The sequence below is a fragment of the Odocoileus virginianus genome, chromosome 6 (genome assembly GCF_023699985.2).
Source record: "Odocoileus virginianus isolate 20LAN1187 ecotype Illinois chromosome 6, Ovbor_1.2, whole genome shotgun sequence".
In the NCBI taxonomy this organism is placed as follows: domain Eukaryota; kingdom Metazoa; phylum Chordata; class Mammalia; order Artiodactyla; family Cervidae; genus Odocoileus; species Odocoileus virginianus.
This window is the reverse complement of record NC_069679.1, coordinates 68,590,312-68,734,490: the sequence shown is the minus strand read 5'-3', so window position 1 is coordinate 68,734,490 and position 144,179 is coordinate 68,590,312. Positions and strand designations below refer to the sequence as shown.

At 46.6% G+C, this 144,179-nt stretch overlaps 1 protein-coding gene and 1 non-coding gene across 5 annotated transcripts; one reads left to right on the top strand and one right to left on the bottom strand.

Annotated features, from left to right (window-relative positions):
* Nucleotides 1-26,258: 26,258 nt before the first annotated feature.
* SUSD6 (sushi domain containing 6) lies at nt 26,259-119,848 on the bottom strand. 4 transcript variants are annotated; one of them, XM_020904905.2, is made up of 7 exons: nt 119,568-119,848; nt 79,201-79,256; nt 75,865-76,069; nt 35,966-36,163; nt 34,831-34,969; nt 32,175-32,593; nt 26,259-30,139 (listed from the first exon to the last, which is right to left on the bottom strand). In XM_020904905.2, the coding sequence occupies exons 3-7, from the start codon at nt 75,983-75,985 to the stop codon at nt 30,114-30,116; spliced, it is 903 nt and encodes a 300-aa protein (XP_020760564.1). In that variant the 5' UTR covers nt 75,986-76,069; nt 79,201-79,256; nt 119,568-119,848; the 3' UTR covers nt 26,259-30,113. The 4 variants fall into 4 exon arrangements, with proteins under 4 accessions (XP_020760564.1, XP_020760563.1, XP_020760567.1 ...); XM_020904904.2 differs by lacking the exon at nt 79,201-79,256; XM_020904908.2 differs by lacking the exons at nt 79,201-79,256; nt 119,568-119,848 and adding an exon at nt 119,149-119,238.
* LOC139035751 (U6 spliceosomal RNA) lies at nt 115,617-115,719 on the top strand. Its single transcript, XR_011488469.1, has one exon. It is a non-coding gene; the product is annotated as a U6 spliceosomal RNA (small nuclear RNA).
* Nucleotides 119,849-144,179: the final 24,331 nt, after the last annotated feature.

Genomic DNA, 144,179 nt, shown 5'->3' with positions numbered 1-144,179 from the left:
GCAAGGCTTTCTTAGCTTCATGCATTTAAGTCTGAATAAATGTAAAGCGATTCTTTCAACTAAATGATGCAGATCACTTAACCCTCACACAGTCCTGTTCTTTTCCCCAAGAGGCAGAGCAGACCCGGACTGCCGACAGCAGTGCGAGGGTGCTTGGTCGTGTCCGACTCTTCACGACCCCGTGGACTGTGGTCCGCCAGGCTCCTCTGCTCATGGGATTTCCCAGGCAAGAATACTGGCGTGGGTTGCCATTTCCTCCTCTCCAGAGGATCTTCACCGCCAACAGGGGCAGACCCGGTATGTTTGACCACTAAAGTAGATCATTTTTGAACACCATCCTCTTCTATACAACAAAATTATTTTCATCAAGAATCATGGAATGAAACCAATCATAAGAATTGCCGGGGGGCGGGGGGGGGGGGAATGACCACAATGAAGTTTGTCTTGTATTTCTCAGGTTAAGCTTTGTATGTCAAAGCATATATATATTTGGTTTCACTTTTTTATTCCTTATCAATTTATTATAGCAACGATGTATGATTTGTAATAGAGGAAGAAGCACACACAATTTCAGTTCCCTAAAAAAACCACATGCTTATTTCTCTATGGTCCACTTTCAACCTACATCCATATGAGCACATGTTTTACAGTTCAGTTCAGTCGCTCAGTCGTGTCCAACTCTTTGCAACCCCATGAACTGCAGCACGCCAGCCCTCCCTGTCCATCACAAACTCCTGGAGTTCACCCAAATTCATGTGCATCGAGTGAGTGATGGCATCCAGCCATCTCATCCTCTGTCGTCCCCTTCTCCTCCTGCCCCCACTCCCTCCCAGCATCAGGGTCTTTGCCAATGAGTCAACTCTTCGCATGAGGTGGCCAAAGTATTGGAGTTTCAGCCTCAGCATCAGTCCTTCCAATGAACACCAAGGACTGATCTCCTTTAGAATGGACTGGTTGGATCTCCTTGCAGTCCAAGGGACTCGCAAGAGTCTCCCCCAACACCACAGTTCAAAAGCATCAATTCTTCGGCGCTCAGCTTTCTTCACAGTCCAACTCTCACATCCATACATGACCACTGGAAAAACCATAGCCTTGACTAGATGGACCTTTGTTGGCAAAGTAATATCTCTGCTTTTTAATATGTTATCTAGGTTGGTCATAACTTTCCTTCCAAGGAGTAAGCATCTTTTAATTTCATGACTGCAATCACCATCTGCAGTGATTTTGGAGCCCAGAAAAATAAAGTCTGACACTGCTTCCATTGTCTCCCCATCTATTTCCCATGAAGTGATGGGACCAGATGCCATGATCTTAGTTTTCTGAATGTTGAGCTTTAAGTCAACTTTTTCACTCTCTTTCACTTTCATCAATAGGCTCCGTAGTTCTTCTTCACTTTCTGCCATAAGGGTGGTGTCATCTGCATATCTGAGGTTATTGATATTTCTCCCGGCAATCTTGATTCCAGCTTGTGCTTCTTCCAGCCCAGTGTTTCTCATGATGTACTCTGCATATAAGTTAAATAAGCAGGGTGACAATATACAGCCTTGACGTACTCCTTTTCCTATTGGGAACCAGTCTGTTGTTCCATGTCCAGTTCTAACTGTTGCTTCTTGACCTGCATATAGGTTTCTCAAGAGATAGGTCAGGTGGTCTGGTATGCCCATCTCTCTCAGGATTTTCCACAGTTTATTGTGATCCACACAGTCAAAGGCTTTGGCATAGTCAATAAAGCAGAAATAGATGTTTTTCTGGAACACTCTTGCTTTTTTGATGATCCAGCAGATGTTGGCAATTGGATTTCTGGTTCCTCTGCCTTTTCTAAAACCAGCTTGAATATCTGGAAGTTCACGGTTCATGTATTGCTGAAGCCTGGCTTGGAGAACTTTAAGCATCACTTTACTAACGTGTGAGATGAGTGCAATTGTGCAGTAGTTTGAGCATTCCTTGGCATTGCCTTTCTTTGGGATTGGAAAGAAAACTGACCTTTTCCAGTCCTGTGGCCACTGCTGAGTTTTCCAAATTTGCTGGCATATTGAGTGCAGCACTTTCACAGCATCATCTTTCAGGATTTGAAATAGCTCAACGGGAATTTCATCACATCCACTAGCTTTGTTCGTAGTGATGCTTTCTAAGGCCCACCTGACTTCATATTCCAGGATATCTGGCTCTAGGTGAGTGATCACACCATTGTGATTAGCTGGGTCGTGAAGATCTTTTTTGTACAGTTCTTCTGTGTATTCTTGCCACCTCTTCTTAATATCTTCTGCTTCTGTTAGGTCCATTACCATTTCTGTCCTTCATCGAACCCATCTTTGCATGAAATGTTGCCTTGGTATCTCTAATTTTCTTGAAGAGATCTCTTGTCTTTCCCATTCTGTTGTTTTCCTCTATTTCTTTGCATTGATCACTGAGGAAGGCTTTCTTATCTCTCCTGGCTATTCTTTGGAACTCTGCATTCAAATGGGAATATCCTTCCTTTTCTCCTTTGTTTTTTGCTTCTCTTCTTTTCACAGCTATTTGTAAGGCCTCCTCAGACAGCCATTTTCCTTTTTTGCATTTCTTTTCCATGGGGATGGTCTTGATCCCTGTCTCCTGTACAATGTCACGAACCTCTGTCCATAGTTCATCAGGAATTCTGTCTATCAGATCTAGTCCCTTAAATCTATTTCTCATTTCCCCTGTATAATCATGGCTATAATGACCGCAAATCTACTTTATGCCTTCTTTTCTGTTGCCTGTCATACTATAAGCATTCTCAATGTGGCAACAGAAGCTTTATAATTGTGGTTCAAAGTGCCTGTATGGAAAAAACTAGAGGTGATCTAAGTGAACAACAGTGGATGGGGGTGATGATAATGTAAATGTAACAACTCAGTGGGATTTTTTAGAAATTAATTAATCTATTGGCTGCCCTGGATCTTAGCTGTGGTGCCCGGGCTTATTGCAGTGGCCTCTCTCGCTGCGGAGCACAGGCTCTAGGCACATGTGCGCGGTAGTTGCAGTCTGCTGGCTCCAGAGCAATGGCTCAGAAGCTGTGGTACACGAGATTAGTTGCCCCATGGCATGTGAGGTCTTCCCAGACCAGGGATTGAACCTGTGTCCCCTGCACTGCAAGACAGATACTTAACCCCTGGATCACCTGGGAAGTCCTCAGTGAGTTTTTCTGGGTTTGTTTCAATAGCTAAAGCAACGCATCACATTTTTCAGTAGTGGAAATATAAAATCATCCCTGTTAAAAATTTAAAATAAAACAAATATTGCATTATAGAAAGAAGTAGTGGATAATACACCTTAACTACATTTACGTTAGTTATGAATCAAACCATTTGTTTCATCCTTTGAATTGATTATCTCTTCCGGGAAAGAGGGTTAAGGGAGAAGACACCGAGGATCCAATCCAGATCCTAGATTCTGTTATTGTAAGTTCCTGGCCTAGTACACACACACACACACACACATAATTGACTGTGGAGTCCTGATCTTTCATTGGAAAACCTCCCGTTCCTTCCTTAAATTTCTTACTGGGATCGTTTCGTCGTCTCAGAATAGACTATGTGCTTCGTGCGCCACCTGGTGGTCAAATTGCATTGCATGCTGTCTCCCTGGAGTTGACATGAAGTCACAGATGGTGGAAAGCTCTATAAATGTTGGGAAACAGGTTTATCTCTCATTACCAAATCCATTTTCAGTATCTGACCACTACTCTAGTAACTTGAACATATTTATTTTTTAAAATGTATTTCTAATTGAAAGATAATTGCTTTACAATAATGTGTTCAGTTCACTTCAGTCACTCAGTCGTGTCCGATTTTTTGCGACCCTGTGGACTGAAGCACGCCAGGCCTCCCAGTCCATCACCAACTCCCGGAGTTTACTCAAACTCATGTCCATTGAGTTGGTGATGCCATCCAACCCTCTCATCTTCTGTCGTCCCCTTTTCCTCCTGCCTTCAATCTTTCCCAGCATCAAGATCTTTTCAAATGAGTCAGCTCTTTGCATCAGGTGGCCAAAGTATTGGAGTTTCAACTTCAGCATCAGTCCTTCCAATGAACACCCAGGACTGATCTCCTTTAGGACTGACTGTTTGGATCTCCTTGCAGTCCAAGGGACTCTCAAGAGTCTTCTCCAACACCACAGTTCAAAAGCGTCAATTCTTCGGGCTCCACTTTCTACACTAATGTGTTGGTTTCTGTCATACATCATCATGAATCAGCCATAGACATACACATGTCCCTGCCCTCTTGAACCTCTCTCCCACTTCCCACCCCATCTCACCCCTCTAGGTTGTCACAAAGTACTGACTTAAACCCATTTGTAACCTTCACCAGGGTTTTTATTTTAATTTGAAGAAGGATCATGTGCCTGGACAATAAACTGTCCAAACGGAGCAAATAAGAATAGAGCTTGGCATTAAAGTTCAATAAATGCACTGAAAAACCAATGTGGCTTGTGTCTGTGACAGTGCAGGAGAGCCTCTTGGCACAAGGCAAGCAACACATGACAAAATAATAATATTGCAGTTTGAAATATTGTCACACTCCTGTATGGTCAAGCAATACACTTAATAGGCTGAGTTATGAGCTATATACAGCACTCTGAACTGGGGAAAAAAAAGGAATACATACATTTTTTTGAGATATGCAACCTTTAAAACAGTACGTGTGTGTGTGTGCTCAGTCGTGTCCGACTCTCTGTGACCCCATGGACTGTAGCCTGCCAGGCTCCTCTGCCCATGGGATTCTCCAGGCAAGCAGACTGGAGTGGGTTGCCATGCCCTCCTCCAAGAGATCTTCCCAACCCAGGGATCGAACGCATGTCTCCTACGTTGCAGGTGTACACACTACTGCTGACCCACCAGGGAAGCCCTTTAAAACAGTAAGCTACAAAAGGAGCCTCTACAAACTCTAAAGGGTCCTTATCATTCAGACTGTACTCTTTGATGACAAAGCAATAAAATTAGAAATGTATAACAAAAGTAGTTTTTTTTTTAATCTCAAGACAGGCAAAAGTTTGTGAAACATTGGTGGATGGAAATAATAACTTCATTTTTTTCAGAAAACTTTGGTGACCTTTAAGAATGGAAATACAATATTATGGCTTGCCAACTGGAGAAGTGTAAAACAGAGATTATAGAAAATTAATATTTTCAATCCAAAAGAAAGCAGGAAAAGTAAAATGAAGAACAATTAGAGGGTAATACAAACTAATAGATGTAAGTTCAAATATATTAATAATTATAAGGAAGATAAACATAATAAATTCATATATTAAAATAATTTATCAGATTAAAGTCCTACAAATCCAGTAATATGCTACTCATGACAGATATCTGACAACAAAACCAGAAAGAACATTTGAAAATAAAGGGGTGAAAAGCTGGCTTAGCAACCTAACATAGGCAAGTAAATAAACTAGGTGGTGTTAAATTTAAAAAAAAATCAATAGGGCATAAAGAGGAAAAGCACATAATAAAGAAATACTCCATTAAGAAAAGAGGACATCATAAGTCTGGATAGATTAAAGAGCAGCTGAATTATTTTTAAGTATGCATGAAAATGCTTTAACCCTTTTTCCTTCAAAAGGTGGGGCCTAATTCCCCTGCCTTAATATGGGCTGAGCTTAGCGATTCATTTCTGATGAGTAGAACATGGTGAAGTATGTGGTTCCCAAAACCACATCATAAAAGACATCACAGCTTCTTCATTGTACATTCTTTTTTTTTTTTTGTAAATTAATTTATTTAAATTGGAGGCTAATTGCTTTACAGTATTGTAGTGGTTTTTGCCATACATTGACATGAATCAGCCACAGGTGTACATGTGTTCCCCATCCTGAACCCCCCTCCCACCTCCCTCTCCATCCCATCCCTCAGGGTCATCCCAGTGCACCAGCCCTGAGCACCCTGTCTCATGCATCCAACCTGGACTGGCGATCTGTTTCACATATGGTAATATACATGTTTCAATGCTATTCTCTCACATCATCCCACCCTCGCCTTCTCCCACAGAGCCCAAAAGTCTGTTCTTTACATCTGTGTCTCTTTTGCTGTCTCAAATATAGGGTCATTGTTACCATCTTTCCAAATTCCATATATATGCATTAATATACTGTATTGGTGTTTTTCTTTCTGGCTTACTTCACTCTGTATATTAGGCTCCAGTTTCATCCACCTCATTAGACTCAACTGATTCAAATGCATTCTTTTCAATAGCTGAGTAATAGTCCATTGTGTATATGTACCACAGCTTTCTAATCCATTCATCTGCCAATGGACATCTAGGTTGCTTCCACGTCCTAGCTATTGTAAACAGTGCTGCGATGAACATTGGGGTACACGTGTCTCTTTCAATTCTTGTTTCCTTGGTGTGTATGTACATTCCTGAATCCCTTGCCCTGGGGAAGGCCAGCTGCCATGTCAATGGACACTCCCACAGTCCCAGAGAGGTCTACGTGGGGGGAAGACTGATGCACCAACTTGCCAACCACGTGAGTGAGCTTGGAAGCAGGTCCCCAGACCTGTGCTCACCTCTAGAGAACAGTGACTCCTGCCAACAATGGCAAACTGATGAGAGACCCGAAGCCAGAATTGCCAAGTTAAGCCATGTATGAATCCCAGACTCAAAAACCACGAGACTGTAAATGTGTATTGTTGCTTTAAGCCATTAAATCCAGGGGGCATTTTGTTATATAGTAGCAGGTAATTAATAAGATGACCCTGGGCTTCCCTGGTGGCTCAGTGGTGAAGAATCTGCCTGCCAATGCAGGATACATGAGTTCGACCCCTGGTCCAGAAAGATCCCGCAGGCAGAGGAGCAGCTAAGTGAGAGCCACAACCGCTGAGCTCGCGTGCTGCAACTGTGGAAGCCTGAGCACCTACGGCCCATGCTCTGCAACAGGAGAAACCACCCCAATGAGAAGCCTGCCCGAGACAGCAAGAAAGTAGCCCCCACTCTCTGCAAGTAGAGAAAAGGCCTTGCAGCAATGAAGACCTGGCACAGCCAAAAATAAATAAATAAAATTATTTTCAAAACACAAGACGCTCTTCAATTATAGGAAGCAAAGAGTTAGTTGTTCCGTTTTCTCTGACTCTTTGCGACTCCATGGACTGTAGCCCACCAGTCTCCTCTGTCCATGGAACTCTCCAGGCAACAATACTGGAGTGCGTAGCCATTCCCTCCTCCAGGGGATCTTCCCGACCCAGGGATCGAACCCAGGTTTCCTGAGTTGCAGGCAGATTCTTTACAGTCTGAGCCACCTGGAAAGCCCATGCAGAAAGCAAAAACTAATCTAATTATGAAAAGAAATTGACAAATCACAAGGCTTGGTGGGAGGACCTAACAGCCTCTATCATATAAATCAATAGATCATGAAGAAAAAATTACAAAATAAAAAACAATATTATTAGCTAACAGTTAAGAACTTATATGCCTGGCACCATTCCAAGTATTTTGCTTGAATACAGAACTTTGCACCAAAAAATAGAGGCATACATTATATCAAGTGTGAAAAAACCATCACAAATGTTGACCAGCTATAAGGTCACAAAGAAAATCTCAAGATAGTTCAAGTAATCTGTTATACTAGTCACTGTCTCTAGGAAGTACAATGCAATTAAATTTAAAACCAATAACTAAAACAAAGTGTTTTTAATTCATATTTGAAAACGTAAAATTTATTTTCAAATAACTCATGTTAAAGGAGAAATGACATTTATTTAGAATTGAACAATGGAAATACTACTAATCAAATCTTTCAAAATGCAGTTACAGTACTATTTAGAGGGAAATTGGTAGCCTTAAATGCATTTCCTGAAAATCAAGTTAAAATAAATAAATTGTACTCAACAAATGGAGCCAAACAGAAATACTTAATAAACCTACATTAGGACCAAAGAGAAATATCAATTACCTCAGATATGTAGATGATACCAACTTAATGGCAGAAAGCGAAGAGGAACTAAAGAGCATTTTGATGAAAGTGAAAGAGGAGAGTGAAAAAACTGGCTTAAAACTCAACATTCAAAAAGCTACGATCATGGCATCCAGTCTCATCACTTCATGGCAAATAGATGCAGAACAATGGAAACTGTGACAGACTTTATTTTCTTGGGCTCCAAAATCACTGCAGATGGTGACTGCAGCTGTGAAATTAAAAGACACTTGCTCCTTGGGAGAAAAGCTATGACCAACCTAGACAGCCTATTAAAAAGCAGAGACATTACTTTGCCAACAAAGGTCTGTATAGTCAAAGCTATAGTTTTTCCTGTAGTTATATATGGATGTGAGAGTTGGACTATAAAGAAAGCTGAGCACCAAAGAATTGATACTTTTGAACTGTAGTGTTGGAGAAGACTCTTGAGAGCTCTTTGGACAGGAAGGAGATCAAACAAGTCAATCCTAAAGGAAATTAACTCTGAATGTTCATTGGAAGCACTGATGCTGAAGCTGAAGCTGCAATACTTTGGCCACCTGATGCGAAGACATGACTCATTGGAAAAGACCCTGATGCTGGGAAAGAGTGAGGGCAGGAAGAGAAGGGGACGACAGAGGATGAGATGGTTGGATGGCATCACTGACTTGATGATCATGAGTTTGAGCAAACTGGGAATTGGTGATGGGACAGAGAAGCCTGGTGTGCTGCAGTCCATGGGGTTGCAAAGAGTTGGATATGACTGAGGGGCTGAACTACTGACCTGAACTGAAGACCGAAGAAGGAAATTTTTAAATGATACAATAACAATAGAAAGCAACAACAACAGAACACAATAGAGAGGAACTGACAAACCCCCCATCTCATCTTTTTTTTTTTTTAACTTATGAACCTCATTTAAATTGGAAACTTCTGGGCTTTCCTAGTGGCTCAGAGGTAAAGAATCAGCCTGCCAATGCAGGAGACACAGGTTCAGTCTCTGGTCTGGGAAGATCCCACGTGCCAAGGGGCAGCTACGCCAACGTGCCACAACTACCGAAGCCCGTGTGCTCTAGAGCCTGTGCTCCACAGCAAGAGAAGCCACTGCAATGAGAAGCCCAAGCACCGCGGCGAAGAGTAGCCCCTGCTTATCGCAGCTAGAGAAAGTCCATGTATAGCAAGGAAAACCCAGCACAGCCAAATAAATAAAACAAAATACGGACAACTAAAGCAACTGGTGCATCCAGGGCCTAGAGACTGTCATACTAAGAAATAAGTCAGAGAAAGAGAAATATTGTATTATATCCCTTACATTCAGGATCTAAAAAGAAGTGATACAAATGAACTTATTTATAAAACAGAAACAGACTCAGACTTAGAGAAGGAACTTCTGGTTACCAGTGGGAGGCGTAGAGGGGAGGGATAGTTCGGGAGCTTGGGATTGACACGTACACACTGCTTTATTTAAAAGTGATAACAGACAAGGATCTACTGTATAGCACAGGGGACTCTGCTCAGTATCATATAACAACTGAAATGGGAAAAGAATTTGAAGAAGGATACATGTGCATGTATAACTGAATCACTGCTGTACCCCTGAAACTAACACAACATTGTCAGTCAACTATGAAACAAGTGAAAGTGTTAGTCACTCAGTCGTGTCTGACTCTTTGTGACCCCATGGACTGTGATCCGCCAGGCTCCTCTGTCCATGGAATTCTCCAGGCAAGAATACTGGAGTTGGTAGCCATTCCCTTCTCCAGGGGATCTTCCCAACCCAGAGACTGAACCCGGGTCTCCTGCATTGCAGGAGGATTCCTTACCGTGTGAGCCAGCATGACAAACTATGCTCCAATATAAAATAAAAAGTTGAAAAAAAAAAGATACATCAGTTTTTTAAAAAGCTGATTACCAAACTCTGTTGAAACAAAACAAACAAGACCCTGGTACATCTGTACAACGGGATGCTATTCGACAATAAAAAGGAAGAACTTATTGATACATGTAAAACATGGACAAAAATCATACGCATTATGCTAAGTAAAAGAAGCCAGACTCAGAAGGCTACATAATGTATGATTCTGTTTATATGATATTCTGTAAAAGCAGAAATTTTATGAAGACATGACACAAATCGGTGTTTGCCTCGGGCTAGAATTGGGGAGGGGTGGTTACACAGGAATACAATGAAATCTTAGAGGGTGATGGAACAGTTTTAATTGTAGTGGTGATTACGTGATTGTATTAGTGTCAAAACTAAAAATGAAAAAGTGTAAATTTTACTGTATAAAAGTAGCTGTTAATAAACCCGACTAAAACAAATGAAGCCAAAGATAAGACTCTGGTAAACAGCTCTTGAACTCTTCAAAAAAAAAAAAAAGAAGACCTTGGTGAGATTGCTCAAGAAAAAGTGAAAGTCACAAGTAAACAATTTTAGAAATTGAGAAATATTAAAGGAGTATGATTACAGATATAAAGTTTTAAAAATCAAAATGCTCTGTGCCAACAAATTTGAAAAACATACATTGAAATAGATAACTTTATAGAAAAAAATCACCAAAATTATTTCAATAAAATGGAAAACCTAATTCAATCAATAATCATTCAGGGAATAGCACATATGGTTTTATAGGTCATTTTCATCCGACTCTTAAGGAACCAATAAGCTTCCAAAAATTAAAAAGAGGGAAGTCACAAAATACTGTTACATGGGGTTACTACAGCTCTGTGGCAAACAAGGACAAGAAAAGAAATTTTCAAAAAATGCAGAACATGAGAGCTGTGAGTTAAATTTTATTTGGGGCCAAATGAGAATTATAGCCTGGGAGACCTCCGCTCAGAAAGGGCTGAGGACCCACTCTGAAGGCGGGGCCAGGGGTGGGCAGTCACAGTATATATATGATTTTAGTGAAGTAAGTAAGTGAGAGAAAGTAGCTCAGTCATATCCAACTCTTTGAGACCCCATGGACTATACAGTCCATGAAATTCTCCAGGTCAGAATACTGGAGTGGGTAGTCTTCCCCTTCTCTAGCGGATCTTCCCAACCCAGGGATGAACCCAGGTCTTCCACATTGCAGGCAGATTCTTTACCAGCTGAGCCACAAGGTAAAGGGGGATACATACAAGCAGTCACACATTTTTGGCAGAAGATTGCTGCTGGTCACGAGGCACAGATGCTTCTATTAAGAATTTTAATCCTTTTCTAGCTATGAGAAGATGTGAGAAATTGAGCTCATAACATCTTCTCCTGAAAATATCCAAATATCTGGAGGCTTGTTCTGCCAGCTTTTCCCAGAGCACAGAGGGCCTCATTCCTGATCTTTGGCCCTGAACTACTTCTGGGGTGTGTGGAGGGTCTGGAATGGCAGGCGACGGTGGCTTCATTCTTGCAAAACCAGATAGTGATCAACAGCTTTTAATTGGCAATAGGTGCCAATTAAACAAAAACAGCAGTGTATTTTAAAACACACAAGCACACACACGCTTTTATCCTAATCAAGTTGGGTTTAACAAGAATGTAAGGATGGTTTAAAGCAATCAATTCTATTACTATTCAATATAATGAGTTACATTTAAAACTATGTTACATCTTATCTATTCTATCAGAAAAGTATTCCATGAAGTCAAACGCTCATAATTAACAACAATCGGCAAACTAGAAATTAAATGGCACTTACTTAGCTACATTGATGCCCACAGCCACAGCCTATAGGGAACACACCTGAAGTCACACAGATTGGCTTTCTTGGTATTTGCTGCCATGAAGGAGCTTGCACATACCAGGGGCTTGTTTTGGAAGCATGTGCTAAGTAGTTGGGGTAAGTTTCAAGGCAGTGTGGTTTTATTCTGCACTAGATGCTCTCAGAAAATGGGGGCAATGCTGAGATTGATATTTTCATTTTTATCCAGGACACCCTCTGAACCCCTTTTTCCTGAGTCTCTGCCTACTTCAGTCTGTGTGTGTGTTAGACGTTCAGTCGTGTCCAACTCTTTACAACCCCACAGACTGTAGCCCACCAGGCTCCTCTGTCCATGGGATTCTCCAGGCAAGAATACTGGAGTAGGTTGCCATTCTCTTCTCCAGGGGATCTACCTGACCCAGGGATCAAGCCCTGTCTCCTTCATTGCAGGCAGATTCTTTATCATCTTAGCTACCAGGGAAACCCTGCTTCAGTCCCTATTCCTGGTAATTTTGATACCTACCGCTGGCTTTAAAACCTCCTAAGGTGTCTATTCACCTAGAGGTAGTACTTAAAGCCCTGAGAACGGCCCACCCAGCCTTCACCATAGAACGCAGCACACAGCAGCGTATCCCCCATCACACACACACCCTCCCTTCCAGCCACACCAAACCCCTCAACGTCACCAGCCTCTTTCAGGCTTCTAGATCACTGCTCAGACTTTTAGCTCAGCCCAGAAGGCCTCTCTTCTGCTCATCTCCTTTCTGCTGGGCAAACTCAAGTCCCAGCTTAAGGTCACTGGCTCTGCAAAAGCTCTAGCCAGTGGTCCTGCAGTCCCTTCCCCGTTTTCCCCTGTGTCATCTCCCCCCTCATCCTTCCTACAGCCCCTCCTTCCTCTCTCCTGCCCTTCCTCCATCCTCTTTTCCTACTTCAGTGAAACACTGAGTCTCTGGACCTGCCCTGCTGGGCTCTGAGGAGTCAAGGGTGAACCAGGAAGCCACAGATCAGTGAAAAGACTCTAAAGGAGCCTCAAGACCCTAGCAGTGTCCACACCTTCAGCTCCGCAAGCCCAGCCCTGACACAGGCCTGGCACTTTGCAGACACACTGTTGGATGAAAGGAGTCTGTTGTAGGTTGAATTGCATTTTCCACTATGCGAGGTTCAAGTCCTAACCCCCAGGACCTGTGAACGTGACCTTACATGGAAACAGGGATTTGCAGATGTCCTCCTGTTTAGATGAGGTCATACTGGATCAGGCGGATCCAAATCCGATGACTGGTGGAGATAGAGGGAATGCAGGAAGTACAGGAAACTAATACAGAGTCTCAGGCTCATTGCCTGTGAACTCTTGGCCACATTCCCTCTCCATCACCCCAGGAGGCCACAGCTGCCCAAAACTCCGCTGCAATCTGGACCCCAATATTCCAGTTTATCCCATCGGCCTAGCCTAAGCCTCCCCTCTGACGGGCAGAGGACTAGTGTCTCAGTTCAGTTCAGTTCAGTCGTTCAATCGTGTCCGACTGTTTGCAACCCCATGGACTGCAGCACACCAGCCTTCCCTGTCCATCACCAACTCCCAGAGCTTGCTCAAATTCATGTGCATCGAGTAGGTGATGCCATCCAACCATCTCATCCTCTGTCGTCCCCTTTTCCTCCTGCCTTCAATCTTTCCCAGCATCAGGGTCTTTTCCAATGAGTCAGTTCTCATCAGGGGGCCAAAGTATTGGAGTTTCAGCTTCAGCATCAGTCCTTCCAGTGAATATTCAGAACTGATTTCCTTTAAGATGGACTGGTTGGATCTCCTTGCAGTCCAAGGGACTCTCAAGAGTCTTCTCCAACACCACAGTTCAGAACTATCAATTCTTTCACTTAGCTTTCTTTGTAGTCCAACTCTCACCAGTCGGACACTAGATGGCGCCAGCAGGCTGAGCCATCCCAACCCTCACCCCCCACCCCACCCCCACCCAACAACTGTGGGCTTATCTTCAGAGGCCAAGACAAGGACCAGGCATCAACTACTTCAAGTTCTTCTCCAAGAATTGGCTTTTGTTCTATCAGAGAGAGGAAATCAGATCCTTCTGCCTGCAAATCGTCCTTCCCAGCCTCAGTCTGAGTTGCTGGGAGGAGAAATAAGAGGAACCAGATTACTGACCCCATGCCCCCACAATACCCCCCACCCTACCCTCCAGATTCTGCCTTCCCAGGTTGGGTGCTCTGATCTTTTGGATTTCCCCTACATCTTCCTGTGGGAGGCCAACCAGTTCTTTTTTCAGCCCAGAAGCAATTCCCTAGGACAGGCTTTAGTTCCTTCCCTGAACAAGTGTGATGATCCTTCCCTGAGTCCGGGACCCTCAGCCTCTCACTCCTGAACCCTCTGCAAGACTCCCTACACACTCTTTCCAATCAAACCCCTTTGTGTATTTCTCTGTCCTTCCTCTTTTTATCCGCCTTACCATAGAGATATGCGGTTGATTCTTCAACAACATGGGGGTTAGGGGTGCCCACGCTCAGAAGTGGAAAATCTGAGCATAATTTTACAGTCTGCCCTCCATATCCAAGGTTCCCCATCTGTGGATACAACCAACCTCAGATCCTGATCTATTTATTGTTGTTCAGTCGCTCATTGTGTCCGGCTCTTTGCGGCCCTGTGGACTGCCGCACACCAGGCTTCCCTGTCCTTCACCATCTCCCAGAGTTTGCTCTAATATATGTCCATTGACATGTGGGATCGGCGATGCCATCCAACCATCTCATCCTCTGTCGTCCCCTTCTTCTTCCTCCAATCTTTCCCAGCATCAGGGTCTTTTCCAGTGAGTCAGCTCTTTGCATCAGGTGGCTGAAGTACTGAAGATTCAGCTTCAGCATCAGTTCTTCCTTCTGTACTATTTACCATAGTATCTGTTGCTGTTGTTTAATCGCTAAGTCATATCCAATTCTTTGCGACCCCATGGACTGCAGCATGCCAGTCTTCCCTATCCTTTACCGTCTCCCAGAGCTTGTTCAAACTCATGTCCATTGAATCAATGATGTCATCCCATTATCTTATCCTCTATCATTCTCTTCTCCTCCTGCCCTCACTCTTTCCCAGCATCAGGGTCTTTTCCAATGAGTCTGCTCATAGTATTTACAACTGAAAAATATCCATGTATAAGTGGACGAGTGCAGTTCACAGCCATGTTATTCCAGGGTCACCTGTACTGTCATTTTGACCTTTCTGTCTCTTATTCCTCTCCATCCAGTACAGTCAGCCACACAAACCTCAGATCTCCTAACCTGAACGATCTTGGGCAATGATCTCATTTCTTCCACATCTTCTATTCTAATCATCTGACAGCTGATTTTTCCTTCCCTCCCAGGGTGCTTGTAGTGGTCTCCTGTGTGGGTTTCAATTCTTATTCATTGTCCACCAAGTTCTTTTCTAATATACTCAGAGCCTCTCCTGCTCTCCAGAATCCTCTGATGGCTCCCACTTTCCTAAGGGAAAGTGAAAGTTAGTCACTCAGTCGTGTCCGACTCTGCAATCCATGGACTGCAGCGCACCAGGCTCCTCTGTCCATGGGATTCTCCAGGCAAGAACACCGGAGTGGGTTGCTCTCCAGTGCATCTTCCCAATCCAGGGATCGAACTCGCATCTCTTACGTCTCCTGCACTGGCAGGCAGATTCTTTACCGCTGAGCCATCAGGGAAGCCCTCCTCCTTCTGTATGAAGAAGAAGAGCAGTCGCTCAGTCGTGTCCGACTCCTTGCGACCCCATGGACTGTAGCCCACCAGGCTCCTCCGTCCATGGGATTTTCCAGGCATGAATACTGGAATGGGTTGCCATTTCCTTCTCCACGGGATCTTCCCCACCCAGGGATCGAACCCGGGTCTCCCACATTGTAGGCAGACGTTTTACCGTCCAAGCTACCAGGGAAGCCCCTCCTTCTGTATATATGTATTCAAATTCCCTCTTCTTATGAGCACACCAATCATATTGGATTATGACCCACTCTAATGACCTCATTTTAACCTAATTACGCCTTTAAAGATGCTGTCTCCAATTTCAGTCACATTCTAAGATACTGGGAATTAAGACTTCAACACATGCATTTGTTGGGGGGGAGGTATGGACACAATTCAGTTCATAACACTAAAGATTCTAGTAAACAGTTTTATTTTCTTCAGAAAGACAGGTGGAAATAACAGGCAATGAATATGATTTATTAGTTCTTAAGCAAAGCTCTTTGTGTGTCCCTTCCCAGAAGGCAGTTTACTAATTTGTAACAAATGAAAAGATCAGATACATTTTCAGCATTCTTTGAGAATATTTTCTGTGTGCCTAGGTATCCGGCATTTTTTTAAATTTTTTTCCCTTCTTTTTTTTTTTTCATTTATTTTTATTAGTTGGAGGCTAATTACTTCACAATATTGTAGTGGGTTTTGTCATACATTGACATGAATTAGCCATGGATTTACATGTATTCCCCATCCCAATCCCCCCTCCCACCTCCCTCTCCACCCGATCCCTCTGGGTCTTCCCAGTGCACCAGGCCAGAGCACTTGTCTCATGCATCCAACCTGGGCTGGTGGTCTGTTTCACCCTAGATAATATACATGTTTTGATGCTGTTCTCTCTAAACATCCCACCCTCGCCTTCTCCCACAGAGTCCAAAAGTCTTTCCTGTACATCTGTGTCTCTTTTTCTGTTTTGCATATAGGGTTATCATTACCATCTTTCTAAATTCCACATATATGTGTTAGTATACTGTATTGGTCTTAATCTTTCTGGCTTACTTCACTCTGTATAATGGGCTCCAGTTTCATCCATCTCATTAGAACTGATTCAAATGAATTCTTTTTAATGGCTGAGTATATTCCATGGTGTATATGTACCACAGCTTCCTCATCCATTCTTCTGCTGATGGGCATCTAGGTTGCTTCCATGTCCTGGCTATTATAAACAGTGCTGCGATGAACATTGGGGTGCACGTGTCTCTTTCAGATCTGGTTTCCCCTGTGTGTGTGCCCAGCAGTGGGATTGCTGGGTCATATGGCAGTTCTATTTCCAGTTTTTTAAGAACTCTCCACACTGTTCTCCATAGCGGCTGTTCCGGTTTGCATTCCCACCAACAGTGTAAGAGGGTTCCCTTTTCTCCACACCCTCTCCAGCATTTACTGCTTGTAACATTTTGTTTTTTTAAGGAATAATTTATTGAAGAGGTAATATATTCACTTGCTACAAAATTCAAAAGTGCAAAAGGTATAGAAAGTGACCCTTCCTCCCAAGTCACTCTCTCTCCTCAAGAGGCACCCAATGTTGCCCATATCTGAAGTGATTCTCTGTGAAAAGAAAAGGCTGCACATTGACACATTTAAAAGATCTTTTTTTGGTATACAAACGATAGTGTTCCAACACCCTCTTCTGTGCCTGTTTTTTTTTTTTATAACAATGTATTCTGCAGAATAGTCCAGAGCTGTTTTAGTCTCTTCCCCTGCCTCCTCCACCGTATTCATTTAATGTTTGATGTATCAGATGTATCTAGCCTGTGTTGATGATCATTTAGGTTATTTTGAACTTTTGGCTTTATTAGACAACTGCAATGAACAGTTTGTATACATTTGATATTTTTATGCAAGAACATCTTTCAGAAAAAATTCCTGAAAGGAGAATTTCTTGGTCAAAGAGTACATTGTAATGTTTTTTAATTTAAGTAAATAATTTTATTTAGAAACAAATTTATAGAAAGTTTCCTAAATCATTTGGGGGAGTATGTTGTTGGATCCCCTTTAACATGTATTCCCTACAAACAAGGACATGGCCCTGAATAACCTCAATATAACCAACAGAACAAGAAATTAACACAGATACATTCAGTTCAGTTCAGTTCAGTTCAGTTGCTCAGTCGAGTCTGACTCTTCGCGACCCCATGAACCTCAGCATGCCAGGCCTCCCTGTCTATCACCAACTCCGGGACTTTACTCAAACTCATGTCCATCGAGTCGGTGATGCCATCCAGCCATCTCATCCTCTGTTGTCCCCTTCTCCTCCTTCCCCCAATCCCTCCCATCATCAGGGTCTTTTCCAATGGGTCAACTCTTCACATGAGGTGGCCAAAGTACTGGAGTTTCAGCCTCAGCATCAGTCCTTCCAATGAACACCCAGGATTGATCTCCTTTAGGATGGACTGTGTGGATCTACTTGCAGTCCAAGGGACTCTCAAGAGTCTTCTCCAGCACCACAGTTCAAAAGCTTCAATTCTTTGGCGCTTAGCTTTCTTCACAGTCCAACTCTCACATCCATACATGACCACTGGAAAAACCATAGCCTTGACTAGACGGACCTTTGTTGGCAAAGTAATGTCTCTGCTTTTTAATATGCTATCTAGGTTGGTCATAACTTTCCTTCCAAGGAGTAAACGTCTTTTAATTTCATGGCTTTAGTCACCATCTGCAGTGATTTTGGAGCCCCCCAAAATAAAGTCTGACACTGTCTCCCCATCTATTTCCCATGAAGTGATGGGACCAGATGCCATGACCTTAGTTTCCTGAATGTTGAGCTTTAAGCCAACTTTTCCACTCTCCTCTTTCACTTTCATCAAGAAGCTTTTTAGTTCCTCTTCGCTTTCTGCCATAAGGGTGGTGTCATCTGCATATCTGAGGTTATTGATATTTCTCCTGGCAATCTTGATTCCAGCTTGTGCTTCTTCCAGCCCAGCGTTTCTCATGATGTACTCTGCATATAAGTTAAATAAACAGGGTGACAATATACAGCCTTGACGTACTCCTTTTCCTATTGGGAACCAGTCTGTTGTTCCATGTCCAGTTCTAACTGTTGCTTCTTGACCTGCATATAGGTTTCTCAAGAGACAGGTCAGGTGGTCTGGTATGCCCATCTCTTTCAGGATTTTCCACAGTTTATTGTGATCCACACAGTCAAAGTCAATAAAGCAGAAATAGATGTTTTTCTGGAACTCTCTTGCTTTTTCAGTGATCCAGCAGATGTTGGCAATTTGATCTATGGTTCCTCTGCCTTTTCTAAACCAGCTGAACATCTGGAAGTTAACAGTTCATGTATTGCTGAAGCCTGGCTTGGAGAATTTTGAGCATTACTTTACTAGCGTGTGAGATGAGTGTATCAACACCATCCCCCTGGAAAAGAAATGCAAAAAGGCAAAATGGTTGTCTGAGGAGGACTTAAAAATAGCTATGAAAAGAAGAGAAGTGAAAAGCAAAGGAGAAAAGGAAAGATATCCCCATTTGAATGCAGAGTTCCAAAGAATAGCCAGGAGAGATAAGAAAGCCTTCCTCAGCGATCAATGTAAAGAAATAGAGGAAAATAACAGAATGGGAAAGACAAGAGATCTCTTCAAGAAAATTAGAGATACCAAGGCAACATTTCATGCAAAGATGAGCTCGATAAAGGACAGAAATGGTATGGACCTAACAGAAGCAGAAGATATTAAGAAGAGGTGGCAAGAATACACAGAAGGAGTGTACAAAAAAGATCTTCACGACCCAGATAATCACAATGGTGTGATCACTCACCTAGAGCCAGATATCCTGGAATGTGAAGTCAGGTGGGCCTTAGAAATCATCACTACGAACAAAGCTAGTGGAAGTGATGGAATTCCAGTTGAGCTATTTCAAATCCTGAAAGATGATGCTGTGAAAGTGCTGCACTCAATATGCCGGCAAATTTGGAAAACTCAGCAGTGGCCACAGGACTGGAAAATGTCAGTTTTCTTTCCAATCCCAAAGAAAGTCAATGCCAAAGAATACTCAAACTACCACGCAGATACATTACTACCATCTAAATCCTCACCCTGAACTCAAGTTTCACCAGTTGTCCCAATAATGTCTTTTATGTCAAAGGATTCAATTCAGAATCACGCCTTGCATTTCTCTGGAACAATTCCTCAGTGTTTTTTTTTTCTGTGTGAACTTGGCATTTTGAGGACTATATGCTAGTTTTTATAAAAAATCACTCAGTCTGGGTTTGTATCATTTTTTCATGATGAGATTTAGATTAGATTAGATTTCATGAGTTTTGGTGGACATGTTTGGACATGATGCATTCTGTCAGGTGGTACATGATTTTTTATTTGTCCCCCTGAATGAAGTAATATCTACCAGGTTTACCTATATGGATTTCAGTTTACCTATATGGATTTGTTGTCTCCTATTTTATGCAATGGATTATAATCTATTATCATTATTTTGATGCTCATGTTGTTCCTGATTTGGTCAGTAGATGCCGGTTCAAGTAGGAGTACTTGGGACATGTACCCATCATTTTTTTTAGCACTTTTTTTTTTAAACTTTCTTATACAACAAAATATTGAAAGTTCATCTAGTAATCTTGCTGCTGGGGCTCTGGAATCAGCCATTTCTCCAAGGAGCCCAGGTTTTTTTTAGTGGAAAACAATCTTTAAAAGCCAAGATCCAAACTTTAGGTGTGCTTGCTACTGTTGAAGTGTCACTGATCCCAAACCCTCTGGAAAGAGCTTGGGAATATCTAGCTCTACTCTGTGTGTGTGTGTGTGTGTGTGTGTGTGTGTGTGTACCTGCGTACATGCATTAGTTTATTTATATTTCTATATTTATATAGATTGAAACCATGAAATCTTACCATTCCAATCTGACATTGCAGGGTTCATTGTGTTTGTTCTGTTTCCTTTCCTGATTGTGTAATTCTGCCCCCACTTAATGGTATTAGAATTGAATTGTTCAGTAAATGAAGGGAAGAGGGACTGCATTGTAATTTGATGGTTGTCACCAAATTACTCTCCATAGAGAATGTACCAATTTATACTCCCACTAGATATTTTTAAGCTTTTCCTTTTGCCAAACTGATAGGTGAAAAAAATATTACTTCCGATGTTTTAACATGTATCACTCATTATAAGACAGCTTATTTTTCAATGTTTCTAATGAAAAAGAGAGAAATGTTACAAGGAAAGAGTATTATAGCTGGATGTAACCACTGTCCCTTAATTCTGCTTTAAGGAAATGACAGAAAGGGCAAAAACACCTCTTAACATTGAAATGGCTGCCTGGCTGCTGCTGGCAGGAAACTTGGTTGCAAGCACTGGGTGTCCCTTCTGTCCCCAAAGAGCAAGTGAATTGGCCCTGTCCTGGAGACCTGGACCGGTTCGCGCTAGCTCTGAAGATGCCCCCTGCAGGCAGGAGCAGGAGCTGAAGGTTGGCACCAAGTCAGCCATGCTTGGTGCTCTATTCTTGTAGGGAACAGACTCTGGGACAGGAAGGACTTGTCTATGGGTATCCTGGATTTCTTTCCTGTGATTAAAATAATTAAAGTTTAATCAATCCAGAGGAGAAAGGCATTTCTAATTTTGGCAGATCTTAAGTTTTAGGTTGAAATTGTTCATACTGACTTCTTTTTTAATTGACCTGCAGAAGTGGCAGTTTCAGACGATTCCTCATTTTATGTGCTGCTGCTTTGCTCCTATAGGTCTCTGCAGCCTGAGGAACGGGCTTTCCATGTGGCTCAGTGGTAAAGAATCTGCCTGCCAATGCACGGGATACAAGAAACTCAGACTTGATCCCTGAGTAGGAAATGGCAATTCATCCCAGTATTCTTGACTGAAAAATTCCATGGACAGAGGAGCCTGGTGGGAGGCAGTCCATAGGGTCACAAAGAGTAGGACACGACTGAATACACTCATACACACAGCCTGAAGGAACTGCTTCTTCACACTTCCCACCCTCTAGCTACTTGTTGACTTACTCTTCTACCTAGAGAATTAAAATAAAATTCATCCTTTATGATGTAAAGCAAATGGCACCTTCCCTGGGGAATCTTTGCTCATCCCCCAAGAAATGAACTCTTCACTCCCCAGGCACTTTTTGGGTGCTCCAATAGCTTCCTTTAAGTTCTACCTTCAATTTTTGGCAGCTGTTTAATCTCTTTCTCCCCTATTAGTCTGCAAACTCCTTGAGGACAAAAACTGACTCTTACTCACTGCTGTACTCCTGGGACCTAGTTAGTACCAGACTTTGTGTAAAGCTAACTAAAAAAAAAAAAAGAAAGAAAGTGAAAGTGAAGATGCTCAGTCATGTCCAACTCTTTGTGACACCATGAACTATAGCCTACCGGGCTCCCCTATCCATGGGATTTTCCAGGCAAGAATATTGGAGTGGGTTGCCATTTCCTTCTCCAGGGAATCTTCCCAACCCAAGGATTGAACCTGGGTCTTCCACATTGCAGGCAAACGCTTTACCATCTGAGCCACTAGGGAAGCTTAAAAAAAAAAAAATTAAAAAATAAAAAAACCTGTTGAGTAAATTGGCAAATGAATGAATGACTAGAACAGGAGTGGGAATGGCCATCCCATAAAAAGGCTACAGCACCAAATTCTGTATAAGTCCTCAGAGCTTGATGTTCAAGGGTTTTGAGACCACGCCAGAAGTCACAGCAGCAGAACCCATCCTTGGTGTGTTTGTGTGGAGATGAAATCCTTCCTCCACACACCCAAGATCACCTCTGATGCCCAAGATCACCTCTGATGCTCAGCCAGGTCAGCGGGCTGAACCCGCAAGCATGTGGCCTTTTGCTGGAGGCTGGACAACCTGCTTCCCCAGGGAGCTCCACGGTGGGGAAGTCCACACTTGCAAAGCCTCCCCAGTTTTCTGCCAAGCTGAGAGTCGTCAGCCACCCTAGGCTCGGGAACAGTTCAAGTTGCCCCAGACGGGCTGCTCAGGACATTCCTGTTATGAAATTTCCTTTTCTGGTGGCCCTGGGGTATCATGGGAAATCTGAAATTCTAAACAGCTGTTCACCTCTGGGTGTGGGATGGGACAGTCCCTAAGGCCTGTGATGCTCCCCTACCTCCACAGAGCTTAGAGCAACAACCTGGGCCTGTCATCGTGGGAATGTGTCGTGTCAACCCAGGTACAGATTCATTTCTTGCCTCAGGAGCTTCTCTCTCTCTCCCAAACCTGGATGTCTTGGACCTCAAACTTGGACAGTTTTCAATTTATTTTAAAATTCAACTTCAGGAATAATGAAACAACTGTGGATCAAAATGCCATTTTCTTTCAACTGGCTTATTTTTTTTAAAAAAAGATAATACCTCATGCTGGACTTCCTTGGTGGTCCAGTGGTTAAGAATCCACCTGCCAATACAAGGGACATGAGTTTGATCCCTCTTCTGGGAAGATCCAACATGCCTAGAGGCAACAACTACTGAACCCACAAGCCCTAAGGCCCATGCTCCGCAACAGAAACAAGAGAAGCCGCTGCAATGAGAAGCCTGCACCCCGCAACTAGAAAATAGCCCCTGCTAGTGGCAACTAGAGAAAGTCCCCATGCAGCAATGAAGATCCAGTGCAGCCAATAAATCAAAAAACAAAAACAAAATAACCCATGCCGGCTGGTGAGGTTGCTGGGAAAATGAACACTGCCAATGAGATTGTAATTTGGAGTAAATTTCTTGGTGGGCAATTTGAGCTGTATCAGTTCAGTTCAGTTCAGTCGCTCAGTCGTGTCGACTCTTTGTGACCCCATGAATCGCAGCACGTCAGGCCTCCCTGTCCATCACCAACTCCTGGAGTTTACTCAAACTCATGTCCATTGAGTCGGTGATGCCATCCAGCCATCTCATCCTCTGTTGTCCCCTTCTCCTCCTACCCCCAATCCCTCCCAGCATCAGGGTCTTTTCCAGTGAGTCAAATCTTCACATGAGGTGGCCAGAGTATTGGACTTTCAACTTCAGCAGCAGTCCTTCCAATGAACACCCAGGACTGATCTCCTTTAGGATGGACTGGTTGGATTTCCTTGCAGTCCAAGGGACTCTCAAGAGTCTTTTCCAACACCACATTCAAAAGCATCAAATCTTCGGCGCTCAGTTTTCTTCACAGTCCAACTCTCACATCCATACATGACCACTGGAAAAACCATATCCTTGACTAGACAGACTTTTGTTGGCAAAGTAATGTCTCTGCTTTTTAATATGCTATCTAGGTTGGTCATAACTTCCCTTCTAAGGAGTAAGCGTCTTTTAATTTCATGGCTGCAATCACCATCTGCAGTGATTTTAGAGCCCAGAAAAATAAAGTCTGACATTGTTCCCACTGTTTCCCCATCTATTTCCCAGAAGCCTCTAAAATGTGCTTCTTCTGATCTTGCAATTCCATTTCCAGCAGTTTATCCCAGAGAATTAATTTAAAATACTATCAAACCATTGGTTATAAGAATTTAAAAAATTTTTTGACAACCTAAGTCCAGATTACCAACACGATGCAACCGTTAAAAATGGTGTCAATGAAATCTTATGATAAGAACATTGTCAGTAGAAGGTGGAATTATGGGTGATTTTAATTCTCTTTCTAAATTTTCTGAAATGATTTTGTGTTACTTTGGCATATTTAAAGATACTTTAAGTAGTCTGAGAAAGACCTGCCCTGGAGATTGTTACTTTTGTCCTTTTTTTTTTTTTTTTAACTTTTGTCCTTGACTAGGAGTCTCAGCTTTCCAAATTGGGAGATGGGGGTTCAGTAGCAGGGTAGGAAATTTCTTTTCTCCCCTTCCATCTCCTTTCCAATCTGGGTCAATCACTTCAAAGACAGCCCTTCCCCCAGCAGTTCCGCAGGTTTTGTGGGCTGTTTCTTTGTTCCCCTCATCTGTCAAGAGAAGGGCTGTCAACCTGTGGCTGACCCCGTTTTGACAAAACTCCCTTCACCAGCATTCCTTACCTGATGGGATATGCTTCTCTCCTGTATTTCAATGAGACGACTTACCTCTCATTGAAACAAGAGGTCTTGTCTTTCTGTTTTTTTGTTTTTGTTTTTCCTGTGGAGGAACAACTCTTTCTGCTTGGTGAATTTATTTTTCATCCCATTCTGCATAGTTTAAATGCCTCCTCCCTCGACACCATGATGGGCACATCCTAATCCTCTGAGATGAGGGTACTGTGTTATCCTCATGACAGTATGCCATTTTCCTGTTCTGAAATTAAGAGTTCTTCCTCTATCTGAAGCTCACTGCTGGAGAACAGAGACTCTGAAAGGCAGTAGGAAGGGGATGAGGGCCTTGAGAGGCAGGCAGAATCCAGTGGGGTGGGAAGTGGGCCGGGGAGGGGATCATTCCTTCAGGGCTCTCTGGGTTTGAATTCAATTCTGGCTCTACCTTAAGCAAGTCAGTTCACCTCTTTAGGCCTCACTTCCATTCTGTGTGATTCAGAGCTCTGGGCAGGGAAGCTGTTGATACCTGCCATGTAAAGCTGCTGCATGGGTTCCGTGAGTTGACATACACCGAGCACTTAGAACCCTGCCTGGTACAGAGTAAGTGCTTTTTAAGGACTAGCCATTACCACCATTGGGCTTCCCTGGCAGATGGTAAAGAATCCTCCTGCAATGCAGGAGACCGAGTTCCATCTCTGGGTTGGGAAGATCCCCTGGAGAAGGGAATGGCAACCCACTCCAGTCTTCTTGCCTGGAGAATTCCATGGACAGAGGAGCCTAGCAGGCTACAGTCCATGGGGTTGCAAAGAGTTGGACACAACTGAGTGAGTGCCTCTCACTTCACTGCCACTATCACCATCACTCTTCAAAGCTGGAACACTCATCTCTCCACCCCCCTTGCAGTTATGGCAGTGTTGCTTGGGCAGACCCTACTGAAGACGGGTGTTCTGAGCCTGAGACTGGGTGTTGGGCACAGATACCCCTAGAATGATCTTCCACATGACACTGTGTGTCAACACATCCTGACCATTTCCCAGGGGGAAAAACCTAAGGGTGGCCTGAATTTTTATCCCAGAGTACCTGGTACCTCTTTCTACTCATAGCCTTACTACCTGTTGAGTACTGTTGGCCTCTCCTACCTGGCGATGACCTCTTTTCACCTCTACACCGCCTGCTCTTTCAGCTCTAAGTCTCCAGCACCTCCTCTTCCCCTCAGAGAACGGTGTTGCTGTTCACCTAACTGCTCAAACTAACTTATTCCCCACAGGACCAACAACTTCTTACATGGTCTCTGTTTTATGTATGTTTTTATCCCCGTAAATCATTCTTAAGAGACAGAGAAAGCTTCCATAAACAAAGAAAATAGCGGCGCTAACTCATTCTACTAAGTGAAACGTCGCAGTGTGGCTGGCGAGGGTCTCCTCCTGTTAGCCTCTGTCTGCCTCCCTCAGCGCCCCCTGAGCCCTCTGCCCTCAGCCGCCTGCAGCGACCCCAGACTCCTTTTGGTCTCTCAGACTGCAAGTGCTTTTCTGCTGTCCACGCGGATGCTAGACAGCAGTCTGCCCCTCAGTCTCATTGTTCTGGCTTCTCTCTTCTCAGTTACATGGCATTTCACCCATAAGGTGTTGCTGACTGTCCCCTCAACGTAACTTCATCGCCACAGCTGTCACTGGATGCCACTCTGTTTTCCTTCCTGACATGTTAGGAATTCCATCCAGGCCCCCAATTCACCGTCTTGCTCACTGCTGAATCCCAGCCTGAGCACAGCGGTTGGCATGCTGAGAGCTCTAAAAAGAGGACTGACATGTTTTCACTGTGTTTGTGGTCTCTCCTCCTTGTTCCATAGACCGCCTACCTCCCTGTCCCGTCTCCTCTTATCAGGTACCTCTCCCCCTCAGAGCTGGTGTTTTCATCCCCTTCATGAGCTCCTGCCCCTCAGAGGGTTTCTGCAAAAAACTTTCTGGAAGGATCACATCTCTTACAACTGCCTTCATAAGAACTTTTGTTTTATTATTATTATTTAGAAATGCAGTTATATACAGAGAACAATTAAAATTAAATTAAACTTTGTACAAATATTAAAATACTATCTTCACACCCACTGCAATGTACAGGATACCAAAAAATATATATATAAAATAAAATAAAGCAAACCCAAACTGATTGAGTGACATCCTGCACAGTCAATGATGCGTGTGTCATGTGAAACAATTGCTGAGATTCCATAGTGGTGTGACGAGCCGCCAGGCCACCCTCAACCCTCTCTTCTCCCTGCCTGGCGATCCAAGTGCTTTGCCCAGGCGCATCCCCCCAGCTCCTAGCACAGGGCTCAACCTTGGGGTTCTCGTTCAAAATTCTACTAGATTTTCAACTGGTGGTTAAGAGGAGCTGCTTCCCAGGAAAGCTGAGCCTGCCTTTCCCTCTCCAGGGAACCGGCTACTCTACCACTCGGTCCAAGAACCTGCCACACGAAATCCTCTCCGAGTCCCCTCACTGGACTCCAGTAACAACAGGCCCAGTGCTGAAGGCCAGGAGCCCCAGCAGGCTTCAGGGAAGCTCCTGGACTCTGTCCTCAGCAAGCACATCTGGAATGAAGCTGTCAAGCCTGTGTCCTTTCCCTCCTGGGCCCTATATTTTCAAGGAGGGGGGGAAAACAAACAAACAAACAGGCAAGGATCTAGAAATGTCTGCAGCATTTTCCACTCTCTATGTAGGAATGCTCCCTGGGAAGGGAAGTGACATTGTTATGTGGGAAGCGAGTGGTTTGAGCTCCATGGGGGTGGGGAGGGGAAAGGTCAAGTGCTAGGGTTCCTGTGCCACCACTGACTTAGCAGGAAAAGTATACCTTTGTCTGGCCATCAGCTTCTCCACGAAGCTCCACGGCTGGGGGAGGGGAGGAGGTGGCAGGCAGGAAGAATGCAGATGAGACATGAGCTAAGTTCTGTTTGCAAATGGAGTGTTGGGAGGATGTACGTTGAAATGCCTTATAAAACCAAAAGAACTCACAAAGTGGCCAGGACTTGGCCCATTTCACAGTTCACACCCAGTGAAATGGGAACACAGCACGCAAAACTCAAAAATGGGAAAAGATAGAGCCTACCTGCTGAACTAAGGCATTGAAAATGTTAGAAATTTTAAGTGATTTTTTTATCATTTACTGGCCCTTGAAAGTCACTGGAATGTGACTGCAAGTTGCCAAGATATAAAACCTGCACTGAGTCAGCCCGTGTACGCAAATAAAAAGAAAAAACCGCTTCTTAAAAGTCCTTTGGTGCCGACCGTTCCTCCTGTACAAGTCCTCTGCTGGGCTCCCCTAGAGGTGAGCCGGGGGAGGCCAGACCGGGGCAGCTTTCCCCACTGCTCCAAGCCCCTCTGGTGGCCCCCAACACCACCTTGTCTCTCAGCCAGGCCCCACCCCAAGGCCGCCATGGAAGCCCTGATCCTTCACAAGAAACAAGGGCCAGATGCTCTAGAAACAGCAGTTCATGGCTGATGTGGGAGATGAGAACTACTGCGGGAAAAAGTCACAGGAGTAAGCAGGGAGGTGAGGCTGGCCCAGCACCCACAGGCCAGGGGCCTTCAGGAGGCAGGCCTCATCAAAGCCAGGGACAGGGGAGCAGGGGAGGGGACCTCCCAACTTTTCTCTCCTCCCTCCCAGGTGGCAAGTCTGGGCTTGTGATCCCTGGATTGGGTGGGCAAGGTGGAAGAAGGGTTCAGAAGGCAGGCTTTTTCATTTTTTTCAAGCGCCAGGCGGATCATCTCTGTGACTGGATAAACCACAAACAGAAAGTGCAATCTCATGGGGGAAAACCCCCAGAGTACTTATATAAAAAAGGGTAAGAGCTCTGTTTAAAAAAATATTCTAGACTCGACTTCAGGTGCTGGAAGATGGGGAAATGAAAGCTGCAGGCTCAGCAGTGAGACTCTGGAGGCCCCCCAGCTGCCCACAGGGCCTTGCTCCCTTCTGGAGGAAGACAAGGGCACCACGGGTGGCGCACAACCCGTGCGGGCTGAAGTGACTGGGGTCATGGGGACCCTGCCCTCCAGACGGGCCCCAGGCCAGCCACGGCTGGCAGGTGCATCTCTGGACACGGCCTCTTTGGAGGCCAAGGGCAGGCCTGCTCCGTTCTGCACTTTCCCTCGGGCACCTCCTCCTCGCGGGCCAGGGCCGTGGGCGCCGGGTGGGGAGGACAGAGAGAAAGACGTTTGGCAAGCACTGCCCTTACCTGAGAGGAAGGAAGACCACAGGGGTGCGGGAGGCCGGGATGAGCGGGAATAAAGTGCGAGTGTTGAGCGAGGGGGCGGAGGCTGAGAGAAGGCCCTGCGTGTCCCTCCTCTCCAAGGCCACGGGAGCTACCCTGTTAGGTCAGGAACTGAAAACACACTGGGCTCCAGTCTTCTCAGGCTGGGGGAGGAGTGGAGGGGCAGTGCTTCAGGAACAGAAACAGTAATAAGCACTCCTTACTGCCATATCTCTGGGAAGAGGTAGCAGCTCTGCTGGGCCCTGCCGCTGCCCCGGGCAGAGGGAGCCACTCCTTCCACACCAGGGCCCTGGAGCCAGGCTGCTCCCAAACCGTCCCCACCAGCCAGCGCGTGGGGGGGGTGGGGGTGTGTGCTGATGTCTCCGGGGCCCTCCCCTGGACCCGGGGAGGTGGGGGGGGGGGGGTTGTCTGTCAGCAGTGGAAGGTGGCAGGGGAGGGCGGGAGGAGGAGCAGCAGCAGTGAGCAAGCGGCAGCACGCTTCCCGGGCACAGTTACTAAGGCACGTGACTGCGGTGATGAGGACCCTCAGGGCCGGGCCGGAGCTGCCTGCAGCTGCCTGGGGGCTCGGTCGACCCCTCAGGCCCCCTTCCATCACCACGAACCCAGGACGAGACCACTGGCCCCCGATGCCAGTGACCAGCGGGGCATCCCAAGGCATCTCAGAACTATCACGTCCCACAGGGGACGCCACCAGCCTTGGCCAGCAAGGAAGCCAGGGCTGCGTGGCGTCACACCCAGGAGGCAGCAGGCACCTTCCCCTTAAGCTCCAGGGAAAGAGGAAAAAAAACCGAGGCCAGGAAGGCCAGATGCTGGAAGTAGGAAGTGAGGACTTGCATATTAGGAAGACAAATCATTAACAGCCACCTTCCTCCCCTCCCTTGGGATCTTCTGGACGCTTCTCAGAAAGTCACCAGGGCCAGGAGCTTCCACATGTGAGCTAGACAGCTGGGCCTCGGGGCGACTCCTCACAGCCTCGGTCCTCAGCTGAGGCAATGTGCCACTGCTGTCGGCCAAGGTAGGCCCAGGGCCCCACACTCTGGCCCCAGCTGAAGCCACCTTCGGATCTGCTCCTGCTAAGGGCAGTGGTGCCAGCCTTCAGAGCGAACAGGCCAGACCCAGGCCTGGGCCCCTGAGGGGGCAGCGGTGCAGCCATGAAGGCTCGTAGGACAGCAACTAGCCTGCGTGACCGAGAAACCGGACGGGCTGGGGGGAAGGCACAAGTAAACACGGCGCGCTCGGGCCCACACGGGCTGGCGGGGCTGCCGCCCAAGAGCTGGCTGCAGGGGACCCGGAGGGCTCCAGAAGGGAAGGGTCCAACCCAGCACGTTCAGATAGTGTTCCCGACACAGGTGGGAAGGCGAGGCCGGGCAGGGAGCCAGCTCCTCCAGCCTTCCAGCAGGCAGATGGCGACACTCTTCCTGGAGTTTCCGGCAAAGTGGGCCTCTGGGCCCTCGGAGGTGCGGAGATACACAGACATACAGGTGGGCAGCTCGGGTCTCCGGGGAGGGCGGCTGGAGGACATGGCGCTCAAACCCACAGGGAGAGGAGGAAGGGCAGAGAGGAGAGAATCCCGTGGCAGCCCTCATGCTTCTTTCAACAGTGGGATATCTGCGGGCGGAGGAAGATGGAAAGCACAGTGGTTACCCTGTGAGGGTGACGGCAGCACAGCTGACCCCGCTGCGGGGACCCCTCACACACTTCTAGGTAGTCTAAACCCCTCACCCCTTCTCCAGGCCTTCCTTGCTCATCTCTCCGTTTGTCTGTGTGACAAAAGCTGAAGAGTCAGTCCAGTATTCAAACCCTTTCTGGTCCTGCCACACGGCACCCTCTTCTCTGCTTTGATGCTGCTGGTTTAGTTGCTTCTCTTTCTACCCTTATTCTCATCCTGTGAGGCTACTGAGTCCTGGTAAGTCTCACCTCCTTCTTAAAGCCATCCTCCAGCTGTGTGATTCTGAGTAAATCACTCCCCTTCTCTGGGTCTCAAGTCATCTCACACGTTACCTGGGTTAGACTGATACCTGAAGGGCCTGGCTTCCTTCAGAACTGTCTGCCCCGGATAACTTGGGCTTAGCCTGCAACCAACTCAATAACCTATGTGTCTGGTTTTGTGCACCCCTCATTCTGACATACTATTCAACTGACATGAATGTGAGCAAACTCTGGGAGATATGGAAGACAGAGGACCCTGGCGTGCTGTAGTCCATGGGGTGGCAAAGAGTCGGACACGACAGCAACCGAACAACAACATTCTGACATGGACCCTACCATTTTTGGCTCCATTTTTTTCCTCAGGTATATGCTCCATCTTCCCAACTGACTGACAGTCCATGCATGCAGAAAGCATGTTTCATGAGTCTTTCCATCGCACCTGAAACCTAATCCAGTACCAGGCACAAGATGGGCTCTGTCTGAATAATGCTTGTTCAACACGTGGAACAAAGCCAGGGGACAAGGAGAAGGGAGAAGAGCTGGCACCCCAGGGTTCCTTAGGAAGGTCAAGGGCTAAGGTCTATGTCAATATGTGCCGACACACAGCATGTACAGCCGGATGCCCCGGGGGTCACTGGCTTCCAACTTTAAATCTGGCCCAAGTATTTAATGGCCCCTTCCTAGCTCTACATCCCACCAAAAAATAGGAGGCATACTGCTGATACTCAGGAAATCCTAAACCTGATCTGCACTTAAAGATTTCCTACTTCTTGGCTTTCAGATATTCTAAACCTTAGACACTAACTGAGGCCTGGACTCCCAGGAAGCAGAGTGCTCTAAAGTGCTTTTGGCAGAGGGGTGGGGGGCGGGGTGGATTGGTAAGCATGGAAGTCCTGACTTTTCTAAAGGGAAACATCTAGGTCTATCCTGCATCCTGAACCACAGTGGGATTTCATGTAAAGATGGCTTTTAAAGTGATAAGAGTCAATCCCAGCATTTGAGCTCCAGCTCTGGTAAAGGCGGAGGTGTCAGGAGGCAGCAGTTTCATCCTCTGACAGCTTTACCACAAAGGCCCTGGGGTTACCTGGGAGGCAGCATGGCACCATGGATTATGATACAGGCGTGGGAGCAGATCCATCTGGCTTCAAATCCCAACTCAGCCATTTACCAATGGGCAAATGACTTACCCTCTTGGAGCCTCAGCTTCCCTATCTGTAAAATGGGGTTGGTAAAAATACCTACTTCTCAGGATCACCGTGAGGTCTGACTGAGGTAGTGCAAGAAAACCGAACAGCACAGGAGCAGACATACTCCTGTTTAAAATGAAGCAGCTGAATGCTCTGGGGGAGAGGCTCCAGTTTTCCGAAGACCCCACACCTCCTTGTCATTCCTGTCCTTTCAGGAAATTATAACCAGAGGACAGGCCCCACTTCCACCACCAACTGGCTGTCTACCCTTTGATTCAGCATTTCCCTGAGGCCATGAATAGTTGCAGAGACTCCAAACCTATTAAGATTCAGACAACAGCGAAAAGTCTCCCAATACAGAACCCAAAGGCCCACCTAGGGTAAAATCCTATTTTGTAAGATAATCCCCTAGGTTTTATCTTTCTTTGCCCCCAAGCACACGGATTATCAGGAAGGCTCACAGACTCTCCTCACTCCCAGCAAGGGCCCCGGGCAGGTAGTAACTGAGGGTCAGGCAGCCCACCCACCATCCGTGTAGTCCTCTGACGTGAGGCTCTGGATGTCACTGTTCTCCGAATCCGGGGCTTCTTTGTGTGCCGCTCGGCTGTTCCCTGAGCCGGCCACCCAGGAAGAGGTGGTTGCCTGGTGCACCAGCACAGTCTCTGAGCCCCGAGAGCCCCAGGCTTCACACAGTCCAGACTGGCCAGGGGCTTCTTCCTCGCTGCCTGCAGAAGAACAGGCCCCCTGGTCCTGCAGGTGCGGCTCCCTCGGCCCGCTTCTCCCACTGGGCCCAGACCCTTCTGACAGCACAATCTGCACTCTGGGGTCCGCGGGCGGCACGCAGTGACCAGAACTGCCGTATACAGCCTCCTCATATGACGGGAGCGCAACCTGGACTCCGTCCACCATGATGGAGACCTGGTCTCCGGACACTCCCTGGTCACGCCTGCACCGCAGAAGGAAAGGACAAAGGAAGAATCAGAATACACACACAAGTGGGTATCACGATAAACAACACCAAACATTTCTGAGGGCTTACTGTGTACCAGGTATGGCACTAAGGGCTTTATACAATTCATCCCCTGGCATCCTCACCTGGGTCCTTCACCAAGAAGGCGGATGAGGCTCCAAGGAGTTAAGTAACCTGCCCAGGCACACAGCTGGTAAGGGAGGAAGCTAGGATGTGCATCCATTCCACCTGCTTCCAGAGACTATGTTACTAACCTCTAGGTACACAGGTACCTGGCCCTCTGGTCCTGTGTAAAAACTAGGAAGCTCGAGACTCAGAAACATAGCCACTGGTTCAGCACAGCTAAGCCAGCAAGTGGGAGAGCGGTGGCTGCATGTCCTGTGAACATGCCCTGCCTGTACACTGCCAGTGAGTACACTGTATGGCATGTAAATTCGTTGCTGTTCAGTTGCTAAGTCATGCCCGACCCTCCTGCCACCCCATGGACAGGAGCCCACCAGTCTCCTCTGTCCATGGGATGTCCCAGGCAAGAACACTGGAGTGGGCTGCCATTTCCTTCTCCAGGCTCTTAACCCAGGGACTGAATCCGCGTCTCCTGCATTGGCAGGCGGATTCTTCACTGCTGGGCCACCAGGGAAGCAAATTACATCTCCATAGAGCTCCTTTGAAAAAGAGGAGAAGGCAAAGAAACACCGTGATCTTGAAGTGGGACACTGGACTCAAAAACTGAAGGAAGAATTCTGTTCTTTTGACTCAAGGCACTTTACTTGCCTTTTATTTTTTAAATTTTGTAAACTTAAAAAAAAAAACCTGTGGATTATAACACCAATGTCTGACAAACACAGAAAAACGTACAGCTGACGTATTCCAAAGGTGATGCTAGTGTATGGGCTTCCCCAGTGGCTCAGCAGGAAAGAATCTGCTTGCGATGTAGGAGACGCAGAGAAGCGGATTCGATCCCTAGGTCAGGAAGATCCCCTGGAGAAGGAAATGGTAAATCACTCCAGAAATCTTGCCTGGAAAATCCCATGGACAGAGGAGCCTGGTGGTCCAGGGGGTTGCAAAGAGTCAGTAATGACTGAGCAACTAAACAACAATAATGCTAGTGTGTAACCTCTATCTGGGTCAAGAAATAGAACCCTGCCAGCACCCAAGCCCCAGCACCCCATGACCATTCCTATCACCTCACCACCAAAAGTAACCACCATCCTAACTTACATTAAAATCATTCCTTTGAATTTTATTTTAGTAACTTTAATGCCTAAGCATGAATTCTCCAACATCGTTTAGTTTTGAAATTCTGTGACCTTTTATGAATGAGATAGATAATAAACGTGTCTGTTTGTGTGTGAATAGGTGTGTCTGGTTTTGTATTTTACTCAACATTATGTTTGGGAGATTTAGCCGTGCAAATACCTTTTTTCTGAATCACTTTTATACACAGACTCCTGCCCCAAACCAAATCAATTTGGGGATTGAGGCCCAGGTGCTGGCACTTGTTTTTAGTTCCCCACTGGAGCCTCTCTGTGCATCCAGGAGTGGGGACCCAGGAGACAGGGCAGCGGCTTGCCTCAGAATCGTTTGGAGTGCTGACGAAAGGCAGAGCCTCTCATTCTGTCAGTCTGGGTGGGGCCTGAGAATGTGCATTCCTAACAGGGTCCCAGGTGATGCTGCTGCTGCGGGGATCACATGTGAGAACCACTGACATAGCAGAAGTAACATGGCACTAGAGTGGGACAGACTGGGGTTTAAATCTCACCTAGAGCAGTGGTACCCAACCTTTTTGGCACCAGAAACTGATGTCGCAGAAGATAATTTTCCACAGACAGGGGTGTGTTAGGGGGTGGTTTGGGGAAGATTCAAGTGCATTACTTTTACTGTGCACCTTATCTCTAATCTAACACTGCCACTGACCGGACAGAAGCTACTGGTCTGTGGCCCAGAGGCCAGGGGTGGAGGGGGGCCTGACCTAGAGGGATGACCCTCTCTGAGCCTCAGTTTCCTAATCGGCAATGATCCTGTGAGGATTACGATGACGGATGCAAAGCAAAAGCACACTCCCTGGTACACCTGGAAGTTTAACACACGCAGGGCCCTCCCCTTTCCCTGGGCACACACGGACCAGCAGAGACCAGCAGACCCACCAGCACCCTTCTGCCAGTCCAGGGCCGGCCCCCCCAAGTGACGCCTGCTGCCACCGCCACTGGGCTCACCGGCTGTGATGGAAAGACTTCAGCTTTGGCTGCAGCAGCACAAACAGCACCACGAGGAGGAGAATGAGTGCCACGGAGCTGGCAGTGGAAGCCACGATGGACAGCGTGGGGACCCCGAGCGACGTGTGGGTGTCTTTGTCTACGGAAACAAGCCATCATCAGCAGTGTTTTGTACCCAGACACAAGGAACGTGAGCCTCATGGCTGATCTTCAAAGGCCCCCTGCATGGTGTCACGCTAGCATGTGACATGAGACATGCTAGGTATGGCCAGGGTAGCCTTTGGAGCAACGGTGCAGAGTGGCTTTTATGTCAAGGAAAATGGACATTTCCCTATTGTGTTCCTGAAACTAAAATTCCCTTCACCTTGGACCGCTGAGGACCATCTAACACCTAAATTCACTTACCCCTAGAGATCTTACCTTTATAAACCCCAGCTGATCCTGTCCTCAACAGCAGGTTGAAAGACATGAACCATTCAAATGCACACATCTTTCCACCATCTAAAGTTCCACCCATGTGGCAGGAAATTTTATAAAAACAGGGTTGTAATAACCCTCTGTTCTAAGGTCCTGCATCTTTAGCTGTATATCTAAAGCTGGTCCCCACCCTTATCCAGGGTGTCACTGTCCTGAAACTGGAGTGAGAAGCCCAGAGATGGCTGCATGACACACACTTTCCCCAGGAGGCTGGACCTCATGTCATGTACGACGGGAGGAGGCTGAGGGGGAGCGCGCTTCTGTCCAGCTGGACCGCGGCTCCGTAACAAAACAGAGCCCTTCCATTCAGGGAAAAATAATATACCAGAGGCACTACAGAAGGTGCTCACATTGTGCCCGTGTGTTAGCAGAACACGGTCAGAGGTCACCAGCACTGGGCTAGGGCATCAAAGGGACTCTGCATAGCACAGCAGATGCCTCAGTGGCTCGGCTGAAATGCCGCGGGACACACATCAGCAGTCCAAATGTCTAACTGAGACGTGAAACCGCAAAGGAAGGGAGGCTGCCGGGCGTCAGAGGGGCCACGCTGCCCCCCACAGCACAGGGCCCTCTGGAGCAAGTGCGCGCCACTTCCCGGGAGCTGGAAGGGAAGAAGGAGCCCAGCAGGAAGTACCCCACTTTCGCCTGCCAAACTGACCCTCGTTGAGACGGCAGCTGATCTCCATGGCTGGTTTCCACTCGCCATTCTTACACGTCAGGTATTTGTAGTCACCCTTCAACATGTAGCCTTCGGCACACAGGTACTCAATGACGCTGCCGGAGTTCAGGGGGTCTCTGCAGGGCCGGGGGTGGCAGATGTAGCCACCATTCTCTGGCTCCGGCGGCAGGGAACACACTGCAGAGATGGAGAGAGAGGAGGTACCGTGGTGAGGTTTTCCAGCGGGAGCACTGTCAGCAACACAGAGAGGGGCAGTGCTGAAGGCCTCGGCAGGAAACCCCCCAGGAGCAGAGTGCCAGCCCCTTGGAAAGGCTGCTGCCCAATGCTGGAAGCTCAGGTTACCAAGGACAGAGGGAGGTGCCCTGGCAACAGGGGAAGCTGGGCTGCCAACACCACATCCCCTCGCCTTCCCCCTCCCTACTGCCTGCAGAGAACCGCATCCTTCACTCAACAGTAGACTCTGACCAAGCCAGATTCACAGAGACCTAGTGTGTAATATGGTTTTAATAAAACCTACTGGAACACAACAAAACCAAGTGACAGGTGGTAAAACACCAGTAACCTGCACGAGGGAAATGTTAGCCTTGTTTCCAGATCAGGATCAGAAAGGACTCCTTTGTGTGATAAAACGTGCCTTCTTGGCTCCAGAGGGGATTTCTGATGCGTTTCCTGGGAGGCTTCCCAATCCCCCTGCACCACGCATTCCCTGACCTGCATGGTCGCTGGCATCACTCGACTCCATCCCACAGTAAAGCCTGTATTTTCCATTGAGGTAGGTCTGCTCAGTTTTAAAAGCACCTTCATTCATCTCCTATCTTATTTATTTGTTCTGACAACTCTGTGAAGTAGTTATCATGCCTCCCCTTTGACAATGAGGACACTGGTCCACAAAAGTTAAATGACTGAGCCAAGTGTGAGGCAGAGAGTCAAGGGCAGACCGGGGAACACAGCTGGGTCTCTTGATTCAAACCTGTGCTCTTCCCACCAGCAGACACTGCTTCCACCCCAGGAGTGAGGGGGCCTTTAAGGACTGTGTATGTCAAGGCTACCTCCCCTCTGAACAAGGGAGATGGCAAACGGTACCTAAGTGCGGGGGGAACTCGGATGGAGACAAGCTGTGGTGACAAGCTCCCTGGAGCAGCACAGGGAGAAGGCGGCCTCCGATTCCAAGGCCTGGGGAGGACGTGAAGCACCTGGATGGGCACTGCAGAACCGAAGTACCCAGGCAGTAGATTGAGGGGTGTGCCTCGAAAAAATAGGAAGGGGACAACAGGAGCACTCAGGGACCATTGTTTGGAAGAAGATACGCTGGCAGGTGGCCAGGCACTCACAAACTTCAGCTTAGCCCAAGCCTTACTAACACAGGAAAGATGAAAGTCTCCAAAGGACTTTAGATTTTGCTGACAAATACCCTGTCCCCATCAAGATATGACAAGGATGTCAATATGAAAATAAAAACTGCTGGGTTTCTGGTTTTCACTTCCTCTAATAGACCCAGAGTTTCTGACTGTCTGAGATAAGGTACTTTCCCTTCATGGGACTGCCCACCACTCTCTCAACCAAATACCACTTTCCTTCAGCCTGCAAACTGCTCTTATGTAAGATGACTGCCAGTCAGGAGGGGGGGGGGGGGTGATATGAAGTAAAAAGAGATGATGGTTCCCTGCCCTCAGGCTACTTATCACTGAGATTTGGAGAAAAGACTCCATTACTTAACCTATTAAAATAATGAGGTAGGTCCACAGGTATCAGAGAAGTCTGAACGTCCTCTCTGAAACTACTAGGAGAACCCAAATAAGCCCACTCAGCGCCCTCCAAGGACACACTGTCATCTCTAGACTCTTCCCACGTCACCCACCTCGCCCAAAGCCTAGAACACGAGGGAGAGACAGGCATCACCTCTCCTGGTGCCTCTCTAAACTCTGGCCAAGTCGTTCAAAGAGCTGGCCAGCTGGATTTCCAAAGGAAGCTCAGCAAACTGCTTTACCTTGTAACACTCTCCCTCTTTTGTTCAGGGCAACAAGCCTGCCAGAGATCGCCTGGTTCTCTCCAGATTGTGTCTAATTGGTTCATTTCCTCAGTGTAATTAATGCTGAGCATCCCACAGCAGCTCCCAAAAGCAGGCAGGACTCACACAGGTTGTGTGCGGGGGAGGACAGTCGCAGGGGAAGGGCTGATGATTCTCAAGTCATTCCGGCTCTGCTGGGCACTTCTGCCCATAAAGCCCACATCGTCATGGAATCCCTGAGAGGGCCCTGGACATCACCTGGCACTCATTATATCAGTACAAAAAGTGAGGTCTACAAAGATGCCACTTACAATTCATTTCGATTAACCTAATATTTACTGATGACTGGGTAGGGATCGCTGAGATATGCTCTGAAAAGGGATGAAAAGATAACAAGCACTTCAGGTGCCTGTGTGCTCAGCTGCTCAGTCGTGTCTGACTCTGCGACCCTGTGGACTGTAGCCCACCTGGCTCCTCTGTCCATGGGATTCTCCAGGTAAGAATAGTGGAGTGGGTTGCCATGCCCTCCTCCAGGGGACCTTCCCAACCCAGGGGTCAAACCTGCATCTCCTGCACTGCAGGCGGATTCTTTGCCACTGAGCCGTCAGGGAAGCCCAAGCACTTCGGTTACTTGGAGCCAAACAGGGGTATGACAAGTAAGTCCACACGTGTCTTTTAAAAGCTTTTTTCTCCATGGCTTCTGAGTTTTATGTCGTGACACATTTTGGAGAGTATGTTTAGGACACTCTTCTAAACGTACTCTCCAATATTTTCTTCTCAAGTTTAACAGACTGGGTCTTTGTTATGTAGATAATACCTTCAGATGGGAAAAAAATAATAATAGGAAAAAATAATCATAGGAAATATATACCTGGAAAAAAAAGTAAGAGGGTGAGCACAGAAAAGTAAGCCCTCTTTCCCAGTCACTCACTGCTTCTCCCCAGAGATACTCCACACAGATTTTACCCTATACATGTCAAAGAAAGGGATTAGCGCTGCAAGAGGGGGAGTTCAGAGCGGAGAGATCAACCTTGTATGGGGAAGGCCAGGAATGGCTCCTGGAGGAAGCGGCATTTTCAATGGGGCTTGATTTCAGCAGGAAAGGTGGTGGTGGCTTGAATCAAATGCTCCAAAGTAGCAAAGTGTAGATTAAGCCCAGAGAACATGGAGTAGCCTAGGTTAGCTTGACTGCATAAGAAAATTTGTCCAAATAAATAAATAATGATGATAGTAGTAGTGGCAGCAATAATATTGTGAAGAAACCATCTTGCAGAGGGGCCTTGGCAGCAACAGAAGGTGTTCACACCATATTCAATGGCTGAAACCACAAGAGGAGCTGACTCTGATGGAAGACGAACAGAGGAGGAGAAAACCTCTGGAGAAGGTCAGCAGGAGAGCAACCCTCACGTGGGGAAATAAACTGGCTTAAAAAGTTCTATGAGGATCATACAAAAGAAACAAACTAGGGTACAGCAGACTCAGCATCACAAAGGGACTGCCCCAAGTCAAAGAAAGAAATAAGGAGGTCTCAGAAGGAAAAATCAAAAAAAGGAATTATTGTTTTAAGATGCCGAGAACGTAAGGAAAAAATACGGCCCTCCTGCCCAATCAGAAAGCAGAGTGGGAGAGTCTTGGCAAGGAGCAGGCATTGGGAGAGGACCCTCAGCGACGCTTGAGCATCAAAGGACCGGGAAGAACATAAGGAGGAGCAAATAAATCACTCAGTGGCTTCCAGGAGCCACTGTTCTGGGCAAGAGGCTGACTTAATCTGTGCATCAGGCTTGCTCTCTCTGACAGCCCCAGGTCCGCAGAGGGAGTTTCAAGATCTGTTCTTAGCCCCAAGAAGACAATGAACTCATCTGATTTGGCAAAGTTGCATAATTTTAAAAAGAAGAGGGAGAAAGTCAGAAGATGGAAATTTTACAGAAAAAAAAAAAACAATCAATTAGCTCCCTTTAGCTTCCTTCTCTGCTTCCCATTATCTCTTACAGCCACGTTTTTTTGGCCTCCCATGAGCACAGAAAGCAGCGAGGTAATTCTTCAGGGGGCCTGTGGAGTGCCCAGGGCACAGCTGCCATGAAGCAGGAGATGTCAGACCAGATGGGGAGGGAGCAGAAGGTGGGGAGGCAGAGTGATCTGGCTGGTACTCCCACCCCTGAGCCTAAACCAAGAGCAGAAACCAATAAGAACCCCCAACCAGCCCTCAGATAATGTGATTTTCTTCTGCTGTTCTGGGGACCAGACTTTTAAGAGGAAGAGAGGAATCAGAGACAAAACAAATTCTAAGATTCCATAACAAACGAATCAAAACAAGCTCCAGGAATGGCCTTGGAGTCAAAGTGTCCAGTTTAACACACTGAGCCCCTTTTAAAATGAGGTGTGGAGAGTAGGGAGGGTGAAGATCAGCTTGAGGAAGGGAAGTGAGTGAAGTGAAGTCGCTCAGACTCTTTGCGACCCCGTGGACTTTAGCCTACCAGGCTCCTCCGTTCATGGGATTCTCCAGGCAAGAATACTGGAGTGGGTTGCCAGGAAGTAGAATGCAAATACCTAGAGCAGTTAAAAAGACTCAACAGAAAAGACTTCCATCCAACATCAGACATCAGGAAAACCCTGGCCTCCCACACATGAACATGTATGAAACAGATGACGAGAACCCGCCGCATGGCACAGGGAACGCTCCTTACCGCTCTGCAGTGACCTAAGCGGGAAGGAAATTTAAAAGTGGGGACATGTGTATACTTATAGTTGACTCACCTCACCGTAGAGCAGAAACACAACACTGTGAAGCACCTATACCCCAAAAAAACACGAAACACCCCCCAACTCCCTCACATACTGCGTGTGCGCCGTCGCTTCAGTCGTGTCCAATTCTTTCCGGCTTTAAGTGCCTGGGCTTAAGAAACTGTTGGTGTCTACCCGCAGGTTTGAAATAATGTCGTTTTACACTAAAACCAGTGTAGTGGCATTTAGAACACAACTGGGCACAGAGAACTAGGTGCTTAGTGAAGGTGCTGAAAGAAAGGATGGCCAGAGAAAACCTTCCTGGGAATTCAGAGGAGAAGAAAGTGGTTCCCCCAAACCCAGCACATCAGCACAGCAGCTGTGGTCACAGGGGACACAGCTGAGGCGGCATCACACGTGCTCCTATGTGGCCGTAACTTCATCAAACAATCAGAGCGCCTCTCCTCATAAGACGCTGTAGCAGAGCCACAGAGCTAAGCGTGACGGGACCAAACCCTCAGAAGGGCTACCGTCGACAGGACACAGACATGCATGACTAACTCTCATGTAAGTTAAAGAAGCAAAGTGTTCAAAGGTGAGCTCTTCTATTGCCCTGGATGTGAGCAGGGACATCTTTTCTGTTCATCTGAGAACTGCTGGCAACCAGAGGATTCACCTGAGAACCGCTGGCAACCAGAGGAAGGTGAGGGCCCAGGCAAAAAGCAGCAGGTGCAAAAAAATAGAAAGGGGAGGAAGGAATGGAAGGGAAGCACACACCGAGCACAGTACTGTCCCCCAGAAATACGATGCGGCCACAGAGGTGATTTTAGATTTTATTAGTCACATAATCTTAATGATATATTTTACTTAACCAATATATGCAAAATACATGTCTGATATCAACACATAATATAAAAATTTATTAATGAGATATTTGATAATATTTTTTTCTACACTTATGGCACATTTCAGGTCAGACAAATCGCATTTCAAGTTCTCAACAGTCACTTGAGGTTAGTGGCCACTGTACTGATGGCACAGATGATGGGGTCTGGGAACAGAAGGAAGGGTTCAGACCACACCACTAGGTGTGAGACAGGAGGGTAAACAGCAGATGAAGACGCCATGGAGCACTCAGGGTCCCTTCAGGTTGTTCTTTAAAGCACTGTTTACGTGCTTGCTTTCAAAACCCTTTCTTGATACATGAAGGTTTAATTTCTATTTCTAGCCCTCAAGGCTTTGTTAGGAACAGAGAGAGCCAGAGAAAAAGCAAGGCAAAAATGGGGGGGGGGGGGGGAGGCATTCAAATGTGCAAATTTCTTTTTGGATGTAAGACTAGGAAAATAATAATTACTGCAAAAAGCATTATTACCTGTGCCAGGCACTCTTCTGAGCTCTCTCTTTACACGAAGCAGGTACTATATTTTTTTCCATTTTACAGATTAAAAACAATGAGGTTTAATATTTTTTTCCATTTTGCCGATTAAAAACAATGAGCCTTAGCTGAGTTGAGTAATTTCCTCCGAGCCGCTCATCTCTAAATGACTCAACAGGCATTTGGCTCCTGAGCTGCAGGCTTGACCAAGAAGCCCAGGCAGACCTGCAGAGGAGGCAAGGGTACCAGTCCATCTCCCGATGGACTAGGCCTGGGCCTCTGGAACTTCTCGCTGCTCTGGGAAAGGTGTGAGCTCGCTAGTTCAACGGGGAGGTGATTTTCCTCAAGAAAGCCTCTCAAGGAAGTTGGAACTGGGTGTTACAGACAAGCAAGGGGCTGGGGTGGGGGTGGTGGTAGTGGGTGGGTCACCACATCTCACTGTGATATAAAGGTTTCTTCTAAGGCCTCCCTTAGAAATCTCAGTAATAACAGCTCCTATTCACTGACCACCTACTATATGCCAAGTATCGATCTAAGCACTTTACATGTCTTAACACATTCAAACTTCACAAAAACCCTATAAGAAACATATTGTTACAACATTACATAGATGAGCAAATGGAGTGAGAGAGGTTAAGAAACTTGGTCATAGACACCCAGCGAGTAAAGATCTGAACCCAGGAAGGCTGGCTTCCACTCCACGGCACTGGGCAGTGACAAGGACTCTGCGCCCAGCTTCTCCTCTCATAGTCCACCTTAGGAAGTGAGCCACGGGAGGGGAGCCCAGTGACAAAGACCATCTGGGTGCTGCCTGTGGACACTGGTCTCACCCGGCCTCAATTTCCATACGTGAAGGCGCTAAACCAGAAGGCGTCTGAGGTCTTGTCTGCCATCTGCAAACCTGCGTCAAGTTGGGGGGATGGCCAGCCTCACCGACCCGAGATTCCTCTCCTGTTAGTCCCGCAGCCACTCCAGTTCTGAACTGAGCACTGTGTGGGAGGTTCCAGGAGAAGCATCCCGTCTGTGCAGAAGCGCCCGCAGCCATGTCAGGGCAGAGTCCCACCTCGGGCGCACAGTGGGGGCGAGAACCAGGCCAGAGGAGGTTGGTTGCTCCAGAGAGAACGAGGGGCAGAACGAGGGGCTGCTTCTGCCCATCGCTTTCCCCAGCTCTCTGCCTTCCTGACCCTCTTGTTGAACAGTCACAAGTCTAAAACAGGCTGCATGCAGCGAGAGGGAAGAGACAATTTCTCATGCCATTTGCAACCTTCCTCTCCTCTGAGACAAACCTTCCCAGCGGTCAGACAGGAAGCCCATTGTCCAGCCAGGATCCCTTTTCTCATGAGAACTTCCCACACGCAGGGGAGGGCCAGCTGTGGGCGCTCCAGCCTTTCCCAGGGTGTGGCCCCAGAGCGAGGGTGGGTGAGCAGCGGCAGAAGCCACCATGGCTCAGGCTGCCCTCTCAGAGGGGCCCGGCCCAAGCCCCACTCCAGGGGACTAACAGGCTCATAAGCAGGTCCAACTTCAGAGGCTGTCCCTCACTCCCCCCACCTCACAGCAGAGGGGACATGCCAGCCAGCAGGTCAGAGCCAACAAGAAGGAAGAACATTCTCTTTATGGCACTTTGCCCCAAACATGAAACCTCCTGTCGTCTGACAGCGGCCATCAAAGTCATTCTGAAAGAAGAAGTACTGCTCCTTGGCCTAGAAACCCTGACCTGAAAGTACACAGTGTCAGCTGGAACCCCACCCATCTTTCAAGACTCAGTTCCCAGGTCGCCTGCCCCAGGACACCATCCCAAAGAGAACTAAGCAGCACGGGGCAGAGCTTACCCCCTGGCCTACAGTGAGCAGCCAGGTGAGTTAGGACAGGTCCCCACCGTGTGGGCTCGGGCAGGTCTTCCTATTCCTCAGTTCCCTCACCTGTAAGAGGGGGATAGTAAAGGTGTGTACCTCATGGCTGCTGTGCAGATTTATCACAATCATGCAGGTCAAGGACCCAGTAAAGAGCCTGTCACACACCAAGCGTTCAATAAACAGCAGCTCTATTACCCCTCCTCTGTTTTCTCCAAACATCTTCACGCCTCCCCATAAATCACTGGCTGTATTGTTGTCTCTGTAATTATTTTCTCACAGGTCGGTCCATCCCCATCTCTCCACTAACCCACCCACATACCCAAGCTGTAGGGCAAGCATTTGTTCTGCTTTTTGTATTCTCAGATCTTGGTACAGAAACTGGCAAAAACTGACTTCACCTACAAAATTTTGCCCACATTTCAAGGCACTGTCTTTTTAAATGCAAAGGGTCACATGGTTTCTGATTTGAGATTAATCAGGAGCTGAAACAGGAGGGAAAGGGGCAGGCAGGGCACAATTTTTAGAATGACAAAGTCGTAGGACATGACAAAAAACTGGTTAGAACCAACAAGTTCCAAGATGGTGGAACATGAAACTTCCAGGAGACTTTGAGCCTCTTTATACACTCACTGTAATGCATTAGCTAAGTGACACACCTACTGGGGCCACGACAGTTCTGAGGCCAACCATAAAAAGTCGAAAAGTGGGTGGTGGCCCAGTTCCTGGAAATCCCTGCCCTCTTCCCCAAGACAGTTGGAATAACCCTCCCACTTATTAGCCTATGATATTACCCAATCCATAAAAAGTATAACCACACCATATTTCGGAGTCTTGCTTTCTGAGATGGCCCACACTCTTTGTCTGTGGATTGTGTTTCTTTGTAAATAAAGCTACTTCTTACCTATCACTCTGTCTCTTATTGAATTCTTTCTGCAATCAGACGTCACGAACCTGTGCTGCTTCATTAAGTTCTGAGGCCAGGTGTGTGATCTCAGTTAAAAGATCTTGGGCTCCATCCTAATCTGAGCCGCATGGTTTCTAGCAAAGAGACTCCCTCGGCATGGTACATCTCACGTTCTCTAAATTGGCACTCCCTGTGAAAATATACTCCCAGCCACCAGAATCAGGGCCATGCAGGGTCACAGCGTGGTCTGATGGTGAATCAGGGCTTGACTTGGGGGCCTGCCCTCGCCTGAGCCTTACTCCCTAACAGCTAATACTCACCTTCGGGAAGTGCTTAAGGGGACGGATGAAACTGTGTACCTGAAAGTGCCTTGCATCATGCCTGGCACATAGTAGGCACTTTCTTAAAATTCTGTACATTTATTATTCACATTGTAAATGTGATTTGTAAATGTAAACTCATTTGTATAAATGTAAACTAATTTCTTACCTCTGGTTTTTGGAATAGGGCAGGGCTAAGACTCCGGCAAAGAAAAAGGATTGCTTTAGAAACTTCTGGATATCTGGAGAGGGACAGGCAGTGAGCAGAGCAGGGTGAACACTCTGGCTTGCCCGGCGCCCCTCTTCCAGCTCAGGGACATGCGAGCCCCCTGCCCCACTTATGTTCTCGGCAGAGCTTTAGCTGCTCTTGGCTGACAGAGAAGTGAAGCTGCTCAGTCGTGTCCGACTCTTTGTGATCCCATGGACTATAGCCTACCAGGCTCCTCCGTCCGCGGAATCTTCCAGGCAAGAGCACTAGAGTGGGTTGCCGTTTCCTTCTCTGGGGCATCTTCCTGACCCGGGAATTGAACCCCGGCCTCCAGCACTGCAGGCAGACACTTTAGCCTCTGAGTCAGCAGCGAAGATTAACGGCCTCCCTATGGCCTGTTACCCTTTCACCCCTTTTCTCACAGCTCAGGGACTTGGAGACATGGCGCCACCTGGGGCTACACCCTCAGCCCACCCAACACTGTAGGGCTGCGAAGAGACGAGCAGGCGGGACGACCACCCTCCTGCCGCTGCTCCAGGCCTGGGCCTCACAGTATCAAAAGCCGTCCCACCCACTGCAGTGACTTGAGAGAGCAGCGCCCACAGTCTCCCGCCGCCCCCGCCCCAGGAGGGTGGGTGTCAGCAGAGCTAAGGAGCCAGGCCATGCCACGTGCGCTAAACGACACTGCACTCCCCTGAGAGCAGTACCGGCTTACGGGAAGACATGTTTATTTTTTCTCATCAGCGATCCCCACCTCCTGGTCTCATCTCCTTCATCCTATCATTTAAGAAGCTGCCCAAGTGTCTGCTCTCACCCTCAGAATTCCCCACCTCTAGGAGGAGGCAGGCTGGTCCTCTGCAGGAAGGCCCCAGTCAGCTGCTTAAGGCACTGACCAACCTCAGAAGGAGAACTGATGAGCAAGTGATAACTGACTTCGGAGTCTGGCTAGGAGTTTATGATAGGGCTGGACTCTCAGGTACAAAGCTCAGACTTGTGGTTTCATTCCTAGTTCTACCACCTGATGGAAATCCCTGATGCCAAGTCCAGTGTCAGGCACACACAATAGACCTTTGAGAAACATAAATTTAAATTTAAAACAAACTTAAAGATCTCTGCTGTCCAACAGGGTAGAAGTGATGAAGAGAATTAACATTTATCACCAGGCGCTATGCGAGGCACTTTAAAGTTACCATTTAACTCTTCCATCCTATGAGGGAAGTGGTGTCATACTCAATTTGTTCGGATGAAGACAGTGATGCTCTGAGCAACTGAGTAGTGGCCTGAGGTTGCAAAGCCACCTGGTGGCAGAGTCTGGATTCAAACTCTGGCATGCCTTTCTCCAGTTCCTTGACTACAGATGCGACCAGAAAAAGCTACCCCAAGACCTACAAAAGTGTGGCATGGGGGTGGGGTCCATCTGACGAAAAGTTGCAGTAATTCCTGTTTGGAGAAGAATGTGGACTGGTGAGTTTACCTGTGCCCAGAGAACTCAGCTCATATCTCAAGTGGGGCCACATTTTTCCACAGAGGTGGGGGGAAAGGCAAGACGGTTTCCTTTAGTAATGTCTGAGCATTACAAACAATGGCGCTATTTAAGGAGCACGGAGCCCAGAGCTGCAGGTGGCAGAGGGCATGGGGCGTTTTCAGCTGGGAACACACGCCTTCCACGGGGTACACGACAGGAAGGCTGCCACCAAGTGCAGCACGGGGGTGGGGGCTACATGGGGACAGAGGGCTGCCCTTTTGCCCGCCGCCTAGAACACACAGGCTCACCAGGGCAGCTCTGCCAAGGCCCAGAATATACTGCCTCTGCCACCTACCTCTGAACAGGGAGTCAGGCAGCGCCTTGCTTATGCCGGGTGCTCAATAAGCCACTGCTGCTTACCCAGGCCCACACAACTGCAAAGAATGAAAGGGAGTAGCTGGAAAACTCCAGCTACAGAGGGTGGCAGAAATCAGCTGAGGGGGCAGAAATCAGTGATGGGGGTGACCTACAACTGGCAAGCGCCACACTTCTTGGAAAAACACTCACCCAGTAATTGAGGGGTAAAGGACTGAATAATCTTTTCTGAAGAAAGAGATGTGACTGGGTCTTGCTGTGACAGACAAGGTGTAAATAACAGACTACGGGTTGAAGGCCGGCCATAAAGTGAGCCCTGCACATTCTGTGGGGGCTTTTGTCAGGCCTGACCCTACCACGAGACTAGGAGATATAAAAGGGAAAAGACAAGGTGGTTCTTTGGTGATGCGGGGGTGCGTGGCATGGGGAATGAAGCAGCAAGGGCCAGGAGTCATTGCCTTAATCACCTCTGAGCCAACAAATATGAGGAACACTGTGACCAATCGGCCATGGGAAGATGGGAGTCAAAAGTTACAAAATCTACTCATCTGGAGAGTCTTCCTCCATCTCGTGAGGAAGGAGAGTCTCTTCTTTAAACGCCTCATCAGTTTAACCACACTGTTCATACTACAGCCACCACAGGAAAAGGAGCTTGTCCGGCCTTCTTGGTTTCCTCTGCACTTCCCACCCTCTGCTATCATCAGCTGATCAAGGGTGGTGAGAAGTCTCCCCAGAGGAGTTTTATTCTTCTCTGTTACCAATCAATCCTAAAGGCAATCAGTCTTGAATATTCATTGGAAGGACTGATGGATGCTGAAGCTGCAACTCTAATACTTTGGCCACCTGATGCGAAAAACTGACTCATTGGAAAAGACCGTGATGCTGGGAAAGATTGAAGGTGGGAGGAGAAGGGGATGACAGAGGATGAGATGGTTGGATGGCATCACTGACTCGATGGACATGAGTTTGAGCAAGCTCCGGAAATTGGTGATGGACAGGGAGGCCTAGTGTGCTGCAGTCCATGGGGTTGCAAAGAGTTGGACAGAAATGAGTGACTGAACTGTACTGAACTTTTAGCTTGTGGGTCTTTCTAAAGTTCTGGGCCAGACGGAGCCAGAGGACTCCTGGCAGATACCTTTCCTCCTCCCAGGCAGCAGGGAAGGCCGGAGTCTCTATCACCTCCTGTGAATTCACTCACATCAGACCTGCTGTGAGATCCATGGCAGGGCCCCTGCCCTCAAGCGCTTTCTCACATGTCTGGGACCTGCTTCCCCTTTGATTTTAGCCTGACTATTTATTAGCCTGGCTCTGACAGACTGTCAAGATCGCTTGATCATTAAACAGAGCAAACGCAAAACAGATTAGTGAGCTTCAGGGATACAGTCTCAACTGTGCTTTTATTTGTCCCTCTGAGGCCCGCCCTCCTGTTGCCTCCCCCGCCTCTCTCAGGTCTGTGGACCCCTGAGCCTGATAAGCCACTTGTGACTGACCAGTCAAGACTCCTGGTCAGAAGACACTGCCTGTTGCAGCCTCAATCATCTGTGCATCAGTAGATACTTGTGTTCAAACGTCACACAGGTGAACAGAAAATATCCTTTAATCTTTTGTCTTCCAAAGAATGGCTTAATGACTTTCACCCAGAAGAGAGTTAAAAAACACTTGCAAGCCTTGATTCTTATTCCCTCTGGATTTCACTCTACTAATAGGAATGCTTTCTCAGTATAACAAATTCATAGCTATGAGCCCCAACCAGTGTGCCAGGTTGGTGCTAGAACTTCAAGAGCAATGGCGACTCGGACGGTAGAGAGTCCACCTGCAATGCGGGAAACCTGGGTTCAACCCCTGGGTTGGGAAGATCCCCTGGAGAAGGGAATGGCTGCCCAGTCCAACATTTTTGCCTGGAGAATTCCATGGACAGAAGAGCCTGGCAGGTTACAGTCCACAGGGTCACAAAGAGGCAGACACAACTGAGTGACTTTCACTGTCCCTGAGGAGACTTCAGGCTATTTGAGGGTACAGATGAGGAGCCCCAAGTAGGTTACAATAATAGTAATATCTACTCTGCTTATCTCCCAGAATTCACCTAAGGATTGCATGTGTCCATCCGTTCTTTCAACAGGTTTTAACTAAGCACTACAGCACTGTGGCAGGCAATGGGGAAGGAGGGTTGGGAAGGCGGCAAAGATACCCTCTGGGAGCTTATGGTCTAATAAATAACCACAGGAGACACGTGTTAGAAATCAATCTGGGCTACACTAGGAGGTTCTGAAGAAGGGTTAATTCAATGGGGGAAGAGAGAAATGATACCAAAACTCCAAATCGAGAGGTAAATAGGACTGTGACATGGGATGAAAGACTATGACTAGGGGATTGTGACTTGCATAAAGGAGGGGGAAGAACATGCAAGAGGGAGATAACGACATAAGCAGAGGAGCAAGAAGAGGGGGTGTGTGTGTGTGTGTGTGTGTGTGTGTGTGTGTAGCAGGAGATAGCTGGAAATTTAGAAAATCAAGGAAGGCCCCAAATACAAATCTGAAGAATGAAAAAATCTTGGGTACTTTTTCCCTATAACAAGATTTTAAGGATCTTTCCAGTTCCTAAAATGCAAACGTTCCTTTGCATTTTAGGAAGTGGAAATGTTATTACTAATAAAATAAAAGCCTGCTCTATGTTTCTAATCCAGCGGAAGAAGCCATGTGAATCTCCCTGCCGATGCTGGCAACCAGTTTTCAGTGGAGCTGGGGGTGCAGAAGAACCGATAGGAAACCATGTGAGTTCTCTGGTGCAGATGCATCATGTGTCTTAAGTGTGCCGAGGTAAGGGGGTCCGGGAAAAACTGCAGGGACTAGAGCAAAGGAGTACAGAGATACCCTGCGGTCGATTTCTTTCCCAGGGTTCTCTCACACGGCAGCAGATGGCCCATCCCTGGAGGACTGAATCTCGGAAAACAGCTGCTCCCAGATCCCAGTCTAACAGCTGGGGTCACAGGACCTCGCCGCGCTAGCTGAATGCCAGAAATCAATGGGTTCCATTGTGCCTGAGCTCTCATGTCCAGGCTCATGCCCTAGGCCTGCCTGGAATTGAGGACTGAGAAAAATAAAACTATACACTTTGGAAGACTGCACTTGCAAATTCATGGAAAGATATAGTATTATAAAGTCCAATTTCATTTAAATTACCTTGACTTTGCTAGGAAACTATTGAGATGCTAATTATTTGAGAGATAAAGGAGGGTGGAGGGGGCAGGGAGCAGAGGGATAGATCATAATCGGAGGAAAACCCCAAACTGTCTCTGGCCCTCCTCTTCTTCCCGTGCCCACGGCACAGAATACCAACCAAACCAGAAAGCAGGCGAGATGCCCCATGTACTGGAAAAGGGGATGAAAATCCATAAAATGATGTGTGTGTACACAGAGGAGTGTAAGTCTATGATTACATAATTAGGCACATTAAAGTATTTATACTGCTGAGACTAAAAGCCCCCACTCAAAGGCATTCCACCAAAGTTGAAAGGGGAAAAAGAAAATAGAAAATAAAGCATCTAATTGCAATCTTCCACAAAGCCAGACATCCCCAGCTGGTGCCACAGCTGAATTCTCTTAATTAACATGTTGTAATGGCAAGTATGAAAGACACTGCATGCTTATCAACTCTATGCCTTGGCCAGCCAGGCATGGGAGAAGGCCGCAACACTGCTATAATTAAACAGATTTTTCTCTTTCCATTATAATGGTACCCTGGTGTGGGATGTCAGTGGTTTTTACTTAAAAACTTAGTTGTTTAAAGCACATATATAATAAAACTCTAAACTCACAAAGTCAAGGACTGAGACTGGAGTATACAAAAAAGTTCACAGTCCAGGCACTAGTTTCTAGTTTATTTTTGGTGCTTGGTCTTCTCTTACCTCCCCAAACCTGGGGCTTTCCCAGTTAGAGAAAGCCATCAGTGTTTGAGCAACCTAGCCTTTTAAATAAATACAGCCCATCAGACAGCTTAAAATCATAGGTTAAAAGTATCTAAATAGAAAAAAGATGACAGAAATTAGCATATAAATGCGTATACTGCCAGGGGAAAGGCCTTGAGAGTGGGTCAGTATGTACTGTGTTCCAAGGGACAGATTCAGCCTCAGAAGGGCCTTGCACCCTTACAACAGGGTTTTGTTTTTTGCACAATTCTTGATCACAGGGAACCTGGTTACAGTCTTCCCATTTCTTCAGAGAGCCCCCCGAAGTCAAATGATAGGTTTATATATTATAATGGAGATGGGCTCTCAGGAAGCCAAACAAGATGGTAAAACGCCTAATTATGCTTTGGTTTTTATACTCCTGGATAGCATAACTCAGGCTTTTTTTTTTTTTACACTACTCTTTAACTATGTTCTTCCTCTTCATCACTGAGGAGGGCTGCTGACCTAAGAGTCAGCAAACATTCAACTGACACTAATGGTTCCTGGCTCTTGGCATGCTGAGTTTCAAAATCTTCTCAATTATTATCAGCTTTAGAAGACCTGCCCTTCTTATAAATACCATCAGCAATGTCACTTTCCCATTTTCAACTCATCCGTAGAGAATAAAGGGCCCCAAATCCAAGTTACTGCTGCAACATACATGGCTGCATAGATGGAGACCGTGAGGCTGCTCAGAGCGTGCTGCAAGCTGGCAGGCAGCCACACCCCAGACCCACCGGCCATGAGGTTTCTTTCTCAGCTGCTGCACCAAAGTCCAAACTCACTACCCAAAAGGCAACTGGGGTGACAACTTACAATGTACCAAAGTACAGGTTGTTCCTAAGATGAACATTTAAAAGCTGACTGCTCAGCACTGCTTCAGAACCACCTCACGAGGTATCCGATTTGGACTCCTTTGCCCCTCACAACCCAGCCCCAAAGACCTGAATACGAATGAGGAATGTGTCTAAGGATCACTGGCACTCAGCAACACACACACACCTGCACTTCACAAAGAAGCCAGGACTGCAGCCAAGGCGCAGAGGTTTGCATGGTACCAAGGGAAGCTAAGCTAGTCGGCACACGCCACAGGCCTGTTACTCATCCTGGGTTTCCGATTCTCTCTGCCTTGTTGATGGAAAAGGCTTGTTACATGTGCAATTGGTGATCCTGAGTCTTCGCAGGTGCTTCTCGCAGTGGAATAATGTGAGCAGAACAATAGTCTCTCCCTCCCCACCCCACCCCAGCTGCTGGGAGTAACTAGGCCTACAGGAAAGAGATCCATGTGCTTCATAGACTCCACACGAGTGGGTGGGCAGTCCTTTGGGGCTGGTCTATCTGTACTTGCAGCCCATGTGCAAAACCAAATGAAACCATACACTCCAAGATGGCAGAGAAGTTGCAGAGCAACGGATTCTGAACTGTGGGCCTGCTGCTTCCTCTCACACAGTCCTCTCAATTTTCCCAGCCAGCCTCAACCCTCTTGAGGGACAGAGATAATAAAGAGCAAAGAGAGCTGTGTGTGTATGTTAAGTTGCTTCAGTCGTGTTTGACTCTTTGCAACCCTATGGACTGTAGCCCTCCAGGTTCCTCTGTCCATGGGATTCTCCAGGCAAGAACACTGGAATGGGTTGCCATGCCCTCCCCTCCAGGGCATCTTACCAACCCAGGGATTAAACCCGCATCTCTTAGGTCTCCTGATTAGCAGGAGAGGGTTCTTTACCACGAGTGCCACCTGGGAAGCCCAAAGGCAGCTGGGCCTTCTGCAAATGTGGGCTGGGCCACTAAAGTCAAACCTTGTTTTGCGACTACTCTTGTTACTCAGGACTTCCCTGGTGGCTCAGATGGTAAAGCGTCTGTCTGCTATATGGGAGACCCGGGTTCGATCCCTGGGTTTGGAAGATCCCCTGGAGAAGGAAATGGCAATCCACTCCAGTACTATTGCCTGGAAAATCCCATGGACAGAGGAGCCTGGTAGGCTACAGTTCATGGGGTTGGCCCAAAGAGTTGGACACAACTGAGCGACTTCACTTTCACTCGTTACTCAACTTTAAAAAAAAAAAAAGTGATTCCAGAAAGGTTTTAGCATTTATCTACCAGCAATCTGAACAGGGTGTCTGGGGCCTTAGTTTTCACACACAGAAAAAGGGCGGGGGGGGAGGGGGTGGAAGCACTGGTCTTTAAAAGCAGCAACATGAGGTCAAAACTGAAGTCTCAAGGCTTCAGGCTAAGCCCTTGTCCCTCTCCTGCACCAGGGCCCAAACCCCCAGTGGCAGCCGAGTCTCTGCTGGCCTACATCCTGCCCTGGCGACAGACTGGGATGATCCCCAAAGAGAAGCCGCTCACTTCCCAGGATTCCAAACCTGACGCCTGCCCGGGACATACATGCTCTGTGCCAGGAAGCTTGGGGCGGGTCAGCTGGGAGGGGCAGACCCCGCCCAGGCCCAGCGGCTGGTGTGGAAACTGTCACTACATTCCTGACTTAGGCAAACTGGGCAGTACTTCCCTTGGCAATCATTTACTCTTCCCTCTTTCCATTGGAACTCAATAGATCTTGTGATGATGTGTTTGTCCCCAATGACGCAATCTCCCTCAACGATAATTTACTTTCTCTATTTTCATTTTCTATAAACAGCAGCTACTAGTAGTCAATTTAAGAAGAATACTTTCTGACTGATCCTCTTTGGTATTATTTATGGTCCAAAGCTGCCCAAAGTCCTTATTTACAATTGTGAGGGGTGGAGGGCATGGGTCGAGGGCACAGTACTCATCATGGGCAAGGATTCTGCACACTGCACCCTGACTCCTGATTAGGCACAAGGTGACCCATGTCATCTGGATCTGAGCAATCATCCCTGGTCAATCCCATCCCCAAACTAGCAGCGTGAAACCCATTGCACCTCATGCCTGGCTCCACAGGGCCCAGATGGGCACAGCACCTCCACAGGGGCCCTGGTCAAAGCTTAGCTCGAGCTGGCACCTAACACCTGATCCTACCCAGCCAGCACTAACCTCGTGGCCTAAGTTGCTGTGCCCTGCCAGGGGGAGTTACAGGGGGCCACAGGCCACGGGCACTGTGCGATCACGCTCAACCAAGACAGAAGCCGGGTACCAGGCCATCCCTCTCTCCCAGGACCCAAGTACGACTTCCTCCCAAGAGCTGTGGATGGAACTGGGGTTCTCCTCCTGCCCACCTGAAGGCATATTCTAGCTTACTCTGGGGTCAGCTAATATTCCCCAAAGCCACATTTTTCCTAATGTTGCTGCTCTCTTCTCAGAATCTGAGAAAGGCTGCCCATTTCTTTCTGTAAGTCTAAATGTTTCTCCTGGATGTGCCAGGCTCTCCACAATTTGGTCTGTTCTGTTTCTCCAACGTCAAGTCCCGCTAGGCTACCCCCACCACTGGGCTTAACTCACCCATGTTCGTGACCTCAGATCAGCCTGCTGGCTCTTCTCAGCTCCTTCTTCCCCTCTCAACATCCTTTCTTACCCTCCATCAGCTTAAACTCCTCCCACAGTGCAAGGCCTGGTCTCAGTGCTCTCTTCTACAGGAATTTCCTTCCTCTAAAATTTAACCCACAGTTACTACCGTTTGTTCACCGTTGCTATGCGTGAGTTGGTCTTGCCTCTCCAGGGTACCGTGAGCATCTCAGAAGAATAGCGAATCCACGGTCACCAGCCTGGGCACACTGAAGGCACTGGACAAAAACGTGATGGCATCCGTGTCCCGAAGGGCTGGTACCTCGGACAACATGGACTGTTTAATGCTTAAAAAGACCCCAGTTCTTGCATCTCAGGGAGTCTCTCCCCCGTAACACCCCACTCCTGGACCCAGTCCTGGCAAATCCTGAGACTTCTGCCTGCGGACAGCCAGCATTCCAGCTCGCATCAAAGCGTCAAACAAAAGATTTCACAACACCCCCATCCTGCTTCAGGCTCCAAAGCTCTTCAAGGGCACCCTGTTTAAACAAGAGGTGCGGTATATTTTTGGGAAATGATGAAGCAATTTCCCATAAGAGAAAAGAAAAAAATTCCCCAAGTGCAAAAAGGCTTCTTTAAAAAACAAATGTAACAGCCTGCCTTGCCAAGGGCAGAGAGAAAGAATTTGACATCCAGGCTCTTCATCCTTGGCAAAGAAGCCTGCTGTGTGCAGCAGCAGGAAAGAAAAACCACAGGGGGAAGAAGGAGGCAAATCCTCACGGCCAGACATAGAGCGCAGCGGTCCTCAGAGTTGGCGGCCCTACCTAATGCCTCATTTCATTCTGCCAAGGTGCCATGGGAGCTCCCCATTTCCTCCTTCTCTTACTGGACCCCTTCAACAGCAGATGTGACCCTGTCAAGCTGGGTGCTAATGCAGTATTTCACACCCACCAGGGATACTTCTACTTAAAATCAACTGCACAGGGAATTCTCTGGTGGTCCAGTGGTTAGGACTGGGTGCTTTTACCGACGGGGCTCAGGTTTGACCCCTAGTCAGGGAACTAAGATCCCACAAGCCGCACCACACAAAACAACTATGGTAACTCTTTTGGAGGAGTTGCTTAGTCACTAAGTTGTGTCTGACTCCTTGCAACCCCATGGACTACAGCCTGCCAGGCTCCTCTGTCCATGGAATTTTCCCGGCAAGAATACTGGAATGGGTTGCCATTTCCTTTGGAGGATGGTAAAACGCTTTTGCAATAACTGCATTCTTCTTCTTTTTTTTTAATGGGGAGGTCAGTATGTTTTGTATTTTATACATTAGGTTTGATTATAAGGATTATTTTCTCACGTATTCCAGAGTGTCTGCATTTCAAGGGAGGGAGCATGAGCAAACTGGGTTAGGAAGAGAAAATTCGCATCATTTTGCTTGATCTGCAAGGCTTACCGAACTACTCCTCATCTTTCATCTTTATAACAACTGCTAATCAAACTGTTAGGGGAAGCACACTGATTGAAACCGCCCACCCTGGCCAGGCACCATAGTAACCATTTGCATGAGTTGTTTTATGACAGGAGATCCTGGTAAGGAATACGGAACTAATAAGCCACCACCAGCTGGAAGAGTTTGGGAAAGGTCGAGAGGAGACACTGCCTGTCCGTCCACTTCCCAGAATCCCTTTTGCTAGCATCCATCTTGGCTGAGCGATGCGTATGCCACCAGGAAAGACTCTGAATTAGAATGATTGGCCAAAGACCACCCGGTAACTAATCCCATCACCATAAAACCCAAGACTGCGAGCCATGCAGCAGAGCAGTTCTCCTGGGTTCCCTTACCTACTGCTCTCCACCCGGGTGCCCTTTCCCAATAAAATCTCTTGCTTTGTCAGCACATGTGTCTCCTCAGACAATTCATTTCCGAGTGTTAGACAAGAGCCCAGTTTTGGGCCCTGGAAGGAGGTCCCTCTTCCTGCAACAAAACAGTACAGCAACATTAGCAGTACTCTTCAAAGAAGAAGAAAGAAAAGCATCACCTGCCAAGGAAACCACTCAGGTCCCATGTCCATATACAGGCCTGATGTTTTCATACCCAGTAACCGGCAACTGTGTGTTCAGACCTCAACTTGGCATAAGCCCCTTCTCCCTGAACTTGAGAATTCATGCCCACATGGCCTGTTTGCATGAACCAGGAGGCAGCGTGCAACAGATCAATCCTAGCTTTGCCCTTATCAGCAACACAAGCAAGGAACAACTCGTCCCCTCTGCTTCTCACTTTCCCAACCTACCTAGTGGCCATTCTCAGAACCAAGGAAAGGGCCATAAACAAGCTGTCAAAGCAAGTCAAGCCTTTCAGACAAAATAATGATGTGAGGAAGGCTCCTGCAAGCTCAGAGTCTCTGACTTGCAGCCCCTTCTCAGGTCCCCACCCCAACCTCCCACAGCAAGCACACAGGCCTGCAGGCTTTCATGCGGGAGCCCCCTTTCTCTAGAACCATGCGGATTCCTACTACAGAGCTCTTTCAGAAAAGAAGTTAATCTACCTAATCTGCATCTCTAACAGATTTCCAGAGTTTGTAAAATTTTCTTTTTTTAAGCTGCTGAGGGGAAGCAGGAGTCTGGGTGTGGCTAAATGGGAAACACACCATCCAGAATTCCTTCCCTGAGCAGGCCTTTCTGCTGGCAGCATTATCACATACATACAACTCATGCATCACTTTTAAAATATGCTAGTCAATTTAAAATAAATGTCAGTTTTTAATTTTTTTCAAAACGAGCAATATCTGTGAGGGACTGGGTGCTTTCATTCGTCTGTTTGGCACATTCCCTCCCTTGCAAGTAAGACATGCTGGAAGACAATTTATTAGGATGCCTACATCAGCTCCTTAACCACAAAGAAGAAATCCCCTTCGCTTGCCGTTACTAAAGAACCAGGGTGCAAAGTGACAGGAGTCAATGCAGTAAACAATTTATGGGGAAGGAACTTGCGGGAAAGGAAGGAGATAGAGCGGCTGTCCCCCAGAAAAGCCACAAGTGAAACAAAGACTAAAAAGAAATCAACTCCAAGTCTTCACTTTAATTGGAAAGGCTGAGTTAGTGGGGATGAAAGAGGAAAGGGATCATCTTTTTAGAATTTGTATTTGAGTTTTGTGGGGCCTGCCTGAGAGTCAAACAAGCTTTCCCCTAACACATGGGGAGCATACAAACACTTCTAGAACATAACTAAGGGGTAAATAATATAATTTATGATGTTGCTTTACTGAAAAAGGTTGGCAGTCAAAGCAGCATCTGAAGTGGAGGGAACAGCATCAGTGAGGCACTGGGGGCACACGCGATGGTGTGTCATGGGGATAAATGCCTGGTGGTGTTTCCTGGAGGAAGCATAGGCTAGGGAAGTGGCTGGAGAGATTGCACAGGTGAGGGTACAGACCTTAAAAGCAGCCTCACAGGAAGTTTTGAGTTTGCTTTTGTTTTAAGGGGAGAAGAATCATGCTAAGTCTGAGAGTTTGAGTTATGCTGGCAGCAAGGTAGAAGTTAGATTTGAGGGGAGCGAGGTAAGGAATATACTGGAAACAGAAAAACGAGTAAGAGTCTACTGAAAGATAAGGTTTTGGATATTAGCAGTGCTTTTCTTTTTTTTTCCTTAAAGGGGGCTACCATTTATGCCCCCAACTGTAGTTAACCTGGTAGCTGCCTGCCTGCCCAATGCCAGCCAGCCCAGATACAACCAGGAAGAAGAGATCATCCTGGTTCCTTCTCTAAAAGGAACTCAAATGTCCAGTGGAAAATGGGGGCTTTAGAGAGGGGAGGCCTTCCAGAATCGCGTTTTGAGAGGGGAGGCGCTTCCAGAATCCCTGTCACTGGTGAGTTCTGGTCCTTGGACAGCAAGTTGAGATGAACTAATGAACACAAGGATCCAAAATCAGAGTGTACCAGCATCTCAAGGAGACACGGCAATAACCTGCAGAATGCTAGGACCCTCTCTTGAACAAAGGAGCTGGAAAAAGGTGACTAAATCCCTGCCTATCCTTCCATCCACACTACCCACTCCCCTGAAAAAGCTCCAAAAAATTCTGCTATAAAAAGAGGCATGGAAAATGTTCTTCTAAGGCTCTACAATTATTCTGAGAAGGTATAAGATAAAGTGGCTAAAGGGCCTGGGAAATGGCAGACAGCATCCACAAAAGTACACTAGTAAACTTCTAGAAGAAAGACTTCCGTGGTGGTCCAGTGGTGAATCCACCTGCCAAAGAAGCAGACACCAGTTTAATCCCTGGTCCCCGAAAGTTCCACATGCTGCGGGGCAACTAAGCCCATGTGCCACAACTACTGAGGCCATACCCTAGAGCGCCTGCTCCACTGCAATGAGGAGCCTGTGCATCGCAACTAGAGAGGAGCCCCCACTTTCCACAACTAGAGAAGGCCTGTGCAAGGCAAGGAAGACCTAGCACAGCCATAAGGAAAGAAATTTAAAAAAAATAACTTTTACAAGAAAACATGAGCCCATATTTTATGAAATTTGAAGAGGATTTCTTAAGAAAATCAAAGAAAACACATTTCAGAAAGAAAAAAACTATGAATAAAGGAGCAGCAGTTCTCAACTCTGTTCTCAAGTCCCCCTTACACCATCAAAAATTATTGAGAACCCTCAAAGTTGTCTCTGTGTTACATCTATCAACACACACCATTGTTGAAAATAAAACCAATTCTGATTACTAATTTATAAATTCATTTAAAAATAATAAAATCACAGTGATGGTATCAACACATATCATGTAGTCTCTGAAACTCCACTACACACCTGTGAAAGAATGAGCGCAAAAAACGCAGTGTCTTAGTAGTAATACGAAAACTGTTTTAACCTTGTCAATCACCTGAAAAGACCCCAATGACCCTTCAGAACCACTGCCATAGATAAAAGTTAAAATAATTTGCAAACTAGAAGATAGTCAAAGAAATACAAAACTCAAGAGATCCCATTTTATGTCCATCAGATTGGCAAAAATTAATATCTAACAATACCAGCTGTGGCAAAGCATATGGTGCTGCGCTTAGTCACTCAGTTGTGTCTGACTCTTTGCAACCCCATGGACTGCAGCCCGCCAGGCTCCTCTGTCCATGGGATTCTCCAGACAAGAACACTGAAGTGGGTTGCCAGGCCCTCCTCCAGGGGCTCTTGCCAACCCGGGCACTGAACCCAGGTCTCCCATGTTGCGGGCGGATTCTTTGTCTGAGCCACCAGGGCAGAACTGTGAATTTTCATACGCCTCACTAGTGGTGAAAATGCAAACCACCACTTTGGAAAGCTACTTGGTAACACACAGAAAGTTGAACACTTCTAACAATCCAGCAACTCTATTGCTAGGTGTGTATGTCAGAGAAACCTTATATACATGTCTAGGACACATGTACAAGGATGTTCCTTGCAGTATTGTTTTTAACAATGAAAAATTTGTCACCTATATATCCATTAATGAGAGAATGGTTATAAATATTCTAGTATATTAACAGTATACCAGAATTCCAACTAAAAATGGAATGCTATACCGTAGGTAAAGCAAATTTATCAACATGGATAAACCTCAAAAGCAATGTTGAGTGAAAAAAGGAAGCTACAGAAGATTACACACACTTTAAAACACAAAACAATATTCTATATCACTTAGGAATGCATGAGTAAGTATGTAAAACTTGTAATATACAAAATGCAAAAAAATAAATAAATGAAATCCGACTTCCACAGATTGAGGGCCCTTTAAAAAACTAGATGTAAATGCACATGTAAGTATGTAAAAATACAAGAGGCACAGTTAGAAGTATACATATTGATTTAGGATACTGGCTATATCTCTGCAGAAAAACATGTGAAGCAAATGAGGCAAAATATGAAATCTGGGGGGCAAGTATCCAGGTATATTAGTCTCTGTATTTGTTTAGTATTTGAAAATTTTCATTGACTAAGAATGGGATAATAGATTTAAAGTGGCTATTAGTTGAAATATATCGCACATTTACTATAGGTATTTTACAACACCCCAAAACTAAGACATATCATTTTTTTTTGGCCCCACCCCCAGGCATGTGGGACCTTAGTTTCCCAACCAAGGATGGAACCTAGCCCCCCTACAATGGAAGCGCAGAGTCTTAACCACTGGACCATCAAGGAAATCCCAAGACATGTTAATTCCTAACAGGGTGTTTAGTAACTTGGTATCATGGCCACCCTAGGTCCCATCTGGTGCCAAAATACTGACAGAAAAATCATAAGATTCACCAAGACTGCCAACTCCTATGGAAGACACAGCGTTACCTTTTCCAGGGCTCTCAATGTAAATGACCCTGAATCCCAGACCACCTTCCACCCACCCACTGACTGATCCCTGGCTGCTTCTACCCCCAACATCCACCTGAAAGCTAAGCTACCACACAGCATCTATAAAAATGCTTAAGAGTCAGAGGCACATGCAGTTAACTCCGGAGCATGAACTGTTTAAAGGTCCTCAGCCTCAATGGCCCCACCACCTACCTGCCTTCAAGAGAGCACCCCGACTAACCCAGTGGCTATCAGAGTCACCTTAAACTTATATCAATTAATACCATACCGTCCTTTCCTCCTTAGTTATCCTAAACACTTAGTCCTTAGGAGTGGGGCTTCTATGGTGTCAAAACCCAGATTCTTAACCCCTAATGCTTCCTGCAGCAGAGAGGGCATTTGCTTAAGGTACAGTGTTTCTCAAAGTGCAGCCACCCTCACCACCTGAAACAGTGTGTTGAATAGGTTCTGCCTCTGGAACAAATGAAACCTGCACCCTTGTTTTCTTCTGTTCAGGAAAGAGAACTGAAGGGAGGGGAGACTGTTTGATATAATTTTTAAAAAACTTTTAAAGAATGCAGATTGCTGGGCTGCACTCCAGACCAACTGAATGGCTCTTTGTGGGCATGGGGTGTGTGAACCTGATTTTAAAAGCACAGGAAAGCTGGGAAAGCATCACCCAGAGGATGTTAGTTTTCTCAGTCTGATGAAGGACTAAAACCTCATCACCATTTCTGTATCCCAGAGTCTTAGGCGACCAAATGCCAAACTCCCCTTTCCAGCTCTCCCTGGTTTGGATCCTGCCTTCCCACCAGGCCCAGCGTTAATTCTCAACTCTCTGGAAGCCTTCCTGGATGATGTCAGGCTTAATTCTCTTCCTTCTAATAGCACTCAGTACCTGAACTGCTCAAGGGAATGAAGATGCATTCTATCTTATCTTTCCCCCCAATTAGACTGTGAGGACTTCAGCTTCTGGCAGAAGGCCCAGTGCATACATAATAGTTTAACACTTAAGTGGTTGATATGCTACAGACAATGACATTGGAAAGTCAGTGTTAAACACACACACACACACACACACACACACACACACACACACACTCACACGTACAATGTAGTACAAAAAGTATTTCACTTGCAATGGGAGGACCTGGGTTCAAAACCAGCTTTATCCTTTACTGGCTGTTGTTAAGTCATTATGAGGATACCAGTATGACATGATACACAAGAAAGTGCTTTATATTTTGTCAACTGCCAAGAGCAGCAAGCAACCATTATTTCTCTGATCTTGGGAGGTGGTTCATATTATTTATCTCTCTTTAGAGCCAAGAAAGGAAAAACTGAAATAGGCATTGCTATCATACAGACACACAGAGAAAGCCTTAGAGACAATTCACCAGGTCTGTAGTTAGTCACAAGTTCTGCTGGAACCTCACAGGCTTAAGCCTCTGTGCTTCCACTAGGTCAGGGAAGAGGGGGCAGAGAAACGCTCAGTAACTAGACCGTGCCTGGCACACCTCGTAGGTCTGCAAATGTTGAGTAATAAAAAGTTTGCACATACTACCTGGGACAAGAGAGCATTCTCACAGGGCCCCCTTCCCACCTGCAAACCAAGAGCAAAGCAGAGTTTTATAGGAACAAGGTGAGTGAGCCAGAGGCCCCCAAGTGGGTGTGAACTGAAGAACAGCAACAGTCTCAGCTTCTGGAAGTACTGTCAAAGCTGGTCATTAAAATCATCCTCAAACTGCTCTTCCAGTAAATGAAAAAGCAGAGCACAATATCCAGCTGCCTCAGATTAAAGCAGAGGAGTGGGGGGAAATGAGAAACAGAGTCAGGATTTCCAATTACTGCTAGCATGAGTGTGTTCAGAAGGGAGGCAATTAATGGAATCATCAAAAGACTGGTGATTTCACTTAAAATGAATTAAATCAGCCTCAATCTTCCCCTGTTTCCAGGGAGACCTCAGGCTAGTCATTGCTTGAGCTGCCTGAAAGCCACCCAGGCGGTATCAGAGCAGCTAAGTGACAGTCAGCCAAGGCTGGGAAATCTCTGGTTTGCCCCTTCAGACAGAGGCTGGGGAGACGAGCCAGATGACGGTTCTGAGGCAGGACAGGCCAGGAGTCCTCCAGCTTGCCAATACCGGGGGCAGGGAATAAAGACTGCAAAAGGGGTCCAATTCAACCTGAAGAGCAGCAACCTCCCCTAGGATGGCGAAAACATTCTGTAGTTCACAGAATGAGTTACTCTTCTGCTTAAAGTAGGCAGAAGACAGAAGGGAACAGTGAAAAGACTAGGGAGCTTGGATGTGCTCCTCACAGAGACGGCTAGGGTAGGACCCCTGGGAACTCCGCAGGCACACCCCAGCTGCTCCACGACTGGTGCACAGACACTGGCGGCCAGCTGTGCCAGAACAGAGGGAGAAAATGAGCAGAGAGGGAGGAGAGAGAAGGGGCGAAGGCGGGCAATAAACATAAAGCTTAAATCAAAGGAGAAGAGGCGCTTGGCTACATCCCTCTATTTCATGCACCAGCTAATACTTTCACAGGCCTCCCATGAGCACTGTGCCGGGCAGTGGGGAAGGGAGGCCGACCTGTCTGAGCACCTGGAAATGGGAACTCAGACATCCTGGGAGACACTGCTGGCAAAGAGTGTGACGATCTGGGGTACAGGGACTGGCACCTGACAATGATGCTAAGTCCCCCCTCTGTGGACAGTTTTATGGACCAGCATAACTGCAGAGGCCAGAGACTCTAAAAAGTAGTTATTCCAATTTCCTAACTTCTCTGGTTTCACTTTCAGACAGTCAGTCCCTTGATGGGATTCTGGTTCAGTATCAACGAAGTTTTCACACACATTAAAGAATAAAAAAACAAATAACAAGCAAGTAGAAGTTTCTCACCCTGCTGAAGAAGCCGTGACAGGAGGCACTGAAGAATGCCAGGTAGGATTTTCCTGGTGGTACAGCAGGGTAGGAATCTGCCTGCCAAAGCAGGGAACGCAGGCTCGATCTCTGGGCTGGGAAGACCCACAGGCAGCAGAGCAACTAAATCCATGCGCTGCAGCTAAATCCATGAGCTCCAACTACTGAAGCCCACGTGCCTAGAGCCTGTACTCTGCAACGAGAAGCCACCGCAACAAGAAGCCCACGCACCACAACTAGAGAGTGGTCCCAGCTCAGTGCAGATAGAGAAAGCTCGCATGTAAGCAACGAAGACCCAGCGCAACCAAAAAATAGGAAAAAGAATGCTGGGTATACAAGCTTGAAGGACCCTGGAGAGCACTCGCCCTGAGCAATGTGTTCATTCAGTTCAGTTGCTCAGTCGTGTCTGACTCTTTGCGACCCCATGGACTGCAGCACGCCAGGCTTCCCTGTGCATCACCAACTCCCGGAGTTTACCCAAACTCATGGCCATTGAGTCGGTGATGCCAGCCAACCATCTCATCCTCTGTCGTCCCCTTCTCCTGCCTTCAATCTTTACCAGCATCAGAGTCTTTTCCAAGGAGTCAGCTCTTCGCATCAGGTGGCCGAAATATTGGAGTTTCAGCTTCAACATCAGTCCTTTCAATGAACACCCAGGACTGATCTCCTTTAGGATGGACTGGCTGGATCTCCTTGTAGTCCAAGGGACTCTCAAGAGACTTCTCCAACACCATAGTTCAAAACCATCAATTCTTTGGCGCTCAGCTTTCTTTATTGTCCAACTCTCACATTCATACATGACTACAGGAAAAACCATAGCCTTGACTAGACGGACCTTTGTTGGCAAAGTAATGTCTCTGCTTTTTAATATGTTGTCTAGGTAGGTCATAACTTTCCTTCCAAGGAGTAAGTGTCTTTTAATTTCATGGCTGCAGTCACCATCTGCAGTGATTTTGGAGCCCCCAAAAATAAAGTCAGGCACTGCTTCCCCATCTATTTGCCATGAAGAAGCAGCCTCAGTTTCTGCTCGTGAGAGGTGGGACAGGGGCCGATGCCTGGGACTCCAGCTCAGCACCCTGTTCTCCGTACCATGGAACTCAAGCTGTGGAAAAACTTAAAACACAGACTTTCGGGGCTCATCACTGCCGAAGAGGGCAGAATAGGAAGTGGAGGGAAGAGATGCCCAAAGTGAGGCTGCTGGGCTCCCCAGACCTGGCCCCTCCCTTTCTCAGATAGCTGGCAAGGACCAGAACTGGACTGGTCAAGGTAAGAGACCAGCCAGCACCTTCCTTAATCATTTAACTTCTTCTCAGTTTTCAAGTTAGGCTGGTCCACCTGCAGCATCCTATTTCTGACCTTCCTCTATCCCAGCAGTTCGTGACCTCTCCAACCCTCTGTTCACATCTTATCAAATTTGCCCTGGAAAGGTCAAGTGGGCTTTTTCAGGCCAAGTGCAAACCGATGGTTCTCAGAGTGCGGTCCCCAGACCCTCAGCAGCAGCCCGTAAGAACTTAATAGAAACAGAGACTCTCAGGCCTCACCCCAGACCTGGTGAATCAGAAACTCTGGAGGTGAGGCCGAGCAACCCAGGCCCCCAAAGGATTCGAACACACACTCAAATCTGAGACCCAATGGTGCATATAGTCTACAAGGGTCAGCCTGCTGCTTCTCTCACAAGTCGGTGACTCTTAGCTGGCATAGCTGAACGACCTGAACTTTGAGCTAGAAGCCCACGGAGCAGCCGCTGGAGGAAGGAGGAGCTTTCCAACTCAGCCTGTCTTCCCTCACTTCTAGGTTCAAGACCTTGTGCAAGAAAGTACACTAACTGCCCTTGAAGCTGTGACCAAAGGCTGGAAAGCACGAGCCTGGGAAGAAACATCTGGATGGTCCTGGAGGGCCTTACCTAACAATGAGAACAGAACAAAACCTCCCTTCGTCAGCTCTACACTGCTGAGACCAGACGTCAGAAGGGACAATGGTGGGTCAAACAGCCCAGGCCTCTTCCTGACTAGAGAGCTGTCATGACTCTGATCTGCCCAGATGCCATCTTGACCAGTGGAGGCTACAATATTTGTTCTGCAGGAAAATTGCCCTGGGCCAGACACTCAGGGAGGTACTTGATCCTACCTCCCTGGGGCCTTGCCATGGCAACAGGCACCAAAAGTGGGTGCCCTGACACATCCTGGGACACGTCGGGGTAGCAAGTGGGTTTCCACGGGGATGTGCTGGGGCAGGGGGGGTGCTGGCACTATGGTGCAGAATCTGGCACCTCAGTTACTACCACCACAGCCTAAAAAGAACTCTGTGTCCAGGGTTAGCCTTCTGCTTCCCTAGCTGACACCAGGCCCTCACTCTCAACAGGACTCTGGGGCTTTCCAAGAAGAACATGGGTCTCTCCAAGAGGAAGATTTCTAGGCTGCTGAAAATCCTGACTACAGCCACCTTGTCTGACATAACCATGTCAGTGGAAATTTTAAAAAATATTTTTTTTAAAGGATCCCTCCATTTCTTATCTCACACTCTTTATTCCCAGGAGTGAGGCAGTCTTACACTTGGAGATCCAAGCTTTAGACTCCACAGATTTGGGCCTTAGACTCAAGATTTGGGGCTCTGTTAGAAACTTTAGTTTGATCTATACAAAGTGGGCTATTTAAAAGTCAGCCTTCTGCACAGGGATGGATGAAGGATTAACCAGTTAGTGTTAACCAAGTGCTTCAAGCCATTCAAAGAAGAGATGCTCTCTAAAGTAAAACAAAACAAAAAAAAGCATTACAACAATCCTTTCCACTGGAATAGATTTTTATGGTTTACCCAGAACTTTTACATGTACTAACTCACCTAATCCTATCATTCACAATCTTAATTATTCCTGCAGGGCCAGGGTTTGCTGTTACCAGTAACAGAATTTCTGAACAAGAGGGGCCGCAAAGCTTCTCAAGTGCCTGACAAAGAGGTGCTGAAAGCAACAGAGTAGAAAACGGGGTTCCTCTGCTAAAGGTCTCTCGTAAGAAATTTGAGACACTGGGACGTTCCTGGTAATCCAGGGATTAAGACTCTGCTCCTCCAGTGCAGAGGGCAGGGGTTCAATCCCTGGTCAAGGAACTAAAGATCCTGCATGCCGTGTGGCCGAACCGGAAACACATCTCTGCTAGAAGGCACAACGGCTCTCTGTACCTGCACACATCAACACGGGAGAGTCCTCACCCCAACAGCTCCAGGCACTGGCCCAACCCCAGCTGACCGGTTCTGGATACACTTGCATGCCCATGGCCAGCTGCTCCTCCCCTCTTCTCCCTTCCCTTCTTGAGCATGAGGAAGCTTCCCCATGGAATTCCTGATGTGGAACCCTGTGCAGTGTGTCAGACTGGCTGAAATAAGTCATTCTTTTCAGGCACGCCTCCCACAGGCTGGCTGGGTGGATGCAGAGGATGAGGGGCCGGCCTGGAGAGGCGGCCTCACTCAGCCAGTCCCTTCCAGACCCCACAGGCAAAGAAGAGTCCATTCTCCTCCCTATCTTCTCCATGGACTTGTACCAAAAGCAACACCCTCTTCCAGTCCTCCTTATTTCCTTGTTTAGACTCATTCAACCCTTAATCCATTGACTAACGGTGTTTGTTTTTTTCCCTGACCTTCTGACCCTTAACACCAAGCTTGTTCCTCCTCCCTCTCCCTCTCCTCCACTGCTCTGACAACTCAGCTAGGAAGAGCACCTACCTGCCTCTACCAGCGGCATCTTACCTCTCTGGGTGCTTCCCCCAAACTGTGCTGTCGGTGATGTTCAGCCCAATCTCTGAACTCTTAGGCTAAGGCTATGCTTCTTTTCTTTTTTGAAACCCTGGCTTCCAAACATACTCCACCAAAATAGAAGAGACCACTCACTCAACCAGCAGGGTAAGCAGCCAACTAGTTTAGAGGACAGAGTATAATGGACTTCCAAAGTTTCAACAGAAGTGATGCTGCAAGTTCCAAAGGAAGGAAGAGCCCAGGTGAACCCAGCAGACACGAAACTCACTCTCTCTCTCTACCTTTCCTCCCTCCAGACTGGCCCCAACAGGCTGGATGAGGTATCACATAACAACAGTTATGATGGTCACACCACATCCCCACATGGTATGTACGTCATCTCACATGTAGGAAGACTAAGGGATGCTGAGAAACTTCTTGAAAATCATACAACATGTGAGTGGCAGAACTAGGATTCCAAGCAGCCCACCTGGCCCAAGAGACTGTATTCTTAACCTGACTCTGCCATTCTGCCTCCCCTACTTGTCTCAGGTCTTGAGGTAGACTCCTCTCCCTCGGAGAGGCCTTTCACAACCATCTGCACCTGAGTCCAGAGCGCTGCCTGTTGAGTATTCCAGGGCAGCGACAGTGACCACGGGGAGTATCTCGCAGAACTGGAGCCAGCACCCTTGCAACCCCTGGCAGGAGCTCAACAAGAAACAGTGGACATATCAGAGACTAAACTGCCCCGTCTGCATTCCTCCTGGTATAGAGTGCTGTTCCTGGCTGCAGCCACCCACCTCTCACGGGCTGACTGTGAGGACCGACTACATGTGACAGCTTCCAACAAGAGCCAGTCCAGTACCCAGTTCCTGAAAGTCCTCCATGGCATTACCTATCTTCAGCTGCCCCACCCCACCCCTGGCCAGCCTTATATCATCAACACACACTTGCTAAACGAGTTGATGTCGCTTATGAAAACACGAAACCCAATCTGTTCCACGGCAACCCTGGGTGTTAGGGTATGAAACAAGTCCACAGGGTTTGTGTATCATGATCTTAGGACAAAGGGTTCAGGTTCCCCAAAGCAGGAATTTCCAGAAGCCTTAATGAGCTGTCCAGTCCCTTCAATAATCAAAGACAGTCAAGACTCTCGGAATCAGAATCCTGTTCATAGAAAAAACTCTCTGACATCCTCCCAAGAGAAAGGGCTGAGACCAAGAGCTCCTGCTTACTCCACTCAGCAAATAACACACGTAGCCTAACTCTCATTCCCTCAGACCTTATTCATTCTAGTGGTAAGGGGATGGTGCTGTCTCAGAGGAGGTGACTTTGAACTGAATCTTAAAGGATGAAGTGAAGGGAGAAGAGGAGGGAGGGGAGACAGCGGACTTCTAGCTACAGGAAATCTAGTCACTGAAAGAACAGTGTAAAGACAGTCTTGAAGGTTCTAGTGCTCAAGGAAAGGGGAATAAGGAGTCCCCTCAGCCTTGACTTTAAGGACAGAGGTAGAGGGACCTGTGGGCGGGGAAGGGAAGCCAAACCCGTCAAGCAACCGTCCCCCTCTCCAGCGTCAGGATAAGTTTAGAGCCAGCACGGTTCGCACATGCATTATTCCACACGACTTCACTCCCTACATGTAATGAAAGCCTACCTCTCCTCCCTTCTCATCACCCAAGGGAACCCTCACTGGGTTCAAAGACTCTCGCTCAAGCTGAAATTTAACACACTGGGTGATGAACTTGTCTGGACGGCCTTCCCAGCCCCACTTCCTTCCCCTCAGAAGTGCGCCCCAACCACATTCACCCTCTAAAGCATGAAGATACTTCCACATCCTTCTCCACTCCCAGGAAGGATGGGCACAGGGTCTTATGGGGAACCACTGATTAGGGTGCTGCTGCTCACAGGGCCAGGGACTCGTCCTGCCTGTCCTCATACACAGGATGGACCATGACCCTGCACAGTCCTACCAGGGGTGACCCCTCCCACCACCACCTCCCCGGGACGACCCCTGGCCTGGTTATAACAAAGTACAAAGGACACTGTTTCTGCCTTCAAGGAGCTTATGTGCAAACTTTTATAAAGCCAAGAAGAAAGAACATGAACTAAGATCAAGTTCCACTGCATGATCAGCACAAATCAGAGGGTCACACAGTCCACTGATGTCACCAGCTAACTTCACAGGCCATTAGTCAGCAATTTGGAACAAGCGTGCATCGTCATCAGGAGCCTGAGTGTGGCTGCACTGAGTCCTCTGCAATCTGGCCTCCAAAGTAATGAGACCAACTGGGAAGTAGAAACATTCAAGGCTCCGCTCCTGTTGGCCCGGCACCTTGAAGTGCTGAGATCAGAGCTCGGCAGATATTGACAGGCAGCTCCCCACGCCCCGTTTGTCCCTGTCTGGGTGTGTGACAATCCCAACAACATTCTCTTGAGCCGCCCACTGCCAGGGTCAACAAGGCTGAGCTGTTGGAACTCAAGCCAGTGATAATAAATACACAGGTCCCACCTTCTCCCAGGGAGACCTGTATCCACTGCATGTGAAGAACTGATAGTCAGGACATTTGTATTATATAAAGTGTCACTCGCTGGCTACGCAGAGTAACAAAGGCCAGAGCAGAATTATTTTATAATCCTGCAGGAGTTCTTGGCGATAACTTCCTGAAACACATTTCCCCTCCTTGGTTTAGACAGCTAAAATACTCTTCGTGAATTTGAAAAGAAAAAACACTGTGCAAAGAATAAACCTTGAAGAGAATCTGTTTATCTTCTCTGCACTACTTCCCAGAATTCTGAATGATTAAACAGTTGTACTTTTAAAAGATTTGGCTACTGGCAAAGCTAACAAGTTATGGCAGTTAACACAGGGGGAAAACCTTGTCTCCAGGGAAACAACTGAACCTGGGTAGGAAAAAGGCTCTTACAAAAAGAAATGCTGTCAAACACGGCTAAGGAGAGGAGGAGGAGGCAAAAGCACTACCAAAATGGAGAGACGAGGAAGAGAATTCTTATTTTTTAATTCTATCTTGTGTTCTCCTAGATGTGTTTAGAAGTTCTGTAGAATGTAACCCTTCATTCTCATCACTGGGCTGATGAAATACCTCTTTAAAGAGCAGACCCTTGGGGGACCTTCCTGGTGGTCCAGTGGCTGAGAATCCACCTTGCAATGCAAGGGACGCGGGTTCGATCCCTGGTCCGGGAACTAAGATTCCCACATGCTGTGGGGCAACTACAGCCCGTGAGCCACAATGACTGAACCCACGCACCACACCTAAACAGCCCACGCACTCTACAGAGCCTGTGCTCTGCAACGAGAAGCTGGTGCGCCACAACCAGAGAAAGCCCACGTACCACAGTGACGACCCAGCACAATCAAAAAAAAAAAAAAAAACAGACCTCTGCATTATCAATTTTGTTAAGGTTTCAAAAAACCTCTGGACATTCCTAACAACCAGCAGCTTTGAGGGAATCCCAGCTCTGAGATGCCAACAAGAAGCCTCATTGAAGGGAAGGACTGACTATGAGATGACCTGGCTGACCCTCAGCCCCAGCACTGCAAAAGGCCACTGCTGCTCTTTTCTGCATGTGTGAGATGCCAACATGTGGCATTTGAGAATCAGAGGCATGCGGCCTGGGAAGAACTCATCCGTATGTGTCTAAATATACTCAAGATGCACTGAATTGAATCCGAAAGAATCCAAGATACACAGAAGAAACAAGGAGCACCTTCCAACGGAGCTAGTCAGCTGTGGTGTCAGAAGTATAGACTGGTATCAACTGGGGCTAGAGTCTGGTCCTCACACCTGGCAATTACTTCTCTGTACACCAATGTCCTTAAGTGCTTCGTATGTACTATCTTATTTAATCCTCACAACAGTCGTATGAAGTAAGATCACCTACTGTCTTCCCTATTCCAGCAAGACACCGACAATGAGGTCAGCAAGATTATCCAAGGTGATACAGGCAGTGAGGCACTGAGGCAGTATTCATCCTCTCCGTGGAGAGTTCAAACTGTAGGTCGGCTGAAGGTGAGGTGGGTAAACAGGTCAGGGAGGTCCAGCGGCAGGGACCCCTCTCAGTCACACCGCACCCTGGAAGAGCTGTCGCTGAACACTGCCGTTCCTCTAGGCCCCGAAGCTGCACACAGGCAGCCAAGGTCATTCCTGATCTGGCCACAGTCCAGGCAGCTGGCTACACCAGTATCAGCCGCCTGGGATGGGAGGACTGCTCACACCGTTGTAGGCTCATGCTGCTGGGGTGACGAGGGAGAAAGGAATCTCCCAGTCGGTGAGAGGTGGTGAAAGAATGCATCTACAAACCTACCTAGAACAATTAAAGACTCTGAGCATCCACCTGGTTTTTTTTTTTTTTTTATTAGCACCCTGTGACCCTCTTTTACAGAAAGAGGTGGGTAAGGATAACCTGTAGGCTTGTAACTAAGGACCAGGGTAGTGGGGCACCCTTGTTTGGTAGGTGGAATTTGTGTTTAATGAGGCTTTAACCTAGAGGAGAACCACTGAGGTGCTCAGCCTGGTAGACTTCTGGCTTCTTCTGTTTGAAAGTTACAGTGCAAAGCTCATACCGTGTGCTGGCGGCATTCTAATCATGGCACAACAATCAGCAAGCAGTGGGCAATTTCTCAATGTCTTTTCATGACGCCAGGGTTCAGCCAGCTCTATAATGACCCATCCAGCCTCCTACCACAATCCCCAAGTCTTTTTATAGTCACAGGTAATTACACCATGGAGAGATTACATCACGTCCTCAGCATGGTCGGCAGCTGACAGGAAGATGCTCTGCGGATGTTTTGGGAACTTCACTTAGCAAACAGTTTGCTGTGGTCCCTACTGTTCCTTTCCAAAAATAGAATTGCCCTGGCAAACCCTGTGCCTGAACTGGGACCCAAACAACCAAGGGTCATTGCAGAGAACAGAAACAACCACAGAGGTAGACAGGGTAACCCAGAGATGACTCCTGCTTCTTTCATCCAGGAAAGAGAACAGACGGTGTCTCTCTTCCTCTGTCAAAATTATCCTTTGAAGGATGCTGATCTGAGTGTTCCAACAGAGAGCAGTACAAGAAACAGGTCTCAGAAAAGCCGGCCACTCGGCAGAGGTAGTGTGGTTCTCAGCAAGAGCATGGGCAAGAGTCAGGCAGACTGGGTACAAATACCAGCCAGCTTCCCCACCTACAACTGTCTGCCTCCGTGCAAGCTACCTGAACTCCCTCGGCCTTGGTTTCTCATCTGTAAAATCGTTACAGGACCACGTAGATCACGGGCATTCTGAGAACTTTTACATGGTAACACAGAGCCTGACACACAAATGATGCTCCATACACATCACTTCCCCACCTGTCCTCTCTTCCCAGCTCAGTGTATGTTACCTCGGACTCCAAGTCCCTTCAGAGACAGTGAGGTGAGCCAGGGCCACCTGCTAACATCTCTCTGCCAGAGTCATGCTAAGGGCCAAAGCCACACATCCCCCAGAGAGCCGAGCTCTCAGCATTTTCCATCTTCAGCGAACACTAAGCACTCAGCTTTCTCACTCTGCCTTCCTTACTTTAGGTGCTTTTTTGAATACAGCCATTAAGTGTCATGATAACATCTTAAAGGGGAAAAAAACAAAAACAAAAACAAATAAAATACTGAGTTTTTTCAATAAAATTGCTCAGAATAGGGACAGAATGGAAATTAAAGGCTTTTTATATGAGTCAGCAAGGCAGCTGGCTTGGGACCATCCAACTATGCAAATGTGGAAGGCGAAAGGGATTCTGGATGTAATCAATCCTTCCTTAACTGGTCAGGTTTGACACTTCCTACCAACCCCTTATCCTCAACGCAAGAAATGACTCTACATCTCCAGTTTTGTTTCGCTTTTTAAATATTTATTTACTTTATTTGGCTGCTCCAGGTCTTAGATGTGGCATGAGGAATCTTTAGTTGTGGCATGTGGGATCTAGTCCCCAGACTAGGGGTCAAACCCAGGCCCCCTGCACTGGAAGCATGACCATTAGACCACCTGGGAAGTCTCTCCAGGTTTGTTTTTTAAAGACAGAAGAGGACGTCATCCACATGAAGTCTCCTGCCCAGAGTGACTCAACAGGAGGTTACATACCAAATCTGCTGTTGTTATTATTTAAAATTACACAGAGCACTTTACACGTCAAATGCCTTCCAATCATTTTTATTAGTCTACACAACACCCACCTAACATCCTCAAGTGTTGTATTTCTGTTTTATAGGTGACACCAAGAGGTCAAGTGATTTACCTGAGGTCATACATACAGCAAGTTTCTTAAAGTCACAAGCAAAGAGACCTGGGAGAGGCTGCTACACAGCAGGGATCCTAATTCCTCTCCAGCCCGAGAGAGGCAAGTTGGGTAACATGAACACAGGCCTTATTTTTAGACGTGGTCTTCCCCTGCAGACTGTGCCCAGGTGTGAAGAGTAAGATATGCTTCCTTTAGCCACTCCGAAAAAGGGAACTTTCAGTAACTCTCTCCGTCTCTGCTAAACATATGACCAAGGGGCAAGCTGAACCCAATCCTCTGTAACCCTGTCTCCACTATAATTCCAAATCAAGGGCTGCAGATGAGAGAAACCAGGACAGAAAACTGAACTAGGGACATGACATATATCACTTTACCCAGAACTTTACCCCAGAACTCTCAAGTGCCTCTTCATGATGCTTTTCTTCTAAACCTGAGCAATTACGACCAATACTAGGCAGGCACGTGGTATTTACAACCACAGACTACGCAGACAAATCACCTCCAGAGGATGCCTGCTGACCTCTGTCCAGTGAGATTCTTGCAGTCATGTTGTGTCAGGACACATGAACATATCTATTAAAGCTCCCTGGGTACCAAGCATCTCATTTATAATGCCTCTGGAATGGGTGTTTAAGAGCAGCTATAGGAAATGGTAAGAAATGCAGGAAGAGGAAATCTTTTCTGACCTGATTGCCTTTCCTCGACTTCAGATTATCTGAGAGTCTTGGTTTCTTGGCAAGCTTGCCTGGCATGCCACTCATGGCAAGCTCAGCCATACAGGTGTGCTCTAGGTTTCAGGCCAAGCTGTGGGCACCTCTTTCCACCAGAAGTCACTCCAGAGAGGAAAAAATATCGCAACTTGGTGCACTAGAATGAAGCAACGGTGAAACCCCTTCCCCTGTCTGCACCCTGCTCAGAGCCAATACATAGGTTTTATGGGGAATAAAAAGACTGGGCGGAGGGGGTGGGATGGCAGGGGAGGAAGGATTCTTTGAAAATGGGGGAGGGAAAGAAAACAACAGAGCCAATTTTCCCATCCCGGTCTGAGCCCACGCTACAGACTTATGTTTTCCATACTGGAGAATAATAATCCCTTTATCCAGCCAGTCTGGGAACATCAGTCCCTGATAATTGATTTCAGACCCTGAATGGAAAGTTGGGAAGGTGTGGGTAGCTGAAAAATAGGGTGGGGAATGGGAGGGTGGGGGGAAGCCCATAAAAGAAAGTGGGGGGTACCAGGGATGGCCCAATGAAGCTAAAGAGGCCGAAGGCAGAAGCTCTGCCCTCACACGGCCATGTAACACGCCAGGATGCCTCCCCAGAGGAGCTGGGGAAGAGGAGAGCGTGCTGGTGCACCAGACACTGTGCAAGGCTCTGGTCCCACGGCTGCCATGAGCACGACCCTGGGCCAGCGCACAGTCTCTGAGGTCCATCCTAGCTCTGCCCAGTCCCTTCTTTCTTCTTACTCTGATAGCCACTCCATTCATACACATTCTTAGTGAGCATTGCTTGTTCTGGGCTGGGGGTAAGGTGGCAAACCTCCTCCATAAAGGGCCAAATATCTTAATGTAAATATTTTAGGCTCTGGGGACTACATGGTCTATGTCACAATTACCCAACTCTGTCATTATAGCACAGGTGAGAGACCTGAGGCTTACAGAAGCAGAGACTCTCTTTGGGTCACAGAACTAGTGAGCAGCAGGACTGGGCCCTGAACACAGGTAGAGGATTCCAAAGCACGCATCCTTACCTGCACATCACACTCGGAATCCTACACCTCGGTCCCACACGCGACTACGGCAGGGGAGGGGGATGGTCAAGTCACCCCTGGCAGGCTCCTACACCCCCCACTTCCGGCTGGCTCCCTAGGTCCCCTGGAGCCCCCCTCCCCCCCCAGGACTAGCTTCCTGCTGTATCGCAGCACCAGCACCAAAGCCACCACCCTCTCCTCTCCCATTAACTGCTCCAGAAGCAGAGGATCCCCTCTCCCAGTCTTTGGGAAAACAATGGTACTGAGTCTTTTCCTTCGCACACACAGGCAGCAGGCAGGCGCTTACCTGAGGCAAATCCGTCTCCAAGAAGGGTGCTAAGAATCACCAGGGGAAGGAATACTCCATGTCCCGTGAAGGCCACGGCAAACGCTGAGGTGCTCTTTGGTGCTATCCTGCCATGGCACATCTTTTATCCGTCCAAGTTATTTTTAAAAGGAAAAATGTAAAAGCAAGAAGGAAGAACTCTGAAGTCAGCCTCGGGTAGATTCACCTATTAAAAAAAAAAAAAAGGACATAAGTGAAAGCTTTAGCCATACGTTAGTTACAGTAGGCCTTCCTTTATGATAAGGAAGCCATGGTCACACACAAAAAGCTAAAAGAATTCTAGCAACTGAATCCCTACCACCAGGAGAAGAGACAAGCATGTAAGTGGCTTTTCAACTCCTCCCCGGGGAAATGCCAAGGCCCACAGTAAGCTGCCACAGGCGTGGTCACCACCTGGGAGCCAGATCCTTGTGACAGGACAAGGACACTAGCGCGGGCTCACCTGGGGATCCGGCAAGCTGGGCAAAGCTTTCAAAAACTGCCCTGCTGCCTGCCTGCCCTGGGGGCTCCGGCAGAGAGGAGGAAAGAGCTGGTTGTTCATGTGGAGAGTGTTGCACCAGAGTTTGCCTCCGCCTTTGCCACTGGACTCAGAGCAAGTTCAACTATCCAGAAAAAAACAAACAAACAAACAAACAAACAGAGAGCAGGTGTCTAAGAGGGAGAAATGCACCGCCTAGAGAAGGAATGCCACAGCCAGTGCCAAGAGCCCCTGGCTCGGCCTGCTCAACCACCAGAGGCTGGAGAAGCCCCTGGGGACCTGGCTCCCACCATGAATCTCAAAAATGGACTAATTAATCACAGCTCACCCAACACACCTGCGACCCCAGAGGCCGCATCTGTTGGCTTTATGTGACAATGACTGAAGGGAGAACAAGTCGTAACTGTTGACTAGCCCAACCATCCACTCTGGCTCAAAGACTTAAGAATAGGAACCAGTATCTTTGAAAGAGCAAAAAAAAAAATCAGGGATCAAGACGTCTAAGGATTTTTTCCCACTTGCTTTCAGGAAAGCAGAAGGGTTGATCATACATTTTGATACAGGTCTATTATATTTTACTTAACTCTTTTGATATCATTTATCCTAGTTTATAAAAGATATTCCAAATGTAAGGTTACACTTCCTTCTTAAATGCCATACACACCTCTTTCTCCAGTAAGGCTTTATGTCAACAGATAAGCGAGCCTGCCATCTACAACCCTAATAAAGGGTATACCCGAGGGATATCACCCAGACCTGACTTTAATCCAGGTATGAAGCCTGTGGCTCAGGCCTACACAGCCCTTCTAAAGAGAGGTACTGCAGACAGTAATATGAACTGTCTTAGTCTAAAGGAAAAGCAGCTGTGAGGGTCTTCAATGAGCATGATCAAGGGGCTCAAGAAGAGAGCTAGCCACTGGGTCTTCATTCACCACCCTCAAATGGTTGGGACTGTAGAGTCCCCTGTCCCCAGCTTTTACCCAGACTCCAACTGGGGCCTTCACAGCTGCAGAACAGGATGGTTCATGGAGAGGTCTAGGGATGGAGTCTGCTAGTGACCCAAAAGGGTACACAAAACCACCTGTGTGTAAATGTGCAAAAACAGTTTGTAGCTAAGAATGGTAGAGTCAGAATGCCAGATTTCAAATCTCTTTCCTCTGCTATGACTTGGGGCCAATTTACTCTCTGAGCCTCAGTTTTCTCATCTGTAAAATGGAGACAGTAACCATACCATCATCTTCATAGGGTTGATGTAAGGATTAGGATCAGACAAAGTGCTCAAAACAGTGCCTGGCACTTTGCAAGTCCTCTGTAAACGATGGCACCTGTTGCTGTCATAATTATTAATAAGATCTGAGCATCAGAGGAGACCTTAGAGGTCATCAGGCTTCATCTCCTCTTCTGAAAGAAGTCAAAACTAAGGTTCAGAGAGTTAAAGGTTATGCCCATGCCGCCAGTCAGTTAGCAATGGATCCCTGGTGCTGCCACTGTACATGCAGCCACAGCGGGTAACCTGGGCAGGCACTCACCATCCCGAAAGGGAAGAACCAGTGGATCACGGAGAATGACACCACGTGCACAAGTACTTCTGCTGAGAATGGACAAGGCCAGATCAGGGTGGTGCTCACTGTTCCGTGCATGAGTGGAAAGAATCAGGAAAGAAGACCCAGAAGAGGGGATGCTAGACAGACTACTAAACGATGTGTCCAGTGGAGAAGGAACACATTGAGTACAAGCGGCTGGGAGCAATGGAACCCCACAGTCCCGGGAGATGCCAGAGGCAGGGACTAGGCTAAATTTAAAATCGATGGTGGTCCAGTGGCTATGACTCTGTGCTCCCATGCAGGGGCCTGGGTCCATCCCTGGTCAGGGAACTAGACCCCCCATGCCACAACTAGGACCCGGTGCAGTCAAATAAATAAAAATAGATTAAAAATAAAAGCTTTATCATTGAAGACCATGTGGAGCTTATAAGGATTGTACACAGGGAAGTTCTAACAGCAAATTCTTTCAGGAAGATCACTGTCGCATGGATTTTAGAGGACTGGTTACCGAGGGGCAGGGTAACTTGGTACGAGGCAGGGTTACCAAGTGGTAAAGAATCTTACATGTAGCACTGTATAATTAATGTAGGGGATTCCCCGCTGGCTCAGTGGTAAAGAATCTGCCTGCCAAGAAGGAGACCTGGGTTCGATCCCCGGGTCGAGAAGATCCCTAGAGGAGGAAATGGCAATCCACTCCAGGACTCTTGCCTAAGAAATCCCATGGACAGAGGAGCCTGGTGGGCTACAGTCCACGAGGTCGCAAAGAGCCGGACATGACAGAGCAACTAAACAATTAAAGTAGAGCTCTCTGGAGAACCACGTGACAATATCTAGCCCCCAAATGCACATATTCTCTGACTTATCCATTCTACTTCTATAATCTGTCCTCAGAAACCACTTGTGTGCAATGATACATATGCAGGATATTCAGTGCATTATTTATACTGGCACAAGATTGAAGGGGACTAGTTAAATAAGTTACATAACAGAATACATACAGTGGTTTAAAAAGAACTGGGCAGTTCAGTCTGTACTAATATGGAATGACTTCCAAAGTTAGTACGTGAAGAATACCATGTGCGTGTGTGCATGTGTTTTTAAAGGAAACACACGTGTGCACATGCACACACACACTCACATGCGTGCATACACACATACATACACATACTCTTGTATGCACTGAAAGTCTCTCTCTGGAATTGATGCACAAGAAACTGGTAGCTACCAAGTGCTATCAGGGAGGGGAACTAGGGGTAAAGAGGGGAGAAGACTCACTGTTCACTGAATGTATTCCCTTTTCATCTCCTTGAGTGTTGTACCTTGGGTATTACCTAATCAAACAGATAAAATACAAAATAAAATTAATGCAGCAAGCCTTCCCATAGGCCACCTGTCTCCTTCCTGAACAAATTAATGGACACTCCAGTAAATCTGATTCTCTCTGCCAGGAATAGTCAGTTGCAGGGCTCAGCACAAGGGTCATCTCCTTGAGGAATTCTTTTCTGACACATCACACCCACCTCCAGTAGAAATAACCCTCTTCTTACTCCCAAAGTGCCCTGAGCACCCTCTCTGACTGTACCTCTATCAGGTGATTACATCTGTTTATCTGTCTTACCTCACCAGGCTCAAAGTTCCTGAAGGCAGGGACTGTGAATTACTCAACATGAATTTTCAAAAGCCATCACAGGGCCTGGCACCAGACAGGCAGGCAGCAAATGCCTGCCAAACTCATGAATACTATGGGGAGAAGCAAGTATGGAACTGGGGAAAATATGCATACATATAAGCTCATGTTTTGTTTTGAAGAAACAGCTGGTTCCTCCCTTACTCTTAAGCAGCTATCTGGGCCAAGGGACTAATTCCACCATGAGTCAAAGACCTGATCAAGTGCAGAACAAATGGGGTGATGGAAATTCGGGCTCTGCAAAGAGAAAAGATGAACAGAGGAGAGTCAAGGAACGTTCACACACAAGGCTGAGCCAATGGTAGTGCTTTAGAAATAACTCGGAGAAAAGTGAGTCCCCACAGCCCCAGAGTATCCCAAAATGGGAAAACTCAGCTATTATAGAGAAAGGCTCACACTACATCCAATCATTTTAAGAAAGGATCTGCTTTGAATGCAGAATTTTAAAAAACTGTCCTTGAAGTGTGGCGTTAGACAAGGTGAAAAGAAAAACACTGAAAAGAAATTAAGATTGAGTATTCATTACAATCCCTAGAAAAAACCTACAGACTAAAACTTGGGGGAAAAAAAAAATTCATTTCACTTCAGTATTTTTTTTGCGGGGCTGGGGGGGTAGGTTTTAGTGACCACTTCCCCTGACTTAAAAAATTATGATTTAGAGAAAGAAAGTAGAATGATGGTTGTCATGGGCTGGGGGAGGAAGGAATGGGGAGTTACTGTTTAAGGTTTTGTCAGATGAAGACAGTTAGTTATAGAGACAGACAGTGGTGACGGTTGTTCGACATTATGAATGTACTTAATACCACTCTTCAAAATGGTTAAGATAAGTCAATTTTATTTTATGTGTGTTTTAACACAGTAAAAAAAAAAAAAAAAAACTGGGAAAAAATTATGATTAAGAGGAACTGGGAACTAATCATGCCTACTTCCAAAACCTGCACTCACACCCATCCTTAAAAGGCATGTAGCATCTAAACCGGATGTGAGGAGAGAGGAGAGGGCCTGGGGGACCAGCTGCCACCAACCAGCCTGCTGGTCAGGAACGCTCTCTGGCTTTTGTTTTCACACCTAAAAACGGCTCTAAAGTCTCTCTCAGACACAGAATCCTCCAGAGCACATCCATGCTTCCCTTTGTACAACTCATTTCTTCCTCCAGCAGTCAGCATTCCCTTCCAAAACATGAAGTGAGGAAGAGTCATGGAAAAACCTACATTCACCCTTCTGATTTTCCTTCTTGAGATTCTTGATGCCACCCCTATAACCTGTGGTAAAAGGAGACCGCCATGATTTAGACTGCCATCTGGCCCCTCCCACCTCTGTGAACCCAAAACATCAAAAGCTTGAGTGACTGTGCCACGCTGAACGTGATGGTCGTGAGCACTCATTTCCTGTCCAGAGCCAAGAGGAAGGACACTGTCCTCAGCTCTACCTCCGCTTCCTCATCTGTGAAAAGCACGCTTGAGTGATCTCACTAGTTTCTAGTTAAGGCTCAAAAGGGACAAAATGGAAGGGACTGCTTGCTCTGTGAACTGGTAAGACTCAGGCCTTCTATTCACAGTCTCAGCCTCTAAGCCAAGAGAGCAGAAGGTGACTTGAGAAAACTGCTCATAAGAATAATGATAATAAGCGTGGCACGCCTCTGGGGCTGAGGACAGCCTGTAACACGAGCTCCGAGTTCACAAAGTTTGCTTACTTGTTGTTGCCATAGATGCTTCCAGATGAACCAAAGAGCCTGCTAAGATTAAAGGTATCCTAAGAGTCACCTTGAAAAATGGCTCACAGCCTAGACAGGCAGCAGCAGGGGTCAAGGGGAACCTTGGAACAGCCAGGGCACCCAGGGCCCAGCTCCTTGTAGCCCCTGTGCCTGGGGCCCATTCCTGCGCACAGTGTCCTGTTCTCCCTGCTCCTCGGGTCGAGGATGTCACAGTCCTGATGGTGGCACGGTCAGGTCACACTCTACTGAGCCCTCCTCTATGGAGGCTAAGGGTCCTGACTCAGCCCCGCCTGCCTCCCAGAGGCTACCTGGGTTTCTCTACAGCTCAGACTCAGGACAGATTATTTCCTAAGTCATGGCCATCTCTCCATTAGTTATAAGAGCTAAGTGAACAGGTAAGACCAACAGAAATCCTTTCCTTGCTTCAGACTAGTCTGGGAAGGGGATGGTGGTGATGGAGAATCTAGAATAAGTTTGTTCCTTTGATTAACCATCTTCACCAACCCCCATACTACCATGTGATGGGGGGAAGACAACAGTTCACGAAGTCAGAACAGAATTTAACCCTTACATTTCAGATAGTACAGAAAATACGTGTGAGCTCTGTGGAGTTCAGAGTTCCTCAAAGGGTGTGATAAAAACAGGGAATGTGCCGTGGGGCCCTCTTTACCTCTCCCTTTCTCCCAGTGGCATCTCCCCTCTTCACTCTCACTCACCCTGATTTGGCTGGGCCAAAGCAGCAAAAGATACCTATATATTTATCAGATCTAAATGCCTCCCACTCCTCCCCCATAAAATGACAAAATTACATTACTTCTAGATGTCTTCAGTTCACTTTTTCCCTCCCTGGGGATAAATGGCTCCTTCCAATCTTGCTAACCTCTGTATCGTCCCCTTTCTTTTATGCCACCAACAGCTGAGTACTTCAATACAACTCACGAAGTTGTCTTTTGGACTTTGAGATCCTTGAGAGTCATAATGTTTACTTTATCCATTTCCTTTTCATCTCCAGTCCCAAAGCCCAAAGGACACAAACATCAGAGTCGTGTTAAAATTTACCTCCTACAAATCACAAAAATAACTCTCGGTTTTTCTCAGAAAAACTTCCTGGTGCTTCCCTGTTGGCTCAGATGCTAAAGAGTCCACCTACAATGCAGGAGACCCAGGTTCGATTCCTGGGTCGGGAAGATCCCCTGGTGGAGGGCATGGCAACCCACGCCAGTATTCTTGCCTGGAGGATTCCATGGACAGAGGAGCCTGGCGGACTACAGTCCACGGGGTCGCAGAGCCAGACACAACTGAGTGACTAACACTTTCACTTTCTCAGAAACCACTGAAGCCAGGGTAAAGCAGGTACTGGAGGCTTTTCTGAATTGCTCTGATATCCCTGTATTCTTGTCTTTCTTCCCAGAACTGCTCACTACAGCCTCTTGCTGTTTTGTTCTCTCTACCCTGTTCCTCAGGCTTCAGACAGCAGGAACACCAGCAGACACAAGGAACCTTCCCTGTAATCATCTCTAATGACTACTTTCTAGAACCCAGCAGCAGGATGACTGCAGCATGGACCTGCATGCAGGAGACAGCTCTCAAGTCCTAGCACCACCAACCAACAGTGGCTGGGCCTCAGACGAGTCATTCATTCTTCCTGGCACTCAGGGTATGGGCCTGAATGATCCCCCAGTGCCCTTTCAGTTTTAAGGGATCTGGAATGTCTTCTAGGGAAAAGGAGGAGCTCCGAAGTATTTCCTCTGAAACAGAAGTCAACAAAAGTTCTGACTAGAAGGAAGAAATGTTAAACCCTTCCTCTTTATTCCCCAGAGCAAACATATCCTAGCATCTACCTCCCTCTGCACTGCAACAAACTCAGGAGATTCCGCTTTTCCATTTAGAGCTTAATCAATCCATCACCACATTTGTATAGGCCATCCGTACCCAGTGTTCCTAAAGTGCTTTCCAAAAATAACAACTAACAACAACAACAAAAAACCTAGCCTCCACACAGGAACAGGCAAGGATCACCACAGCTATAGGGGCCAAGAGAGAAACAGAAAAATGCAAGAGAGGACGGAAAAGAACAAAGACAGACAGACTCAGGACAGGAAAAAGGAGAGACGAGGCAGAGTGCCCGTGAGCAGGAACTTGGCTCAGGTCCTACATTTCCAACCCTGAAGGCAGGAAAGTATCTCTTCTCTGGACTGATGGCCTGAACTAGGACAAATCCTTTGCCTCCCGATGACTCTGTTTCCTCATCAGTAAAACAGAAACAGTTTCATGTTCTTCTCACTCAGAGAAGCTAGATCCCTGGAAAGATTCCGGCAGACTGGGCAAGAACCTCTGGTCTGCGTGGATATTGTTTGTTAGGTGATCCAGGGCAAGTTATTTTCAGTTTCCATCTACAAAATGGGTAAATAATACCCACCTCACTGGGCTGTTGGGAGATGGAAACGGGATCAACATGAAGGATCACAACAGCGTCTGGAATACTGGGCCCTCAAATTAGCCCTGCTGGAGGCCCCTTCCTGCTCTAACAGGCTGTGACTGAGCCCACATGAAACTCCCAAAGGGCACTGTTGTCCTGAGACAAGGCTCAAAACACAGTTAGTTTAGAAGAAAGAAGAGCCACGAGGTTAAACAAGTAAACCTCCAGAGGTCCCTCCCATGAAGTTCTAAAAAATACATATCTTTAAGGAACTGAACATTCCTCCCTCCAAATTATATAATCATGTACACGAGCATCCTGAAGTGATATGTGACTAGAGGGACCAAGGAGGTTTTCCCTAAATATGTTCTACAGCTTAAATATGCTGTAGGACAGGAAAAGGGCAGAGTTTACATGACCAAGATACACATACACACACACTCATTACCTCATTATACAGGTGCCACTGTGGCATTATTTTACAGATAAATGCAATCGAAGGGGCCAGAAGTCTTTCCTCCTCCCACTTTCACACTGCAGAGGGCCCCCTGCTCTTTTTTCCCAATACAAGTCAAGCTTATTTGCATCTCCTCAGGGAAAACTCATCGACTGAGCCCACAGCACGGGGCAGCTCTTCTGAACCCACAGCATCACTGCATGAACACCGGGAGAACCAATCATAACCTTCCCTGTGGACCGCTCAGTTACTTAACTGCTGTATACTACATTTACTGTAGGTGGTAAATTCCTGCAGAGCCCACCAGCTGCCTCTTTCTGTGCCCCAGAGTGTTCAACATTTATTTGTTCACAGAAGGGGAAAAAAAAAGATAAACCCCAAACCCCATAATGTGTGTAGGAAATACAAGATGGCAAAGGAGCAGCAGATATAAAACAGGAAGGGGAAGGGTAGATAAATCCTGGAAGTTTTGCCAGGCAGGAAAACAGATGCTTGACAGATATGGCTGCAATTGGTTCCTAGACCCAAAGATGCATCTATGTGTCATCACAGCCCTCTGCTTGGTTTCCATCAGAGCTGAGCAGAGCAGGTTTCAATACTCACTTGGCAAATAAAGGTTGGGAAGCTGATTTGCTAAATCCGATTTCTTAGGGCTCTGTGTTTGCAGTAACTATACTGCAATTCGGCAAATATTTACTGGCTGTCTTCGGTGCAAGGCCTGGGTGGTCACCGAGATGACGTGGGGCATAGTTCTTACTCTCAAGGAATTCAATCTCCATGAGAGGAATTATTATGTTTATCCATATAGCACTGTGAAACTGTTACTAGGTTTTTGTTTTTGTTTTTTAAATAAAAAAAAGTGCTATGAGAACACAGAGGCCATAAGAACAAAGGATTCTGGTTGGGAGTAGGGGGGGGTGAAAGAGGAAGCTTTGAGCTGGGCCTTGACAATCATGCACAGATTTAGTGAGCTCTCTGGCCTGTTCTGCATCCACAGGTCTAATTATAAAGAAAGAAAAAGAAACGGAAGAACAATTCACCAAAAGGATGGCAGAGAGAGAGAGGAAAAATAAACAGTGATAATTCTTTCTGCCAAGAGTTGCTGACTGCTGCTGTCTGGCAACAGGAAATAAACATATCTATATATCTTCACTCAAGGGGATGTTTAGGTGCTAAATTTTGGTCTTCTAAGTACATACTCATAGCTGTGCAGGAAAACACCTCCTCCAGGTCAAAAATAGCAAACCCAAGAGAACTGGCTGAAGCAGTGTTTACTTTTTACCATCTCTGTGGATCGCTTTCCAAAGGCTCTCAAGTGGGAGGGTATAAACAGGTCTGTGTCACTTCCTGGTTCTCAGGCCTTCTGCTACATTCCCAGTCAGTCTGGGAATGCTGCCTATTTAAAAATAAACTGTAAAAACTCACCAAACCCCCAACTCTAAACCACTCTTTACTTTGCTTCATTTGATTTCACTGAAATTAAAAGGGGTTGAACGAGAAATGAGACTAAAATGACCACAGAGAATGGATTCTCAGGTGAAAACGAAAATACATGCTTATTGAGTTCAAGGTCAGGAGATTTGGATTCTACTCATGTTCTGCCTCTAACTGGAAAACTTGACCTTGAAAAAGCATGATGTTTCACCTCTCTGCACAACAGCCGCTTCAGCATTAACCCCAATATAGTTATCCAATCTTTTTGGACTTCCATTATCCTTATCTATAAACTAGCACTAACAACAGCTACCTTGTAGGTATCATATTATGTATCACATGGTATCATATGGTATGAGTACGGTGTAAGTATATCATATGGTATAAGTATCACATGGGAATTACATGTAAAGCACTCAGCACATTGCTTGCATTCAGTAAGTTGTCGAAAATAGGTGTTCTAGTTTTCACCATCTATTATTGTCATCATAATCTGAAAATGTAAAAGGCTGAGCTAGATGATCACCACTTGAAGAGCTTCTCTGGCTCCAAAATCCTCTGGCTCTTTAAGTCACCTTCTCCTTTTTTTCCTTTTCTTTTTTGATGTGGACCATTTTTAAAGTCTTCACTGAATTTGTTAGAGTATTACTTCTGTTTTATGTTTTGGTCTTTGGGCCTCAAGGCATGTGGGATCCTAGCTCCCCGACCAGGGCCAGGGATTGAACCCGCACCCCTGCATTGGAAGGCACAGTCTTAACCACTGGACTGCCAGATAAGTCCCTTCTTTTTTTTTCTTTTCTGGCGGTCAGATGGAAAGGAAGGGAGATCAACTTGGAGAAGCATGACAGTTACCAACACACCCTCAATGTTTATGTTAGAAACACTACAACACAACTAATGAAATTCATCAATGAGCTGGAGGGGGCATGCTCGGCTCCCTGGGGAGGGTCTTAGCTGTGGCTCACACTGAAGCCACAGCATGGGCACAAGTGCTGCCTCCACGCCCTAGTTCATGAAGCACAACACCCTCCAGGGCCAGCACAGCACAACTTCATCCACCCATCTCTACCTGTGCGCAGCTCCTAGGAGCGTCCTAAAAGAGAGCACATGGCCAATCAACCCATTTCTAGTCATGACTAATCCCCCCTGCAAAGCAGTCCTGTTTTAAACAAAAAAGTACCTTCTCCTTAATATAATTTGAATGTGGTCAAAAATTTAACGCCCTTCCCCAAAAGTTAAGAGTGTAATCAGAGTATAGTAACAAGACCGAAGTGCTAGACTGAAATTAAATTCAGATGAAATTAATAGGCATTTTCTTTTATTCACTCAGCATTCATAACATGCTAAAGACTATCAGTTCAGTTCAGTCGCTCAGTCGTGTCCAACTCTTTGCGACCCCATGAATCACAGCATGCCAGGCCTCCCTGTCCATCACCAGCTCCCGGAGTTTACTCAAACTCATGCCCATTGAGTCAGTGATGCCATTCGGCCATCTCATCCTCTGTCGCCCCCTTCTCCTCCTGCCCCCAACCCCTCCCAGCATCAGGGTCTTTTCCAATAAGTCAACTCTTCGCATGAGGTGGCCAAAGTACTGGAGTTTCAGCTTCATCAGTCCTTCCAATGAACACCCAGGACTGATCTCCTTTAGGATTGACTGGCTGGATCTCCTTGCAGTCCAAGGGACTCTCAAGAGTCTTCTCCAACACCACAGTTCAAAAACATCAATGCTTCGGCACTCAGCTTTCTTCACAGTCCAACTCTCACATCCATACATGACCACTGGAAAAACCATAGCCTTGACCAGACGGAGACTATAGAGGATGCCAAAAACTAATCGGATGCGATGAGTGAGAACCATAAAGGATGACACCGAGGTTTCTGGCCTGTGACTGGGTGAATGGTAGAAGCTACCACAGGAGGAAAGAATACATGTGGACAAGCAGGTGCTGGTGAAGCATGTGATGAATGTAGCTCAGGTTATGTTTGGAAGGACTGAACTATAGGTACTTGGAGAATATCGAGGTAGAAGGGTCTAGCAGGTAAATTAGAAATGAGTATCAGCAGACGAATGGATGAGGAAGCTGTGGTATATATACACCATGGAATATTACTCAGCCATTAAAAAGAATTCATTTGAATCAGTTCTAATGAGATGGATGAAACTGGAGCCCATTATACAGAGCGAAGTAAGCCAGAAAGATAAAGACCATTACAGTATACTAACACATATATATGGAATTTAGAAAGATGGTAACGATAACCCTATATGCAAAACAGAAGCAGAGACTCAGATGTATAGAACAGACTTGTGGACTCTGGGAGAAGGCAAGGGTGGGATGTTTCAAGAGAACAGCATCGAAACATGTATATTATCTAGGGTGAAACAGATCACCAGCCCAGGTTGGGTGCATGAGACAAGTGCTCGGGCCTGGTGCACTGGGAAGACCCAGAGGGATCGGGTGGAGAGGGAGGTGGGAGGGGGGACCGGGATGGGGAATACATGTAAATCCATGGCTAATTCATTTCAATGTATGACAAAAACTACTGTAATGATGTAAAGTAATTAGCCCCCAACTAATAAAAATAAATGGAAAAAAAAAAAAAAGAAATGAGTATGAAACTCTGCAAAGTGCCCCGAACTCAGGATATAGCCCTGGAGTGATCAGCTTGAAAGTGATGGCTGAAAGCATGCAGAAGAGATGAGAGCTCATCCTGGTGAGAGAGCTGAGTGAGAAGAGAGTCGAGACAGGGTCCTCGGGGGAACACTAACTTTTTAAAGCAGCATGTAAAGGAAAGAGAGATCATGAAAGACCCTCCCCAAAGTACAAGGAAGCCAGGAGCCTGTGCATCAAAGCTGTCGTGGGAGGACACAGTGATTCAAGGAGGATGTGAGGGTGAGTGGCAGACACAACAAAGGTCCTGTAAATGAAGCCTAAAAGACATCCACTGGAACTGACCACGAGGTTATCACTAGTGACCTCCTCAAGAGTGGATTTATTAGAGTCAGGAGGGAAGATCATGAATTCAAAGTGAGAAAGCACACACAATAAGGGCAAAACTACTGGGGGGAAGGGTGGTGGAACTGGAAAAGAAGGCAGATGAAAGATGGGACGATGGCTAGAGAGAATTCGCGTACTACGAGTTGTACCTTTTCAGTTAATCTAAGGTTTTCAGTTAAAGCTTCTGGAACTGCAGCTCTGAGACACTCCCCCCACCCCCACCCCAATCGAGAGTCCTTCTGAAATGATACCCACACACTGTGACTGCCAAAGCTAGGGAGACGCTGGGGATGAATGTTTAAGACTGGCCTGCTTCTTTCTGTTCAACAACAGCAGAAGCCTCTCTAACCCATCACCCCTCTTCCAAAACTGCTACCTCTTCTGTAGGATTCATGAGTGAGAAGGAACAGTCAATCTAGTGGCAGGGCTAGAAAACTGGCCTCTCCTAGTGTCTCTCAGGTCTTAAGATTCTCTGTAAATATGGTCTCAGTTTCTGCCATTTTCCTCCTTTCCACTCAAATGTCAGCTGAGGATTTGCCCCTGAGATTCAGGTTCAGGATTCCAAGAACATGTTCTTCACCTCCAATGACTGAAGCTTACTGTTAAATGTATACCTGGTGAGGTATACATTTAGACCAATCAAGACACTGTCTTCGAGTCCAAATGTTCTTCATCTTGTGTAAGTTCCAAGAAGCCTCCTAATTCATAAGCAAACCATGACTCTTCCCGTCCTCCTCCTCACAAATTACCCAAACTTCCTGTAAGTTGACAAGGTTGGACTGTGAGGCCCCAAGTAAGAAGGAGAAGGAGGAACTTGCCTACTGTTCCTTCCCCTATGATTAGTCCCACGCCCCAGCACCACCTCTGCCCTGACATGACCCTCTTACGGTACAGAACCATCCACCAAGGCCTGCATGCTCTAGGTCTAGCTCCAACCATGTCTCTAGTTCTCTCGATGTGGAGTTCAAAGTCAGGACCTGAGAAGAAAGGATCTGATTAACACACAAGAAGGAATATTCCTTTAAATCTCTAAATACAGACTCAAAACTTATTTCAAATTAGTCAAAATTCAGGCAGAGGTGTCAAATGAAGAACCTCATAAAGTCCATGTATCATCTAAGATGATGTTAAGAGGCACTGTAATAAAACTCAGCAGATGAGAAAGAAGCATCGTAATTTGATGAGGGAATCTGATAGCTCCCCCAATCTTAACACATATCTTACTGACTTCATTCAACACATATAAAGAGCACCTACTTATATTGGATTCCACAAAAGGTACAAAAGTGGGGGAAAGCTCATACCTTTAAAGAATTTACAGGGGAGGTAAGACACACACGAATAACTACAATGAGGTAAAATGTGAAAACCCGTGGGAGATATATAGCCAAAGTGACATAGAGAAAACAGGGAAGTAAGGTGGAGCCAGCAGAAGGAAATGAAACAGTCAATTAGAGAATTAATCACAACATGGATTTTAAAGTCATAGGAATTCAATCCTGACTCTGCCTCTTGTTTTTTAGAGGTACTAGGTGTCCTGCATTACCTGCTGTGAGCCTCTGTTTCGTCATATATGAAGTTAGGGTAGCAATACCTAGTTCACAGAATTGTGAAGAGTCTATAATTCACACATTTCTGAAGAGTTTAAAACAGGATTTGGCAGAGAGTGAGACTAGGGAAGGTGGAAGGGCCACTGCACATGGGAATTCAGAGCCCCTGTGTCTGCAGAGCTGCCCAGAGCCTCACTCATGGACAGACAGCTGGACACCTGCACAACAACTGAACTCTTAGTTCAGTCAGTCACCCAGGCTGAATGGGACTATGGCCAGGAGGTGCACGAATGAGGCTCAGAGTGTATGCATGTGTACGTTCACGCCAGGATAAACCTGAAGTACACACTCAGTGTTCTCCTCGGAAGTATGGCATCACAATACAGGTTAAGTTTCAGATTATACACCACATACTGCATGATACTACACCATGCTATTCCTTTGGATATGGTAGGTGTTCAGTAAATGTTTGGTACAGTGAAATGACCTGAATCTGGTTGAATTCCCAATGAAATCTGTCTCACTGATTCATTTTTCAACAAGTGAACACAGGAGGCAAAAGATACTTAAAAATTAACCTGAGGGACACAGAAGTCATAATGGAGTAACAGAGACTAGATTTACTTTTTCCTTAAACAACTAGAAAATCAGATAATAATGGTTTTCAGACATTCAAAAATAGGTAGCACAGGGCAGTGATCCTTGAAAAAAGGGAAAGAAATGCAGAGTCCCGCTGCTGCCCCAGCTAACCCCCTAAAGGAGTCTTCAGACCACAGAGCAGGCAAATAAAAACCTGAAAGAGTTCAATGATTTCACTGAGTTAAAGAGACAGCTGAGAATTTGGGGACGCCAAAGAGGCTAGAGTGTGCAGGGCAAAGTAACTGAGAGGAGGGAGCTCAAAGAGAAAAAACTAACGATGTGCAGAGCCTGAGTGTTGATCTGTGCACGTGTCAGAGGAAAGCAGCAAGGCTGAGAAAAGAACCAAAGGAGAGAACTAACCCCTGGCACTCACACAGAGCCAGAAGTTTACACGTTCCCATGGGCCAAAGTGGAAAAAAAAATCTTCTGGTTCACAGGGCACTGGAAGGATCTTCACAAGTGTTTGGCCTCAGTAGTGGGACCATCCTAGCCCTAGACTAAAGGCTGTCTGCAAAAAAAGAAAGAGAGACAAAAATAAATAAATAAATAAATAAAGGCTGAGAACCAAGCCTTGAAAGGATCAAACCAAGTCTAACTGAATTGCTTCTGAGAACAAAGCCAAAAAGTTTTTAAAGGAATACAGAAAGTTTCAGCACCTAACAACATACAACTCACTATGTCTAGTTTCAAATCAAAACTGAGCAGACATGCAAAGAGGCAGAAAATTATGACCATGACCTATGGTCACAGGAGGAGAATAAACGAATAGAAACAGACCTAGAAATGACACAGATGATAGAACTGTGGACAAGGATGTTCAAATCTCTATTACAAATATACTCTGTGTGCTCAAGAGAAAACAGGAAGGCATGAGCATGGTGAGGAAAGAAATACAAACCACAAAGACTCAAACTAAACTTCTAGAGGGAAAAATATAAATACCTGAAATGAAAAATATACAGGATGAAATTAACAGATAAGACACTGCAGAAGAAAAAAAATTAACTTGAAAACACAGCAATCGAAACTATCCAAAGAGATATACACAGAACATAAGTCAGAAGTACAACTGTATCAAGCAGCCTAACATGTGCATAACTGGGGCATGGGGAGAGCACATAGGTACACACAAAAAAATTTTTTTGATGTAAACTATAAACTCACAGATTCAAGAAACTCATCAAACCACAAGAAGTACCTTAACAAGAAAACACAGCATGGTACACTGCAATCAAAATGATGAAAATGATCATTAAAGAGAAAATATTAAAAGCAGCCATGAGGGGGTAGGAGGAGAGACAATGCACCCAGAGAAACAGAATTACAGCAAGTCTACTGTTATAAACAATGGAATCCAGGAGGCAATGGAGCATCATGTTCAAAGTACTGGGGAAAAAAATCAATTTGACACTGATTTCCTAAGGAAAAGTTGACAGGAACTATGAGTTCCCATCACTGTTTTTTGTGCTCCGCAGTAATATTTTTCAGGGAGGCCTGTGCTGAGCACAAGATGTAAACTCAGTGGTCTTATAAACATCTGCAAGTACTTGCTGTTTAGTCACTAAGTCATGGCCAACTTTTTGTGACCCCCATGAACTGTAGCCCACCAGGCTCCTCTGTTCATGGTATTTCCCAGAAAGAATACTGGAATGGGTTGCCATTTCCATCTCCAAGGGATCTTCCTGACCCAGGGATCGAACCAGCACCTCCAACATTGGCAGGCAGATTCTTTTAACACTGAGCCACCAGGGAAGCTCTTTGGAAGTACAGTATTCTACGAGTCAAAAGGGGTAAATACCCTTTCTTACTTTCGTAGAGACATGTTTTATACTCATGTACTCAGAACATTGCAAACTACAGCTCTTATACAGTCATATTCCTTAAGACACTGGAAAACAGACAAGAAAGGTCTATCAGAGGATCCATCCCTTAGCTGAAGAAAATCAAGGAAGAAAGAAAAAGTAAACCCCATCATGCAAAGAGTCAGCCTCACCAGCATTAGGCCTGAAGAGGCCTCCCTCCCTCAAGTGTACACATCTATTGGTTAATGTGTCTGATGGGCCTTTACAGATTCAGATGAAATATTTTTTCAGAATGAAAGATATATTCCTTAAGAAGTAGGTAAAAGTAACTCAAGAAGTGAAATAGAGTTACTCAATTCTTAGCTATGCAACCCAGCCCAGGGTAACATAATCTTCTCATTAAGTACCCTGGGGAGGCACCCCATTCTTCAGAGTCCAGCCTGGGGTTCTACCCTGGAGGGACCATTAAAATGGCAATTTATCTGTTTTCAACATTGGTTGGTCTGGTTTCTTCACTAAACTGTAGTTAATAAACTATAAGGTCCCGGGAAGGCTAGAGCTCTATCTGTTTTTTGTGCTTTCTTTGTAAACTCTGAGACCATCACTCTCTCAAAAAACCCAAGTATAGGTGCCCAAGAGGGACTCTCCGTCCCAAAATACCTTACTGCCTGAACAAGTGGTTTTCAACGGGGGCAGTTTTACATGCCACCCCGATCCCAGGGTTTCTAGCAACATTTGGAGGACTTTTTGACCGTCTTAACCTGGTGGGTGCTATTGGCATCCAAGAGGCAGAGGTCCAGGGTGCCAGCAAACATCCCATAATGAACAGGACAGCCTCCTAGAACAAAGAATTTGGCCCCAAATGTCAAAAAGGCTGCAGTTGAGAACCCTGGCCCGAGTGGATCAGCATGGAGCTGAGCAGGTACCAGCAGAAGTTCTACATGTCTTGTAAATTCCCTGCCGCCACTGGCAAGTCTCTTCCTATCACCTGTCTCCAGGCAACACTTTGATCCTGTTGTTGTCCCTACCTCAGGCTTACAGTCCCTCAGAGAGAGGAATTTAATAAGAGTTTAGATGTCTGGGTTTTCACACCATCTCGGCCACTAGCTGTTGATTCTGGCTGTTACATATCACGAAACTTTTCTGGGCCCATTTCCTCCTCTGTAAAACAGAAGGCTTGGAAAAGATGACTGAGGAGTTCTTCCAGCTCTAAAATTCTATTTGAAATGCTATCTGTCCTTATCATGAGCCAAAGAGAAAGGATCCAGCTCAGTCGAGAGTATGCACAACCACCCTGGAAGGACAGAGGTTCTGCTACTGTAGAGACCGAATCCAGCCAAGGGGGAGCTCTGGAGAAGCCAGGAGCTCAGGTACAAGCGATCCAGAAAGGGCTCTGCAAACATGGGCTTAAAGCCCAGCCCAGGCTCTCAGGTTTAAAATACATAGGAAAGTCTCCCTTCTGCCTTTTCAGGTCAATCTTATTCATCAGTGCTAAGAGGAGGAGGGGGAGGCTCGGGCCACTGAAGAGCAGCCCTGGATCAGTTGGGAGCTTATCAGAGACACTGAGTCTCTGCCTTCATCCCTAACCTGCTGCTATGTCACCTCAGTCAGGTCCGACTCTGTGCGACCCCACTGGTGTCAGCCCACCAGGCTCCTCTGTCCCTGGGACTCTCCAGGCAAGAATACTGGATTGGGTTGCCATTTCCTTCTCCAGTGCATGCATGCATGCTAAGTCGCTTCAGTCGTGTCCGACTCTGTGTGACCCTATGGACAGCAGCCCACCAGGCTCCTCTGTCCAGGGGATTCTCCAGGCAAGAATATTGGAGTGGGTTGCCACTTTCCTTCTCCCTCATCCCTGATCTACAGAATGAACATCTGCATTTTAATAAGATTCTCCAGGTGACTGGTTAAAAGTTTGAGAAGCCCTGGTTTAGGGTATACTGCCCTTCTATTCCCTGCTCTGTCATCTCCTCACTTGTAAAGATGACTTTCAAGATTGTCCACATTCTACCCTAACTCCACCTCCTTGCACAGTTTGTGCACATGTACACACACAAACACATACACACGAGTTCAGAACTTCCAAATCCAGAGTCACCAACAGTCACGAGGACAAGTTCCTTTCTCTTTGCCTCTTGCCTATATCCACACAAGGCTGGAAAGAAACAAGACTCGAAGCACAGGCTAAATCAGAGCTTTTCTGAGTGACTGATTCAGCCCACCCCTGCTGTTCAAAGACTTCTCAGGAGGAGGGATGGTGAACCCAAAGGTACCAACTCTGATGGGAAGAGACTCATCATTAGCATCTGAACAGAGACCGACTGGAGTCTAAAGTTTCACTGTTTTCCTACTGCCTCTGTTCACGTTACAGAAAGATTCTTGGGGCACAGGCTAAAGGGCAAAGCACACACACAGAGTAAAGAAAAACGCAGCAAGGGTTCTCCTAGGGGTGGGGGCACCTGGAACAAAGCAAGTCCACGGTGAAGGGTACCTGACCAGAGCGCTGGAACTCAGGACAGAATGTGGGGAGGAAGGGGGTGGACTCTGCTGAGCGGCTAGTGCGGGAGAGGAGATTAGGGTGGGGCTCACCCCTCACCCCACCCGCCGGCGTAAGCAGCAGATGGCCCAGCCCCAGGCAGCTAGCAGAGACAGCCATCTGCACATGCCTGCCCACCCCTTCCCAGGGCTGGAAATGGGAAGGAGCAGGGCAAAGTCCAGGCCCAACCCAAGCATCACCTCCAAAGATCACCCTGGGGGTGGGGTGGCAAAGTCACCCAATGCTCTGCCACCATGAGATGAACCTGGAAAACAACTCTAGCATCATCCAAGGCTCTTCTGCACCCACTTTGCTGCCTCTGGTCACCTTCTTTTAGGAGCAGACTCATGGGGTCTGTCTTGTGATCCTAACACATTATAGCCTAAAGTTCAACCTATCCATGTTAAGAGAGGGAAACAGGCCTAGAGGGGACCACGGCTTGCCCCAGAAACACAGGGCTTGTTAGAAGCTGAACCAAAACTCAGCTCTCCCAACTCTTCACTCAGCAAGGTTCCCCAAATACCTCCGACTGAGCCCCCTCAGACTGAGTGCCAGCCCCAGCACTGTTCCCGGTGCTCTGTCCATTCTGAGCCCTCCAGGAATGGCTCCTGGCCAGGCCTCTGCCAGCTGAGAATGTCCAGGAGCGCTGAGTCTCCAGGAATTCCAATGCAGCCAGAGCAGCTCAGGGGAAAAAATTCACGAGTAGCTACCTGCCTCTTCCAGAAAGGAAGCAGAAGGTACACACAGTTAACACTCAAGGTAGGCTGTAGTTTTGGCAGGGTGGGGGGCGGTGTGTGTTTGGAAACGAAAAAGGCTCGTTCTGAGAGCTGAAGGGAATTATCAGCCAACACAGACTGGGAGGTGAGTCGGAGCTAACTGCCAAACCAGACTGGCTTAGCTAAGACTCTCCCACCCTCTTCCCCAGGAAACCCACCCCCTCCTCTGGCTGGTCTTCTTACACTAGCCGTAAGAAGCAGTCATTTCAGGGAAGCTGAAGCCCTCTCTGTTGACCTGGCCCTGGGGGATGGGCTGTCAGCCAGGGGGCCAGGCCGCTGGAGCTTCAGGGCACCAGCTGCCCTTACTGTCACCTCAACATCCGCCTTCAACCGCACCTGCACTGCAAGCCACCCTGGATCACTGTGTGCGCAGAGTGGAAGAAAACACTCATTAGCTTTTCAAATGTAACCCTCTACAGAACCTAAATAGAAGGCACAGTTACTCAACTGCAAAGCAGAAATCCTCTTCTCCTCATCAAACAAAGGTGCACGTCCACAACCAGCTATGTGGTTAAAACTGGGCAGAAAGAGGCTAAGGAGTACTGGGGTGAAGTCCATTGACTAACTACATCTAGAGACCTGGCTAACCCCAGCTCCAAGGCCTTGAAGCATCGGTATAACGAAAGCATCCTAATGATGAGAGGCTTTGCTGCTGCCTCCACATTCCAGGGCAATCACCACAGGCTCCTCCCGCCCTTCAGGGCCAACATCAGCCCAGGACCCTGGACATGGATATGCGGGGCCAGAGGGTGGCCTGCCAGAGAAGCTGCCTTACTCGGGCTGAAAAGCAATGTTTGGTCTAGTACAACCAAGGGGTCATAATGGGCCCTGTGCTCAAACCCCTTCACATCTGCCACAAGCACGCCGCGGGTAGAGGGGCACGGGGGCGCAGTGAGGGCAGGGAATCGGGCCACTACAGCCGGACTTCTGGTCTTCCACCCCAACAACAGCCCTTCAAGAACGTGCCCTCCTGAAGGGCAAACGCGGTTTTAATTTCCAAACCTCACTGTTTGAGAGAACTTCTTGTTTTCTCTCACAGCTTTTTAAAACAGATGAATGCTCCCCTAGGGAAAAAGCAGCTGTAAATACAGGAGAGGGCAGAAAAGGAACACTGCTAGGAGTTCCAGAGGAACCATTACACTATTGTAAAAAGGCTTCTCCAAAGAATGAACACACCCCATTCCAAACAGAAAACACACAATTTCCTGTAAAGGTCTTGTCTGAAGGGTAACCTTTGGGCAGATGGTTTCTCTAGGCTGCTCCCTGCTCTACTCAACACTAAGACCTTGACACGGAAAGTGAGTTAGTGATTTTCTTCCTGGGAACCTTAAAAGAACTAATTCACAACTCAGTCAGTCTGCTTGTCTATTACTATCACCACCACCATCATCATCACCATTAAAGGGCTAAACTTCATCACCAAACTGCTGTGGACATTTAAACTGATTTAAGCCGTTAGGTTTTTAGGTAGACTGAAGCCACAGGATTTACTAGTTGAGATGAGAATGGGAAGAGGGTATAAAGCTGAGACGGGCAGCCTGGCTTCTGCACTTATTACTTTGTAAAAGGAACTGCAATGTTCAAAGGCTCAGGATTCCGGAAAATCACCCACTGGCTTATTTTACCTCTCCATCACAAGTAATGAGGCTGCCACCCCAAAACCCATTTGCCAAAAATAAAAGATCTAAAGAAGTGTTTCAGAGAAAGTTTGTGAGAAGAAAACTCAAGCTGGGTTTATTTTCAAACAAGCTACAATTAAATGGCTTTGCCACTTCCCACCTAGAACTCCAGTAAGTTTTAGATGCGCCTCTCAGATGGAGACTGGATTACAGGGAATTGAGCTGGCTGAAACCGGTCTAAGCCCACAGATGTAACTAACCTGTTTGCACAGTCCTGGGTGAATATGAGAAATAAAAGTGGGGTAGGGAGTCAGCAGTACACTTATAATTCTGTCTAAGTCAGAAGAGGAAGATACTGCTTTTAATTTCACATAAGATTCTATTATTAGAAGGAAACATGTAACATAAGCCATAAACCTCATCAGTGACAAAGCAAAGAAAAACATGTATTTATAGAATATATTTAAATCCCTAAACTTCCCAGAGGAATCAATTTGCCACTAATACAAACAAATCAAACTGCATCCGCTCACCACTGCCCCTAACGGTCTGTTCCCTCAAGCTACGAGCTTCCCTACGGCCAGGCACCTTTCACATCCTCCTTTAGAGGGGATTCATCACACGTGCACCTGGCCTCCCCACAATTCCCAAGAACAACACATTTCCACGTGAACTGGGTTTCAAGAGAATCTCTGAGTGGGACAAAACTCTTGAGGGACAAGCTGAACCCTTCCTGATCTTTCCATTTTCTCTCAGGTCTAGGTTTCCAGAGCCCTAAAAAAAAACTCCTTGATGGTCTTCCAGCCTCAGGCCACCCAAACTCCTGCCAGGAACCACACTCTCGAGCACGGTCAGATTACCTTCCACCCCTGTCTGCTCTGTGCAGCGTCATGTCCTCTGTAAAGCCTGCAAGAGGCACAGAAGCCTCAGGCCCCAGTCCACTTTCGGTGGAGATGGAGAAGCTGCCCACCCTGACAGCAAACGATCAAAACACAAGAAGGCAAGAGTGTCTATTTCAAGATTCTATGTGGGTGCAACAAAACACGAAATCGTGAGGTATGAGTTTCAGAAAATAAGGAAGAACAAGCAGCAACTACTTGTGAGTTATGGACAGAATAATGAAATAAAAAGAGAGAGAGAGAGACAGAAATGGACCTGAACCAAGACAATTAAAGAGGGACTTTCCTGGGAATCCAGTGGCTAAGACTCTGAGCTCCCAATGCAAAGGGTCCAAATTCAATCCCTGGTCAAGGAACTAGATCCCACATGCAAGCATGCTCAGTCGCTCAGTCGTGTAAGACTCTTTGCAACCCCATGGACTGCAGCCGATCAGGCTCCTCTGTCCATGGGATTTTCCTGGCAAGAATACTGAAATGGGTTGCCATATCCTCCTGCAGAAGATCTTCCCAACCCAGGGACAGAACCCACATCTCCTACATTGCAGGTGGATTCTTTACCATGGAGCTACCTTGGAAGCCCAGATCCCACACACCCAATTAAAAAGATCCTGCATGCTGACACTAAAGATCCTGTGTGCCACAACAAAGACTGAGCACAGCCAAATAAATATTTAAAAAGAGAGAGAAAGGACCTTAAAAAGGAAGGAAGGGAGATCTGACCTGAAAGCCTTGAGAGCTGAATTAGTATGTAGACAGAAAGAGGGAATTTCTGGGGCTGGAAGGCATAAGTAAGCATGATAAATTGGGAAGGCAGGGGTGGGGAAAGAAGCCAAGAATCAGGGAAGAACAGAAAGAAAAAAAAAAAAAATCCATTTGAGATCCCTCAGGGCAAGGCACAATTGTTACGGTTTCCCTGGTTATCTGTCACTTAACAGACTCTGGTTATTCCGCAAAGTAAATTAAGTATTCCACTGAATACTTAACAATAAGGCCAGACTGTACACCTATGAAAAACAGGCAGAGAGACTCAGCTTTGGATCCACAGGTAGTAGGGAACCAGGGAATGTTCTTGAGCAGTAAACCCGACTTCATCCAACTCAACAAGCTTTCCTAAAGGCCTACTATGTAAGCGGCACCACTCTTCACCCTCAGGGAGCACGGGGGAAGGGGTGGTAGTATGACCTCCCACACACACAAGGCTGCATTCTCTTACCTAGTCTTACCTGAGATAAGAACAATGTTCAGGGGACAAGAACCTGGCAAGGGAGACTAAAGCAGCCTGGGAGGCCAGACAGGATGATAAGGTCTGGGCCAGGGTGGTGGTGACAGAAACCTCCAGTAGAAAGAACTGGCAGGAGCTGGTTATTGATCAGACAGGAGGGGCTCAGAAGAGGAGAGTCATGATGACACAAAGTCAGAAAGCAGCAAGACTCGGTGTCAATTCCCAGATGGTGAGAGTTTCAGGCCATGCTTTGGCCCACTGACCGCCTAAGGTTAAAGTCAGTCAGCTCTGACATTCTGCCCATTTTTGGGAATGAGGGTTACACATTCCATCCTTCCCACTCGCCCAGTTTTTTATGCTAGTTGTGATTTCCTGTAATTCCCATTTGCAAGGGGGTGAAGGAGATGAATGAGTTGACAATTCCTTTGTCCACCACGCAGTAATAAATACATCTCAATAGTCCAGCACTAAACTTTTACTGGCAGCTCCGATTCTGGGAAGCGGAGAACAGGGGGAGGAGGCATTACATTTTAAAAGCCGGGAGGCAGTGTTCTCCTTACCCAGTTGAGTTCTCCTCCTAGGCAGAGCCTTCCCAGAGACATTCAGCAAGGCAGAGGCAAGATTTGGAGTACCACCAACCCTGAGCCAGTACCAGCTCTTATAGAGAAAAGAGGCCCAAGATCCCACTTCACCTGGCTATGCGAAAACTGAACGCACAATCAAGAGGGCAGAATCAACATGAACAAGGCCAAAAATGCTTGAGGACACAGCATCGATGGAAACTAGCAGCTGGCCCTCCACAGTAACTCTCAAGGCGGGAGGACACCTGAGGACTTGCCAAGTGCTTGTCCCAAAGCAGAGCTGCCCAGTGTAAGGCTCTGAGCCACAGGAGGGCCAGCCCGGCTCTCAGGAAGGCGGTCGCTCCTCTGAACCCTGACACCCTGCCGGCCACTGCAGTCCCTGACCATCCTAGACAGAAGTAGCACAGTTAACAGGTGAACAGTGGTGACTTCTGGAAGGGAAATCACAGGTGATTTTCTTCTTCCATGAATCAAGTAACCTGTATTTCCTAATCTTTCTTCAAGAAATAAGCAGAGGGACTTTCCTAGCCACCCAGCGGCTAAGACTGCAAGCTCCCAATACAGGGGGCCTGGGTTTAACCACTGGTCTGGGACCTAAATCCTACTTGCTCCACATGCCGCAACAAAGACCAAAGATGTCGTGTGCTGCAACTAAGACCCGGCATAGACAAATAAATAAATAAATATATTTTAAAAAAACACCAACACTAATAAGCTCATTTAAAAGAAGAAAGAAGCAGAACTTGTGATTTGTTAAATTTTTTTAAAACAAGTTGGTGGGGGAAATGAATTTAACATGTGTACTATTAAAGCATAGTTCATAGGTCACAGTCAGACACAACTGAGCAACTCTCACACACACACACACAAAATACACACACATCATTAAAGGGAAAGTGCAGTTGAGCCCTCTTTCCTAACCATTAAACAAAAATAAGAGGGAAAAGAGAGTGCAGATTGAATGAAGAACAAACAGCTGCTGGTTAAAACAACTTGGTGGATCCTGACATTTTCCAAACAAGTGCATCCCTCCCACCTGTGACAGATCTTGACTGCCTGAGAACAGTCACCCACACCCTCCACACAGGGGCTCGGAGAACTAAAACTGGGGTGCTGAGAATATGTTATCACAAAACATTTTCCTAGTGTTTGGTTTAGGCTCCCTATGGACGGCAAAAGGCCTTTTAGAAGTCTGTGGCTTGGCTGTACCAATGGAAGAGGGATGTTTTGTTATCCTGCAGGACTCGACTCTGCAACTGGGGTGGTCATACTCCCAGTAACATGGAACCTCAGGATAAGAAAAATAACACATCATTATTATTACCTGGAATCTAACTGCCTAATCACTGCACATTACTCTAAGCATTTTCCATCTAATATCTGATTTAATCCTCATAAGAACCTTAAAAGGTACTACTCCTATCTCCAGGCTTCCCTAATGACTCAAGACGATAAAGAATCTGCCCGCAGTGTAGGAGACACGGGTTTAATCCCTGGGTCAGGAAGATCCGATCCCCTGGAGAAGGGAATGGCAGCCCACTCCAGTGTTCTCACCTGGAGAATTCCATGGAGAAGCCTGGTAGGCTACAGTCCATGGGATTGCAAAGTGTCGACCTAGCGACTCTTTGGAGAGCAACTCTCTACCCAAACAAGGTATAGAGAAGTTAAATAATTTGCCCAAGGCCACAGAGACAGCAATTCATGACAGCAAGATTACAAATGAATCAGTCTGACACCAAAGAATATAATCTTGGTAGAGGTTCAAATCAATTCTGTGTTAGATACTGTAATTCATTTCAAATTAAAATTATCCTAGATGTATTATGGAATAAGAGGAAAAATTTCCATTCACTCTGGGGGAAAAAAACAGGAAGTTTGGAATATTGTTCACACTGCAGCTTGCAGCTCTACACCCTCTTGAGTGGACTTGGATTTGGCTTCCCAGCTCTGCTTCAGAACCTCAGCAGAGCAAAGTGTTTTAACTTGCAGACTGATTCTAGGTAAGAATTCCTCAGGTAGAGGTGGATCAGCTGACTAAGCACATTGTGAGAAACATGCTTTGGGGGTATTCTAGGAAACGTTCTGAAACCACTGCAGAAATTGAGAACTAGGTCATCAGATGTTGATGGCTAATTCCCGTGAACTGCAATGAGACACATTACCTTCAGTCACAGGCACTCCATGTGAAGAATGCTGCTGGCAGAATGGAGTGAAGGGAAGCAGGAATTCAGCGACTTTAATTCCCCAAGCTCTCTTTTCTTTACAGACCTGTATCTGAGGAAGCCATCTGCCCCACACCTTCCATAATTGAAATAACCTGGCTAGAAGCTGCCCCCTAAAATGAGCCTGATTCCTCTGAAAAGTAACTGCCAAAGATGGATACACTGCATATTAATAACCAAATTCAGATATCCTTCATAGAAACTTCAACACAAAAAGGCTGACAGGAGAAAAAAAAATTTTTTAATGTGTGTTTTTTTTTAAAGTCCCAACACAGGGCATGTTGCCTGGGCCTTGGCACTCATTTGTAAACTGAAGAAAGATGCACTTGCTGTAAGGTTTTGCCTCTCAATGTTTTAGAGTTAATAGGTGTCCATCCGCATATGTGAGCTCACCAAGTTTGCCCTTCCTCTTTGGCTTAAATTATCTATGTCAATTGCATTACTATCCAAGAAAGATGGCTCCAAGTTCAGGACTGCTTTCGGTAATGTGATTAGGTTGTACAGAAATGCTAATGCTTTTCTGGGCACCGGGCTGACCTTTCCCTGATCCTTTCTGGTCTCTGAGGGTAAGTCCTGGCTGCCGCCTCCCTTTGAGGAGGGACACCCACCCCCATTATGATTCCTTGGGGTTTTCAGAAAGGTCACACAATGCAGCCAAGACTTCAGAGTGTCTGCTTCTACTGCTACTTACCAGTCATTCATCCTAGAAAGGTGTTTTTTATCCTCTTTTGGCATCAATTCTCATAACTGTAAAACAGGTATAATATAAGCAACCTATTTTGAAGCTGCTGTGAAGATTATATAAACTATGTAAGTCACTTAGATCTCATCAGTGCCTGGTACCCAGAAGGCACTCAAGACATGTCATCTTTTATTAAGACTCCACCTTGTAATATTAACAAGGTTTTGCGTGAATCTAGAGTTTTATACTTCTGAAGCAGTATCAATTCATTACTGCTACAACAAGCCCTCACAATTTTACGACAGACAGGACTGAAGGTTTATGGACACGTCCTGCTATAAGGAAGAGGAACCGACCTGATCTTTACTCACGAGCTGTGTGTTCACCAGTTCCAGGCACTGGGTCAGAGACCCGTCTCCGTCATCTTTGGTTGACACTCCCCACACTCACGCCAGCAGGTGTCAATAAATCAAGGCTGGGCTGGACTGAGGGTTTACGGCAAGGGCTGCCCATGCTATAAACCAAGCAACCCCAGGCTTATGGCAAGGAGCTGGGGAACAAATCAGAATCACTGTTCTAGGGAATTCCCGGCTACGCTGAAGACAGAGACAAGAGGGCTGGCCTCCCCAGTCCTGACTCCCCCCTCACCCCCAGAGGAAAAGCAGCAGCTGCAGGAGCGGGAGCAGCCAGAGGTCACTCAGGGAAATGGCAGAACTGTCCCTGCACAACCTCTGAGGCAGCCGGGAATCAGGACAATATGACGCAGCATTGCCCAGCACCTCCCGCTGGGCCAAACGGGGGACCCATAAATGTGGCACTTCAAAGGCAAGGTAATGCTGCCTTCAGTAACCGAAATGGAGTTGCTTTAGAGTAAAGTACAGGCCAGTCTATAAATACCAGGGATTAAAAGGCTTCCTGCCGGGCCCAACTGCCACCGGCCTGAAGACAAAGGCTCTCTGATTCTCCAGACCCCAAACAGACTCCAAGACGAGTCCTTCAGGTTAGAGCTGCCCATTGGCCAATGGTCAACCCCTCCAAAGCGATACCAAAAACTCTTTTTCCCTCTTTTCCAGCTCGGATGATTTTTGCTCACCAGCTTCTCCTTTCTACATCCTTCACCCAGGATCATCCACTCCCCAGAACCCCTCCACCACAGCTCCCCCACACACTCTGGTCTCTCCAGGCTCCCCCTGTCTCCCTCACCACCTCGTCCTCCACCCCAGCTTCTTCATCAGGTATTTTTATCTGCCATGAAAACAACAAAGACTTTGGAATCATTTTAACCTTGGTTCAAGGTACACACAGTTACTTACACTACTTTTTTGGGGGAGGGGGGTACTGTGCCGGGGTCTTCATTGCTGTGTGGGCTTCCTCCAGTTGCGGTGAGCAGGGGCTACTCTCTAATTGTGGTGCGTGGATTCTCCTGTTGCAGAGCATGGGCTCTAACAGCTGCTGTGCACGGGCTTAGCTGCTCCACGGCATGTGGTGGGATCTTCCCAGATCAGGGATCGAACCCGTGTCTCCTGCATTGGCAGGTGGATTCTTCATCACTGAGCCACCAGGGAAACCCAGTACTTAACTTTTTCAGAGCTTCATTTTCTGATCTATAAAGTGGATACAGGCCCCCTAGGAACAGCACTCAGCACAGGGCCTGGCATGGGGCATGCATTCGGGACTTCCTGCCTTGTCCCAGTCCCCACAGGATTTCTCTTCTTCCCTCTTTCCTGGGCTCTGTGACTCTGATATAGAGTCACTCTTTCTAGGTATCATACCTGCTACATCCAAAGGTCTCAACTCAAAGGAGTGACTCAAATGACAAACGTTTTAGTCACTGATGTTACCTGTAGAGGAGACACAGTCTGGGCAGCCGGTCCCATCAGCAACCTTCAAATTACACTCAAGAGAGGCCTGGTCACCCTCTATCTCCCCACCACAAAGGACCCATCTGGGGAGGAAAGTAACCAGACAGGATGGGAGGACATGGAGTTGGGAGTCACTTCTGGCCAGAGGCAGGAGATAAATAAAGGCCTTGTTAAGGTAAGGGTAGCACTTCCACACACAACTAAAACCCCAAAAGAAAAATTCCCATAATTCCACATTTACATGTAAAACTTTCAAATTAATTCTGACAGCAAGAACATCTGCCAGTTTTGCTAGAAACACCATCTGGTTCACTTCTGATAAGGCCCAGGCACAACTTCACACAGGCCAGGAACTGTCTACAGTCTGGTTCCCAAAAGGTGGCATCCTAGATGACAGCTCCAAGGCAGGGTGCCATTCCCCCCTCCCTGGAGCCCCAAAGCCACTGCTGCCAGCTCCTGATTAGGCCTGAAATAAACGCAGAGTTTGATTCTTCCCTAAGTTTCTCCTCCAAGACTTCCAGGCACCACCCTTACAACCAGGATTAATTTAAGCAAGTCTGTCTTCAAAACCCAGATAAATACTACAGCAACATGACAAACAGCCAGAAGTACTTGAGTTTCAGAGGGGCTTTTACAAAGTGGGTGGGAGGGCCGCTTCTTCACTCAAGAGTCTTAACTTGTGATTAGCTAAGAGTAAGAGGGTCCCCTCCACAAGACCTTTAAGGTCCTCCAAGTGTCTTCCTTTCGCCAAGCCAACAAGAAACACTTTGATGCGCTCCATGAGGCCTTCAGGCAGCCATAAATGAGGAACAGAAAGCAGCCTGGGCGTCAGGGCAGACTTGTCTCCAGGTGCAATGACTCGGCTGCTGGCAGCGCCACAGCAGGCCCACTGTTCAGATCCCCGTGGGAAATTAAGCGTAAAACGTGAACTCAACACCCACAGCAAGGATACACTCCAAGGAAAAATGGACTGCAAGGCTCACCAGTCACCATGGAAAACGCTGTGTTCGAAACACAGGGTAACAAGTGCAAGACTCTGCACAAGCATGCACACGCTTTCTTCCAGTACACCAGGCAAACCTGGGCTGCTGAAACTGCAAACACTGCAGTGTCTACACTGTTCACCAATTCTGGGTAAGGACTTCGTGACCCCTGTGAAGAAGGGAGCAAGGCAAACGTGGTAACGCTTGATGTGTAAAAAGAGAACTGAAAAGGGGAGGGTGAGAACGTACTGTACAAACCCAAGGTGAGAAGCCAGGGCAAAATCAGCTCTGGCCTCACAAGCGGGTTTGGTGACGAGAACCTCTCACTCTCTGAAAACAAGACTGAGCAGAAATCACCCAGGGTCTTTTTTTTTTTCCCCTCTCAAAATGTGAATACACAGAACAGGAAGCTCAAGACTGATTTCCCACCAAGTCTGGCTTCAGCTCACCCAGTCAGCCACACAGATGGGCAGCTAGCTGAGGAGCAGGTGGGGAGTGTCACCAGCAGCCCCAAAGGGGTGTGGGGAGAGACGCTGAGAGGCCTTGCGCTGGCCTTCCAGGACGCAAGGAGGCGGCCTGGGAGGCTGTCGGCACGGACTAGCAGCAGGGCAGGTGAGCAGAGAAGGCTAGATGGAAGGAGCGGAGAAAACTGAACCCGCTACAAGGGTAGTGTTCAGGAGTCCCCCGCGAGACAAGCCAGGAGGATATGAAACAAAAGCAAGAGGAAATGAGCCCCTCCTCTCTGTCAGCCTGGATGCAGTCCATCTGCCTTGGAGAGTGGAGAAAGGAAGTGGTCCAAAACCAGCCTCTCACCTTCCCGGACAAACTGACCCTCAGTAACCCCCGATGTCCAGGCCAGCGGTGTGTTTCTCATCCACGGCCCTGGCTGGTACTTCCCACCTGCCTGCTGGTGAGACCTCTCTGGTTTGCAACAGGGGCCAACAGGCCACAAGAGCATCGGTATTACCATTTCTGCTGCTAACCCAGCACTTGGCCTTAAGACAGGACACCTGTCCTAAACTACACTCTGTGCCTCACATTCTGAAGCTTTCAAGTGGACATCACTCTCTCACTTCCAGGGTGACTGAGAGGATAACAGGCTAACAGGCAATAATTACTGAGCACTGACTACAAGTCGGGCACCGGGCTAGCTGCTTTGCGTGTCTCCTCCAAACCCCTGTATGTAGTAGATATTGACTTTAACCCCATTTTCAGTTGACAAACTGGGGCTTAACAAAAAGACTCACCCAAAGTACATAAGCCAGACAGAAAACCTAACGCTACAAAAAGCAAGGGTCAGCTACTACTTAACATCACTTCTTTCCCCAAGTAAACTGCCATGAGTTATCTTTTAACTGTCACACACCATACCGAGTGTTTTAACTTCCCGTTTTATTTGATTTTCGTGACAATCCTCGGAGGGGTTACTTTACAACATTATTTAAATCATTTAAGTTATGCATGCCAATAGTGAAAATTCAAATCAAACAAAAAGCAAGTTTAAGAAGTTAGAGTTAAAAAAAAAAAAAAAGAGTTAACTGTAACACAATTATCCTCCAATTTTTTAAAAATAAGTTAAAAAAAAGAAGTTATAGTTTCCTGTTACCCTTTATCACCCCAGAACTCCCCACCCCAGGTAATTATTAATATTCTGGTGGCTACCAGAGACAGGTAGCGGTAACATTATCACTTCCACTTCACAAGTGATAAAACTCAAGAGTCTGAGAGGTTAAACCTGCTCGAGGTCAGGAAGCTGGGAAGTGGCTGAGCAGGGCCAGTGTGAGTGCAAGGCCTGCTCCGCCGCCTCCCACTCATACCCACTCCCCCGAACAATCGTCCATTTTCATTTGCCATAGGAAAGGGGGAAACTCTGCCTGGCCCGCAGCCAGTCTCACGCCTCCACTTTCCTGACCAAATGGAAAAAACAGACAGCGCGGTCTCAGCACACCCTGCCCCAGCAACATTAGTGCTGCTTTGTGTTTTTCAAACCTCAGCTGTCCTGGCTGAGGCAGGACCTTCCCCTCCAGCCTGCTCACTGTCCACACAGGCTCATCTTCTGCCTCTGAAAGCAAGAGAGGCAGGACAATGGGGAAGAGAAGAGGCGGTCAGGCCAGGCCTGCAGGAGACCCTGGATCCCCACGTCAGCAAGAAAGGACACTCTTCAGGACCCCTTACGAGTGGAAGGCGTCTCAGGGGGGGTCTGGACCCACAGCTGGTGTCCCAGTTAGAAAACACCTGCAGAAAGAGCAGGACTGCAACAACGTGGATACAGGATGGAACTGCAGAGCCCGCAAGATCCCCACACAGAGTCCTAGGAACTTGGAATTTCTGCTCTGGCTCATCCCCAAATGGACCCTCTATTAACCCCAAAACTGCACAGGTTTCTAAATACCAGGGTGTCGCCCCTGTGGCCTTCCTGCTCCTCTGAAAAAATAAAAGTAAAATCTTCTCAGACTATACAGCAATGCTTTGTCCTTAGGAGATGCAATGTGCCCTTTTGAATTAGGCATACTTTCACATCTCTGTCCTACTGATACACAAAAACATACTGACATACTGATTTTGAGAGCAGCCAGGCTGACATAGGGGTAGGGATGAGGAAAGGGGTTGCTACATTGTTTTCCATGCACAAGTTAAAATTTAGCAAGCCTGCAATTCCAGGAGTTTTCCTGTTTCCCAGCAGGATACCAACGTTTGATTCAGCCTCAGCCCCAGCTGATTCAGCACCCCTATTTACCAACACAGTGGATTCTAAATGCCCACTGGTCATCAAAGGCCTTGGCTGTCCCATTTGTAAAATGGGACTGAAATCTTCCTCACAGTAACTATCTGATTCCTTATGTACTCTATAAAGTAAACAGATCTTTATTGCTATTAATATGAAGACTCAACCTGCCTAAGTAAATGAGGAAGCAACTTAAACCAGCCCTTCTCTCCTCCAGGGGTTTGAAATCTACGAGGGGAAAAGACTAACCAAAATACTGAGGAAGGATTCAAAACCTCTGTTACACTGTGCCGCAAAGAATCCTGTGGGGAGATGATTATACGGGAAAGAGCATTCAATACTTGTTCAATTAATAAATGAGTTCCGATGCACTGCTTGAAAAATATATACTTGTTACCATCCACAGAAAGTTTTACCAACAATAAAGCCTGTGAAATCTGTTCATACACTGTCTCACATACATCCCAAGAAAAGCAGTCAGCATTTTGCAGACAGCAGCCATTCTTTCAAAGACGTGATTTTTCAAACCACACACAGGTCTTCAAAGCAAACAACCCACACAATTCTATTTTACAATTCCAAGAATAAAAGTACCAACCCAGAAGAGCTCAGGTTTCCCTGGTGGCTCAGTGGTAAAGAATCCTTCTGCAAGGCAGGAGACACAGGTTCGATCCCTGGGTTGGGAAGGTCCTCTGGGGGAGGAAATGGCAACTCACTCCAGTATTCTTGCCTGGAGAATCCCACGGACAGAGGAGCCTGGAGGGCTACAGTCCTGGGGTTGCAAAGAGGTAGACATGACTGAGCAGGCACCCAGAAGAGCTTGGTTTGGGAGAACAAACAGAAACTGTGTTAACCACTTCCTTGCCTGCAGCCAGATTCCCAGCGGATGTCCTGTATCAGTAAAAAAGGCCAAACAAGTAGATAGGCACACGTGTAAATTGGATTAAGGGTGTGACTGATACCTCTTGAGGCTTTTAAAAGAATGACAGTTTTCCAGAAACAAAGACCTGCACCTGAAAATTAGAAGGGGAAATTCTCTGGTCTAGGATCAAAATTCATAAGGGGTCCTGTAATTTGTTTTTGACTGGCCTCACTGAAATATTCTGGACAACAACCAATATCCTCTCTTTCCTTCCCTTCCTCCCTCCACCTCCATGGTTCCTGAGCTCTCTTCTTTTCCAGCCACCAGTCAGAATGACCTTGGTGAACTTTAACAGCTTCTTATCACCCTGTTTATATTTGTTTTCCACTCAAGCCAGGCCTCCCTCAAAATGTTTCTTTTTAGAATTTCATCAATAATGCCACTCTTATATTCCTTGTCATCAAGGCTGATGGCCTCAAAGTTACCTCGCCCTCTCACCCTTTTTACTTTAAGCCTCTGCTACTGCTACTGCTAAGTCACTTCAGTTGTGTGCAACTCTGTGCAACCCCATAGACAGCAGCCCACCAGGCTCCCCCGTCCCTGGGATTCTCCAGGCAAGAATACTGGAGTGGGCTGCCATTTCCTTCTCCAATGCATGAAAGTGAAAAATGAAAGTGAAGTCGCTCAGTCGTGTCCGACTCTTTGCGACCCCATGGACTGCAGTCTACCAGGCTCCTCCGTCCATGGGATTTTCCAGGCAAGAGTACTGGAGTGGGGTGCCATTGCCTTCTCCACTTTAAGCCTCTACATCTGGTCAATTCTTATCAACCAGTTAATCCAGGAGCTGAGTATAAAGAAGTGGAAGAAACAATCACTGACCCTGGGGAACTTACAATCTTAGCCAAGAACCTGAGCCTACACGGGAAGTGTGCATATTGGGACCCTTATCTGTGCCAGTAGTGTACTGAGTCCTTTACCACCCCTGGCAGATTATAAAGCCGATATAACAGGAAGTGAAAGTGAAAGTCACTCAGGCGTGTCCAACTCTTTCTGACCCCATAGACTGTAGTCCATGGAATTCTCCAGGCCAGAATACTAGAGTGGGTAGCCATTCCCTTCTCCAGAGGATCTTCCCAACCCAGGGATCAAACCAGGGTCTCCTGCATTGCAGGCGGACTCTTTACTGGTAGCTGAGCTACCAGGAAAGTCCCCTAACAGGAAGAGATACTGCAAATTAACATTATTTAAAATTGAGACTTAAAGGAAATGGAGAATAAAAGATTCCCTAAGGAATTTACACCACTGATCCTATTTCCCTCCCAATTTCTCACTGTTAAACTCACACAGGCTTTTCTCTCTAAACTAAAAGAAGGCGGGGGGGGGGGGGGGGGTGTGTGAAAGGAAGACACTTCAGGGTCAGAAAACATTCACACATTAAAAACTGATTGGAACTTCCCTGGAAGCCCAGTGGTTAAGATTCCATACTTCCATTTCAGGAGGCACAGGTTCGATCCCTGGTCAGGGAACTAAGATCCCACAGGCTGTGCAGCACTCAAGTAAAGTCAGAAAATGGGAGTCCAAACTCCAAACTCCTAGACTGAGCTTGCTCTGTGGAGAAAGGCAATTTGCCCTCTTGCTAGGGAGGCCAGATAGAATTCTCCAAGAGAATGTTGCAAGCACTCCTCCTTTCCAAGGTGATTGTAGGTTTGGAGCACAAATGTCCCTGAAAAAGCCAGAGCCACTCCTTTTGAGTAGCCAAGCTGAACGCCTGCTTTACACAACAGATTCCTCCAGCACTAATGTCACATTAAATAACCCATGGGTATTCCTCCAGACTGTTAACCTCATGAGGGCAAGTGCTGTGCCCATTTTGTTCTTTGTTCACAATGCCTGAACAACCACAGGCATTCACTAAGTACCTGCCACACAAATGACCTGACTTCCTTCCTTCCTCTTGGTTTCTGTAGCAAGCCTCTGCCCACCTCCCACCAGCCTGACGTCACAGCCCAACCAGATTTTCAGCTCACAAATGATTAGGACTTGAGGGTGCATGTAAAGGGAAAATGAAGATGGACCAATGAAATCTTATGGAACCCAGAGCCTGTTTTTCTTGCCATCCTGCTGTGTAACAAGCAAAACCCCCCACAGGACCGAAACGAGGAGGTAGATGGCCTTCCCATGGCACAGTTTCTACCTGGGGGTGGATGAGAATCAAGGATTGATAAAGGTGTAGACTCGCCAACACACTGTGTGCTAACCCTCTAGAAATGCCCCGAGCATGCCAACTGAAAGAACAGTACCCACTGAACACAAAACTGCTCACTGGCTATCTGTAGAAAGATAGTATATGTGACAATTCAACCCAAGAAGTTTGTTTCCTTCCTCTCTGCTTAAAGACACAGTTAGAGACCTGTGTTCACACTGCATGTGGATGGGTGGCTGACCCACATAAAATAAACCCAAGGAAACCAGAACCACAGTTGCAAAGGGTTTCGGTTTGCTAACAGGGCGGGAGGGAGAGGCGGTCAGCTCTCCCAGACAGCATGTTCTCAAATACTGGGCAGTCCTCCTACATCCAGGATGCCACCAGCACCTGCCACCGTCCCACCTGGGTGAGTGAGACCGGAAGGGGAAAATGACTCAGAAAACACATCCCATCAGCCTGGAGTCAGGGAGTGTTTTCTAAATTGTAAGGAAGCACAGTACAAAGATAGAAGAGGTTAGCAGGCCAGGTTAAACACAACTCCCATTTTAAGAACAGTTCTTTGGAAGAAAAGGAGAACTTCGGAGAAGTTCTTCGGAAGCATTTAGAGGCTCATTCCCTTTTGTAATTTCACTATTAAAGATTCAAAAACCTCAATCACAGAGGGATATGAGTTTGTTCGTAACGATATGAACCACACACCCTTTTGGGCTCCAGTCTGCTTTCCTGGAAGAGGCCCAGAGAAGCTGATCACACTGGGACAGAAAATTCACCAGACTAGGAATCTGGAGCCCTGGCTTCTGCCCCGGCCCTGTCACCACTCAAGGAAATGAGCTCTGAGCAACCATATTCCATTTTTCTCTTCTGTAAAGTGAGGTGGTGAAATGAGACCATCCTCGAGTCCCATCCTTCCAACTCCGGCATTTCACGAGCTCTCTCTGTCACATGCCTGGCGTGCTGTGCAAGTAACATCTGGATACTGTCTCCTCACTCTTTTGAGACTCGTAGTACTTAGGAAGAGAATTTAAATTAACAGGTAGTGAAAGTCAAAGTGTTAGTTACTCAGTGACTCCATGGATCGTAGCCCATTAGGCCCCTCCATGGGATTTCTGAGGCAAGAATACTAGAGTGGGGAATTGCCATTCCCTTCTCCAGGGAATCTTCCCAACCCAGGGATTGAACCCAGGTCCCCCGCATTGCAAGTAAATTCTTTACCATCTGAGCCACAAGGGAAGCCATTAACAGGTAGAGCCCACTCCAAATCTAAAACTTTTGGGAGTAAACAGTGGCTGGGAAGTTATGGCTGCACTCATACACATTTACACACACACACACACGCGAACTTTCTGGAAGAACTGGTCCTGGGACTTAGCTACAGGTACAGGAAACTGAAACAGGTACAAGGGAAAATAACTCAACTTCCCAGTTTTTGTCTGGCTTGTGGACAAAGGGCATGTGCCCTGTGTCCCACATTTCTGAGGTAGAACTATCTGGACTCTCTGATCCTTAGGTGGCCTATACATGCACACTTTCCAGACATTCTGGTAGGAATTTAGGATCAGGAGAAGCAAGACCAGCTACTGATCACAAATACCAGGAGTCCCAATTAGGACAAGGGCGAAAGTAGGCATGGCACTATTTCAGTACTGAGGCTGCTATGATGCAAAACCACCCAGGGGTAGATTCTGCAGAGGAAATGACACTCCCAGCAGCACCATCTGTTCCTCTTTATGTCTGGCATGATCTATATTTTAAACCTTGGGTGCAACTAAGGTCTGCCTGTAAGAGCTGTTCTAAAGAATTTTTTTCTAGACTTGTGTTTACATAGCCCCTCACCCTCCCTCACCACTGGCTGGCTTTCTCCTCAGTAAGCATGCCACTCCCCAGCCCAGCAGCAGCCTCAAGCAAGTGCACAGAACCCTTGTATACAATTTTTCATACAGAGAGAAAAACTTTTGAGAACTATAAATTACATTGATAAGGAAGGCTCTGTGGGGTTCATGATAACTCCAAAAGACATGATGATGCGATTTAGAACTGGGAGGCTTCATGTTAAACCACCCCCTCTCGCTCACCCCTTTTTAAGTAGCAGTACATGTGCACTAAATTTAGGCACTATTGCATCTATCAGCTCTCATTACTGTTTAAAGTTCTGCACCAAAGATCTGGAAACAATGCTACTGGAGAGTTTCAACTTCTTAAATATATGAAATAGACAGAAAGATAGGGCACCTCTTCTTAATTCAGGGCAATACCTTCAACACCTTACGACAAGAGATTTTGCTATACTGTTCTTACCCAAACAAACAACATAACCAAGTAGAACATTAAATCCGAAATAAAAATATGGATGCAGCTTTTAAAATAATTCCCTGAAAAATGAAAAACTGTACGCCTGCACAAAAACCATGAGTTCATAGCAGCACTGTTCATAATCACCAAAACACAGAACCAACCCAAATGTTCGTCCGCTGATGAATGGATAAACAAAATATGGTATATCTATACAACAGATTATTCAGCAATAAAGCAGAATGAAGTAGTGACATATGTTACAGCGTGTATAAGCCTCAGCAACATTATGCTAAATTAAACAAGGCAATCATTAAAGACTGCATAATATATGATTCTATTCAAATGAAATGTCCTAATACGTAAACTATAGACAGAGCGTGGACTAGTGGTACCCCTGAACTAGAGGAATTGTAGAGAAATAGGGAGTGATTACTAACGGAGTTGCTTTGGGAGGTGAAGAAAATGTTCTAAAATTAGACTAGATTATGGTGATCACTGGACAATGCTAAATATAGTACAATCCATTGCTTTTACATTTGAAATGGATGATCTTTATGACATATAAATTGTGCCTCAATTAAGTTGTTTTTAAAAAATGTCATGACAAAATAAAATCACCCTCCAAAAAGTCTCCTTGAGCCAACTTAGAAATAATCTAGATATATAAGAAAGGGTATTTAAATCACAGCTGATAGTTAACGGAATTTTATAAAACCACTAAAAATAATTATAAAAGTTATGTGTCATTACAGGAAAATGTTTATGCTGTAATGTTAGGTGATAAAAAGAAACAGAAAATTGAATGTACAGGACTACCACAGAATACATGGAAATGATGTTTGTGTTAGGATGGTAGAATCACAGTGGTTCCCCTCCTCTATTTTCTAAGTTTTCTGTAATCTTGTCCCAGCATATTAACAATTAAAAAAAAAAAAAAAACCTCAGTCTCCCCTCTCCCCTCAGTTTGTCTTGACTACAACTTAAAATGCAAAATAAGCAAAACCACCTTGTTCTCTTTTTCAAGTTCTCTTTTTTAAACTCCCATCAACTTAGTTTACTAAGATCAACTAAGAATAACCCAAAGAAGGAAGAAAGGGACGAACACCCCTTCTTTCCCATTCCCAGAAGCAAGTTTCACTGGCCTCAGTTTAGTTCAGTCGCTCAGTCTTGTCTGACTCTTTGTGACTCCACGGACTGCAGCACGCCAGGATTCCCTGCCGCTCACCAACTCCCAGAGCTTACTCAAATTCATGTCCATTGAGTTTGTGATGCCATCGAACCATTTCATCCTCTGTCATCCCCTTCTTCTCTTGCCTTCAATCTTTCCCAGCATCAGGGTCTTTTCCAATGAGTCAGTTCTTCGCATCATTAGCCTAGTCTAGCCAAAATTTCAGCAAGGAGAGTCTACACATAGGGCAATTTATGCTTTGTTTTTCAACTTCTGTGAATGAAGGCAAGTCATTGCTGGCAGGAGGCTGGATTTAGAAAGATTAGACTTTCCCCTTCTTCAAAATGGACAGAAAGAGCTTCGGCAGCACATATATTAAAACTGAAATGATACAGAGAAGATTAGCATGGCCCCTGCGCAATGATGACACGCCAATTGGTGAAGTGTCCCATAAAAAAAAAAGGACAGAAAGAAGGGGAAACGGGAAAAAACCCCTATTTGTGTCTCTTCGCTGAGGTTCTGTGTTCAATCACCAACTACAGGAGGAGAGAATCCTGAGTCATCTAATTTTTCACCACAGAAGATCCTCTTGAGTAATAAGGAACTGTCAGTCACCACCTCTGCGTCTACAAACCCAGGCTAACTTTCATCAGGAATTCCAGCCTAGCTTTCCCCAGATTAAGCAATGAGGCTCTGCCAAAAATAATAATAATAATCATAATACTTGTATATGCGTTGGGGGGGGGGGCAGAGTACACTTAAGGGCACACTGCTGCAGGTAATTTTATAAGGATCCACTAACACTGGCGACACTAGCAGGGAACTACATCTGTTTCTGCTTGAGAAAAATGCTTCAATAATATCCTGTTTCTGGAGGACTGCATGAATTCTTGGCACGCAGCTTCTGATGTTTCAAGGGTGGCTATTTTCCTCTTTTGAGATGGAGGAGTCAGGGAGGCAGAATACATCACAGGCAACAACAGAGTCTGTGAAACCCACCTAGTTTTCACCACGGTCGCTGCATTTCCTGCTCCTGCTGCACCAGTACCTGCACAGAGACTCAACCATCCCCGAGCCCTGACGGCAGCACAGGTGGCCTTCCACAGCTGCAGGGACCCAGCTCAGCAACACTGCAAGGTCTACCGAAGGAGCGGGGACTTCGCACTCGGGTATGAACCAGAAGATGAGAGAGCAAATAGAGGAATCCTGCCGGCTTCTAGGCCAAGGAACCAAGAGGGAAAGAAAAAGGACAGCATCACAGACACAGGTGAGCACAAGAAAAGGGAAACCTCCACAGGTACCCACAGGCTCTGCTGCTAAAACCTAGCCCTTGTATGAGGTGCCTCCTTCCGCAGCACCTCTACTTTTTCAGATAAAGATTTTAGAAAAAGACACCAGAACTCACAGCCAACCATGGGCACAACGGCTGCTGCCGTGAATCCTAGCCAGGGCAGGAGCCAACGTGTCTCGATGCTCAAGAATGGTCATCCCCATGCTGTCCTGAGACTGCTTCTTTGGTCTCAGATCCATAGCTGTTAGCAGCTTCCAACACCCATCACATACCCCCCAGCCCCAGCCTGAGTTGTATCCTTCATTCCAACCAATAAGGAAACAACACCAGCATATTTACGGGCCTTAGTTCTCACTGCTCTAGTTTCAAGTTTCTTGCAATGTGGCAATGCAACTTAAGAATATTAATTTTTTTAAAACTCACTCCATTAAGTGAAGCCTCACCGTGGTCAGATACGTGGGTGGACCCTAGCCTGAAGCCATCTCGACCAGGAGAAAGAGTCTCTATTAACATACAAGCATTTGTCCCAATGCTTACTCTTAACCCAAGAAGCAAGTTTGCACTCAAGTCTGCACCACAACACTCAAGTCTGCACCACAACACTCAAGTCTGCACCACAGTAACAACTGCCTTCGAAGTTAAAAACAAAAAAGGCACTGGGCTTCTCCCTCTCCTAGTCCCTTCTCCTGTTTCTCCTACTGCCTGAGGGAATACCCCCTAGACAAGACTTTCCTACTGTCCAGGCGGATGGAAGAGGGAAAAGGAATCCTGCTTGTCAGCTTTCACTGGGAGATCACATGTCAGTTCAGGAGCTCAGTAAAGTGCTTCCTGCATGGCAATTACACAACTGGGCATGCTGGGTCTGCAGACATTCATACCTCCAAGTGGGCAAGTCAGGCCTAGACGCAGGCATCACGTCCCTCTCCGTGAATCGCCCCTTGGTAAACGGAGAACTAGAGGGGAAGACAAGCACATCTGCTCTCCGGCTTTCCTTCTCGGTCTGCAAGAGGCTCTGCTAAAGGCATTCTCCCCAGTTCAATTGTTTTGGTACAGAAATGAGGAAGATTACATGACTCACGAATTTTTTTCAAAGACACAGTACTATAATTCTCCGGGCCACAGACAGATACCAGTAGTTATTTGGTTATCAGAAGAGCTAAGAATGTGGAAAAAGAGGACAAGGAAAGATTTAAAACATAAGATAAATTTTTTTCCTGGTGGATGGAAACGCGTAACACTGAATAGCAATAAACTTGAAATACGTTCTTACTTTTAAGTCAGGTGAATAATTCCCTTTGGAGGGTGCATAAGTGTGTGTTATGGGGGGGTGGGGGGTGGGGGGGAAGCTACAGAGATTGCTGCCCTGGCCATCACAAGGGAGGAAATCCCCCACGAAGAGACCATTACATGCGAGCACACGATGGAGACCTGCCAGGGGACCAGACAAAGTGCTGAGGGCGCATCGTCTGCCAGCCTGCATCTGTAATGGCTCATTCTACCTTTCTTCCTTCTGTTTCTATCTGCCCAAATTCTGACCTTTGAGCAGGCAAGCCTCAAGCAAATAAGATGAACTCTGCCATCTGACAATGGGTTTGCTCTGAGGGTTTAATAAGCACTGCAGGGTGGTGGTGGTGGCCACCGCGGGGGAGCCCTGGGATGTCTTACTCTGATCAGGGACCTGCCCCATCTAGCTGTAGGTGAGGTTTGGTTTCACAGAACACTTCTACTACAGTATCCAAAAAGCCACTCTGTGGACAGGGATTTCTGTTTATCAGGCCTTGTACCAGTACTGTCTCCTATTAACACAGTGGGCAGAACTTCCTTAAGCAGCAATGGCCACCAATGAAAATTAACAACATAATCCAAAATAAGTTGATTTAAATACTATGAACTCTGTAAGGAATGGCTGGGTTCTGTCTTATTCACCGCAGTAACCCGAATACCTAGCACACAGTGCCTGACATATATTCTATATCACAAATACTTTCGTGAAACTAAAGAAAAGAATGTATTTGAACAAGCGAATGTTGCGCAAACATACCATCAATGTGTACCCCAGAGAAAGAGATAAGGATGCAAGTGATCTGAGAAATAGCCTGAGGAAGTACCTGCCAGCAGAGGACATTCTACGGGAACAGCAGTATCAGGCCTCCTTGCTGAACTTCCCTCGAACCAGCTAAAGATTTGTTTTCGACGCTTCTTTCTCCTGGGTCTCACGGTGCCCCAAACCACCTCCTTCTCCTGACCTTCCCACTTCAGCTGCCCCCACAGTCACAATCCTGTGGGAGGGTCAGACCGACACCAATATTTGGAATTTCTAAAAACCAGAAATTTAAAAAAAAAAGTCTACATACACAAACAGGAAGTGGTTTCGGTGCGTCTCAGCCCGGATAATAATGAAGTTTCTGAGGTTAAAGACCAGAGGAGGCGCGGGAGCTCCAGAAAGCTCCGGGGCTTGCACACCTGGGCTCCAAGGTTGTCCTGCTAAGTCCACCATCGCTAAGCCGACCCTGCCCCAGCTCGGGACCCGCCGCTTTCGTTGGCCCTGACGCGAAAACGGCTAACAAGTAATAAAGAAAAGAAAGTCTCTGCCTACCTCCTCTCCTGCGACCTGCAAAGTGAGGTCTCCACCCTGAACTCCGGTCGGGAGCGCGACCCCGCACGGCCGGCGAGGCCCCTGGGCAGCGCGCCCCGGTCCCGGCCACCAAGCTCCCGGCCGTAAGCCTGCCGGTCGGTGCTCCTCCCGGCCTCGGCACACAGCCCACCCCGGCAGCCCTCCCGGCCCACGCCAAGAACCGGGGATCGCCGCCCGGGGAGTCGGGGTGACACCCCGGGGCGTCGGGGCAGGAAGCGCGGACAGCAGCCGACTCGGGGCGGCCGCCCGAGCTCCCCAAGCCGTCCCCCTCCTGGGCGGCGCGCGCCGGCCCCGCGCCCCTGACAGCCGGCCCGGTCGGGCGCTCCAGTGACACAATGCCCGGCCCCGCCGCCGCTCCCCCGGCCGCGGTGACAACTCACCGGGGGAACGGCGCGGCGACCTCCGGGATGGGGGCGCTCGCAGCTTCCGCGGCGCTGGGATCCGCTCCGCCGCCCGCGCGCGCCCGCAGCCCTCTCGGGTCTAAGCCAGCCCCCGCGCGCGTTCCGTCGTCTGGCCGGCGCTGCGTGAGGAGGATGCCGGTGGCAGGGGGGACGAGGCTGTCGCCGGCTGAGGAGAATGGAACACCGCAGCGGCGGCAACAGTAGCAGCGGCGGCAGTGCTCGCGTCACTGGGCCAGCTGTACGGCGCGGGCGGGGGAGGCCCGCGGAGGGGGTAGGGGAAGGGGGCGGGCGAGGGGCGGGGCCACGCGCGCGCACGTAACGAGCGCCGGCGTCGCGCCGCCGCGATCGTCCTGTTGGGGAAAAGGCCCGGCCGGTAGACTACTGCCAGCACGCACGCGCCGCCGGCCGGCCCGCACGCCCCGCGGCAGACTAGACTGAGGAAGAAAGGGAGTTCTTAAAGGGGCCGTTACGCCGACTCCGCTGGAGTAGACTGGGAGGAGGTGTTGCGCACTGACTGCGATGGCTTTGCGCTTAGCCTCTCCAGTTTTTCTGCTCTTATTGTTTGTATTATTATTTGTATTATTCGGCTATGATTTGTTTTTTTGGAGTACTGTAATTTGCAAAGGATTGGTTTGCTCTCCGGTCGACTAGGCGCTTTCGTTCCTGCTGCCTTAGCTTAGGACTTAGGAATCCCTCTTTCAGGCCCGTCGCTAAGCTGTTGTTTTTTGTTGTTGCGATGCCTACCAACGTCAGATTGTCCCGGGGGTAGGGGTGTAAAAATGCAGATTTAGGGTCCCTCATTCAGCTATTCTGATTCAAAAAGGCTACGACTGGAGTCTTTAAGCCGGTTAAAGATCTATTTTAACAGGCTTTCCTAAAAGGCATTCTAAAAGCACGCAACGGATTTCAAAGTTCAGAAAACTGAAGTTCAGCGTGAGGGCTGGCAGAGTTGAGACTAGAACCCCGCCGCACTCCTGGCTTTATTTCCCAGCCTGAGCTTTGTCTCCCAGGACTTATTTTCCAACATAACAGTATGCAAGCAGTTTGAGTACTTTATAGTTATAGCATCTCTCTATATATAGGTGGTCCCCCTGCGGCCATAGGAGATAAGTCCTCTGCTTGTGTTTACAGGGCTTTATTGTTGTTTTCGTAGCTAAGTCCTGTCCCACTCTTGCAACCCCATGCACTGGAGCCCACCAGGCTCCTCTGTCCATGGGATTTCCCAGGCAAGAATACTGAAGTGGGTTGCCATTTCCTTCTCCAGGAGATCTTCCCATCCCTGGGATGGAATCGCATCTCCTCTATCCGCAGGCAGATTCTTTGCCACTGCACCACCAGAGAATAACCGCTTAATGACAAAAAGTTTTGATTTTATATCTTTGTGCCTCAGGGTCTTGAATAATACTTGTCTCAGAGGTGCTCAATTAATGTTGAGGCATTCCTACTTGATAGGCAGTGCCAGAGTCTGGGCTTGGACCAGAGCCTCTGCTGCAGCTTGGGTCAGGCAGGCTCTCCTCTCAGGGCCTCTCACCTAGCCCAATTGTACTAGCTTCTCTAGAAAAGTGCTGTGAATTAACAAGTCAGATTCTTGAGGTAGTTCAAACAAAGCAAGCAGAATGTCCACCACCAAGCATACACACCTATCCCAAGGAAACCCTGGAGAAGGCAATGGCACTCCACTCCAGGACTCTTGCCTGGAAAATCCCATGGACGGAGGAGCCTGGTGGGCTGCAGTCCATGGGGTCTCGAAGAGTGGGACACGACTGAGTGACTTCACTTTCACTTTTCACTTACATGCATTGGAGAAGGAAATGGCAACCCACTCCAGTACTCTTGCCTGGAGAATCCCAGGGACAGGGGAGCCTGATGAGCTGCCGTCTGTGGGGTTGCACAGAGTCGGACACGACTGAGGCGACTTGGCAGCAGCAGCAGCAGCAAGGAAACCCTCCCATTCCGGGCCCTGCATTACTGCTGCTGCTCCCTTTTCCATTAGCCTGCCCTTGTCCTGCCTTCTTTCCTCCCTGAGTTCTGTTAAAGAGAAAAACCCACAGGCCCAAAATGGCATCACTTGTGCTAAAGCCCGTGATTCCAAAGCTAGATTTAATACCAAGCCCAATTGCAGTTTCAGTCTTCACCATAAATGTAATCTTAACGAGTTTGGAATTTTCTGGTCAGCACCAATGAGGAGCTGTCACATAATCTGTCACAAGGACCTTCTCCATTCCCCAAGAGAAGAAGCAATCTGCATAATAAAACCCTTCGCACTTCTTGCCTCCCCGCCTTTGTTTTCTTTTAACTATAGGTCCCTTGCCCCACCCTTTTTCCTGTAAAAAACCTTCCATTTTGTAAAGCCCCTTTGAATGCCCTTACAGTTGCTAGATGGGATTCTCCCTGATTCCTGAACCATTGAGTAAAGTCAATTAGATCTTCAAAGTTATTGGGTTGAATTTTGTTTTTTAACATTTTCTAGATCCAGACTCACTGCAGAAGGTGGACACCCTCCCTCCCTACTCAATTTCCTCCTCTAACAAACTGGAAAATTCTTAAAGAGATGGGAACTCTGGACCACCTTACCTGCCTCCTGAGAAACCTGTTAGAAAAGGCAGAGGAACCAGAGATCAAATTGCCAGCATCTGTTGGATCATCAAAAAAGCAAGAGAGTTCCAGAAAAACATCTATTTCTGCTTTATTGACTATGCCAGAGCCTTTGACTGTCTGGACCACAACAAACTGTGGAAAATTCTTAAAGAGATGGGAATACCAGACGACCTGACCTGCCTCTTGAGAAATCTATATGCAGGTCAGGAAGCAACAGTTAGAACTGGACATGAAACAACAGACTAGTTCCAAACAAGGAAAGGAGTACGTTAAGGCTGTATATTGTCACCCTGCTTATTTAACTTATATGCAGAGAGTACATCATGAGAAACACTGGGCTGGATGAAGCACAAGCTGGAATCAAGATTGCCAGGAGAAATATCAATAACCTCAGATATGCAGATGACACCACTAAGCAAAGAAGAACTAAAGAGCCTCTTGATGAAAGTGAAAGAGGGGAGTGAAAAAGGTGGCTTAAAACTCAACATTCAGAAAACTAAGATCATGGCATCTGGTCCCATCACTTCATGGCAAATAGATGGGGAAACAGTGACAGACTTTATTTTTGGGGGCTCCAAAATCACTGCAGATGGTGACTGCAGCCAAGAGATGAAAAGACCCTTGCTCCTTGGAAGAAAAGTTATGACCAACCTAGACAGCATATTAAAAAGCAGAGACATTACTTTGCCAACAAAGGTCTGCCTAGTCAAAGCTATGATTTTTCCAGTAGTCATGTATGGATGTGAGAGTTGGACTATAAAGAAAGCTGAACAGCAAAGAATTGATGGTTTTGAACTGTGGTGTTGGAGAAGACTTGAGAGTCCCTTGGACTGCAAGGAGATCCAACCATCCAAAGGAGATCGGTCCTGAATATTCATTGGAAGGACTGATGCTGAAGCTGAAACTCTAGTACTTTGGCCACCTGATGCAAACTGACTCATTTGAAAAGACCCTGATGCTGGGAAAGATTGAAGGCAGGAGGAAAAAGGGTCAACAGAGGATGAGATGGCTGGATGGCATCGCCAACTCAATGGACATGAGTTTGGGTAAACTCTGGGAGTTGGTAATGGACAGGGAAGCCTGGAGTGCTGCAGTCCATGGCATCGCAGAGAGTCGGACATGACTGAGCAACTGAACTGAACTGAACTAAGAAACCTGTATGCAAATCAGAAGCAACAGTTAGAACGAGACATGGAACAACAGAATGGTTCCAAATTGGGAAAGGAGTACATCAAGACTGTATATTGTCACCCTGCTTATTTAACTTGTAGGCAGAGTACATCATGAGAAATGCCAGGAGAAATATCAACAACCTCAGATATGCAGATGATGCCACCCTACTGGTAGAAAGTGAAAAAGAACTCAAGAGCCTCTTGATGAAGGTGAAAGAGGAGAGTGAAAAAGCTGCCTTAAAACTCCACATTCAAAAAACGAAGATCATGGCCTCTGGTCCCATCACTTTGTGGCAAATAGATGGGGAAAAATGGAAATAGTGGCAGATTTTATTTTCTTGGGCTCCAAAATCACTGTGGACAGTGACCACAGCCACGAAACTAAAAGATGCTTGTACCTTAGAAGAAAAAGTATGACAAACCTAGGTTTATTGTGCACCTAGTGTATGCCAGATACTTGGTAGGAACTTTATACATGTAACCACTAATTTTGACAATACCCTCAATTTAAGTATTGTCAACACCATTTTACACATGAGGAAACAGTCTCTGAGAGATTTTTGTGACATCAAAAACTACAAAGCATTGCAAAACCAGAATTCATTCTTGTTTGTTCCAAAAGTCACACTTTTTCAGCTAAATCATATCACTTCTCTTGTCCCCAATAAAAAGCAAATAATGACTCAAATGGTCTTTACATATGTCTTGATATATTTTTAAAGAACTTTCTTACCCATTGTCTCATTTTATCCCGCTCCCTCCCCTGGCCGCCGTGTCCACAAGTCTGTTCTCCATGTCTGCATCTCTATCCCATTTTCCATTTTTCTAGATTCCATATATATGTGTTAATGTACAATATTTGTTTTTCTCTTTCTGACTTACTTCATTCTGTATGACAGGTTCTAGGTTTATCCACCTCACTAGAACTGACTCATATGTGTTCCTTTTTATGGCTGAGTAATATTCCATTGTATACATGCACCACAACTTCTTCATCCATTCATCTGTTGGCCATCTAGGTGCTTCCATGTCCTAGCTATTGTAAATAGTGCTACAACGAACACTGGGGTACATGTGTCTTTTTCAGATATAGTTTTCTCAGGGTATAGGCCCAGTAGTGGGATTGCTTGGTCATAAGGTAATTGTATTCCTAGTTTTTTAAGGAATCTCTATATTATTCTCAACAGTGGCTATATCCATTTACATTCCCACCAACAGGGCAAGAGGGTTCCCCTTTCTCCACAGCCTCTCCAGCATTTATTGTTTGTAGATTTTTTGATGGTGGCCATTCTGACCTGTGTGAGGTGATATCTAATTGTCATTTAGATTTGCATGTCTCTAATAATGAGGGATGTTGAGCATCTTTTCGTGTGTTTGTTGGCCACCTCTATGTCCTCTTTGGAGATATGTCTGTTTAGGTCTTCCACCCGTTTTTTGATCAGGTTGTTTGGTTTTTTTGATATTTAGATGCATGAGCTGCTTATGTATTTTGGAGATGAATCCTTTGTCAGTTGTTTCATTTGCAGTTATTTTCTCTGGTAGTTTCTTAAAGGGAGACCAGAGCCTTTTACTTGCAGTGTTGTGCTGGAGCCTATTCAGCTGTCTCTCAAGAACCAACTGTAAAATTCCCAAGATTTCGTGTGAGCCAGTTGTTAAACACAGCCTTTATCAACAATTAAATTATATATGTAAAGTGAAATAAATTATAAGTTAGGAAGAATGTAAATTGGTACAGCTGCTATGGAAAACAGTATGGTGGTTTCTCAAAATACTAAAAATAGAACTATTATATGACCCATCAGTTCCACTCCTGTGTATTTTTCTGGGGGAAAAAAAAAGTGAAAACACTAAAAAGATAAATGCACTCCAGTGTTCATAATAGCATTATTTACAGTTGCCAAGATATGGAAGCTAAGTGTCTATAAACAGATAAATGGATAAAGAAGATGTGGTGTATATATACCACATAGTATATATATACCATGGTATGTACCATGGAATAGTCAGCCATTAAAAAGAATGAAATTTTTTTTTCCCCAAATGTTTCCTTTTGCAACACGGCGAATAGACCCAGAGGGTATTACGTTTAGTGAAGTAAGTCAGAGACAGACAAGGACTGCACATCACTTATGCATGTGTGTGCTCAGTTGCTCAGTTGCTCAGTTGTGTCTGACTCTTTGCGACCGATGGACTGTAGCCCGCCCCACTCCTCTGTCCATGGGATTCTCCAGGCAAGAATACTGGAGTGGGTTGCCATGCCCTCCTCCATGGAATCTAAAAAATTAAACAATCTAGTAAATACAAAAAAACATATTCACAGATATGGAAAACAAACTAGTGGTTACCCCTGGGGAGAGGAAAGGGAGAAGTGGCAAGATAAGAGTTGTAGAGGTACAAACTACTATGTATAAAATAAATAAGCCACAAGGATATTTTGTAGAGCACAAGGAATATAGCCAATATTTTGTAATAACTATATATGAAATATAATCTTCACAAATTATGAATCACCTTGTTATACACCCGAAACATATAATATTGTACATCAGCTATACCTCAATAATAAATAATGGCATTTACATTACACTAAAACAAAAGTTTTAAACTAATACACACTCAAAACATATCACTTCCTAATTTTACTGCATTGTACTCTTATCCATGCTTTCAAATTTATTTACATCTATTACGCGTGGATGCTGGAAACACTGTATCATATTATGCTATTTGGGCTTCCCCAGTGGCTCCGCAGGTCAAGAATCTGCCTGCAATGCAGGAGCTGCAGGAGTCGGGGGTTCCATCTCTGGGTCAGTAAGATCCCCTGGAGGAGGAAATGGCAACCTACTCCAGTATTCTTGCCTGGAGAATCCCATGGACAGAGAAGCCTGGTGGGCTATAGTACATGGGGTCTCGAAGAGTCAGACATGTCTGAGCACATATGCATGATGATGAATATGCTATTTAGCATCTCTTCCCAATTCCAGGTTCAGTGACATCTCATTAATAACTGAAATCAGACATGGTGAAAGTATGTAGAGCACAGAAATTAGTAAACACTACAAATTACCCCCCAACTCCCAGAACAAGTTGGTAAACATTTACCAGCATGTGTGTGTGTATAGAAGTCACCATGTAGGAACAGTGAATCCAGCAGAGATGGCCCAGGGTTGGATACACTCCCCATTAAAGACAGTGAGTGAATGAGGACAGAGAACATGTGGGTTACCCCTAAGAGACAGCCTGACCCCACAGAGTCTCCATTTTACGGGGAAGGTTGGGTGGAAAAGATTTGATGCTCCCAAAGTGTGTTGGGCTCATTGCCTCCTCTGAGGTGCACTACGAAGATCTTGTTTAAATTCCCCTGGCAGAGTTGGATCCCCAATTACCAGGGAAGAAGGGACAGGAACCTGAGAGGAAGGTTGAATGGAAGAGGGATGGCCAGTCCCTGTCCCTTGTGAATGCCTGACCTCTAGTGGTGAAAATGAGAATGCAGGTCTCTGCCCTTCAGTCTTTTTTTTTTTTTTTTTTAATTGATTTAATTTTAGTAGGGAGTGTAGCATGCAGCATCTTGTTTTCCCAGAAGGGACCAAACCCATGCCCCCTGCATTGGGAGCACAAAGTCCTAACCACTGGACTTCCAGGGAAGTCCCGGCCCTTTAGTCTTACGGCAAGATTCTCAAAACTCCCTCCTTGGAGCTCAGCCACGGCATGCCCTAGCAGGAAGCACAGGACAGCAGGGACAATCTCTGTGGGACAGCAAATGGACCATGGACAGAGCCTCTGCTTCAAACCAGAGAGTCTCAACTGCTCCCTCTAACCTATACCTCCTTTGGATAGTGAGTATTTTGTAACACCCTCTTACTGCTAATACTTTGGCCACCTGATGCAAAGAGCCAACTCACTGGAAAAGACCCTGACGCTGGGAAAGACTGAAGGCAGGAAAAGGGGGTGACAGAGGATGAGATGGCTGGATGGCATCACCAACACAATAGACATGAGTTTCAGCAAACTCTGGGAGATAGTGAAGGACAGGGAAGCCTGGTGTGCTGCAGTCCATGGTGTCGCAGAGTTGGACAAGACTTAGTGACTGAACAATAACAACAACTTACTGCTATGAGATGAAAATCACAGGTACCATAAACTGCCTACACACATACCTGCAGAAATTAAATGCATACATATGTTACCAAAAGAATATTCACAGCATCATTATTTGCAATAGCTCAAAACTGGAAACAACTCAAAAGTCCACCTATAGCAGAAGGGATAGATCCATGTGGTGTGTCCATCAAAGGAATACTACACAATGACAAGAATGAACAGACTTCCAGTTCACACAACCATGTGGCTGAATCTCACAATTTTAACTGAAAGAAGCTGGATACTAAAGAAGCATATACTACATGATTTCATTTATATAAAGTTCAAAGATATATAGGCAAAATGAATGTAAGGTGTTAGAAGTCAGGATGGTAGCTAGTTACCTTAAGGGTGCATTGTGACTGGAAGGGACTTACGGGGTGCAAAGAATGTTCTGTTTCTTGATCTGAGTCCTGGTTATACAAGTGTTCATTTCGCAAAAGCTCATAAGGTATATACTTATGATTCATTCACTTCTTTGAAATTCATAGTTGTTCAATACAAAGTTTACTAATAAAAAAAAATCTATCAATCCAATGCTTGCATCTAGAATCATCATAACTTTGGTAACTATAAACACAGATGGATGTAGGTATATGGGTTTAGAGACTCAAATGCCTTGAGCAATGTTGCTGCCTGTTGATTTTTATGAAATGGTGAGTTCTTTTCAGCAGTTAGTAAAAAGAAAACTTTCTTCATTTATGTGATTGTTGTATTTCTGATGGTTATAAACAGGCTTTTTTTTTCCTGCATAAGCATCCAATGGAGCATACAACAAACTGTAATTTCTTACTATGCAAGGCTGCTCTGTCCGTTGCTGACCTACTAGCATCCCCTCACCCACCTTGTCAACTGTGAAATGGGTATGATGGCAGTATCTACCTTGTAAGATTATTGTAAAGATTAAATAAGTTCCTTTCAATAAAGTACTTGGAAGAAAGCCTGGCACACAGTGAGAACAAAGTAAGTGCTTAATATTATTTTTATCATTCTGACTTCCTGTTCAAGGGTCGCTCAGTCGTGTCTGACTCTTTGCGACCCCAAGGAGTGCAGTACACCAGGCTTCCCTGTCATTCACCATCTCCTGGAGCTTGCTTAAACTCATGTCCATCGAATTGGTGATACCATCCAGCCATGTCATCCTCTGTCGTCCCCTTCTCCTCCTGCCTTCAATCTTTCCCAGCATCTGGGTCTTTTCCAATGAGTCAGTCCTTTGCATCAGGAGGCCAAAGTATTGGAGTTTCAGCTTCAGCATCAGTCCTTCCAATGAATATTCAGGACTGATCTCCTTTAGGATGGACTGGTTTGGTCTCCTTGCAGTCCAAGAGGCTCTCAAGAGTCTTCTCCAACACCACAGTTCGAAAGCATCAATACTTTGGCACTCAACTTTCTTTATGGTTCAGCTCTCTCATCCATACATCCATCCATATCACTCTGACTACCCCCACCCATTAAATGCCAATGGTACTGTTAATCCTTATAACAACCAAAAATACCCTCATAGTTGTCCAAACAACTCCTAGGAGGTGACACTGCCCATAATGAACCATGGTTTTAAACCCACCAGATGACCACGACTTTTAGGAAGTAGCAGCAGCATTCATTCATTCATTCATTCGTCTACTCACCAACCATATGTTAAAGACAACTTGTTTCAGGCCTCATCCTCAAGTTGCTACCAGGCTGAGTGGGAAGACAAAGATGTCCACAGATAATGACAACACAAGATAACAAGTGTTCACATAGACTAGCAAATTGTCTATCAGCGATGCTGGCCTCCTGTAGAGGAGTGTGGTCTGCTTCGGTTTAATTTTTTAATTTGGTTACTAGTAATTGAAAAGGAGATTTTGCATAAAAAGCAAGACTTTTTGCTTCTCTTCTAAAATCCAAAGCTTTGTACCCACTGGGCCTGCCTTTGTGTGTCTGGCTGAGATCTCTGCATGTGCCACAGTCTCTACCTGGCCTTCATTTACTTTCCCTGTCTCGAGGACCCTGGAGCTTGGGACCACTGTCGTAGATCTGTCTGCTGGTAGCTATGGGAACCCCAAGGAAACTGAAAAGTCTCCAGGATAAGCAGGTGAATGAGTCTTGAACGCTCATTGCAGGCATGCTTAGTCATGTCTGACTCTTTGCGACCCCACAGACTGTAACCTGCCAGGTTCCTTTGTCCGTGGAATTTTCCAGGCAAGAATACTGGAGTGGGTTGCCATTTCCTTCTCCAGGGGATCTTTCAGACCTGGGGATCGAACCCATGTCTCCTGCATCTCCTGCATTGGCAGGCAGATTCTTTACCATTGAACCACCTGGGAAGCCACCTTGAGTGCTTGTTGGGAGGCAAATAAAGAGGGAAAGGACAGGGATTTCCCTAGCGGTCCAGTGGCTAAGAATCTGCCTGCCAATGCAGGAGGACCCAGGTTCTATTCCTGGTCTGGGAAGATCCCACATGCCATGAAGCAGCTGAGCCCTTGTGCCACAATTACTGAAGCCCTCAAGTCTAGAGCCTGTGCTCCACAAACTAGAGAAGCCCGAACACCGCCACGTGGAGTAGCCCCTATTCACTGCTGCTAGAGAAAGCCCATATGCAGCAATGAAGACCCAGCACAGCCCCAAATAAATCATTAACTATAAAAGTTAGACAAAAAAAGAGAGAGAGAAAGAAAAAGGACATTTCACTGGAGAAGGAAACAGTGTGTTGAGCGGCTGTGCTCTGAAGCAGGGGCGCTCCTGAGGACCAGTCGCTAGGACATGGAGGCATGTGGCAGAGACCTTGGGCCACTGCAACAGTGGGTGGCCTGGAACACTTTGGAACCCAGGCCAGAACTTGGAAGTCCCCAGGTCTGAGACCAGCCTGCTGTCTTTCTCTGCATACTTGCTTGACTTGAGAGAGTTCAAAATCAGAGCGAGTGCCAGGGCTGATGTGCTGTCAGACACTGACCAGGGTCCTTGCACCTGGGACTGTCTACCACAGGTCTGGGACTGGGGCTCAGGAGATGAACAAGAAGCAAGAAGAAAGCGGCAGGAACAGCATAGTCCTTGGAGTCCCTGCCGGGCTGGTCTAATCTGGCATGACTGAAGGGTTCAGAGACAGCTTCTCAGCCCCTCTCACATGTCTGAAATATACCATTCTCATCCCCTAGCTCAGTGCTTCTCAAACTTTTCTGTGCACACAGATCACCTGGGTAGCTTCTTAAAACTGCAGATCCTGACTTAGCAGGTCTGGGGTGGAGCCTGAGAGTCTGCATTTCAAACCCACCAGGGATGCTCTTCTGCTGGTCCAGAATCCCACTTGGAGACCCCATATAGGAGTTTCTCAACTGCTCCACACTTGGTATTGTGGACCAGATAATTTTTTGCTGTGGGAGCAGTCCTGTACACTGTAGGATATTGCAGCATCCTTGGCCTATACTCACCAGTTGCTGATAGCAGTCCCCTAGTGTTCTGTGCTAAGTTGCTTCAGTTGTGTCCAACTCTTTGTTTATGGATTGTAGCCTGCCAGGCCCCTCTGTCCATGGGTTTCTCCAGGCAAGAATACTGGAGTGGGTTGCCATGCCCTCCTCCAGGCGATCTTCCCAACCCAGGGATCAAACCTGCGTCTCCTGCACTGGCAGGTGGCTTCTTTATCACTACCACCACCTGGGAAGCCCACACTCCCCCAGTTGTGATGATAAAAAAAGTGTCTCCAGATACTGCCACATGTCCCTGAGGGAGGGACAAAATCACTCTTGGTTGAGAACCTCTGCTCTGGAGTCTGGAGAAACTCTTAAAATGTGGAGTTTATATGTCTATGGGCTTTGCTGAAATTTAGAGAGCCTTCAAGGTACTGAGCAGGGAAGACTGCATAATTTGTAGGGCCCAGTACAAAATGAAAATGTGGGAGCCCCTGTTCAAAAAGCAAGAAAAACATGCCACTAAATGTACTAGAATGTAAAAGTTTTGCCTTTACAAATATTTTTATTACTTATGGAATCTATCAGAGGTAATAAAGATACATAAGTAACAAATAAACTCACAAATTGAAAAAAGTATTTTTGGTGTCATATTTTATATAATGCAATCAGTTCAGTTCAGTTCAGTTGCTCAGTCATGTCCGACATTTTGCAGCCCCATGGACTGCGGCACACTAGGCCTCCCTGTCCATCACCAACTTCCAGAGTTTACCCAAACTCATGTCCATTGAGTCGGTGATGCCATCCAGCCATCTCATCCTCTGTCGTCCCCTTCTCCTCCTGCCTTCAATCTTTCCCAGCATCAGAGTCCTTTCCAATGAGTCAGTTCTTCGCATCAGGTGGCCAAAGTATTGGAGTTTCAGCTTCAACATCAGTCCTTCCAATGAACACTTAGGACTGATCTCTTTTATGATGGACTGGTTGGATCTCCTTACAGTCCAAGGGACTCTCAAGAGTCTTTTCCAACACCACAGTTCAAAAGCCTCAATTCTTCGGCGCTCAGCTTTCTTTATAGTCCAACTCTCACATCCATACATGACCACTGGAAAAACCATAGCCTTGACTAGATGGACCTTTGTTGGCAAAGTAATGTCTCTGCTTTTTAAAATATGCTACCTAGATATAATGCAACACATAATAATAATTCATTAATGTTAGATCTTGATTGATCATAAAAATTTTTTGGCTTGTTTATCTGCAAGTTCATTTATTAGGTCACCAAGATTTATAATTTTAGCAACTTTATTTTCAGTTAGTATAATGGAGAGTGATGTTAGTTGCTCTTGGCAAATGTAAGATAGCAAATATTTTCAATAATTTTTATTTTGAGAAGGAGTTTCCTGCTGATGCAGCTGTTCCTGAAGATGTTAAGAATATTTGATGGCTTGTGAATACATTTTTGATAAATTACTTCAAAATATAAATTTTGGTACATTTAGACCTGATGATTCCCATGGAGCAATCTTTCTAGGCAGATTTAATTCTTCATACAAATCAGTTTCATGTAAGTTTGAATTTGATTTTAAATGTAAATTTACACCACGCCTCTTTCATGTTTCCTCTGGCTTTTTCTGTATCTTGAGGTCATATAAGAAACTGAAAGTGGCCTCATTTTTGGCATGTAATTTAAAACACCTATTTATGCATTCTTTCATTTTATCTTAAATGACAAGAAAAGTTAATTTTGAAGTTACCTTGCTTGTTAATAATTGGTTTAATCCAAACTTCATATGAATATAGTGTTCTTTTCCATTGAATGAAAAAATTCAAGTTGAATCTAATTTTTCTTTGTAAGCCTGTGAATATTTGCTTTGCAATTTTGTAGTAGTTCTTGAAGAGTCTAAACTCCTTGAAGAATTCTAATAATTCTAATATCTATATATATGCTCTTATTTTGTAATAATTTATTGACAAAATTTACTGCCTGAGGGCCAGCAATTCTTTTCTGGGAGCTCAGATCCAAGAGGTGTCCAGACACTGCAAGGATGGGCTCCAGGGGCAGAAGCAGGCCTCCCGGGGGGATCCGGTGCTGCCCTCCTGTGAGCCCCCCACCTCCTGTGGTTCCTGCCACCACCACGGTCATTGCCACCAGTATGGGTCCAGAACCTGGCCCCAGTGTGGGGCCTCAAGGCCCCAGCGTGGCCCAGGGGTGTCCCAGACTTTGCCAGGCATGCGTATCCCTGCAGGGCCACTAAGCCTATTGCCTACTGCCTTGTGTTCCTGTTGCCTGCCCACCTGGGGTCGTCTCATGTGTGCTCCATCGAGTCATTGGACTTCACTTACAAAACACTTATTCATTTCAAAGATTAAATTAGCAGAAATGTCAAGATGGAGACAGAAAAAGAGCATTAAATCAAAGCAGATTTAATGCTTTTTCTGAGCATACGACCTGTTATAGCCACCCAGGCTGCACACCCAGGAGCCCTACCTTACACTGGGTGGCAATAAGCAATGTGGGAACGGGGCTTAGGGAGAGAGTGGTTACCAGGAGAACCCACGGGCCTCTCAGAGGCAGCAGGAAGGCCTGTGGAAAGGAGAACTAGGGACTTCCCTGGTGGGCCAGTGGTTAAGACTGTGCACTTCCTCTGCAGGGGGCGTGGGTTCGATCCCTGGTCAGGGAACTAAGATCCGGCATGCCCCGTGCTACACTTGGGGGAAAAAGAGAGAGAGAGAATGAGCTAGAAGACTCTGGGGGCATACAAGGAGTTGTTTTAGAACCTACAGGCAGGCAGCCCCTGCAAAGCTCCATGGAGGCAGGTTGCTCTGGTGGGGACAGGAGGCGCTGGGAGAAAGCCTGTTCACAGGGACTGCTGGCTCCCATAGTTACTCAGGGAGAGACCCTCCAGGTTCAAGGCCCTCTTCCTCTGCCCTCTAGCTGCCTGCACCTTCTCTACCTGCTGCTTTCACATCATTTCTTTTCCTAACTTGACTCCAATTTTTCTCCACCTCTTCCTCCTCTATCCTGCCCTCCTTTGCAAATATGTGTATGCGGGGGATTGAGGGGGGCAGGCCTAGATCTTCCTTGGTGGTAAGAAATTCTTCCAGACAAAGATTAATTTCAGAGATGAAAACCTTCTCCCCAAGGCCGAACATAAGTGGGGGGAAAAAACAAAAAAAACGTGGCAAAGGGAAATTGGCCTCAAAATGCCAATATCTTTGGAAAACTTGAGTGAAATTCTAACACCAGCCTCTCAACAGCTTTGCATGGAAGGTCACCACAGCTTCGGAAGGACCTGCCCAAGAACAAGCAGGAGACTTGGGCTGAGAAGAGCAATCACAGCAGAGAATCTGCTAGGCAAATGGAACATCCCATCCACGATGGTGCCACTGATGTTCCGGGCCACCACTACCGATAAATTACGTGTGTGCTCAGGGTCTCAGTAAAAGGGCATGTTCACGTTCATGGCAAACCCGTGAGGGAGGAATCAGTTCCCTGCTTTAGAAATGGGAAAGCTCAGAAAAGTCAAGTTACTTTGGCAGTTCCTTCTGAAGCTGTGGTGACCTTCCACGCAAAGCTGTTGAGAGGCTGGTGTTAGAATTTCACTTAAGTAACAGACTCAAAGTCACCCAGCCAGTAATTGTCAGAGGCAGGATTCAAATGGTGGTGTACGTGACTCCAAGTCCGGTATCTGTTCTGTGTTGTTTTTGTTCAGCTGCTTAGTCGTGTGTACCGTGGGATAATGTGTCTTTGTCCCAAAGCTGCCCTTAAGCAGATCCGCGCAGTCAGCAAAGTGTATCTTTCACCATATCTTTTTTGGCCTCCTGGCCTCTCCTTTTGGGTCTTCTTTGACCTGACATGGCCACCCAGTGCTACCAACTGGGAGTGGTGGAATTTCAGGCACGGGAACATGCCGGTGGAGAGAGATGTCTTCTGGTTGGCGTATCTCTCTGGTCCCTCATTGACCTATTCAAAAGGGCAAGATCAGCTCCGTCTGAGCTGCTGCGTTCTGCGTACAAAACCATGATTGATGGGACTTCTTTGGTCGTCCAGTGGCGGTCCCCTATTCCACTATAGGCATGTGGGTTTGATCACTGGTCGGGGAACTAAGATCCCACTTGCTGCACAGCACAGCCAAAAAGAAACAAAACTATACCACAGTTTGTGGATATGTCCCTACATTGTTTCTACTGTTTATCAAAGTCTGACTCCTTTGCAAACTTCAGGCATTCAGTTGTTCCCCTTTTCCAAATGGGAGGCTGAGTAAAAAGCTGCAAGAAGGAATGATATCCATGGAGTGCCGTGTGGGCGGGGTGTTGGGGAGGCACTCAAGGGAACGCCTGTTCTGTGCCCTTCCTGTCTGAAATGAGTCACTGCGATGCCAGTCTCTTAAGGCACTGAGCGGGGCTTCCCTGGAAACCCCTGACACCTGACCCTTCCTTAGCCTCTCCTTTCAGAACAGAGTCTCCAGGTCTTTGCTCAACAGTTTTGTGAGCTAGCCGAATCCCCATCCATGCCGGCCACCCATCGAGCTCTTGGAATGCTGGCGAGCCACAGTCTATGTCTGCTCCAGAGGCTTAATCCAGCCTTTGGAAGCTTTCCCTTCCAAAATCTCTGGCCTGGCACCACTCCCAGCCCCAGTCAGCAAGAAGCTGCCGCATCACTGTGGCTTTTCCAGCAATGGCTTTGTATGGTGGAGGGAGCGGCTTTGATCTCCGTGGAGCTGGAGGGATTGGGGATGGAAGAGGCGGCCAGAGATGAGAAGGCAGGAGGGCCTGTACACACTTGCTCAGGACCTTCCACCTAGCACCTGTAGGCCTCATACAACCCCAAGGAGCTGGCAGATGTGACTTACATATTCACAGTTCAACTCTGATACTAACCCTCAGGCAGAAATAGTTGTCGGTTCTAGCAGCATATCAGGGAATTTGGAGTTAAGAAGGATGTCTCTGAATGCACCTTTTCATCCAGTCATAGGCATTTTGATATTTTGTAATCATATTAACAAAGATGTTCTGTCTACAGTACTAATCTCCAGGTTCCCCAGCTTCACAGATTAAAGTACTCCTCTCTAACATGTCTTGGAAGAAGATAAAACTTTTGTGACAAGGGATAACATAGACACTCAAAAAAAAAAAAAAAAGAAGAAGTAATCTGTCAGAAGTCACAGCAGTTTTGGGAATTCCTTGGTGGTCCAGTGGTTAGGACTCTTCATTTCTGCTGCAGGGGGCACGGGACAAAGATAAACTCTGTCCCCCAAAAAAGGTCCTCTGCAGGCCACGTTCCGCTGTCCCTGCCACTTTGGGAAGGCCTTGAGCAGGGTTACTTCCTCTCCGTTCCATATCGGAATGGATCTGCACGAAGACTCAGGTCTCAGAAAAGATCCTCAGGGCTCTGATGGAGGTCCTGTCCACCTAACCAGAGATCCAGCCACATGTGCGCACAGGGCTTGCTCTTTCTGCTCTGTATTGCATGCTTTGATCTCGTTGCCACCATGAAGGTCTCAAGCTGACGTTGCTCAGCATAGTTAATAATGTGTTTGAATGTGAGTATCTTTAGGTGGAGCAGGCCCATTCTCACGCTGCCATGGGTGGACCCTCCACTCTGCATTGCAAGCATTTGCTATAGAGGATAAAATTATCCGGCTGGTATCCTAACAATTTTTTTAAAAAATGGTGGGCCTTACCCCTCACACGTATTTTTAAGTCTGATCTCTGGGAGGTATGAGGAGGGTATTCTCCAGCAACTGACTCCCTCTCCAGGGCTGTTGGTCTTCGAACATCTTTGCAGAAATAGCATGGCTTTGAGCTGATCTGGATTTTAATCCTGGTTTCACTGATTAGCTGGGTTTATAGGACTTCTCGTTGTAAACCAGAGCTTACTTCTGCTGATTCATTGATATGCATCAAACATCTTTAAAACCCCCATGAAGAGTAAAATTGTTAGTCACTCAGTTATGTCTGACTCTTTGAGATCCCATAGACTATAGCCCACCAGGCTCCTCTGTTCATGGAAGTCTCCAGACAGGAATACTGGAGTGGGTAGCCATTCCCTCCTCCAGGGGATCTTCCCAACCCAGGGACAGAACCCTGGTCTCCTGCATTGCAGGCAGATTCTTTACTGTCTGAGCCACCAGGGGAGCCCCACTAGTTCAATTATTAAATTATTGTCCGTCCTTAACAGGAAATACTGTGCCGTGACAAGGATAGGAGGTGTCTCCAAGATATATTGCATGTGTGCTCAGTCACTAATGTATCAATAAAAAGGGAAAGATGTGCTTGTAGTATAATCATTTTCATTTTCTAAAGAAATGTGGGTTATACAGACATATAACTGTTGTTTGCACCCATTATCTCTGAAAACATGCACAAGAAAGCAATTTTGGTTCAGAGTGGGAAACTGTGGAGCCCAGTGTCAGAAAGACCTTCTCGCTGTGTATTCTTGTACCACCTGGATTTTTTTTTTTTTTTTTTTTACTTTTTACCATGTATACATTTTCCTGTCTAAAAATAAAAATTTTAATAAACAAAAAGTGAAAAAAAAAAGTCCACATCATTTATCCCAGTTATTCCACTGCAACTCTATCCGAGTTGGAAATGTAGATCAAATGACTGGCAGGAGTCTGACTGGGACCAGCTTTACCATCCCATCCACAAAGAGTGTCCAGGATCATGCCTTGGATTGCCAGTGTTGCCCTGATCTGCTAACCTTGTCAAGAAAAGGAAACGAAAGCAGCTGGGCTCTGTTCTTGGTGATTCCTTTTGAGGCTCACAGACCATTCACTGGCAGGCCCCACCCTGGGCTGAGGTCAAGTTCACTTTTTGCCCTGGGCTGGGCCAGATCAAGTTGCCTGGCAACAGAAAACCTGCTGGTCCCTGCCCAATCCCCTGGGCTGCCCAGGGCCCTGGCATGTGGCTGTGCCAAAGCAAGGACAAGCTCCAGGGGCTGGTGGGTTGCTCTGGCGGGGAGAAGTTAAGGGTTCAGTGATGGAGAGAGAAAGAGAAGGAGGGAAGCCATGTATGACTTCCCAACACTGGGCAGAAAGTGCCTGAGAGACTCAGTGTTTGGAATCTGTTCTTTAAAGACAAGTCCTCTCTACGCATCCTTGAATAGAAGGCAAGTGCTCCCTGAATGGACACATTTCCCATTTGTCATCTTAGGGAGACTTCCTTGGTGAAAAAGAACCTCTGGTTCCTGCAGCCACATGAGATGAGGCCCACAGGGGCTGGGCTAGGCAGTTTGGGGGGCTTGGCTCGGGTGGAGCTTTGTGATAGGGAGCTCTGGGTGGGGTACCCACCTGGAGTCCCCCACAAGCTGATGGGGAGAGTGAGTGAGCTGCACTTGTCCTGGCTCACTCCCAGCCATCCTTTCTGTCTCCGTTTCCAAGTCCCTTCCTCAGGGAAGCTCTCCCCTGCCCCAGACTAGGTTAGATCCTCCTTTGTTCCATCTCAGGGCCCACACTCCTTATTCCTTGGTGGCGCAGATGGCAAAGAATCTGCCTAAATGCAGGAGACCCAGCTTTGATCCTTGGGTTGGGAAGATCCCCTGGAGTAGGAAAGGGCAACCCACTCCAGTAATCTTGCCTGGAGAACCCCATGAACAGAGGAGCCTGGCAGGCTACAGTCCACGGAGTTGCAGAGAGTCAGACACGACTGAGCGACTGACACTCACTCTATCCCTCTTTGCAACACGCACCTGTCTCTCCTTCCACCCAGCCCCTAACACCACACGCTCCAGGGGGGCAGCGGCCATGTCTGCCTGTTCACCGCCAGCCCCAGCACCTTGCCCCTCGAGAGCATAGAGAATCAACTGAAGGGGCAGATGAATGGAAGAAAGGACAATCCAAACAGGGGGGGGGACCGTGCAGAGGCCCCGCTGCCCTGCACATTTGCCTCCGCCCACCTGGCCTCCCGGCTCAGATACAGAGGGCTTGGGTAATGCAGGCAGGCTGACCTGCTTCCTGGGCCAGGCAGGGGAAGCTGGTGTTTCCCAAAGATCCTTGTTGTCACTATTCCACCTGTATAATGAATAACGGCCATTCTTCCCCAAGGATGAAGTCATTTCCCTGGATTCAACATAAAACCCCACAGGAAGGAAACTAGCATTGATTGCACACCTACTATGTGCCAAGCAGTTGGGTATCTTACTTAATTCTCACAACAGCTCTGCAAAGCAAACAATTTCTGTTTTCACAGATAAGGCAACTGAAGCTCAGAGATGTTCAGTCATTTGTCGTGTTCATAAAATAAGATCCGAAATTTAGATGGGGATATGTGTGTGGTCCCAAAGCCCATGCCAAGTCTCAGCGGAGGACAGTGTCCTGGTGAGCCTTAGCCCTGAGCCCTGCTGCCAGTGGCTGCCTCTCCACTGGATGCTCAAAATTGAGGCAATGATGGGAAGGCCCTCCCCAGAAAGGAGGAAAGAAGGGGGAGAGTATGAATAGAGAGACGAGACCAGGTATGTACTGTGTCCATTTATTCCTCAAACCTTCTGGATATCTGTGTCAGGCCCAGGGGTTGGGGACAAAATGTCATAAAATACAAGTCCTTCCCTCATAGAGGTCCTTATCTGTGGGTAAACAGAATAAGAAAATCAGACATTGTTTAGCAAAATTGATGCTCTTAGTTAATTCATTAAATTAAAAAAAACGTTTGAAGTTCTCTACAATAAAATGTTTAAAAATATGTGTTGTAGGGCCTTCCCTGGTGGTCCATTGGTTAGAAGTCCTCCTGCCAAGGCAGAGGGCACAGGTTCGATCCCTGGTCTGGGAACTAAGACCCCACATGCCACCCGGCAACTGAGCCCATGCACCACAACAAGAGAAGCCACTGCAATGAGAAGCTTGCTCACAACCGTGAAGAATAGCCCTGCCTGCTGCAACCACAGGAAGCCTGCACACAACAATGAAGACCCAGCTCGGCCAACAATAAAGAAATATTTAAAAAATAAAGAAAATCATTCTTACCCCCTTGGGGGTGTGGAGAAAGCCCAGAGGAGGGGTGTCCAACCCAGACTGAAGGGCCAACCACGCAAGGTGTCACTGAGGAGGGGCCATCTGAGCTGCGTTTTGCTAGACAAGAAGGAATTCGTGGGGCGAAGGGGCGTGAAACAAGCATTGCTGGCAAAGGCTCCGTGGTCTCCTCTTCAGAGGGAGATGCTGAAGTATGAAACAGCATGGCCTGCTGAGAGAATTGTAAGTACAGGTCAGTTCCTTGGACTGCAAAGGAATTCTTTGGACTGAGAGTCCCTTGGGCTTCAAGGAGATCAAACCAGTCAATTCTAAAGGAAACTAACCCTGAATATTCCTTGGAAGGACCAATGCTGAAGCTGAAACTCCAGTACTTTGGCCACCTGATGCAAAGAACTGACTCACTGGAATAGACTCTGATACTGGGAAGGATTGAAGGCAGGCGGAGAAGGGGATGACAGAAGATGAGATGGTTGGATGGCATCACTGACTGGATGGACATGAGTTTGAGCAAGTTTCAGGAGCTGGTGATGGACAAGGAAGCCTGGCCTGCTGCAGTCCATGGGGTCACAGAGTCGGACACAACTGAGCGACTGAACTGATGACTGAACTGACTGTCAATTCCTATGGCCAAAAGGAGGAAGATGATTCCTTCAAGTTCTTCTGTAGAATTGTCCCTCATGTACATTGACCATTCCTCTGGGCTTTAGGGATTGGGTTTGCTGTTTTTGGTCCTGATTTCGCACTTTGAGGACAGCATGGGAACCACCAGCAGATGAGCGGAGGAAGGGCGCCACCTGGAGGCCACAGTGTGAAGCGAGCATTGAGTTCCCTCCTCAAAATTTGCCTTTAGTAAACAAAATAATCCTGCCTGCCATTCAGCTCTATCAAAGAGCTGAGCATCAGGGAAAGTCCCTAATCTCCAGGAACAAAAGGTGAAATGAGTAGCGGGCAACGTTTCCAAATGGAGAGAGGAATTGAAATTCAAGTTAAAGACATGACTTACAGGCATAAAGGAAATTAGCAAAAAAAAAATGCTTGGACTTGCTCATCATTTCACTCAAATTTAGCAATAGTAATAATGATATTCAATTTATGGAGTGTTTACCATGTGCCAGCGACATGGGTACACGGTGCTATGTGCTAAACATAGTCCCTCTTGTTTAATTCTCAGCAACAACCTTATAAGGGAGACACTATTATACTTATTTTATGGTGAACAAAAAGGGCAGTTCAGAGAGGTGGACTAACTCTCCCAGGATCACACAGCCAGGACACGGACAAGCTGGGATTTGAACCCAGGTTTGTGGACTCAGAAGCTCAAGCTCTCAACCAATGAGTTAGACACCCGATGGACATGGCCATTAAACAAGTCCAAAGAGGAATGTATCATCTTTGCCCAAATCTTCCCCTTCTTCCTGCATCCTCCATCCCAGCAAATGGCACTACCCTCCCCACATCCAGCTGCCTAAGCCAGCATCCTAAGAGTTTTGATCCTACACCTAATCACTCAGCAATTTGTGATTCTCTCATAAATATCTTTATCATTTTTCTATTCTCTCTGTCCTCACTGCTGCCTTAGTCCGGGCCAGGGCCATTTCTTGCCTGACTAGATAGTCTTCCAGCAGTCTCTCTCCTTCCACCAGCACTCGTGTGATTGATTTATAGTCATCTCCCCCATTATTCTCTCCATGACAATAGAGTTCCACTGCTATAAAAACATGGGAATACCAGACCACCTGACCTGCCTCCTGAGAAACCTATATGCAGGTCAAGAAGCAACAGTTGAAACCAGACATGGAACAAGAGACTGGTTCAAAATTGGGAAAGGAGTATGTCAAGGCTCTATGTTGTCACCCTGCTTATTTAACTTACATGCAGAGTATATCATGCAAAATGCTGGGCTGGATGAAGCTCAGGATGGAAGAAAGATTGCCAGGAGAAATATCAGCAACTTCAGACATGCAGATGACACCGCCCTAAAGGCAAAAAGAGCAGAAGAACTAAAGAGCCTCTTGATGAAGGTGAAAGAAGAGAGTGAAAAAGCTGGCTTAAAACTCAACATTCAAAAAACTAAGATCATGGCATCTGGTTCCATCACTTCATAGCAAATAGATGGGGAAAAAATGGAAACAGTGGCAGATTTTATTTTCTTGGGTTCCAAAATCACTGCAGATGGTGACTGCAGTCATGAAATTAAAAGATGCTTGCTCCTTGGAAGAAAAGCTATGACAAACCTAGACAGCATGTTAGAAAGCAGAGACATCACTTTGCCGACAAAGGTCCATATAGTCACAGCTGTGGTTTTTCCAGTAGTCATGTACAGATGTGAGAGTTGAACCATAAATAAGGCTGAGCACCAAAGAACTGATGCTTTTGAACTGTGGTGTTGGAGAAGACTCTTGAGACTCCCTTGGACAGCAAGGAGATCAAACCAGTTAACCCTAAAGGAAAGCAATCCTGAATATTCATTGGAAGGACTGATGCTAAAGCTGAAGCTCCAAAACTTTGGCTCCCTGATGTGAAGAGATGACTTATTGGAAAAGACCCCGATGCTGGGAAAGATTGAAGGCAGGAGGAGAAGGGGACAACAGAGGATGGAATGGTTGGATAGCATCACCGACTCGATGGACATGAGTTTAAGCAAACTCTGGGAGATGGTGAAGGACAGGGAAGCCTGGCGTGCTGCAGTCCATGGGGTTGCAAAGAGTTGGACATGACTGAGCGACTAAACAACAATGATACACGATGTTCAGTGTTAGAATTTCCCCTTAAAAAAAAAAGGAGTGTGTGTATGTGTGAGTGTGTGTGTGCGTTGCCAGATAGTTGGGGGAAAGGCCTGTGGGAACAGGAGCTACACAGTCAGAGTAATCCCTCTGAAAACAGAAGCGGCCTGAAGCACTGCACAGGCCGGTGGCTCCATGCCAGAGACAGATGACCCAGCAAGAGAGGCAGAGACCGAAGACAAGTCTGGGTCCTGAGCAACAGCCCCTCTTTTTCTTTTTTCTTTTTTTTAAGTTTTATGATTTTAATTTGATTAAACAAAACTGTCACATTATTTGTACATAATAAGAACATTATATATTTATCTTTATAGCATATGATCTATTTTTCCCTCAAAAATCTATGACTACAGGATAGCTCTAAAATAATTTTGAAGTAAACAGAAAAGAATTTATCACAAACTGTCTTGTGAGAGAAACTAGCTCCTCTGAAAATAAGAATTCAAAGCAAATGTGCAAATAAAACTTTAAAATAAGGTAGCTGTAAATACAGCCATCTTTAAGCTTCCCTTCTTTTTCATCTATTTAGCAAAGTAAATAGTTTCAGTGGCCCAAACAGTAATTTTAATTTGTTTTTCTCCTCTGTGATATATTTAAGTACTCTTACAATTAAGAGTAATTTTTTAGCATGTGTAACAGATCACATGCTAACAAACTTTACAGGTTCATAAAATTAAAATTTATGACTCACAAGCATAGATGTGAATTCTAGCTACGCTTAGGTCAGATACACAAGACTGGACATAAGGAACTTCAATCTAGAATATGATTTAAATGCCACAAAAAAAAGAAAGGGAACCAAAAAAAAAGAAAGGGAACGAAAAATGGGAGAAAGAATTTTTCCTCATACATCTTTCGATTACTAGGCCATATATATATATAGAAAAAGTAAAATACTAAATATTTATTTTTCACCTCAAAAGAAGTTATCCAGAAATAATATCTGCTAAAGATGATATAACATTAGGATTCAAATTCATTCAACTCAGATAAGAAGACTTTGGAGGGGAGGAGCATTCCCAAACAATATTATTTGTACTTATTAACCTTACACACATCACCTCAACTTCACCAATTATACCACAGACCTTCTTAACAGTTTCCATTTTATACTTCTGTGAAAAAAACTTTTTTAGCCTCGTAACTTTCCAAGTGTCATGTAAAACCTCTTAGTTGACCCAAATCTCACAATCCGCATTAAAAGCACTCTAGTGACTTTCTTTCCCGTAGGAGTCAAAAACCACTACATAATTACTCAAAGTTGAGAAAATAAAAGCATAAAAACCAACTCAAAATAATGCACTTCTTAACATATATGTTCTTATGTAGTAGGGAGACTAAAAATAATTGTTCATCCTAATTAATCTCCGGCTCTTGAGACTGAGAGGTCAGAAAATTAAAATGAGTGATACAGCCCCTCTTTTTCAAAAAATTATTTTTACTTATTTATCTGGTTGTTCTGGGTCTTAGCTGCAGCATGTGAACTCTTAGTTGTGGCATGTGGGATCTAATTCCCCCACCAGGGACTGAACCCAGAGCCCTCTGC

Excerpts from the sequence above, each read along its gene's own strand:
- SUSD6 (XM_020904905.2), bottom strand. The coding sequence starts at position 75,985 with ATGTGCCATGGCAGGATAGCACCAAAGAGCACCTCAGCGTTTGCCGTG. Across the intron at positions 36,164-75,864 it reads TGGAGACGGATTTGCCTCAG|TGTGTTCCCTGCCGCCGGAG; the intron begins GTAAGCGCCTGC and ends CCATCTCTGCAG. Across the intron at positions 34,970-35,965 it reads CAGCTGCCGTCTCAACGAGG|ACAAAGACACCCACACGTCG; the intron begins GTCAGTTTGGCA and ends TTGTTTCCGTAG.